This window comes from Diadema antillarum, unplaced genomic scaffold, assembly GCF_040938485.1.
Source record: "Diadema antillarum isolate AM-2024a unplaced genomic scaffold, OU_Dant_1.0 seq00000379_RagTag, whole genome shotgun sequence".
Classification (NCBI taxonomy): domain Eukaryota; kingdom Metazoa; phylum Echinodermata; class Echinoidea; order Diadematoida; family Diadematidae; genus Diadema; species Diadema antillarum.
Window position 1 is genome coordinate 36,026 of NW_027271378.1, and position 120,111 is coordinate 156,136.

The 120,111-nt window shown below is 38.1% G+C and overlaps 3 protein-coding genes across 3 annotated transcripts; 1 reads left to right on the plus strand and 2 right to left on the minus strand.

The window, feature by feature from the left end:
• Positions 1-10,920: 10,920 nt before the first annotated feature.
• On the minus strand, positions 10,921-43,536 carry LOC139731571 (ATP-citrate synthase-like). The gene is made up of 20 exons (XM_071642461.1): positions 43,380-43,536; positions 36,203-36,325; positions 34,812-34,973; positions 33,900-33,991; positions 32,397-32,476; positions 31,565-31,692; positions 29,669-29,787; positions 28,659-28,869; positions 24,406-24,535; positions 23,413-23,525; positions 22,449-22,568; positions 21,727-21,833; positions 20,827-20,879; positions 20,058-20,173; positions 19,432-19,536; positions 18,963-19,186; positions 18,268-18,349; positions 12,664-12,774; positions 11,314-11,444; positions 10,921-11,038 (listed from the first exon to the last, which is right to left on the minus strand). Exons 1-20 carry the CDS (start codon positions 43,527-43,529, stop codon positions 10,921-10,923), a joined length of 2,475 nt encoding a protein of 824 aa, XP_071498562.1. The 5' UTR covers positions 43,530-43,536.
• Positions 43,537-61,034: 17,498 nt separating this feature from the next.
• LOC139731572 (UDP-glucuronosyltransferase 2B1-like) lies at positions 61,035-76,922 on the plus strand. Its single transcript, XM_071642462.1, has 6 exons — positions 61,035-61,689; positions 71,890-72,456; positions 73,364-73,605; positions 74,474-74,699; positions 75,373-75,592; positions 76,062-76,922. The coding sequence occupies exons 1-6, from the start codon at positions 61,035-61,037 to the stop codon at positions 76,357-76,359; spliced, it is 2,208 nt and encodes a 735-aa protein (XP_071498563.1). The 3' UTR covers positions 76,360-76,922.
• A 2,395-nt stretch (positions 76,923-79,317) lies between these two features.
• LOC139731559 (uncharacterized) lies at positions 79,318-88,332 on the minus strand. The gene is made up of 7 exons (XM_071642446.1): positions 87,953-88,332; positions 86,734-86,937; positions 85,541-85,731; positions 84,869-85,001; positions 83,781-83,938; positions 81,873-82,215; positions 79,318-80,589 (listed from the first exon to the last, which is right to left on the minus strand). Exons 1-7 carry the CDS (start codon positions 88,133-88,135, stop codon positions 79,318-79,320), a joined length of 2,484 nt encoding a protein of 827 aa, XP_071498547.1. The 5' UTR covers positions 88,136-88,332.
• Between the last annotated feature and the right edge of the window lie 31,779 nt (positions 88,333-120,111).

Consider the following 120,111-nt stretch of genomic DNA (forward strand, 5'->3'; position numbering starts at 1 on the left):
CAAACCTCGGGGTTAAGGTGGCAACTGGACTAAAATCACTTACACAATTAGCAAATATCTTGCAAAATTGTTCATCCTTTTAGCACTATGAATTATGAACGATCAAAAAGAATCCTTCAAATGTGTTCCTGCAGCAAATGATCTAAGTAGAGTGTTGTCTTTCCTCGAAATAAAGAAAACTGTTACCTCTGCAATAGGAAGGGAGAGAGAGAAAGGAAGGGAATGCTTATTGGAAACACACTTTTATCAACTCTGCATGATATTCATTTACGCCAATACTCACGTTTTGACCGAAAGGCACGTGTTCTATGGGAACGTGACCAAACGTGTCCAGTTAAAGCGGAGCTCTTCTGTTTTTGGCGCGAATACAGTATACTGTTTTAACCTGATGCACCTGCGCGCGGTAACTAAGAGCTTTATAACTTGGTAGCCGAATCTGGCGACAGTTGCACACGTCCAGGGTCCACCCATTCCAGGCCCAAAACATGTGTCCGTTTTTGTTCACATTATCACCGGCTGATGATAATTGGTCAAGCCATTAACACATCTTGCCAACTCTTCCCATTGTTAATTGTTCGTAATTAGAGAAGCCAGAATTCAGACAGTATTTCGGCGAGCTTTCTCGTGTCTTCACTTCCGGTGAGACAGCCAAGGCGATAATGGTCGTCTGCAAATTGCCGACCTCTTTGAACCATTGCCACATCAATTAACATCTGATAATAAGGTGTGATGGTTTGTCACCAAGGGAAGCGTTCCCAAATGCGACGCGATGTACCAATTTGATCAAGTTTTCCTAGCTAAGGCTGAAGGTCTGTTTCTTGTTTTACTTTTGCAGCTTCTTTTAGACCGTAACTATTTCAGAATTATTACAGAAATTATTGAGTTACAACGTTTCATTCTTTCCCTTTCTTATATTTTTCAGATGTGGACCACTGTCCCGATCACAATCTGTGTAGCTACCTGGACTGGTCAAAAGACGTCAAGTCATCAAGCGTTGTCCGAACTCGGCTGTTCTTTTAGACTCCAGCTCTCTCTTCTTGCCACAAGTTGTGACCCATGGATTAAAAGATTATGACGACGAGAGCTAGATAATGTCTAAAATTTATTTTATCTTTTTTACTTTAATTTATCCATCCTTCATCTGTGCATACATCGGCTCCAGCCGGAAGGGAATGATGTGCTCTACCTATTTCTTGATTGTCGATTTCTCTGTCAGGTCCTGACGCTCTGACGAAATCAGAGTATCGGAACGAATAATGACAAACATATAAGATTTTGATAATGTATTTGATTTTAAAGATAGTGTTGTTATATTGAAAAGTTGTGTCATCCTTTCTTCTTCTTCTTCTTTTTTTGACCTAAGAAGCAATGGAAAGGCGCTCGTGGCATTCATTCCATCTGTCCATAGTCAAACTGTTTGACGCAGCAAGTAAAAACAGAGGAAAACGATTCATTTTTAATCTATCTATTACACCCCTAGTTTGTAAGGTACAGGCAATGATCGTTTGTTCCCAAATCCTTTGACTATCGCACATGCGCATGATCATGTAACAATCCCTCTGCGGGAAGTTACCGTTGTTTCACATTAGGAAACCCTGAAGTCAAATAGCGATACATCTCTGAATCCTATATCATAATCCATTGTTTTCTGTCTTAAAGGCGACGTGGAGAAAAAAGAAGAAGATAGAAATAGAAGGGTGTACTTTCACAGTTGATTGCCCCCTCCCCCTCTCCCTTAAATAAGGTTTAATCACGCGATTCCTTAGTTCCATGATCATGACCGTGGTCTTCTTTCTATACTTACTGGTCATTAATGCTGTGTCGAGGATTTTCGACTGTTAGCAATGACACAACTGGCGTGCCGAGCTCTACTGAGTGCTTATCCAATCACTCCACAAGTGCACCCTTTTAAGACCAGCTCACCTTAAAATGCGTTTGTCACTGCACTTTATCTGACCGCGGCCCACTCGCGTCTGAAGTGCCCCTGGCTCAGGGAGCCCACGATGTGTCCCCGTGATTCGGCTCGACGCCCACTCGGATCCCGCCAAGGAATCCTTTGACTACAGCATTGGTGATTTCTCGTACAGATGACCTTTTCTCCCCGAGCCGAAACCAGCGTCCCATATCAAACCCAACATCGTAACTAAAGCTGACCAGGTGACATTTATATATACATGGACACACGGTTTTAGGAGACATTGGAAGAATCGCAAGTAGGCCGCCCCATCTCCCAAGCAACCAAGCAGTAAACATCGAAGAGCGCAAAAACCTGGAGATGAATGAAATGCAGTATATAGAGCAGGAACTGGTATTGTAGTGACGTCTTTGCAAAACCGGAATATTATACTTTTCTTCTTTTGACACAACATGTTTGTGCGGATGATTGGAAAAATGTTAGCCGCCATCGATGACTATATGTATTGGTTGTCAGGTCTACTCAGCTATTTCCAGCCAGCAGCGTCTCACAGGTTAATAAGTAGTTTGCATTTCTGTTCATGACAGTATGAGTGCCACCTTCCTAGCCGGAAGAAATATAGCCTACTTATTACAGCACCCACAGTTCTTTTACTGAACGGAACTCCGGAGGGTCTATAACAGACAACACTCTGTTGCATTGTCCCCTTTAATCAATCATGGCTTAGCTTCCACACGTTCATATTCAAAATTTGCAAGATGGACGTAGGAGAACGAAGCAAAATCATTGGATTAAAGTTTAACTTTGATTATCATTATAGCAGGTACTTACACTGCATGCATTCTGGATTTTAATCTTTTACATCGTGGTTTTAGAAGCGCGAGGCGTTTTATTTTGTTTCTACTTAAATTTGCATCAATATAGGATTTACAAAATATTCTTGAGGTCAATTGCAAGGAACTTCTGTTAAATACTTTCTCATTATTCCTAGGCTGTGGCGCTTAAAGATAAAGCTTAACTGCTAAGCCTTAAGGAACGTTGATGGGTTAATCTGTCAATGCAAAACGTGACACGTGCTCTCCGTGCACGCCCCTCCATTCGGCAGGTAAGATGACATCATATATGACCTTTGCCAAGAAGGGACGCAGCTCAGTTACCTGTTGGATACTCGAGTCGAGAATATTGTCACGTGACGGAAGTCCAGTTAGACAAAATCAATTCGCTTCACCTTTTTGCCTTATCAGTGCTATGGAGGGAGAGGGAGAGCGAAAGGGGAGGAGGGAAAAAGAGAAGGTCTCTATTTATAATCATACCGTTTTGGGACGTGGCTGATAAGTCCGTCTTTTCCCAGGTGATTCTCATATCAATTTTTTTCGGAGAGGCGTTGCATCCGGCACTACGTCAAGTTTAATACCACCTAGCTGTTTATTGAGGTTTCAAGAAAACAGAAAATGCACCCGAGTCAGAGGGCAATATCACACCGGTTCGACTAATTACTTTATGATGATACATGTGAGTGGTTGAGCTCAACTTCCGAACGTTTTGACTGGTGATTTTATGCCAGCGTAATTACCACTCAAATTGTCCCCATAGTCTTTCGTATTTCTTATAGTAGATACTAGCCGTTCAAATTCGAATTGCAAATCTCACTAGGCTACCCATTTTAGATTAATCAAACTAAATTTGCAATGATTTACCATGGCAATCTTAAAGTTGAAGTGACGGTTTCTAAAAATGTTGGAAATGTTCTGTTTCTTTTCATATATTTTATAGTGCGAGTATTCTCTTTCCTTGACTTTCCTCTTAACCAAAGTAAACTTTGATTAGTAATTACGCATGCTTGAGGAAAGGAACAAAACGCGTTAATTCGCCAGAAAGTGTAAGCTTATACTAGGACCTAATCACAGCGTACAAAACGCCTCAAGCGAATTTTGGTCATCTGTTGGAGCGAAATTGTTATGAGTGAAGGTAACTTCACTGATAACGTGAATAATGACCAATGTAAAGTTTATCACTGTGGCGTGGTTTTAGTAGAAGTGTGATAAAAAACTGATGCCCGCAGCAGTTTGACACTAATCAGCAAAAACTTCATTTTTCTTTATTTGATTCAAACGGAATTATGCAAGAACTGGAAACTATGATACCAGGAAAGAGCGATTTAACTTGCATGTCGTTTTCGGACGTATTCATAGTTCGCCAGGTATGATGAAGAACATTCGAGCGTCATACTTATCACAGCAGGTAAATATGGTTCTACAGATTTTTTTTGTTCTAGGGGTACTGCCTTTCCTCGTCTTGTGCAACTCGAGCTAGCGAATGTCATCAGTTACCATATTTGACTGAATTTAACGGGAATGTGTAGAATAGAATATTGCCCAGGTTAGTCGAATCAATTCGAACAAAAACGATGGCAACGAAAGGCAGGCCAGGGCCATTACATTTCTGGTATAGTTCAGAAAATATATCTGGACACAGCAAACGACAGCGACAGTATGTGCATAATAATTCGTGCATTATATTCTCGTGGCAAATGGGACAGAGAAAGAGTGGATGTTACAGTTAAAATCAAATTTTAATGCGCCGATAATATGATCGTAATATCGAAATTGTGAATATGCGGAACTTTAAAATGCCTAAAATGCTGGAAGGCTATCGTAAGCTCTGCTTTAGTTGAGCCTGCTGTTCTCCGTCGTTAATTCTATTTTCCAATCGCATTAGGGTTAGAGAAGACATTCTCTCCTGTATGATAATTTACCAGAATAGAATAGTCGACCCGATGCGACACTCAAATAGAACACTTCCCGCGTGATCGCGGAGATAAGTACGGGAAAATCCTCGGGGATGCAAGCGCTCCGAGAAGAGAGTCGTGCATATAATTCAGAGACGGTTTGGTTCGAATTGAGCTGGCTTTGATGATGGAGCTTTGCAGACAGTTGTGGTAGGAAATCCTTTCGTGGGAGGAGAAGTTGAATAACATGTTTCCGCTTCCATGGCTACATAGGAAAATCTGGCTGGTGGTGGCCAAATAGTATTGACATAGCTATACTTAAACATTTTGCCTTCAAAAGAGAGAGAGAGAGAGAAAGAGACAGAGGAAAAAAAAAACAACCTCATCTGCAATGTCTGAAACATGTAGTATTGATAAGTATCGGAAGTGGTATTTACCACTTTAATCAGCACACAATGCACTTGCCGGATTGTTCCTGTTTTGTACGACACTTCATCATTTCACCATAGCTATGACAGCAAGTTAGGTAATACCTCTTTTCATCCTTTTGATCCTTAACGCACTTCCGTGTGAAATCGGATTCAGTTATCACCATCGACTTGTAAAGAAATCGCAAAAATATCAACAATAATTCAGTATCGCTGTGTGCCACTGGTTTCAAGTAATATGCTGTGTACACTTAATGGTAGGTTTCACTTATACATTGATCTTCTCATCGCCTGCATGTGCAGTCGTGTCCCGACGATGTTAAGTTCTCAGACTTCAAAATACTATTCGGATGTTGATATCCAAAATTAGGCCTGTAAAGTCTGAAAGAGTTTGTGACAGCTCTGATAAAGTGAGAAAGAGTCCATGTATGTGTACAGAACACTGGTGTTTGATGTTTAACTGTCGAAACTGGCAAAAGCTTGCTTACATGGTACCCTGCTGCTAACAATGAAAACAACATGATCTTTTCTCTCTCCCACATCTTTTTATTTGTTTATTTATTTGTTTATTTATTTATTTATTCGTTTATTTGTTCATTTATTTATTTATTCGTTTATCTGTTTACTTATTTATTCATTCATTTACTTAATTATTTGTTTCTTTATTTATCTATCTATGTTCTAGAGAGAGAAGAAGAGAGAGAAAGAGCAGGTGATTTTTTTTTCAGTGCTTTACCCTAGAAAACCCTTTCTATTTCTGCTCGAACTCCTAAATTAAGAAATTAAATGAGAACATGCATGGGGATACAATTCGTATGCATTTATAAACGCGTAATATACTTAATCATGCAATGTGACTGCGCGAAATATGAAAATGTTGCGACTGCCCATGCACGAGCCACCACAAGAGTGTCTAACCTTGGCCGCCATCCAAGGCAGATGGCGGAAACCAGCGATTAAGCCCGACCCAATTTCGGGAAACGACTTTTCTGGGATAATGCTGAGAATAACCTAGCCTATCTTTCCCCTTCAAACACTCCCAAGCAAATGCATTTGATGTGCATTTCAAAGGCTTTTTGCTTTCTTTCTTTCTTTTTCTTTTTAATGTGAAACTCGTATACGAGCAACCATATCTTATAGCCTTTTCGGGGTTAGTGATGCAGATGCATCTGCCACAGCGCCATCACAGGCAACTAGGGGTCAGGCGTCAATCTGGGGCCAGAGAACGTTGCACTGCGCATGTGCGACTTTGATATTATCCGGCGTGAATAAGCCTGTGGCACTGCTCTCAATACACATCAGTTGCCTGTGGTCATGTTATCCAATCGCAAATGAATATGCCTCGGGCTCTATTAATATAGAAATCCGACATAATATTCGTCGCTGAATTCATTGTTGTAATCATTATCATTGTTACTTATTATCGTTATCATTAATAGCTGTGATTGTAGTACTATGAGTAGGACCCGATGTTGTCTTTTGCTGTCATTATCACCACTAATGTGGTTACATTTGTTTTTTTGCCATTTTGTTGTAGAAAAGGGAAGAACAAAAAACGTTTTGCATGCCCCTCGTGATTGTGGAACAGTGCACCGCTGCGTAACGAGTTTTCCGAATCATCTTGCTGATGGTGTAGGCAGTATTACGATCAGTGCATGTTTGTTTTGGTTTTTTTTTTATTCCGCTCTAGTAGATATTTACGACTGCTGTAATGTGTATACAACTATCGAACTTGATCGACTTCACTGTGATGGTCAAAATCCATGGTCAAGAAATGGAAGTCTTGAATACTGCCGGCAGGGTGACAGGTCGTGAAAGAATTGTTTCGATGTCCGGATCATGACTTTGACGCGTGACTTGACTTGATATGGAATCCGATTCATTTATACCCTATGCAGCTTTTATAGCAGGTAATCGCTGCTTAGTGGAATATAGCGATGATACGTATGTTACGGTCTTAAGGTGATACGTATCTTTGACATCTGTAGGGCCTGCTTTTCTTCCGATAGGACAGTATGACGTTTATGGCCAAGCAAAGAATGATGCTAATGATTTTTTTTTTGTTTTTTTTTTTTGTCAGCTGGGGGAAAATAAATAGTTTGTTTAATTGTTTGTTTGTTTGTTTGTTTGTTTGTTTGTTTGTTTGTTTGTTTGTTTTTGTTTGTTTGTTGTCAGTCAAAATGTTTGTAAAATATTGTAATGGACGGAGTAGTCTGTGTATTACAGGAATTAGTATGTCATTGAGATACTTATTATACGATTAGTATTGTTTTCGTTTTTATGTAGGACATTGCTTAGGTTTACGTCAGATTATTAATATCATCACTTTCATCATGTATTCAATGAAAACGCTTGTTACACAGGAGTGTATTTCCTTCATTATGTAACCATACGGTATATGATACTAATATTGAGTCTGTTATGAAATTTTCGCTGCACTATCCCATGCTTTTACTCGAAACGCACAAGACTCTTCAGACATCCTAAATGAATCTTCCCTTTTCACAAGCTCTGGAAAGAAACGTGCGTTATGATTAAAATATTTCTGGTGTGTTTTGCTTGACTTTTTTTGAATTGGATATGTTTTTTCCACTTGAACTGATGTGTATATTAAGCAATATTTCGACCAGGTTTCTGTGATCAATGTTTGCTTGTTCCTTAATATAACTTAATATGTAAATAATATATTGGTTACAGAATCAACTGTGCCTTCTTTTCCAGTAACATGTAATTATATCTTTTTCGTATGAGTGTATAATTGTCTTACTATGAAATGACGTACATAACAATAGCTTTAATGTAGCAGTGTTGTTTGCAATATTACTGATCTTAAATAACTGGTTGTATCATCCTGCTGTAAATTATACCGTAAAAAAATAAATGATCTTGAAAACCAAACAAAATATGTTGGCATCTTCCAAAGAATGTTGGTCTCTGTGTCTTGTCCAATAATGCTTCCCAATATCATATATCTAATGCAAGCAAAGGGACTCTGATCAGAAAGACACACACACACACACACACACACACACACAACACAACACACCAACACACATCCATATATATAATCATCAAAATAATGAGGAAAGAAAATAACATTCCATGCCGACGGGATCCCACTCTCTTTGCTAATTTTTCATTGTTATGAATATTCATAGTCCATTGACACATTGAGTTCTGTTGGATCACATTGCACACTATAATCTGTTGGAGGTAACAGTTAGCCATATACAAATGAAAATCCGGATACCCTGTGGGACTGCACTGCGCTAAATTATCACGTTGATGTAAATGAAATAAATGAAAAGAAATGAAATGAAGTGAAGTGAAATGTTACGCGGCTTGAAGTAAAAGTGCACTGTACGCTTAAACTTAATTAAAGAGTAAAGAATTAAAATCACACACATAAAAAGAAGTTATTCCACATTTTACTTCTTTTAGATAATATCTATAATAATACCCCCTAAAAAAGCTATGAAACTTGGAAATCTCGAATGTTTCTGCGAAATATTGATGACGTTGATCCCATATAATCATGTTAGACAAAAGAATTCCGTCATCTCCTTTACAGCTCTCCCGTTGATGGGTATACTCTTAAATACAAGTTTAAAAAGCCAACAACAACAAAGTATGATATTTTTCGACAAATATGGTTATGTCCTTTTGCCATTGAACAGTAATCATTTCTAAACCGCTACAGCTCTTGAAAATTTGAAATGAAGGATATGATTTCATTTGAATTTTTAAAGAAATTTTTTTCAGATATTCCATATCTTTCCATGAATATGAAGCTACAGTGAAAAAGCTACAGAAATCACAACTATTCAAAATAGTTCATTGCTATATATACAACACCGTGCATATTGTTCTCTTATTTACAAAAAAAGAAATGAGCACAGTTGATATTCTTCGGCTCTTTCATATATCAAAGATATAGATACATAGACATTCTATATGATAAGAATCCGTGCGGGTAATAAACTACGTAGTTGAGCTTATAGATACTTTGCTATTGCCGTAAAGTATTTTTTTTTCACATTTCCAGCAGCTAGCTCAGCTGTAACCAAATAACACACTGTACTTGCATAAATCAAATATCATGGTACATGTACTCGCTTATCGTCAACACTCTTCGTGCATATATAGGTAGCAACTTTAGACTCTGCCTGTAGCGCAGATATGATTATGAACAACAAAAATCGTGAGGATACTTTTGACCTATACAGTCCCTAATTTGTACAGCTGCTATCAGATTAAACGTTAGGAGGTAAAGATAGACTAAATGTAAATTTGATTGAGATTCTTATCATCCATTAAAAGTTATTTGATATTACTGAAACGGTCTCTTCCAATTTCTGACGGCAACATTATTCTCAACGCATTTAAGAAAAATAAAATCCGGCACAATCCGCTACAAAATTTTGAAGCGGTATTGCACAAGCCGAGCTAGGCAACATTTACAGTCATGACATACTCCTGAGATGGTGGTAATGGCTTCATGTAAAACCAGTTATTACTTTGATATACGTGACTCCTAAAGTAGAAAAAAAATAGAGGGCGCCTATTTGTTTCGTGAGCTAATTGTCATGCAGACTGCAAGTAAAATAATAATAAATAATGATAAAATAAAGAAAATAAACAACGACCATCATCTTTACTTTTCTTTACAAAGGATAGGTTCGTAAGTAAAGCACGATACTCTCCAAGACAGCGCACTGCCATAGCCCCGCTACAGTCCTGTAGGTACCCTTTCATAATATTACAAGCATGCCATGAGTGACGTAGCGGATAAAGAATCTCGTCTATTAGAAAGATGTAGGCATCAGGTTCCTTTTGAAGTCGGGAATCTTCTGTATAGGGAACTTCAGCTGTACCTTTCTTTCCACATTCTTTTGAAACAAAACTTGGCAGCTTAGTTTCGATAAGCTCCATAATCTTAATCGTCCATGATAATTATAGATAAAAGCATATTCTTGGTGTGAATCGAATATAAAATTCTCAAGTAAAGACTATTACCGGCATCCTTGAGTAGGCCTATACGGTGTTTCATTGAATGAATTAGGGATGGATATTACAGATGTAGTATAACTGTCTTGATGACAATAATTAAGGCCTTTTCTGACGATGTAATGAATAATACTGAAACTATTGATCGCGAAGTACATTGAGGAAACAAAATGATTCCATAATAACAGTTGACATCTATTCCTATAACCTTAATCTAAAATCCGTCATGACATAACTCCAAAGTCAAATTTTCTCGCATCTCTTGAAGTTGGCTTAGGTCATGTGTGAATTGCAAATAAGCAAAAGTGATTCAGGTAGACATATTGCACTATTGCACTCGTCTTTCATTCCAAGCTCCTTGACATGATTCTACGTCAAACAATAATAGCGAGTTCTTCACTGCCCTAAAATATATTTCAAGGTTGAATAAACCCACCATATGGTAAAGTCCAGTCTAGTAATGGAAAATTTGACTTAATAAATTCTCTATTATATCAAAGAATTTGACTTTATACTTCCTGCCCCAGTTAGCATCTTCAGTATTAACACTGGTCTTACAAAGGAACCTACATGTGCCTGCCATTACTATCACCTCATCATTGTCATGTACCCATTTATATATATATATATATATATATATATATATATATATATATATATATATATATATGTATATATATGTTACATCTGGGTCGAGAAGGACACCGTGGGTAAAAACGTCTCGTCCAATAATTCATCAATGTTCGATTTGAAGTGGAGGATGATTTACACTGGTTAGAGGCAAAACGGCTCCGTACAGATATTTCTAAGATTTTGGTGACTCTAGTAAAATATTGGTTTGGTCAATTTGAAAGAACAGGTGGTCGCCTCGCTGGCTTCAAGTTGGCAGGAATTTCTGGAACGGGTGGTTCAGAGATGGAAGACAGGGCGCCCTCTTGAGCCAGTCGATCATACAGCTCCCTGTAAGCAAACAGAAAAGTGCAATTTATGATAAGTATGAAAAGATATTGAAGAAACCGAAATTAACATGTTTATGTTGTAGTTGAATGCGTCCGCTCAACATTATTGTCCTATCTAAACAAACAAATGGATTGGCCTCAATGTAAAACTCATTGAATACTAAATCTATCACAGCGTCGAAAGAAGATAGCACTGCCAGGTATGATGAAGACAAATCAAGGGTTTAGTTGTGTGTTTTATTTTGCAAATCTATCTGCTTGATACGCTTCACTCACGCTAATTTCATCGCAACGCCTTCGAATGTGTCGGGGACAATAGCGCCAGCTGCGGCGAGGGTCTCGTTCTTGACAGTGGCACTCTCTCGCAGGCTGTCCGTTCCGCCACCGGTGTGCCCGAAGTAAGCCGGCTGCAAAAGGAGATTCAATATATGAGTCCGAATTCTTCGTTTACTCCTTAATTACAGATACAATTTATACATCTTTCAATTTATTCACCTATTTGTCCATTTATTTGTACACTCGTTACATTATCTATGACTCGTTTATTATGTTTCATTCATTATTCATTCATGTTTAGGATTGTGGTTATTTTCGTATCCTTGTATTCACTATAATAGATGAATAAATAAAAAAGTAAATAAATCAGCACACGAATCCCCTTAGTTCGAAAATTAATGACATCACATCGAGACATTGACAATAATGGCGCCTATATCTTTGTCATTCTTGGCGAATAAATACACTTTATAGTCTCATATTCGCTCAACAGTGGTCTATTCGCGAGAGTGCGTATGAAGTGCGAGAGAAGCAAAGTATTCGACATTGGTTTTATGTACTAGTACGCTCAGAGAGAAACTGTTTCTTCAATTTTCTTCTTCCAGCCATAATAAGTATCTAAATTCATTTGCATGCATGACTGATCTAGTTCATACAAGTGTTGGGCAAAACTATATAACGAAAGAGTTGAGGAGGGTCAATCATTGTTAAAATTTTGTCAAAGAGACATGCTTTGAAAATAAAAGTCTTGCACAGGGAGGGAGGGAGGAATGGTCGAACGCACCACAAACATCGGGAAGATCAGAATGAATGACGGACTCACGTGAGTCACCTTGGATTACATGATCAATGAATTGATGTAGAAAATAATGATATATCACCATTTCAGACTCTAATTTTCATCTTGTTCTCTGCAAATGAAACCTATTTCAGCAAACATTAGTTGCTGCTATGTTAGGTTAGTCTTAGCCGAAAAAAACTGATATATAAATGAATAAATGCAAGTCCGAAAAGCTGCGGATTGTTTGCTTATGTTTTAATTCGTATTGTGTCGCATTGGCCTTTATCGTTCTCCTCGGTCTCATTAAAGCGTATAAAGTGTCATTTCAGTCCTGAGATTACACTCGCAGACTCGGTTGGGCTCTCTTCACCATACAGTGAGAGGGCCTTGACACAATGTTACCTGGTAGGTCGCGAATGAAGGTAGATTAAAATTAATCGACCCACCCTTCTCTCCCTGCGCTACAAGGTTACTAACAGCACCCAAAACCAACCAGGTCTATAAATGATTATAGGGGAAGAATGGAGAAAGATGCATGATGTTGAGGAGGAATAGGGAAATCACCGTACCTCTTGTTTGTAGAGGTCGACGCAGGTTCCGATGCAGAAGGCAATTGTGGGCTTTCTCAGGTGCCCGCTCCTGAGGGCGTCACATATCTCGTATTCCTCACAGCCGCCAACCTTTGGAAAGACGAGCACAGGAAGTAGAAGGTGAAAGTGGAAAGGAGTTTGGTAAATAGCCAAATGACAAAACAATGGGTCACAGTGCGTGGCGTGCAGGGCGTCACGGAATAATTCCAACGGAAATATCATACGACCACGTATATACATGAGCAGTAAACTTACTGTGAAGGCGTATTACTTCATCATGTTACATTGCATGATATTGCATGACATTGAACACATTGTAACATGACATGCCATAACATGAAATTTACAGTGTACATTACAGTATACATTACAGTCAATGCTGGCCGCCATTCCTATTACTATTCACAATTTCATGCCATAACATGTCAGTAATTGCAGCAACTGTATTACTATTCAGATACGTTCAAACAAAACAAATGATATAAAATGAGGTATAACTAGGAGATGGCATTACATTACTTGGCCAATTACAAACAAACGGGTGTTTTGCCCGCCGCTGTGGACCTGTCATATAACTAAGCGTGCAGCTGTCATCGGCTGATATAGAAAATGAAACATGTGGCCCAAAAAAAAAAAAAAAAAAGAACACCTGTTGCGGGGCGCGTGGGTGAGTTGCCCAAGCCAAACGCCTCACTCACGGGGGGGGGGGGGGGGGGGGGGGGGCACGCTGTCCCGATGTTATAACAAGATGGCAATACGAATATGGAATTTTCAATTTCATATGATGTTGGCCCCGAACTTATTGGTCAAAAAATGCCAATCGATAATGATAGCCGAACCAAGTATCGATCACGATGCCTACAGAAGATCTCATAATGACATCCGAACCACACACGAAGGCTACACGAAGGTGTGAATTTTCATTACTAATGTCACCCGAAGGACATACATAATGATGGCTACAATTAAGACGTCGTATTGAGATTACGATGCGTATAAAATATGTCATAAATGTGTCACCCTGGACCTAGCTCCGCTCTGCGAGTTTGTACTGTACGTTGAAGCTGGCGTATCAATGTATCATAACGACTTCCATTAAAACAAACGATGTGTCACTCTGCATTCAATAGTATACATCATAACTATGATAATGGCTACTCAATGAAGATGTGAGTGAGGCACCAAATCCAGAACACGTACATCATCATTGTATCTTCCCTTTATGGTCTTTGTGTACAACTTGGTGATTTTTATGTGTTTCCATATATAGGGCTTGTGGTTAACCCTTTTTGTGCCATGGACTTTAGACAGTGTATACAACGCTATGGGGTATGTCTGTGCCAATCGCTACTCAAAGCACATAAAGGGTTAAATACCAATACCCACATCACCTGAACATACTTTATCGAACAACATTTAGCTGGTATACCCTTCTACCATCGAAAATGTCTCCTCCTCGTGCCATCAAACACTGCGACCTTCGAAGATCAATTCAGGGGAGCCCTTGATTCTTTTTGCCAAGGTGGGACAGAACAGGTTGGATCGGTTTGCGAGTGCTTTCAGTTTGATGTTTATTTCTTCTTCCCTCATCTGGTGACGTGCACATCTGTATTAGTCCATGGGCCAGGCCAGATATTGGTACCATCTGAGGTGGCAATACCTTTTTGGTGTCATTTTGTTTGTCGGGCATAGATATGCTTATCAAGCTATGATAGCATTTCCAAATGAGTAGCTTAGTCATAGTAAATGAATTTTAAACCAATTTGGTCTCGTTGTTATATCCCTGTACTTCTGAATCGAGACCAACCGCTATACAAAGAAGAGCACTGTCTTCTGTATGTTCACAGGTGTTCTGTTGTAAACGCGGTGCGCTTAGTCTTTATTCAAGGCAGCGAAGGGAAATCCAAGGGTTATGACGTCCACAGCGCTTAGTCTAATATTCAAGACGGCGAAGGGAATATCCAAAGCTTATAATACAGTGTATATCCCTTTATCTAAAAACAGCAACAACAAAAAGCAATTTCTCGTGAATTTTAGCGTATTTTTCAATTATTTATCATTTTCCGGTGAAAACACCACGTTGAAAACGCTAATACCACGCCAATGTCGCTTTATTTCCATCCAACAATGAAAGATTATGCAAAAACAATGTACCGGTACACTAAAATACATTATAATTAATAATGTTGTAAATGAACAGAGTGATTTTTGTTTAAAACTGATGTATTTGTTGAGAGGGTGGTATAAAAACAGTATAGATAATCCCTTTTATTAGGAACTTTAGATATGATAACGGTACATTGTTCTAGATAAAGACTAAGCGCACTGCATGACAGCTGTGGACATCATAACCCTTTGGATATTCCCTTCGCTGCCTTGAATTAAGACTAAGCGCACCGCGTTTACAACAGAACACCTGTGGACATACAGAAGGCAGTGCTCGTATTTGTATAGCGGTTAGTTTCGATTCAGAAGTATAGGGATATAAAAACGAGACCAAATTGGTTAAAAATTCATTTATTATGACTAAGCTACTCATTTGGAAATGCTATCATAGCTTGATACGCGTATCTATGTCCGATAAACAAAATGACACCAACAAGGTTTTGCCACCTCGGGTGGTACCAACAACCCATTGATCGGCTCTTGGCCCATGGACTATATGTTCGATTTTCCTAATGAGCACTCTTAAAGGCATAATTTACCATTTGTAGTTGAAACAAAAATCCAGCATTAGTGCTTCAAAATAGTTCTAAAATGTGAGTTAGGGATAGAAACAACCACTGTAAAAATTTGAATCCGTATAATATATGTAAGTGTCGTTAAATACACAAACTGTGAACAATAGTTATAATAAAAATGTATCAAGACTAAACCGTGTACAGTTACGGTTTATTGGGAAAAACACTGATGTCTCCTTATATTTCAGGCTTTATTGCGAAAATTTGATATGGAAGGATGTTTTGTGATACAACAGACCTACACATATGCATCAAATGTGATATCTTGAACATTTTTGAAATCACTGCTCCCAAAGGTAAACTGGACCTTTAAAGGGTACCAAAGCCCAAATATCAATGTTGCTTGAGTGAAAGCATCATTATCAGAACACATCGCTGAAAGTTTAAGGAAAATCGGGCAATTGATTCACGAGTTATTATTTCTAAAGTCTCTGTTTCGTCATCGCTGGATAAGAAGACTACGACAGTTCATGACGTCATTTTGGACAACAATATAAGCTATAAGGAGCATTCCAAAAGAAGAATTCCTTTTTCATGAAAAGTACGCATTCCACCGACTTGTTATTGACAAATATTATTCCCCCTGCTTTCTGAAAGAAGTCAAGGGCTCTTACATTATGCTATAGAAAAGTGAAAATGCGCTGAATTTTCTATATTTTGATAAAAATACTTGATTGTCTTAATGTTGTTGTCCAAAATGCCATGAAAGGTCGTAGTCTCCTTTATCCAGCGATAACGGCATAGAAACTTTAAGGATTCATAACTTTTGAATTTTCCTTAAAACTCTCACTGATGTGTTCTACTAATATTGCTGATTTCACTCAATCCACATTCACACACTTGGGATTTGGTTTCCTATTTCGTTTCGCGTTCAGTTGTGATCATTGCCATGTCGGGAAGGCATCGTGGTAGGCTCTCGCGCGTTGTTAGGAGCAACCTTTTTTCTTTTTCTTTTTTAATCTGGTATACATAACACTGGGATGTGTAAATTGGTAAACCAGCTCTACATTCAATTCATTTCAATTCAATTCATTTATTTTCATTCTTCTTTTTCCAACAAAACATTACGTATAATAAATCTGGAATTACATCATAAACATGAACATTCGAGTTTGCAAAAGATAAATGATACAGATAAACAAAAGAATGCATACTGGCAAAAAAAAAAATACAAAGTTATGGCATGCTTCAGTTGAGAAAAAAAAAAGAATTTAGAAGTCCACTAAAAAGCAAGCTTGTAGGTTGTGAACAACTCAAAAAATGAACAAACTTATGAGTTACTTATTTACAAACACTTATCACAGATATTTTTACGACAGAACGGAACAAGACAGGAAAAATGCCAAAAAAAAAAAATGACACGACTTGACAGAGTAGAAGGAAAGAATGGAGGGAGAGAAAGGCAGAAAAAAAAGAGAATGGTTGGTTATCTCCTGCATTGTCTTATCGGAGGCTTGTCTTCTGTTTGGTCACTTTTTCATTATCTATCTGGAAAAGAATTTTTTTTGGGGGGGGGGGCTGTTGTTCGTTTTGTTTTGTAAGTTCGCAAGATACTTGTGACACAAAGTTATATGTATATTCATCTACTCAACATTACGGATGAGTAACAATACTGAAATATTTATCTAGTTAACATCATGGCTGTGTGACAATAAAGAAATTACCAATTAAGATTTGATACATACATCTATATAAACACGTATACATTGTAGATAAATGAAAAATATATTTGCTTCGATGTTAGTTATTGATTACTTCCAATGTTCATAGCGGTGGTATGATCTCATATTTCGTCAGACACCGTCAATTCCTACAAGCTTTATAGCTTTTCGTATATTGATTTCATGCTTCTGAGGTTTTTTACATCTACAATATCTCGATTATGATCAGTCATATCATTGCATAATTATTTATTTGGTTCGTGTAAAAAGAAAAAAAAAGAAAAGGGAAAAATACATATTACGTTCCCATAATATTTATTGTTTATTTTTGAGAAATATGAACATACACCAAACTGAAACCGAAGCCGAAAACTAATTATATAATTTGGCTAGCGTTGCACATTAATTTTATCACACATCCGTTACCCGATCCCACGCCAGTTTTAATTCAATGGACAAGATACGATGTTAAAAGCTGGTAGTATTGCTTATACTGCAGATTCATAAACACGAACACACCTACACACACATGCACACACACATAACCCAACAATAGGTACCTGTGGTATATACCGAGTACCCCGTCAATTCTCCCATAGACAAATACTCCCACAATGTCATTTTTACCCCCGCAGTGCCTGACTATATAACGCGAAACATAAGATGGTACCCCCACAATGTATTTTTGCTCATCCACACACACACACACACACACACACGCGAGCACACACACACACACACACCCAACAAACAAACACACACAACTTTTTTTATATTGTCTTTGTTTTACTTCATCTACCATGTCTAACTCAAATAATGCAATTATATAAAAAAGTAAATAACACCTTTTTTTAATTTTAATGCTCACAGCAGAAAATAAATAAGATATTCTATGTCCATCATTACACAGATCAGAGAACAGAGGAATTCAGGTATATTGATGAATCATGCAGCATATCAAGGCGAAACTGTGTGAATAAGATGTATTGCAAATACGCAACAAAAAAAAACCAAAAAAAAAAAAACGAGAACCTCCCACTAGCCCAATTTCTCCCTCGAACCTCCTCCCTTCCACATCCCCATCTCCTACGAACCCTTGTCTCATAAAATATGTAACCCCCCCCCACACACACACACATACACACATACATACACACATACAAAAACAAACAAAAACATACCTCCCCAATCAGAATGAAGCACTTGACAGCAGGAACATCTTGCAGGAAGTTGATGTGGTCCATGATTCCCGAACCAGTGTATCTGTCACCATAGCAACCATATGACCAAGATGCAGTTAGTGTAATTGTTACGAAATACTAGTATAACTTGTTTATAATATACTCATATCTATACATTGACTCATGTGCGTAACGATTTTCCTTCAACGTTTCTCCATCCTCTAGCTGAACACACAAAGTTGTAACATTTATCTAATATCTTTTTGAAAGTGACATGAAAGATTAACTGTTTTCACTCTGAGCTTCTAATATTCCTATCAAAGTCAGTTTGAATTTGGAATGGACTTCCTCCCATGTATAGGGATGGAATGGGATGGGATGGAAAGATCGACTGCCTGGTGACGTCACCACGATGACAAAGGTACAGGCGTTCGATTTGCACGAGTGACCTTAACTGATTTGCAACATAATCATAATGACCACCATAATACTTTCTGCACATGCATCAGATTAAGGCTCCCATGGACGTCCCATGTAGTCCTGCGCTGTTACCAGAAACGGCTAATTCAATCAAATAACCCCATTGTGATCGGGTTAATGTTTTTTATCATCTTTATTTTCATTGTTGCTGTAAGACAGCTAGTTCATTTTGCGTCGTAGAACATGCAATTCGAAAAAATTCTTATGGTACCCACCTTCCTCCGCCTAGCGCTAGTCCAAGGTATAGGCCGTCTGAGTTGCGGGCGATGCTTGCGCAGAGCTCTGAGGAGAGACCACCAGATCGCGACAGGTAGACCACGCTGCCCTGGCGGTACAGTTTGAGGTCGATGACGTCCGGCAGGGGTCCACCGATGTCACCAAAAAGGTTGCATCGGAACGCACCGGGCTTGAGGACATTTACTTGCAACCCGTGTTTGACCTAACCATAAGAGAAAGAATAATGATTAATAAAAATTATATTGATGATGGTGACGATAAGAATCATAGAAGATAACTCTTGCAACTGCAGATCGAGTTCTCTGAATTAACAATGTATACTTTTCTTTTATTTCACAGCTAGACGAATCAATACATAACACAGTTAAGATAATATAGAGCAGATTCAGAGTGGTAGAGATGATTTTGGTCGGTCTCTCCAGCGAAATTGTTGTCATGGAAACTTACCGTGCAAGGTCCGATCATCAGGACACGCCTCTCTCTGGCAATCTGGATGAGCTCTCTGGTCTGCCGTTCCGTCACCTGTCCGACCATCATGATAATGCCCCGCACCTGTTCACCGATGATAACAATAATTCATTCTTACCAGTCAGAGCAGCTTGAAACTACAAAATCAATATTTTAATCATGACGACATATTCACCGAACTTCAATGCATGCATTCCTGTCTCGATTGCATTACGATTTTTTTTCTTACCAGTCAGGTGCCCAGACCAGCTTGAAAGTACAAAATAAAAATTTTTATAATGACATATTCACCAAACTTCAATCTATGTATCCTTTTCTCTGATATATAAAAATGAAAACTACTCCCTAACAGTTTTTTTTTGTGTGTGTATGTGTGTGTGTTTGTGTGTGTGTGTGTGCGTGTGTGCTTGTTTTCTATCTCCCTCACCATTTTCCAAAACGTTCATGATAAAGAGGGAATGAACAAGTTTAAAGTAATCACAATAGTGATTAGCTTCTCTTTCTCATTTGTACTTAATCATTTCACCACTATGACTTTACATAATACATGCATGTTTATATCTGACAGTAATAACAAAAATCAATAATTATAATGGAGGACCTACCTGCGTATGATTCACGGCATAGAGGGCGCACTTGTATGCTGCTGGACCAATGGCCTGATTCAGTACGACAGTGACGTCTGAATGCTTGGATAGGGCATCGGCAATACTTCTGTACACTATGAGTCAAAGCGTAAAATGATGACACTGATAAGAACTGCGGTTGAACATTGCAATGACTTAAAGAAGAATGAAACATAAATGCAACCATATCACTAGAACACATCAGTGAAGGTTGAAGCAAAAATCGGACAATTCGTTCAAATGAAAGGAATTTTCAAAGTTTCAGTGCCGTCCATTACTGAATGAGAAGCCTACAACATTTCGTGACGTCATGCACGGACTACAATGTAAAGAAAATATAAAGAGAATTCAACGTATTTTCACTTTTCTAGCATGATAAAAGAACACTTGACCTATCTCTTTCAGAAACAGGATGAATTATATCACCCTTAACATATCATAATGTATCTAGAGGAGGGAATGTGCACTAACTAACATCAACGAGTGATACTAGCTGCATCCACCTCCACATTTTTATAAGAATATTTTTGTTTCAATGTTAATAGCATTGATTGAGAGACTGTTTTTTGCAGACTATACAATATTGTTCATTAACAGGGTAAAACATCTCAAGCAGCGTTGTCGAAAGAAAATATGCCTCTTCTTGCTCTTCTTCGTTCAGATTCTAAGTTCATGTCCAGCATGTCTAATTCTTCTGCTTCTGTACCACAAGAAGTTTAGAGAACGCAACGAAATATCGATATCATACCTGGTAGTGTGATCGATCCCGTTTTCCAGGCGTACGTCTCTTCTGTGTTTTCGCTGACATGGGAACAAGAAGATCCAACAAGTATAGCAGATGTTAGATGTATTAAAGCTTATTGTCGCGGTTAAAAGCTCCTATTCTTTTTACGTCAAGTGCGTCAATGTGAAATTGGCGTAGAAAGATAAAACCACACAAACAGCAATAAACGGTTCAATCAGGCTGATCAGAGCTAATGGCGCTTAATCTTATTCATTATCACTCTCCTAGGGGAATGTAAAGAGTGCCAAGACAGTCGACAACAAAGGGAATTGCACAGAAATGCAAAAAAAAAAAACCACCCAACAACAACAAACAAACAAACAAAAACAAAAACAAAAACAGAGAAATAGAGATTGAAAAGTCGGGTTTAAAGGCATACCATTTGCAGATGAAACAAAACCCAGCATTGGAGCTTTAAAATAGTTCTAAAATGTGAGTTAGGGATAGAAACAACCACTGTAAAAATTTGAATCTGTATAATCTATGTTAAGTATTGTTAAATACACAAAATGTGAACAATAGTTATAATAAAAATGTTTCCAGACTAAACCGTCTACAATCATGGTTTATTGAGAAAAATACTGATATCTCCTTACATTTTAGGCTTTATTGCAAACATTTTATATGGTAGGATGTTTTGTGATACAACAGACCTACACTATGCATACTATTAATGTGATATCTTGAAGAAAAAAAGTAAGTCACTGCTCGAAAAGGTAAACAGGACCCCGTTTCATCAAAAGATAAAATCGATGATAAATTTCCTTAACACACAGGCTGGCATAGGCTTATGACAGAAATCAACTATATAATCAATTATTACTCTTCATAAAACAGGGCCCTGGACCTTTAAACTTCACCAACCTCTTCGGCCTCACAATGGCGGCAATTGACGGTGTGTCACGGTGGCAAATTGAGTCGAAGCCTAAGATGTTTTGGATGGCGACGGGGAACATTCCGATTGCTACGGCCTGAGGTGAGGGGCGAGAGAGTATTCCAAGTGGATGATTCATTTTCGAGACATCTTTGAAATAAAAAAAGGTATCTTATTCGACAGAACAGAAGGAAAACAGAAGGGTAAAGGGAAGTTAAAAGGAGCATAAGAAATCTGATGGTATATAATTCCATTATACAAATACCATTATGCTTGCTAAATTCAGTGGAAAAAATGGAGTCCGTAAAGTGCAACTAGGCGATTTCAGGCTGCATGTACCACCTGCCAATACATATCAAGAAGGAGGAACATGGTGTCGAACGCGGAAAACGCAGGGAAACGTCATTTTACACACACACACACACACACACACACACACACACACACACGCATATATATATATATATATATATATATATACATGAAAGTTCTGCGTCGGTGTGTAATAAATGGATAGCAGGAGAAAAAACAGTCAAATAAAAACACCGGTGTTTTTATATGACTGTTTTTACTCTACTATACACCATGCACAAATGGCCGATTTCATTCAGCATGTACGACATGCCAATACATACTTAGAATGAGGTAAAAATTGTGCCGGACATGGGAAACGCAGAAAAAAAAAAACAACAACTAAAAGTCAATGTTTTACCCTTGCCCTCGATGTGAAGATTGAGTCTGGCGAGTAATTGTCTGTGTGTCCATTGCAAGAGACACCATTAGTGCTCTCTGTTGAATCCAACCTGGTTTCTACCTCTGATCCATTATAGACCTGCACGGTAAAGGTGACAAATGAAAGCGTCAGAAAGATTGGTAATAGTCGCACAGTAATGATGATAATAATAATGATAATAATAATAATAATAATAACAATAATAATAATAGTAATAATAATAATGATGATAATAATAATAATAATAGTAATAATAATGATGATAATAGTTAAATAATAATAATAATAATAATAATAATAATAATGTTATCATTATTATCATTATTATCATCATTGTATAAATAATAATAGTTATAATGATAATAATAATAATAATAACAATAATGTTATTATTATTATCATTATTATCATCATTGTATAAATAATGATAATAATAACATGATAATAATAATAATAATAATAATAATAATAATAATAATAATAATGATAATAATAATAATGGGGTTCTCTCATCTTTCCAAGACGACATCTCGTGTAACATCTACAGAATTGATGATAGGATACATGTATAACCTTAAGGCTCTCAGACAATGTCAGACGGGCTACTAGCTATACCTATCGAGGGTACACGTCCGATGGGTCGAGCGGATTGACAGTAATCTTTGGCGCTTCATTGGATCCTCCTCGGCGAATTGAGTCATCGGTTTATCACCATTAAAATTCATTGGCTCATTATTCTGCTCTTAGGCACAACGGTTCTTTATTCATCGGCCTTCCACCTGATGGTATAAGCCAATCATTTTCTCTCTTTTTATAGCTGTTATAACATCTATAATATCATTTCACGGGTCAAACGTTCCCCTCGTGAACTCGCCATATCCACCCAGACTCCCGCTATTCAGACGGATGTTTATGGTTGTGAGTGTAATGCACTTGAATATACCTTTGTGTAAACACGGGGTCGATTCAAATTTGTTGGTATGGCCTTCTTTCTCAGAGCGTAGTTGATGACGTCAGAAATGGGCACCTCTCCGCCAATGACATGTACAGGAAATCCTGGGAATGTGTACATTAATGTTTTCATTAGTCATTAAAAGAAAAATATTGATGTATAAAGCTGGAAAAGGGAATGAGATACGTCGTATATTGTAGTTTGTCTGTGTACTTTAATGTTAGCGAATATGATATCATGTTTGCACAAGCCTTTACCGACCGCTGGTACTGCATGCCAGTCATTGCTGCTGGAGCCAAATTCATATTTTATTGACACGAATATAATATTGTAGCTAATGATATTGGCGTTTTTATCATGTTTATAGATCAACATAATGAATGTACTATATGCAACAATAGGGCGTGTTTTTGGATCTTAGCGTCAATACCATCGTACACCATTCTACCCATCTTTCTCACAGTACCATCGCTTTTATCGTTTACCATTTCGATCATCATCTGCGCCATGAACACGATTTTATTAAAACCTTTATTTTCATATAGTAAACATACCTCCAGATCATATTCCCCTTTTTTCCCTTTGCCATTGCCATGACTGATTTAATCGTTAACTGGATTAATAGTCACAAATAATTCAATTACACATGGACATACATTCTTATCCCACAAGACAATCTGACAAATTTCATTTATGTACTCCCAAAACGGTGATGGCTCTGAAATCTATCAGACACACCGAACCCGATGTTTGGAAATCTCTTCCTTCTGAAATTCGAAGTTTAAAATCCATGTGCTCTTTTAGGAAAGCTGTGAAAACAATGTAACTCTCTGGATATCAGTAATTTCATTGTCATTGTTAGTGTATTATACACGAAATTCTTTCGTAGAAATATCACAGCATTTAATCTATTAGGTAATCATGCAACCGACCTTGAACTGTATTAACTGTTCAAGAGAGCTCTCATGAACATTTAGGACTCACCTAGGTCTTGCAACGAGGAAGGAAGTCTTTCGTTGAAGGCACCCACAAGGCCCACGGTTGTTCTGATGTAGAGAGACACTTTGTTTTCAATAAGCCGTTGTCTATTTTCCAACAGCGCCCTCATCAGTCCCTGTATGGGTAAGGAGAAAGCATGGAGACAAATACATGTAATCGACCAAAGATAATGATGATGATGATGATGATGATAACAATAATAGTAATAATAATAATAATAACAACGACAATAATGATCATAATAGTATTGATAATATGATAATAATGATAATAATAAGGCAATCGCCAAATTGTGTCTCGCCCATTCGCGTACAAGGAATTAATATTTTTTATAACTCCCAGAAGTTAATTGACCTGCTTATGACCTTTGACCTTGTGGTGACCTTCAACACCCTAAGGGACATTTACCATCCAAGTTTGGTCACAAACGGACAAAGGGATCAAAAGTAATGAGCCATAATCGAAATGCGCCATAAAAACTTAACATTGGGTCCTAAAAATTTGTTGACCCCTTTCTGTGACCTTGACCTTGTGATGACCTTTAACTCCCCAAGGGACAGCTACCGTCCAAGTTTGGTCACAAACGGACATACGGATCAAAAGTTATGAGCCACAATCAAAACGCGCCCTAAAAACATAACATTGGGCCCTAAAAGTTTGTTGACCCCTGTCTGTAACCTTTGACCTTGTGGTTACCTTCAATTTCCCAAGAGACATCTACCATCACCCAAGTTTGATTGCCATTGTAGCACCATGTGCTGAGTTACGTGTGATAAGAGAGTCTTGCGAGTAAACTTTAACGTATGACCTCAAATGACCTTTGACCTTATCATGTGACCTCTTACGGCACTATAACATGAAGGTACCCCAAGTGCATCCATCACCCAAGTTTGATTGCCATTGTAGCAACATATGTGTCGAGTTACATGTGATAAGAGTCTTGCAAGTGAACTTTAACGTATGACCTCAAATGACCTTTGACCTTATCCTGTGACCTCTAACGGCACCATAACATGAAGGTACCCCCGGTGCATCTATGACCCAAGTTAGGTTGTAATCCAAGCAACTTATGTGAAGTTATTTGTCAAAAGAGAGTCTTGCAGGTAAACTTTAACATAGAAAAGAGAGTCTTGCACATACTCTTTAATATATGACCTCAAATGACTTTTGACATCATCACATGACCTCTGACAACACCATAAGATGAAGATACCCCTAGTGCTTCTATCACCCAAGTGTGGCTGCCATTGCTGTAACAGTTGCCAAGTTATGCATCACTAAGAGAGTCTTGCAGGTAAACTTTAACATTTGTGACGGACGACGGACGACGGACGGACGACGGACGGACGCCATTTGGATCCCTTAGTCTCGCCTTCACCTCCAGTGGGCGAGACAATAATAATGATAATAATATTAATGATAATAATAATAATAATAATAATAATAATAATAATAATAATAGTAATAATTATAATAATATTAATGATATTAATAACAATAATAATGATAATGATAATAATGATAGTAATGATGATGATGATGATGATGATAATAATAATAATTATTATAATCATAATCATAATAATCAAAATAATAGAAACAACTACGTTTCCTCATTTGAGCGGTATTTTTGCAGTCAGAAGAAATCAACCTTCTAACTTGCATTTTCTGTCACATGCTGTCTGCAGCAGTCCTGGGATTTCATGTTGAAAACACTGTTTACCATCCCGTTTCCCAAATCCTTTGCGATCTACCATTTTCAGTAATGAACTTAAAAGAAAAAAAAACGCTTCCATGGACGTGTTCGAATTTAATAGCGCTCCGTCTATTTTGTGTTGTAAGTATAACTCGGCACTATTATGCTTTTAGGTTAATCAGCAGATAATGAACCCACGCATCGTCGACCTTGGCCCAGGATCCCTCAAAATTTCCGCGCTGTGGCATTATGTTACATTGACATCTTATTTCGTTTGTATTTCAAAACAAGTACTGTTAACAGGGCATCATATGACATTAATGATCACATGGTACAATGTTAGGCCTACATAGATCAATTTAGCATAAACATGTTATAATTGGTATACAGTTGTTAGTTGTTTTCTTTTTAATTGGTCCACGTCCTATAAACTTTGCATTTTTGTGGAACAATATTTTCCATCGACATAAACATTTTTTTCCCCTTTTGGGTTACAATAGCAATGTATTTATTGATTATTTGGGGGGCTCTGATATCTCTCGTAAAATTATGTTTTTGTGTTATATCAATGTTTCGTCCTTTGAAGATTGTTTACATTTTTACTCAAATTAATCACCATGTATCATGTGTTTCCTGTCATTAACGGAAAACAAAAGATAATTGCACTGAAGTGATAATGTTCGTTTTCATATCTTTCATCAGCAGCTAACAAAAAAAAATACTTCCTTTTCATGATTTCTGCAGGTATTTGCTTGCACGGAAAGTTTCCCCCTTTTTAAGAATACTCTCATAATTAGAAGTTTTGATTATCAATGTTGCTGTCTTTCCATCATTTCTCTACCCTCTTTCATTAATATTTGCACTACTTTCGTATTCTACCATGCCGTTCGTGTTGACATCCATATCTGGGCATATAGCGTTATACGTTGCGTATTCATTTGCATTTTGTATGGCCTTCACTGTGTAGTTGTAATACAGGTGCCACATCTGGACAGAATAGGAGTAAAGGCCAAATTTCTGGGTTTTTTTACGGATTGATGTCCTGATTGGCGGTGATATGGCTCAGTCAATATAGCGCGTCTCTCTCCAGATCTAAAGGCCGTGTCACACCTTTCCGGGCAAGCCTTGCGTGCGACTTGCAAAGAACAATTTTTACTACCCGGAGGTCCCCGTAGATGAGCCGCACATGACAGTACCTATATATGTATAGCACGTATCTCACCCGTAGTCGCCCGGAGATGCGCACGCAATTCTTTTTACCCGCAACTATGTTTAGGCCCTGTCACACCTTTCCGGGCAAGCTGCGCAGGCTTGTTGCGTGTAGGGATTTTCCAGCATACCGGACAATTTCTGAGGGCGGACAAGGATTTGGGCGAGTCAGTGCATGCATCTTACTTGCTGGACGCGTTCTACTTAAATTCTACTTGCGGGTATACTTTGTGACCTGTGTACCAGTCACGTGGGGGCTGACAACTCAGTGAAGGAATTCCTCTGAAGGAATGGCAAAAGTCCCACGGAATGTCATTATCTTGGCTGCATACGAGGACTGCGAAGTACCTGCGTGGGAGTTGCCTACGAAGTGCTGCCGCTAAGGGCCTCCTACTGGCGTTCTGCGTGGACCTCTCCGGGCATCCCCGCGACTCACCCGGAAAAAGTTTGGGTCGTGCTCAAAACTTGGCTGCGGTTAGATGGGACTTGCGTGCGCACCTCCAGGCAACTACAGGCGAGATACGCGCTATGTACTGTCAGGTGCGGACCAACTGCGTAGAGCTCCGGGTAGCAAATTGTTTGCAAGTCAAGCCGCAAAACTTCCCCAGATACTGTATGACAAGGCCTTGAGAATGCTCAAAACTTGTTCCGAGTGAGTCGTGGGGGTTCACTCGCAGAGGTACACGCAGAATACCAGTAGGAGACCCTTACCGGCAGCACCTCGCAGGCAACTCCAGTGCAGGTACTTCTCAGAACCCATAAGTCGCTCGTAACAGAAAACGGATCGGTTTCAAAGCTCTCACTTAGGTCACACGGAATGCACGCAAGTAGAAGCTAAGTAGCACGCGTCTAGTAGGTAAGAAACAAGTGCGAAACTTGCAAACATTCTTGTTCGCCCGCGGAAAATCTCCTGCGGAAAATCTCCTGCGTGCTGGAAAATACCTCCTCGCCCCAAGCCCGCGTAGCTTGCCCGGAAAGGTGTGACACGGCCTTAAAGGACCCGGGTTCGATTCCCTTGTCTAACTTAGTAATGTTTTGTGTTATCATGGCATGCCTTAAGATATAAAATACTCCCTCCGCTAGGTCATAAAATGGGGTCCCGTGTGTGAGAGAGTCACAAATCATGCAAGTAAAAGACCCCGCTTCATTCACTCATCACAAAGAGCAGTGTGCATAACAGGATGAATGCCTCACATCCAACTTGACCCCATGGAAGACTCAGCCAGAGCAGCTGATAATATGGGCTATCCAGCCATCTTCTCTGATGTAGAAGTGAAACAAACAAACAAACAAATTGAACTGCATAGAGATTCATTGATCAGGAGATCCTAACCTCTCCAGGTCCTGTCCGATTGGCTAATAAGGTTGTGACGTCAATGGCCTGGCTGCCACTTATGAGAACCTTGCCATCCGGGTGTGGCTCTTCCAGCATGAGGTCAATCACTGTCTTGGTGAAGCCGTACATTTGGTCAGCGTTCACCGGTCCGGAGAACTGAGCGTAGCAGCCGATTTCCTCCGCACAACCGAGGTGTCGTGCAGTATCACTTTATGAGAAGGTAATATTTTCAGATAGGTCATTTCATCGTTTTATTTTTGTTTATTTGTTTGTTGTTGGTTGTTGTTTTTATTTCTTGTTGATGCCTTTTTTGCAGTACACTATTTTGACTCTTCTTTCATGAGAAAGTGAAAAGGGTTCCTATAAAGCCCAAATCGCACACGATCATGTTGTTTGATCTGCCAAAGTGAATGAATAAATCATCAAGTTTTAATTCAAACGTATTGCAAAGACACATATTGAAGCTTAAATTGAAAAAGGGAGAATTACGACAGGCATTATATCAGCTGCAGAAAGAAAGGATAGAGGATTGTTTACATGCAGTAAAATGATGAAAAGTGAAGTACTAAAAACAAAACAGAAATATCTATCAAGCCTATATACATGCCATGATAATCTAGTGCATTTGTCCTGGAGATATGTTTTGAAAGAGCACTGTAATTTGACCCTGCTATGTATTTTTGAGAACATCAACCAGCCTGTACATATTGTCTTGCAATGGCTGGCGTAAAATTTTATTACACAACCAAAATGTATTGGCATGCATAACAGTCATATTGCAGGTAAAGGCATTCCCCATCAAAAGTATAATGTCACCATTTTTCTATTGATGACTAATGTTGACTGATATTGATTTACTTCCATGTACATAGTGTTTACATTACATATATGTTATCGATTATGTTGACATGGAGAAAAAAAAGAATAAATTGAACTTCAACTTGAACAAGTGTTATTAAGGTAGTTTAGGAATTTAGTCTGTACAATGCGAACAAAGAAAAGCTTACCCAAAGAGGAGCGAAATGCCACCCCCACTGATGATAGACCAGATTCTGGCTTTTTTGTTGAGGAGTGTTAATTTGATACTCGCTGGTGTGCTAACCTCTAGCTTTGAGATGTACCGTTCCTGCCAAGAAAGGATGTTGTGATAATGTTTTTCCTTAAAATATCTTCATCAAAAAAAAAACAAAGAAAACAAACAAATACAGATATACGCCTACACATCCACACGAGCACACATATACTGAGCGAATTCTCATCCAATCCTCAGCATAACAATATTTGCCTACATAAGTGTTCATATCTTGTGAACGCAGGACCATGATTAAGTTTAAAACTGCTTAAAACGATTGGACCTGGCAAGACTAGTATCGGGAGACGTCTTTCATCCTCCTTTTTTTTTCTTTCTTTCTTTTTACCCTCTCTTCCACGAGCATCACATTAGACCCCGTTATTTTATTGTATCAATGATATGCATTATCGGTTTACCTACCAAACAGTCAAGCTTTGTGCTTGTTCTAGGCAGTTGTTCTGGATTGAAATTTATGATGTAATGATATGCGATAATATTACGGATTTATATACGTAATGATTTTTTTAAAGTTGCACAAGATAATCGTACCGTGCAATGCCTTATTTGTATATACGATGTTATGAAATTGTACATACGATGTTACGAAATTGTTGAAAATTTATACAATTGCAATTAATTAATTATCATTTTTTAATTGTACAAGGTAATAATACTTTGTAATGTCATATTTGTATGAACAATGTTATATGAAATTGCTAAAAATTGATGCAATTGTAAAATAATGTCATACAGAGAATAAATCAAGCCAATAGAGCCAATTCAAACAAAACCACCGGAATGATGCTAACACCTTTTATCAGTGCGAAAGGCATAACACCAATCATGCCAATGGTATTCCCATCACGCCACTGCGGTAGATTCATGTTGCTCAATTGGCTACTCGTAGTGACTCAATTCCAGCAAATTTGTCAAGCTTTGCTGACTGGGTTCCATCATCATGTTCAAATACATATGTACATGTAAAACACTCCAGTACACAAATATTTTGAGAATAACGCTGTTATTATTACCAAGCTGATAAACTATCTATTAAATGCTACGTACTTGCGTATATAGGAATCTATAGGTGTCTTAAATCCCGTCAACTATATAGTTTGGGTGCACGTTGCGAGCTCGACATCAGCTAAAATAGGCCCACGAGCAATAGGTCCATCAGATAAACGCTAGGCGAATAAGGCCCATGAGTTTGACACCGGGCAAATAAGGCCCACAAGTTGGGCATTACACCATAGAGCTTAATCTACATAGTGTCGAGCTTGTGGGCCTCAATCATTTGCCATGTGTATAAGCTCATAAATGGGCCGTCTTTTTGCCAAGTGTCTGGCTTATAAGTCGTTTTATTTGTTTTGTTTTGTTTTTATTTTGCCAAGTGTCAAGCTTGTGGGCCTGTTTTACTCGGTGTCTAGCTCGTGGGCTGTATGACTCGTGGGTGACGAGCTCGTGGGATGATCCCCAAGCACACACTCATAAACAACACACATAAACACACGCCTGTAACGCACACACACACACGCACATGCCTAATGATGAACTGAACGTGATGTCTACGGTTGGTTGCAGTAAATGAAGAAGTGGATTTCGAAATAATGTCTATTCCAACTTTATATCATCAATATGATAACACTGGCAACAATTGCTCACGGTAACTTGTCTAACAAGAATTTCTGCCCTGCGATTTCCTTCATTATCACCATAAGTATCACTTCAAAGTTTACCGTCACAGTTGCTTTCGGTTTTCACTCAATATTGCAAATAGGACCTTTCTAGTTTTTTCTTTCAAGCTTCCTCCATCCAGTGCGCTCGTTCTTACCTCTTTCGTTGGTAACCGACAGAATGGCAAGGGGAATTCCACCTGCCCCCATCTTTCTCTGCACATGGGCGTGGCCTTGGTATCCAGCATGGCCGCCAAATCCAAAGGATAGATCTGGTCTAGGACAACTGGAAGAGATAGAAACATGGATACCTAATTATAAAAATACAGGGATCGCAAACACATGGCAACGACATTCTGTGTTGTGATAGAGTGGGTATCGTGTGGTTCTCTAATAGCATGTCCAACTGGCAAGTGAACACGAGTTATTCAGTTCCTATACATTTAGCATAAAGCCTGTTAGTTTCAAAGGAATCACGTATTTAGCTAGCACTTCTCAACTAATAATGATAATAATATAGAGACTCTCATAACTGTGTTAATATTTTAAAATAGGAACATTTTGATAAAGTCCTAAATTGCAACCAAGGCGTTTACGTTAAAGTTTTTATGCAAAAAAACAAAAAACAAAAAACAAAATTGTTTTCATAATTGAAGATAAAGGTGACTCATGCATTGGTGTCACGTTTCAGCACAATGCTTTGATTTCACATTCAACTAACATAGTCAACTACTCCTCGCTTTCTATTATGTATTTCCAAAACGTAATGTCAGTTATTTCACTTATCACCAACCAAATCAGGTTTGGCACTGATTTGCATATTTCAGTATTTCTTAACAATGCGAAGTATTCTGATGTTACATTCCATCTCAGTGAACATAGTCGAATGCTAATAATTACATTACATGGCATGACGGCAGCTGTACTATTTTCCGATTGACATTAGGCATCAAACAGTGAAAGCAGGAGAATAGACTGGCAGAGCCTTACCCAGTGGGTTGATTTCCAGAAGAACGAAATGCATTTCTTGATAAAGCTTGACAAGATCCACAATGAAACTCGCCAGTTTACTGAAAGATAAAAGCGTAGCAATTCCATCTTTTTTTTATTGGTTGCAATACGATTTTTGTGGCAGGCCTTTGCTTGTATTTTCACAAAAGCTCTCCTGAAACCGTACCAAAAAGAATTACATGTTGACACGAGTTGACGTTGCAAAGACATTTATTGGCTACTGATGGCTTAACAACATATTGATTCCTTGCCAACGGGAAAGAATTGAAAGCGATTAAGAAAGTGATCTTATTTCGAACGCAACCGATTCAAATGCATTGCAATAAGCATTTATAACATGATAAGGACAGATGGTATTTATGACGTTGATACTTTGTAGATAAAAGGCTGATAACTTCAGACTCAATATGTTTTAACAAGGACCCTATAGTCTGAGTTCTTCATATACGCGACAGTTTGTACGCATTAATGATATTTGAATCGAAAACATTAGACGCTTTAAAAAGAACAGTATACTGGTAGCAATGCCACACACAAAAAGACCAGCAACAACTTGAAATGAAAGTGGGTGGAAGCATTCAACCTATAGTTATCCTTGCGATATCATTGACGTTATTTGATGTGAACAACATACCAGGAAAAATCTAGACGGGTTTGGTAACAACGACAGCGTGAGATTTGGTTAATTGTCCGTGAATTTTGCTGCAAGGAAATTCAAGCGAAATGATGGTAGGTACTCTGTCATATCTATACATTCTGCGTCGATCTCTGCAACCTATACAGAGTACTCTAAATCACAATGATGAGTGAATTTGATTGGTCAATTTTTTGGCCAGTGGTTCATTACCTCTGGACGGTGAGTAACTAATCACATGGCAGTTGGTCGCTCACGGCATACGTACACGTAGTATAGTAAAGAGCTTCAAGCATGCAGGCAATGTACAGTACAGGGGTGACAGCCATTTTCTAAGCATTGAATTATACTGACAAAATACACCGAAATAAAAGAAATTAAAGGCATATACACACTGGTATTCATGTACATTCACATACACACGCGAACACACATACCCTGACACACACACACACACACACACACACACACACACACACACACACACACACACACACACAGAAAGTTTTTAAACGGTTTGCCTTCATTTTTTTTACTCGTTGCCATACCTTCCAATTGAATGTTTAAATATACAAAATGAATATACGAAACGTAAATATCACCTGTCAAGGAGTACACTTGAATCACTCTCCTCGAATGTTCAGATTAACGAATGTACAAAAATAATAATGTTCAAATTGACAAAGTCAATAATCTTATAACAAGCATAATATCTAATGAAATCTTATATACACCAAAATACCACATCGCACACACACACAAAACACACACACACACACACATACACACACACACACTTACACACACTTCGATAAAGAGAATTACAGGTTACACTTTTTTTTTCTTACCTGCTCTTCTTGGCGGGGACTTTCTGCAGTAAGGCCTTTTGAACCGTAATCTCGTTTATCTCCTCATTCAACCCCACGTCAAGCTTCAGAGCCTGAGTGAGATGTTTTGGTTAAATGTAATATGAGAATGAAAAGTAAAAATCCTATATAGAATTCGGAAATATCATAGCACAATCTAATGACAACGCTATAGCAGTGAGGGAGAAATCTGAGAAGTGATGGTGAATCGGTTCCTGTGCAAGACTCAATACTGCATAGACCACAACATTGTTCTATAGGCCAACTCCGTTTTTCCTACAGAAACCAAGCCAGTATGTCGACAAGATTTTATGATTCAATTTGGGTCTAAACACATCATAGTTGTCGAATTTCTCATCAATCAGACTACCAAAAACCTTCGACTTTAGACATGATTTTATAGATCATCGAGTGCTAGCAAACCAAGATTGGCAAATAATCGGTATCTGTTAGGCAACTTTTATGAAGACCTAGTGTGTGTGTGTGTGTGTGTGTGTGTGTGTGTGTGTGTGTGTGTGTGTGTTTTCACGGGCTGGTTTCTAATCTTGACAACCATTAAAATATTACTAAAGAGTACAGATGACAGGACTGTTTAGATGAAGCATGACAACTTTCAGCCGACTTTATATCTACCATTATGTCCACCATTTGCCTATTCATAGAAAATTTTTTTTTTTTTTTTTTACAACCGTTAACCACTAACAATCGACCAGTGATTCAGATTTCGTAGAACTGTCGGCGATGTATACCGCTCTTCACTTGTATTGTGACCGGGGCCTTTGGCACGAGAAATGGGAACACATGACCATTATTCTTACTTTCTGGGGATAGGAAGATTAGGAACTAACATAACTTGTCATTGGACAGCCATTGCGTTGCGTTGCGAACAAATACCTTCTCGTCCACGTTCCCGACGTCGATGCCGCCATCGTGGTGAAACAGGACGACGTCATGATCCATTTCGGAGTAGATCGAGAGGAAGTACTCATCTACGGCGTCGTGTTTCACGAACGGTTCGATGATGAATTGGCGCAGACGACCACTGACGCCATCAACCTAAACAACGCCCCCACAAGAGGAAATAGTCAAGGCCAGTGGTTAGTTAGTAATTGCTCACATTTTCTAAGAAAACGAAACATTTCATTTCATTCTTATATTAAAATGCTTGTAGCATTCTTTTGTTTAGAAACGATTGAAGTTCGTGATCAACAAAGCAAATTAATGTTGCAGAAACGGTCAGCTTCGTCTGGAATATTACACAGTTGTGGCTGTTATTGTCGTTGTCTGTTATAGCTGTTAATAGGGGGATTCACACGTACACGAATTACAAATTTCGAGATTTGCATCGCGATCGCAAGCTCGAGTTTTTGTTTTTTTTTTTGCACGTGTTGACGGAAAAAAACACAAACTAGGGCGATCAGCAACTCGAGTGTTTTGTTTTGTTTTTGTTTTTGTTTTTGGTTTTTTTTTTGTTTTGGTTTTTTGCACGCGTGGACACAAAAACGCACAAAACCAAGAAATCTTGCGTTTATTCCTGAATCGGCGCTCTAAGTTGCCCCATGGTGACGGTTACGCTCTACCAAATATGCTCGAGATTTTGTATCCCATCATTCACATCACAGCGTACGCACCACGAACACCACTGTGAGGGGCAAGTAGATTTATCGATCGGCAGCTATCGAGCTATTTTTGTTCTTAATTTTTGCTAAAAACTTCGAGAGTTTGAGCGCGATCGCTATCACGCGTGAACGCTTGCAAAAAAGTCTCGAGATTTGGAGCGCGATCGTCATCCCTCTATTTTGTACGTGTGAGTGAGGCTAACATTGTTGGAATGGATGTAGAACCTTGGTTTTTTACCATCAATTAGCCTGCATTCTACGACTAAACATATTAATGTTGTTAAGAGATTCCCACTCTTCAGTGAATTAATTCAAGCCTTGTGGAAGCAGAATTAGCACAATATATTATGAGGTCACTCGAAAGCCGTACGCATGCAAATAATACAGTCATAATAATATGTCCATGTATACTTTGGAAAGATTCAAAAAGGCATCGAAATATATGTATCATGAATTGACTAAGTACTTGTACAGAACCAAGCAGGTGTTTTCTAGTGCATGTAACATTATAATGTGCAACCACCTCAAACTGGGTACCCTGCGCACTATATCGGGTGCTTTAGGATATAGCCTGTATGTGTGTTCTTGGATAAACACGTCAACAGTTTTCCTGACGAGAGAAGAGGGAAAAATAACAGCAGAGAGTCTTGATATTGCACATCCTACCAGTATTTCTTCGTCCATTTTATGGGCCATCCATTTCCGGGCCGAGTCGAGGTGTGTGTTCAGCTTCAGTAGGCCCAGCTTACCCCTCCTTTTCAGTCCCTGGTCGGGTTTGATCACCAGTGCCTGCAAAGAATGCGTTTCATTGTAATGGTGAGACAGTCCTCCAAGGAGATTTTGACATCACACAATGGTCAGAGCACTAACAGAGGTTGTTGTAGTTGTTGTTGTTAATTGCTGTTTTTGTTTTGTTTTGTTTTTTATTTTGTCATTTTGCTTTGTTTTGCTGTTCACCCCTGACCAGGAATCGTTCACATCCCATTCTTTCCATACAAAGAGCAAGAAATACATGGTCCGTCCTTTTGTAATACAATTTTATACGTATAATTATGATATACATATAGATACGCATACCCTATACAATAGTGCACATAATCATACATATGCATGTAGATAAACATAACCTTACACATGTACGTATATAGACATAGACATAGAGGTAAAAATACCATATACATGTAATACTTAGAAAAAAAAATTATCCCCCTTCCCTCCCCCTGAAAGATGGCATAACTTTTTAACGAAATGTTTCGTGCAACATAATTTGACAGGGATGTTTCCACATTATACATGACGAGCTATATTCTTTCAATGGATTCTTTTAGTGTTTAGTCATGCATGAGTGGGAATACCTATAAGACAAAATTACCACTTTTCAAAAGTCTCAAGAGTCTCTTTGAGGTCTGTGTAATATGTTAAAAAAAGTGTTAGGGTCATAGGTGTGAGGGGATCAACGACAGATGATAAAACAAAAACAACTCAGAAACATACACTAGAAACAGAAATTGACATCTTACTTTTTAAGAGTAACCATTTTGTCTTTAATGTGTGCTCATCCATTCATGGCACAATAGATCATCTTTATTTTCTCACAGGAGTTGGTCAACAGTGGGAAGATACATCTGCCAATTTATTGTGCTTACCATGGTTGTGTGTGTGTGTGTGTGCGTGTGTGTGTGTGTGTGTGTGTTTAGATATAAATACAAATATAGATATAAGTACAGATTTATAGACAGAGATTCAAAAAGAACAAAATGCAAATATTTAAAGAACAGTATATTATATTGATGATTATCTAACTTATGATTTATTCAAAATTTTAATTGACTTTGAATGTGCTTCTCCTCTTATGAATCGTAAAAGGTTTTATCTTGAACTGTAGACCTCTTCGAAACATTTTGAGTACACATTTTGGTAATTTCATAACTCTGTATAATCGTTGTCACTATCGATAAAGTATATCTTCTGTCCATAAGACGGTGATATCATTATCAATCACTCATGTAAATAATGAGAGTAACAATAAGTGCATTCATATGGCTTTTATACTGGTGTTTCTAAGCGCACTGGTGTTATTCGTACAAAAAGACCTTAAAAACACAATAACATCAGGACATTAATTTAATCTAATCAATTTTATTTGATTTAACTAAATCTGATTAAACTGAATTGAAATGAATCGAATTGCAGAAAGAAATAGATAAGGAGATGGTGTATCCGTCTTACAAGATCTAGTCTTCCATTGATGATTATGCCATATTTGATACAATGTACATAAATTATTACACTGCAAAAAGTCCGGTGTTAAATAGTGAACACCGAGCTGGTGTTAAATTTTCGGTGCTCATTTATGGTGTTAAATTAACACCTCCGGGTGTCACTTCCAAATTTTAAACTGTTTTTTTGAAGAGTTTCTTAGTAACTGCACTTCTTTTTGATTTTTAATTTAAACAAGACGATGAAGAATTTTACATTAAAATACTCGATTTTTGAAAAAATTTGAAAATAAATTTACACCAAAGTAACACCAGCTGGTGTGTTCTCTTATTGAAGCTGGACGGGTGTTAAACCATTGATATTAACACCAACAAATATCAAACCAACACCATGTGGTGTCATTTTTGAATTAACACCAGTACAGTGTCAAAATAACACCAGGTACAGTGTCAAATTAACACCACGAAGTGTCAGGTGAACACTTTTCAACACCATCACAGTGCATTTTTAACACCTGTGGGTGTGGTCCTTTATTGAAGTTTGATCGGTGTTAGATTTAACACCCGTGGTGTTAAATCTAACACCGCTGTTTTTACAGTGTATCCTTACTCGATGTGCTATTCCGTGTCTCTTTCAAAACGTGCCGCCACAACCTAGCAACCTGATAATATTGTTCATGCAGTTGTCGTTGTCAAATGATGAACTGAACATGCACGACATTATTCTTGTTCACAAACCAATGAAAGAGTTTTGAGTTGGTGACATCAGTACCTCATGCTTATAGGTAGTTTGCACAAACTGGTGAACCGATGTTGATGTTTATTATCATGTTTTAAACGAAAAATCAAATAAAAATTCGAGTTGAATTGAATGGAAATAATTTACAGCATCCCGCTTAACTTCTTCAGTGATATATTACCGTTGATTTCAAATGTCAGCAGTTGCCATATCCCTTTATACTTGCGCTACGATATAGGCCATTGTAATAACATTTGAATAAATACGGTGAAACTACATCTAAAACGTTTATAATTTCTGCATCAAATGCCAGGCATATCCGTTAAAGATATGGCATTAATATGATATGGAGCAATAAAACGTACGGTCCTGGGAACTACGACTGAAAAAGCTTTATTTTATGTAGTCCCCCCATCACATTTCTCGTACTCTGAGCAAAATAGTCGAATACAACTTTAAACATACCTTGGTGTTTATTGAGACAGGTGTACATCCAGGTAAGGTGTCACCTATTTTGTATTTTGTAATTTTGGTATTGTATTTTTGTTTTTGGACATTTCCATGAGAAATATGCAAAAAGTGACATTGAGGTTAAACAAAAAAAAAATCTTCAGAGCTGATTCAACAGGTTTGGATCGATATGTTTTATCCTTCGCAACTATCCCTTAATGAACGATTAGGACTACAAGCATTTATGCAAGAGCATATAGATTTTTTTTGCATTCTTGTTATCTTTTGTCTTTTTTTATGCGGAGTCTAACTTTCTTATAAACGTCTGCACAATTCCGTGGTTAATTTCCTCTTGTTGAAAAATGAATAAATACAAAAAGACCTCAGTTCTAAGTTGAAAATGGCCATGAACACAATGTAAGATGCTCAACATTGATTCAACAAGTTGTTTAGTGGATTTGAACCATCTTGTTATACGTTCTGACAATTAAATCTTGAATGCCTGTATTACAAGCAAGCACAAGATGAAAATTTAATGTGGAATGTCCCCAAATGTTATGCGTGGGTTCGATGACTGCACAAATATTAGTTGTACATAATCATCAGTAAAAATTGAGGAAAATTGGACAATCTGTTTTCAAGTTATGACTATTCAGAGGTTTTTCTTTAATCCAAGTGTCGTCATCGAATTTAACATGTTTTTAACATTTAATGTAGTACCGGTAACAAAAAAAAAAAACAATCTTAACTTACCCCTTTCAGAAGGTCTTATTACCCTATATTACCCTTAAAGGGATAGTACAGTATTGGTGGAGATGAGAATTGGGCTTTTAAATTTTTGCGAGATACCAAGAAAACACTTATGATATAGCACAGAGCATACCATTTTAAGAGGAATTCAAAGTTTATTTGATGAAAATCGGGTTTGGAATGACTGAAACATCCAAATACAAAGTACAACAAAGCGATCATTACAAAGTGTGGGTCCCACACTTTATTAGAATCGCTCTTTTTTGGATATCTCAGCCATTTCAAAACCAATTTTTATCAAATAAACGTTGAATTCCTCATAGAATTACATGCTCTTTCATATTTCATAAGAGATTTCTCATTATCTCACCCAAAAAATGTTAGAAACCTGAAATTAGGTCTCAACCAGAACTGTACGATCCCTTTAACATAACATGTTAGTTACAAGTCGGATGCATATGTATTAGAAAGATAGACATTATTCTGTGTGGAATTTCTCCTTATACTTCATTTATTTAGCATCACGGATGGTGTTTAGTCGTCTTATCCACATGGATTTAGCCAAATCATAAGACGTCATAATTTTTAATAAAATGGAATATGGGTTTTTCTCAAATTTCTCAACTTATTGTGAGTACTATAACATATTGGTATTTACATATTTGTTTTATTATGTGATTTTATTGTCTTCAACATTACTGCAAATATATGTATCAACCTTTTTTCGGTAATATTACAGAAAACATCAATATATATGGATTACAGAGTACACGATTATATTATAGAAGAAAGAAAATAAATGAATTGAATTACCAAATTTGGAATTGATTGCATATTTGCATTCGCTAAATCCACGTGTTTTCATTTCTATCTCAATAAAAACTTCCATGTAAGTGCCTCTATAGAGGGATTATTCAATGGAGCCCTTGACTCGAACGAGGAACCTTGTAATTAATCCTTTGTCCATGATCTGTTGTATACTAAGTACTAGTAATCGATCCTTTCTCAATTCTTTAGGTGAAAAATTGAGCAAAGAAAAGGGAATTCCGTCGGAATTCGAACCCGAGACCTGCGTGCTAGACCAGTGCCCTACCGACTGGGCTATAGAAGATCTACAGTAGTATCTTTGTCCTATAGAAACTCTTAATTCACAATGCTCGTGTGGTCAGAAGCTATTGTAGTGAGTGTGTATGTGCGTGCGTGTGTGTGTGTGTGTGTGTAAGAGGGTACGTGTGTGTATTTTTTTTTCTGATAAAAACATGGTATGCTTTGTAAAAAACTCAAATATATTTGGAAAATAGTTGGAAAAAAAGATTCAGCAGCACAAGAGAGAAGAATACAACTGTTTTTTTTTTTTGTGGTAATATCAATTTTATTGCTAATATGGATTTGATATTGAATGAAATTCAAATAAAGAACATTATAAAACAAAAAGTGTGTGTGTGTGTGTGTGTGTACGTGTTTGTGTGTATGTTGGATGTAAGTGTTTTGGTTTTTGTTGTTGGTTGTGTGCTTGTTTTTAACCTTAGATTCCCACACACCCATAAAGTATCAGCACTGTACCTTTGTGATTTAATATTAAAGTGAGTGAGAACGTGAGTGGGTTCACCGGACAAGAAGGGTGCTTTGTTACCTTCTGTTTGACGAGTTTGCCCTTTTTCTATCCTTCTTTATACGAAATTCTTTCTTTTTGATTCGTAATTTTGACAATGTTGAATTATGCTCTCATCGAAGAGAAACCCACCAGAAATATATAATCTATAAGTTCTCATACATAACTGAACACACATATTCGCATTCACATAGCAGACCTTTTGACATTAGTTACCTCATTCCCTCCATATATATTTCCACCATTTCTCATTCCTTGTTTTTTTTTTTTTTATTACGGAGCGACTTTACAGTCTAGACACGTCGTTGAATAGAAGACATGAAGTTACTGGTGCCCAGTATATACCACCGATGAATCGCATTTGCATAAATTAATTGTCGTCGTCTTAAATTTCTTTGTAAAAGGAGTTATGGAAACTGTTGCATTATGTTTAAATGCAGGACAATATAACACAAATGCTTGTGCAGTGAGCTTTTCATAGATTTGTAGAAAACCCTATATCCAAACTATATAGAAAGAGCTTCTAGCAGCATTATCTATTTTGTTTGGTAGAAACTACATTTATTACCCCACAAGACGATCATCATTTTTTTCATTTACCTAGATTAAGAACCAAATACATGCAAAGAATATAAGTTTACACAGGTCCATTATTTTGGAATTCCTAACCATCATAGTTATATACAATTCCAAAGACGCTTGTTCCTATTTAACAGCCAATTGAAAGATTATTTGATATACGATGGATAACTAACTTTCTTTAGAGGTAAGTCACTATATTCAATAGGAAAGTGAAAATATGAAAATTTTCTTTATGCTTCCTTTACGTCACTTTCCATATAAACATTTGACATATATTTAGGGATCATTCCATTTTAATTTGATCACATCAAGGTATGCTATATTGTTGTACTTGTCATTTGCTGGTGATTCTCATTGAGCAATACAACTGTACGTGCCATTGTCATTCAACTATGGACTGTTTTAGATACAAAATCTTCCTGTATGTTCTACGGTTATCGTTGATATCATTTATATACGTCAACCCTCTCTATGATATTGCTTCGGTAAAAGCACGCACGAGATTGGATGTTAAAGCTCCATATTCGAACATATTGGTTATAGGAATAACAATTTCGAAGGGTCATTATATTTCATTGCTTCCTTTTCATGGCAATACGAGGTTAAGTTCGACAGCGCTAAATCTCGTTGGAAAGCCTTGTACATCTTTTAGTCTTTTTTGTATGTAACGTGATCCTACCTTCTTTAAAATGAGAGAGAATGAAAGGAAACAGCCAGGTAATATTATGATATGCGGTTAAAACGTAGGTCACATCTTTGCTGGGCTGAAAGAGAACATATTCGTGTTTTATTGCAATTCTGATTTGTGTTCTCCTTTTAAAGGATACAACTCATTATCGATACATTGACTGCTTGAGTAACGCCCTTCATATACTTTGCTTGCTATTCAACATTGTATATTTTGGATCCAACTGTTATGTAATAAGAAGTATCTTATAGGTGTTTTATATTGTGAGAATTTTTATCAAAAAGAACAAAACAAAATTCGATAGAGAGACGGACAATCGAGGGACTGGACTGAATTGAACAGAAAACAACTTTAGTAGTTGTTAACAAAACTAGTAGTTTTTGTTGACAAAACCAAGTATAGGTGCTAACAAAACACAAATCACATTAACCCTGTCCTTGAATTCGGATTCACCAGTTTATAGACTAGGTTTAAGCATCTTTGGTTTAAGTTTAGTTAGAACACCTCTTTCTGAACGATGTTATACTGCAGAAACCGTAGAAAACTTGGCACAAACCGGCTATATACTTTAAGTACGACTGTTTCAGAGAAGTTACAGACGAATACTGTAATATTAAGCGTTCCCTGTCGTTCAACATAAGCACGGTTTACACTTTTTGACGGAACATTAAACAAAATTCTTAACTACAGGAAAAGAAAAGCACAATACTCAAAACCTAAGTGAAAATTTGCATCCGGGCAGCTGCTTTTCAAGAATTCTGAGTATTTCTGGAGATGTATAAATGGAGAAATAGCAACCCTACCTCGTTGCAGAGCCATGGGTGGTCCTGAATGAGACTGTCCCAGTCCGTCTGAGCCGACACGCAGGCACAGCGCAGCTCGCCGACGTGCAGGGAGAGCTCTTTGGAGAGCAGTCGCTTTCCGTAGACCTCGGTGACTGTCTTGGACGACATTCTCGGGCGTAGTAAGGCTATGTCCACCGAGAACGCGGCAACAAAATGGTAGGTTCTCCTCTTTTATTCGTTGGCCTTCAGTGTCTACTTATATTTTTGAACTTTTTCCCCCCAAATACTTGCTGGTCCAAGAAAGGCTGACAACACACGGGTACCAGCATACGTTTGACTGGGTGCATGAGCAAAATACGCCACATACGTACACACAAGCACACACATGCACACACACACACACGCACACACGCACTCACACACGCACCTGCACAACACACAAATCTTCATACATTATTTGGATTTCGCCGTATCAGTTTGCCTACTTAAGTCTTATGCACTGGCGACATGGTGTTATGATGTAATATAAAATTGTAAGCAAAGATCCACTAAGAGCTATTACGTAACCATTTTTGTTGTTGTTTTTGTTGTTTGGGGTTTGGGGTCTTTTTTGTTTTGTTTTGTTTTTTGTTGTTGTTGATGCTGTTTGTTTCTTTGTCTCTCCCAAATCTATGACTTATAAAGTAGGAATTCAAGACGCCATCCACTTTAATATTTGTAATCTGAGATTTAAAGCTATTGTCATAATATTCTACAATTTTACAAAAGAAATTGGCCATTTTCCTCATCTCTACACGCTGCTTAATCTTGCATTTAATAACAATAATGTGGTAAAAACGTAGGAGAATTAGGTTGTCGTGTACCGGCTGGCTATGCACTGTTCAATTTTGATTAGATTCGTACGTGGTGCGAGTTTTCACAGGCAGGTTTAGGTCTCTTGCCAGACTTTCAAAGTCATAAGAAAAGTCTCCAGGATATTTTGAGAGCGAATGATATAAGAACGGCTTCTGCTCGGTCCGGAAAAAAGTATTCGTCAAAGTTAACTGAGTGGCAATCAAGAACGAGATGAATTCCTTGTCTATCACATCAATCCACCTCAAGGACAGTACCCATCACAGTTGGGTATTAGAACGACTGTCTGTAACATTGCATGTCTTACTCCAAACGATAAGTGAAATATCAAAGAATGACCGTGAAAGTGACATTTAGATTTACTGATAGTTTCATGTCTCACAAAAGATAATGCAGAGCTGGTTTCACGACAAATTGTCCACACATTTTACTCCCTGCATGTTGAACGTTAAGGTTAATGTCAACCTCAATGTCAAGTTATAGGTGGGGGTTTTTTATGTATCGTACGCGGAGATATCAGTTACATTTCAGTGCGATGAGGTATATAATAGGAAGCGATACATTCGAGGAGAAAACGGCAATACATACGAGAAGAAAACGGAAGCAATAATGCGCTGATCAGGGACCTGGAAAGTGTGCATTGGTGTGTGTAACTCTTTAGGATTTTCTGTGCCAGAAAACAAACAAACAATCATGTTGCCAGACCAGTTGTTGTATAACTGTTGTATAAACTTCAAACTATGAGGTTCAAGCGTTCTTAAAAAGCTAGGCTGTTCGTCATACGAGAGCCTAATGTTGACTTAAATAGGTTTTGATTAGATGTAAAACACCTAAATATCCATACTCTTTAGATTTCATTTCATTTCATTTCATTTATTTTATTTCCAACAACATTTTCATACACAAAATAACACAACATCAATACAATGTAGTGAAAAGGAAAAATACGTGAAGTTAACAATACTACGTATCAAAAAAGCAAACGAAAATTGAATTAAAACTAAAGTTGCAGGAAATGGAGGAGACATGCTAAAAAGCTAAGCTTGTATTTTGCAGTCTCCTCGTGGACAAAAAGACTAAATAACATCAAAAAACTCGTGATTGTTAGATCGCTCGTGACTATAATGTTATTTTATCCTTATGTTTCGAGCCTTTGCCTAAATTGATGTCCTTGGAAAGCACATCTTATCAACGGAAATGTCAGCTTTTAATGTACCCAACTATTTGCTGAACACTCAAGATTGTTCTCGATAGTTGATCAATAGTTTAGCAAGAACAACATCGCGTCACAGATCTAATCCTAGATATTGTTTCCGGGTCGCAACGGTAATTAGCGTGTGAACATTAACTTTGTCCGAAAAGCTGGACTGAAGATTATAAGCATGTTTGCATGTATTGATGTAAAACGCCTATACATAACCACAGTCGATTGTAACCAAGGTGATTTTGACTTCTAGAATGTGCTTTGATCTTTGGCCTTATATTCCAGGAAAGTATATGCAACTGGAAAATCTGTAAGTAATATATCCAACTGTTTGCTGCACAATAATGTTTGTTCTCGATAGTAGATAATAAGTATTGTCTTCTTCTTTTTTTTTAATCTTTCAAGCCGAGAGTCTGAAGTACAGCGTAGATCGACATTGTTTCTGAGTCACAGACGGTGATATTATCTTTGCATGTGAACATTAACTCTATACGAAAGCTGGACTGAAATATGAAATAAATGTTAACATGCATGTGTATGTAAAACAGGAGTCACCTGATATACCGGTTCGTAGTGGGATTAGATGTAAAAAAAAAAAAATCATCTATATCTAACCACAATCTCGAGGTCACTCCTGATAAAAGGTGGTATTGACTACCTTGTATAATTATATTTCAACATTTTGCCCAATATTCTGGGAGAGCATATTGTATCAACGCAAAAATCAGCAAGAAGATCATAGTTACTTCATCCAACTGTTTCCTTAACATTTTATGTTTGTTCTCGATAGTTGAATTGAACATTGCCTCCGTTTTTCATGTGTTTAATCTTTCAAGCCAAGAGTCTGAAGTACAGCGTAGCTCGCCATTGTTTCCAGATCCCAAACGATAATTATTATATTTGCATATGAATATTAACTTTATCTGAAAAGCTGGACTACAATGTGAAATATCGGGTGGAATGGGTACTGGAAAACACTACCTTTGCCCCCATCACCACCACCACCACCCACTCAAATGTTCAGGTGCCCCCAGACTATCACTACAAATGATAAGTCGGTTGAGAACGCTAAAAGTGCAAAGTTGCCATTAAAGCCAGTGTTCGAGGCACCTTTGTTAAGGTTCTCACTCGTAGGAGGACATACCCGTGTGATTTTCAGTCTTGAAAGGCTGGTAACCAGGAGAATATCTATCTATGGTCCACCCTGAAAGAAGCTAACGAAGCGTTATTGTTGTACTGGTTAACGTATTTAGGTTCATGGCACTTCGTATTGAGTGCCAGACAAACAGCTGGTCACTGGAAATGAGGACCTGATCATTTGTATGTTACCATGGTTGCTGAATGAAAAGTTAGCAGACGTCAATACGACGAATAATCATTATCCATGATAAGACAAATTTCTAAAACTATACAAAGGCTCCTTTTTCTGGCGTGCATTTAGTATAATGTGTCTCACTTTGAGAATGATACTACTACTCGATAATCTTACATCCATAGCGCGCGTAATGCAGATTATCATTATCTTATTTGAATATGCAAAAGTCACATTTTACTTTACTTTGTTTATATGCAAAATGTAATATTGTATACTTTCGTCGGAAATGACATAAAATGAAATGAATGAATGAATGAATGAATGAATGAATGAATGAATGAATGAATGAATGAATGAATGAATAACACGTAAAGGCTGTAAATTACGTTTCTATTCGTAAGAAAAAAAAACATGAATGAAACAATGAAGATCATATTCAGTCAGTTAACAGAAATAGGAGCGTAGTATACCGAACTGTATCTTGAATGTGATTTAGATTTGCCCTTCATCGATGTACATGTAATCTTGAATAGCTGTCCTTCAGTCCTTTTTAGAACCATGCATGCAGGAATGTGCTTTGTCACTGAGATAACACAGATCAATTTCTGCTGGAAGACTTATCATGTGCGGCAAATTCCTTTTGTCATTCCGTCTTCTCCTGCGTATTGAGAGAAAGCTTGCAAGATCAAATTTCATTTAATTTCATTTCATTTATTGGTAATAATGATTCCACATGTCACAATAAACTAAGCAAAAAAAAAAGAAAAGAAAAGAAAACACCCATCTAGGAATTGAACTTGTCAACTTCTGATTACCAAGCAGGGGTCGGCATAGCCAACACTGTGCTCACGCTAGTGCTCAATAATATCATGCTTGGTGAATTTCAAAGTTGCACCTACTACTCGTAATGCCTCACGTCCTTTTAGCTCTCTCTTTTGTAAGAGCTCATGTATGTATCTACACGAAGACATGTTATATGAAAAAAAAAAACAGAGTATACTGTACCGTGGAGAGAATGTATTAATATGTATATATATATATATATATATATATATATATATATATATATATATATATATATATACTGTATGTACATTATTCATAAGTAACAGAATATCTGAGTCGCATAACAGACATGTGTTTGAATAAATGAAGGTACATGTAATACAATCCTATTCATTCGAGTAATAAATTTCATCAAGAAGTTCATCGAACCTGTTGACATTGGGTAACGAGAAACAGATACATGTAGAACTCCTCTTATACACGCTTGCCTCTGCATCACTTTATTGATTGTCCATACGGGCATTATAAACTATCCACTTCGAAGTAAATTGGAATTAAAAGGAATGTGACATATTGTCAGTCATTGGCTGGCGGACTTTCTTTCTGTGAAATGATATTAAAGCACGTTTATAAGATGTGTTGATAAAAAGATGTTGGGGGGGGGGGGATAGTCATCAAAGTAATCACATCCATGATCATATACTATTGCATTTTAACAAATCTTGATTTTACTGTATTTTTGTATGTAACTTTGTGTGTATTTTGCATTGGTTTTTTTTTTATGCAGGGCCTCGACTTGTAAATCAGATTTTTTAATTGAAAGAACTATACCCTGTGAAAATAAAACGGAATTAAAGAATGAATAGATAAATGAATAAATGAATGAATGAATGAATGAATGAATGAATGAATGAATAAATATATTCATATATAAAGAAATGCAAATAAGTGAACAAATAAATAACTATATAGTTATTTTTTCGATATAATTCTGTCGAGGATCGCTGGATCTGTTATGCCTTTCTGTCCGTTGTATTGTCTTCCTGTTATGTTAGTCTTGTCTCATTCTGTTTTGTCTCTTAGTCTCCCTTTATTAGTTTCGTTGTCCCAGTCTCGTTTAATGTTTATTTGCGTGTGTATGAGTGTATGTTTGTTATTCTGTCTTCTGTAGTGGACTTCCAGACTTTTGTAAAACTTTTTTCCCAGCCTTTTTTCCCTTCTTGCATCAGTTTATTTTTATTTGACATTCTGTACCTGAGGGGCCCACATTCTACAAGCTTTGTCTTTTCAGTGGGTCCCTCCATTTTTTTGTTGTTTTGCGTATTGTTATATCGTCTTTATCACTTCAGTTTTCATGACAACGTATTGTTAGTCCAAGGTTCCACAATCATAATTTTCTCAATTTACTTTGTTTTGATTATGCAACCTTATTCTCTGTTATCGAAGAAAGTGATAGGTATATATATATATATATATATATATATATATATATATATATATATAAATGGAAGTTATCGCGGGTCAACATTTCCCCTACTCTAAACAAATTAGATGTGGTGTCCCACAGCATAGAGCTCACCCGTGTTTCGGTAAAATGGCCTGTCTATATGCCTTACTACAATAACCAACATGACTTAGAAAAGAAGAACTCGACCTTAAATTTTCTTTATTTTCTTTGGCTGTCATCAAATTAAACGTTTACTGCAATTTTTGTTTTGTTTTGTTTTGATTTTCATGCATGTTCTGTACACTTCAGCCGTATGATTTGCCTCTCTCAAACTTCCCGAAAATATTTTATATCATTTTTTTTCACATACAACTTTTTGCTTAATCATTATAATTTACGGATACTGCAACAGATTTTTATTCGGCAAAAGGGTGTATCTATCGAAACTCCCCAAATTTGATCAATTGGCATATTCGCGTGTGTGTCTGGGTGGAAAGACGTATCAATATACGCACTCACACACGCACGTGCACAACACACAAATCTTCATACATTATTTGGATTTCGCCGTATCAGTTTGCCTACTTATTCACTGGCGACATGGTGTTATGATGTAATATAAAATTGTAAGCAAAGATCCACTAAGAGCTATTACGTAACCATTTTTGTTGTTGTTTTTGTTGTTTGGGGTTTGGGGTCTTTTTTGTTTTGTTTTGTTTTTTGTTGTTGTTGTTGCTGTTTGTTTGTTTGTCTCTTCCAAATCTATGACTTATAAAGTAGGAATTCAAGACGCCATCCACTTTAATATTTGTAATCTGAGATTTAAAGCTATTGTCATAATATTCTACAATTTTACAAAAGAAATTGGCCATTTTCCTCATCTCTACACACTGCTTAATCTTGCATTTAATACCAATAATGTGATAAAAACATGGGAGAATTAGGTTGTCGTGTACCGGCTGGCTATGCACTGTTCAATTTTGATTAAATTCGTACGTGGTACGAGTTTTCACAGGCAGGTTCAGGTCTCTTGCCAGACTTTCAAAGTCATAAGAAAAGTCTCCAGGATATTTTGAGAGCGAATGATATAAGAACGGCTTCTGTTCGGTCCGGAAAAAAGTATTCGTCAAAGTTAACTGAGTGGCAATCAAGAACGAGATGAATTCCATGTCTATCACATCAATCCACCTCAAGGACAGTCCCCATCACAGTTGGGTATTAGAACGACTGTCTGTAACATTGCATGTCCTCTCCAAACGATCCGTGAAATATCAAAGAATAACCGTGAAAGTGACAGTTTGATTTACTGATAGTTTCCATGTCTCACAAAAGATAATGCAGAGCTGGTTTCACGACAAATTGTCCACATATTATTTTACTCCCTGCATGTTGAACATTGAGGCTAATGTCAACCTCAATGTCAAGTTCGGTGGGGGTTTTTATGTATCGTACGCAGAGATATCAGATACATTTTAGTGCACGGTACAATAGGAAGCGATACATTCGAGGAGAAAACGGCAATACATTCAAGAAGAAACGGAAGCAATAATGCGCTGATCAGGGACTTGGAAAGTGTGCATTGGTGTGTATAACTCTTTAGAGTTTTCTGTGCCAGAAAACAAACAAACAATCATATTGCCAGACCAGTTGTTGTATAAATGTTGTATAAACTTCAAACTATTGAGGTTCAAGCGTTCTTCAAAAGCTAGGCTGTTCGTATACGAGAGCCTGATGTTGACTTAAATAGGTTTTGATTAGATGTAAAACACCTAAATATCCATACTCTTTAGAACGCTCGTGACCAAGGTTATTTTGTCTTTATATGTTTCGAGCTTTTGCCTGAATTGATGTCCTTGGAAAGCACATCTTATCAACGGAAATGTCAGCTTTTAATGCACCCAACTATTTGCTGAACACTCAAGATTGTTCTCGATAGTTGATCAAATTAGTTTAGCAAGAACAGCATCGCTTCACAGATCTAAAGCGGTGTATTGTTTCCGGGTCGCAACGCTAATTACCATGTGAACATTATCTTTATCCGAAAAGCTGAACTGAAGATTAGAATACACGTTTGCATGTTCAGATGTAAAACGCCTATACATAACCATAGTCGATTGTGACCAAGGTGATTTTGACTTCTAGAATGTGCTTTGATCTTTGGCCTTATATTCCAGGAAAGTATATGCAACTGGAAAATCTGTAAGTAATATATCCAACTGTTTGCTGCACATTAATGTTTGTTCTCGATAGTAGATAATAAGTATTGTCTTCTTTTTTTTAAATCTTTCAAGCCGAGAGTCTGAAGTACAGCGTAGATCGACATTGTTTCTGAGTCACAGACGGTGATATTATCTTTGCATGTGAACATTAACTCTATACGAAAGCTGGACTGAAATATGAAATAAATATTAACATGCATGTGTATGTAAAACAGGAGTCACCTGATATACCGGTTCGTAGTGGGATTAGATGTAAAAAAAAAAATCATCTATATCTAACCACAATCTCGAGGTCACTCCTGATAAAAGGTGGTATTGACTACACTGTATAATTATATTTCAACATTTTGCCCAATATTCTGGGAGAGCATATTGTATCAAAGCAAAAATCAGCAAGAAGACCATAGTTAGTTCATCTAACTGTTTCCTTAACATTTTATGTTTGTTCTCGATAGTTGAATTGAACATTGCCTCCGTTTTTCATGTGTTTAATCTTTCAAGCCAAGAGTCTGAAGTACAGCGTAGCTCGCCATTGTTTCCGGATCCCAAAAGATAATCATTATATTATTTGCATATGAATATTAACTTCATCTGAAAAGCTGGACTACAATGTGAAATATCGGGTGGAATGGGTACTGGAAAACACTACCTTTGCCCCCACCACCACCACCACCACCCACTCAAATGTTCAGGTGCCCCCAGACTATCACTACAAATAATAAGTCGGTTGAAAATGCTAAAAGTGCTAAGTTGCCATTAAAGCCAGTGTTCGAGGCACCTTTGTTAAGGTTCTCACTCGTAGGAGGACATACCCGTGTGATTTTCAGTCTTGAAAGGCTGGTAACCAGGAGAATATCTATCTATGGACCACCCTGAAAGAAGCTAACGAAGCGTTATTGTTGTACTGATTAACGTATTTAAGTTCATGGCACTTCGTATTGAGTGCCAGACAAACAGCTGGTCACTGGAAATGAGGGCCTGATCATTTGTATGTTACCATGGTTGCTGAATGAAAAGTTAGCAGACGTCAATACGACGAATAATCATTATCCATGATAAGATAAATTTCTAAAACTAAAAATTTCTGGCGTGCATTTAGTAGTGTCTCACTTTGAGAATGATACTACTACTCGATAATCTTACATCCATAGCGCGCGTAATGCAGATTATCATTATCTTATTTGAATATGCAAAAGTCACATTTTACTTTACTTTGTTTATATGCAAAATGTCATATTGTATACTTTCGACGGAAATGACATAAAATGAAATGAATGAATGAATGAATGAATGAATGAATGAATGAATGAATGAATGAATGAATGCATGAATGAATAACACGTAAAGGCTGTAAATTACGTTTCTATTCGTAAGAAAAAAAAACATGAATGAAACAATGAAGATCATATTCAGTCAGTTAACAGAAATAGGAGCGTAGTATGCCGAACTGTGTCTTGAATGTGATTTAGACATTGCCCTTCATCGATGTACATGTAATCTTGAATAGCTGTCCTTCAGTCCTTTTTAGAACTATGCATGCAGGAATGTGCTTTGTCACTGAGATAACACAGATCAATTTCTGCTGGAAAACTTATCATGTGCGGCAAATTCCTTTTGTCATTCCGTCTTCTCCTGCGTATTGAGAGAAAGCTTGCAAGATCAAATTTCATTTAATTTCATTTCATTTATTGGTAATAATGATTCCACATGTCATAATAAACTAAGCAAAAAAAAAGGAAAAGAAAAGAAAAAAACCCATCTAGGAATTGAACTTGTCAACTTCTGATTACCAAGCAAGTATAGCCAAGACTGTGCTCACGCTAGTGTTCAACAATATCATGCTTGGTGAATTTCAAAGTTGCACCTACAACTCGAATAATGCCTCACGTCCTTTTAGCTCTCTCTGGTCTAAGAGTTCAAGTATGTATCTACACAAAGACATGTTACATGGAAAAAAAGAGTACTGTACCGTGGAGAGAATATATTAAACATATATATAATATATAATATATCTATGATATATATATGTATATATATATATATATATATATACATATATATATATATATATAATATATTTTATAACTCATGCTGAACCTGTATTTAATGTATTATGTTCATTACTCCAGATCTGTTATGCGCAAAACATATATTTTATTTCATAAACAGATAATAAAGCTGGAGAAGACCAAGGTCGAAAGCTTCCCACCAGCCGGCTTCATGCGACATCTTTTGTCATCATTACATTGTCTCGACTATATATATATATATATATATATATATATATATATATATATATATACATATACTGTATATACATTATTCATAAGTAACAGTATCTGAGTCGCATAACAGACATGTATTTGAATAAATGAAGGTACATGTAATACAATCCTATTCATTCGAGTAATAAATTTCATCAAGAAGTTCATCGAACCTGTTGACATTGGGTAACGAGAAACAGATACATGTAGAACTCCTCTTATACACGCTTGCCTCTGCATCACTTTATTGATTGTCCATACGGGCATTATAAACTATCCACTTCGAAGTAAATTGGAATTAAAAGGAGTGTGACATATTGTCAGTCATTGGCTAGCGAACTTTTTTTCTGTGAAATGATATTAAAGCACGTTTATAAGATGTGTTGATAAAAAGATGTTGGGGGGAATAGTCATCAAAGTAATCACATCCATGATCATACTATTGCATTTTAACAAATCTTAACTTTACTGTATTTTTGTATGTAACTCTGTGTGTCATTATGATTTACGGATACTGCAATCGATTTTTATTCGGCAAAAGGGTGTATCTATCGAAACTCCCCAAATTTGATCAATTGGACTGTTCGCGTGTAGGTCTGGGTATAGAAAGACGTATCAATACATACACCCTTCTGGCAGGTCAAGCATGGGCAATGTTCTTGTGTGATTGTTGACTCAGATAGGCTTAACTTGAGATACGTCCTTCTGCCGAGTTTTTTTTTTTTTTTTTAAACACCCTACAGGAATATTAATTTATTTAGCAAAAGGATGTGCCTAGAGATGGTCCCTTCTACACAGTTTTCAAATACGCTCCAGAATGTGGCGGAATTAAGAGTTAATTTTGTTTGTCCAATTTTTTTCAGTGTTTGTTGAAGGTTCATATTTCATCAAAATGATTCTGCGGAAATATTCCATTTGATAAAGAAGGTAAGTTTCAAACGATGATCCATCGTATAGGCAGATCAAATTATCTCGGAATTGAAGTCGTCAGTACTGGCATGTAAGTAACTATTGCTGGTAGACAAGTATATAGATATCAAAATGACCCGAAGTCTATTGGAAAGTGTGATGGTGCAGACAGGATCTTGGACCTCGAGTAGACATCGTAATAGACGCAGTGGTGTCACCATTGTGGCTGCTTGTGGACTGTGTGTGTGTGCATGTGTGCGCGAGCGCGCGTGTGTGTGTGGGTGTGGGGGTCGTTGACCTCCATGAACATTATTCACAAAAAATTGCCAAAATATAATGATCCCATACAACGACCCCCACACCCACCCCCCCCCCCTACACACACACACAAACACACGCCTTCTATACCCAAACACGACACCAACATTACACAACACACTCGCCGCAACGCCATGAAATCCATCACTAAAACAGTGGCTACTCGATCATCGCAAAATGTATGTATACCTTTATGATTACATCATTATTATATCCAAATATATGTACGTGTATATGCGGTTGTTTATTTGCACACGCCGTGATATAGTGCTTTATAGCGATGTTATTTCACATACATGTAAGTCATGTTATAAATATCGCTGGCAGTGGCACATTTGTCATTTTGTTTGTCTGTATAGATCCTGATGAAGGCTGACACGGCCGAAAGCTCGAACACAAAATAAAGGAAATAGGAAGAAGAAGCTACCTCCCCCGTGGAATAATGATTATACTGTCTTACGCCTATATAATGTATTAACGACCTATACTAGAAGTTTAAACGTTGGCACAACATTTCTTGCATCTCTCTTTCTCTCTCTCTCTCTCTCTCTCTCTCTCTCTCTATATATATATATATATATATATATATATATATATATATATATAACATAACGGTCCATAGGGCGAATATACGTCTAAAAATATACGTCTGAAAATCTTAAAGGGGAATTCGATCCAAAGGGGAAATCTTTGATTCCCCTTAAGGTTTTGACAATGTTTTTCGATGCATTTATCAGTGATCTGGGGCCTAAGGACTACTCCACAGTAGGACACAGATGACGTAGTGTGTGTGTAGATTGAGGACTGTACCATCAGTACAATTTAGGGGAGATTGTCAGCGATGCAACAAAAAAAAAAAACAATAACAACCAAAAACGTGGATGTATATATTGGATGTGCTTAGAAAACAGGTCATTGGGGGACTGTAGGTATATCTGCTTTTTCTTCAAAAGAAAAGTTGCATTTTCTCATTAACATACATAATTTAGTAGTATAAGATACATTTTGTGCTCTTGTCAATTCAATGCTTCATTGAGCCCATATAAACGCATAATTTTTTCAAAAAAGGGTAGTATTTGCATTTTTTCTGAATACTATTATGCTTTTTATCAAAATTCCCCCAAGTTATCATTTATTCCGCATTTCCAATGGCTGGAAATAGCGTTATACATATTATGTATATGTATATGTATATATATATATATATATATAGAGAGAGAGAGAGAGAGAGAGAGAGAGAGAACCTATATATATATATATATATATATATACATATATATATATATATATACATATATATATATATATATATATGTATATATACATACACACCCGTTGTCGAAAAAAAAAACCCAAAACAAGCAAACAAACGACCGAACGAACACACACACACACACACACACACACACACAACCCAACCCAAGAACATGCAGTCATACAGTCACTCGATGTCTTTATTGCACAAGCCTGAATTAAAATGTGATGGTAACCATCGAAATACTTTTGCCCCTGTTTTATAACGTCTACATGCACGGTCTAGACAAAACATGTACTTATATGCCCCAGTGCGCCCAGATACCAGCAAGTATACTCTGCTGTTATAATATGTTTGTTATCTAAACACAGGGGTCTTATGCAGTGAGGATGTAATCACACATCGACATGCATTTAGGGTTTAACATTTAGACTCTCAGATCTGTTGGTGTCACAGGACTTGCATTAGAGTGGTTTCAATCTTATACCTTACAATACCTTACAACGCAATACGTTAAAGATCAATGACAGTAACTCTAATCCGGCTACACTTAATTGCGGTGTCCCACAAGGGTCTGAAGGTGGACCACTTCTGTTCTCTCTGTATCTTTCAAGGATTAGCCACATTTTTGAAAGATATAACAATTCGGTATCATTGTCAGGCTGATGATACACAAATATGTGTGTCCTCTTCATCAACCAGGATTGAACTCTCTGAAGCTTTAAACAAATTAGAATCATGTTTCGATGATGTTAACGCATGGATGAAAAGAAATGGTCTGAAATAATTATTCAACAACAGTATGTCAGAATTTATTTTGATAGGATCCAAACAGATGTTGTCCAAAGTGAATTCTGATACATGTTATGTTAGAATTGGCAACAGTAACATCAAGCCTTCGAACAAAATTCGTAATTTTGGTGTTGTTTTTTATGCAAATGTGACATTCAAAGATCATATTTCATTATATCAATTTCATTATATTTCAATTATTATGTATCCCAATCTGTAAGATTTCATTTGCGTAACCTGGCTCAATTCGGAGATATCTAACTAGATCAGCAGCAGAAAAACGAATGCGTGCTCTTATTTCGTCTCGTCTAGATTTCTGCAATTCTCTGTTTTGCAGCCTTCCACAAAAAGAACTCAGTAAACTCCAACGTCTTCAGAATAGATTACTTACTTTCACGAAGAAAACTACGCATACTACCCCTTACTTCATGGTCAGTCCCTACACTGACTCCATGTATAGAAAAACGTAGATTATTCTTCTTGTCTACCGTACATTGCACAAATTGGCCCCTATGCCTACTTTCAAAATATTCTTCATCTTCATCATCCACCACGAAATCTCCGTGCATCGAACTCGTAAAAATTACAGGTACCTCGAATCAAGCATAGTTTGGGGGTCGGGCTTTTTCATACATGGGCCCAAAACTTTGGAATAGCCTGCCAAAATCTCTTCGACAAGCATCTTCTATTGATGAGTTTAAAAAGAACCTCAAGACCTACCTTTTCGAATTAAATTGACAATTGTTTACCCGTATGTATATGTGTACATATATTGTTTGTTTGTTTATTGTTCTTATCATTATTGGTATTATTATTATTATTATCATCATTATTATTATTATTATTATCATCATCATTATTATTTTTATTATTACCATTATTATTGTCATTACTATTATTATCATTATTATTATTATTATTATTGTTATTATTATTGTTATTATTAGTATTATTATTATTATTATCATTATTATCATTACTATTGATCATTATATGGCTCAGTCGGTTTAGCACGTCTATTTCGCAATCCAAAGTACATATGGCTCGGGTTCGATTCCCGCCAAGTCCAGCTGAACAAAGCACGTGTGTTATCATGTCGTCCCTTCAAGTAAGGAAGGGAAAAACACTCTGTTCCTCCTAGATATAGGACATTGAGCTGCTGGAGGCCCCGTGTGTGATGTAATCAAGACCCATACACGTAAAAGATCTCACCTTTATTCCTTCATCGCAGAGAGCAGAGTGTACGTCGTATACCAACCCGATAAAGTGATCCATCCTCATACCCACACAAAAAAACGAACCAATGACTCCGACCCTTGTTGTTCACCCCAGGTGACTATAGCAATAGTCAGCAAACGGCACTAGCCAAGCACATTGTGCCATATTGAGAAGAAGAAGAAGAAGAAGAAGAAGAAGAAGAAGAAGACCGATATTTCAAACAATACCAGCATTTCTTAAGTTGCCTTCGATCTGCTTCCTTTGATCAGGATTTTATGTATTTTCATGTTTTAATTTAACATTTATGACATTATGATTATAGCTGCTTGCTTGTTCTTTTTGTTGTTAGTTTCTGGTGTTTTTAGGGGTTATGTGATTGTGTATGTTAGGTACAGTATTGGGAGTTTTATTCAGTTTTGATGCATTCTATTTTCAGTTTACGTCGATTATTTCATGCTTAATGATATACGTATAAGAATCGCGTTTTTAACATTATGAGCAGTTCTCCATTTGGTTTGCACACGAATTATCGCCAAGTGTCGTTTTCTCCAGAAAGAAAAGAAAAAATATCTAGACCTGCTTTTGGTAAAGAGTAAGCCTAAAAGTTTGGATTTTTTCTCTTTTTTCCCCCTTTTGCGTAACCTCCTAAATGGTCGAGTTCTATCTGTGCCCCCATATTTACGAGAATGGAAATATTTGGTAAACAAAATAAATGGAGAACTGCTCAGCACCCAGATAACACAGAGTTGCTATCTGTTCTATTACTGGTAGCAGGCGCCACCTTCATTTCTACCTTCGCTAATCTCCAGATGGTTCATTGTTTTGACAAAGGCAAATAGGTTGAGAGGAAAAGCAGGGCATGGAATACTGAGTACAATATCAATACTGTAGTTCAGGCCCCACAATTATGCAATCTTGATTTTTGGATTAATGTAAAGTGATTCGCTTAGATTAAAAATGGCAGTCACAGCGCAGTATGTGTGGTAATGTTTCACCTGCCAGCATTTTCCTATACTTCATAAATGGCCCTTATGCAACCTGCGCTACCAAACGCTTACATAGTTCATGTTTAAAGCTCATGGTGGCATTAAATCGAAATCATTCTTGAAACTTCCCTCACCTCCTATTCATATCCTTTGTCTAACTACTGACATAACGCAAGTATATAGCGATCGCTGTACAGTTAACTGTTGAAGTTTAAGTTAAACTCAGTTGGAGTACCTATGACTGTTGAAGATGAAAATATCAGAGGTTTAATTAATCTATGAAGTGGATCTTTCTTACATGTTACACAAGTTGCATACTGTATGTTAAGCATTTCATGCTTGGTTAGACGTCTTTATTATGTGTTTGCCCTTTCCCACTCCCCACCCCCCCCCCCTCCTCTCTCTCTCTCTCTTTCTTCCTCTGTCCTCCTCCTCCTCCCCCTACGAGCCCCACCTTCTTTCAATCTCTCTACTCATACATCTCTCTACTATCGCTGCTATATTCTCGTTTTCGAAAAGACCATCCGAATGTGGATGTGGGGGGGGGGGGGGAGAGGGTAAAAGTGACACCTTATATACCAGCAAAGAGGCAAGAGATCGGTGTCTGATTATGCTGGTATATCCTTGACGGGACAGGAAGTCTTGTTTCCAATAATGCTCAGTACCTTATATGACCAGCAAAAATCACCCCTGCACATCATCAAGTTTACACAAAATAGGTACACTCTGCAGACACAATGACACATTGGTATTCTAACCCGGCCCGGTCGGTAACTATAGACATAATCCACGCATTGATCAAAGACTCGAAAAATTTGCAGGGTCTTATCTATACCAAAAATACCCGGAATTTGAACCCATACACCAAATAATGTTCGTCTAAACAACATTCCCTCATTAAAAAAAGAAAGAATATATATATATATATATATATATATATATATATATATATATATATATATGTTGTGAGGTGTGGAAAAAAGTCTTGCCAGTGTGATCCAATGCCTTCTCAACTTGTTGTGAGTTGTCTGGACCCGCTTCTTCCAGTCTTGAGAGATGTCATTAACTTATCCCTACAGTCTGGAACATTCACTAAAGACTGGAAAGAGGCCTTCATTACACCCCTGTTAAAGGGTGTGTACAGTTCTGGTCGAGGTGAGGATTTAGCTTTTAACATTTTGCGAGATATTCAGAAACAACTCTATGAGATGTCAAGGAGCATGCAATTCTAAGGGGTATCAAAAGTTTATTTGATGAAAATCGGTTTTGAAATGGCTGAGATATCCAAAAACAAGGTGAAACAAAGAGATCTTAATAAAGTTGTGGCATGTCGCCTTTTATTATTATCACTTTTTTTCGATATCTCAGCCATTTGAAAACCAATTTTCATCAAACAAACGCTGAATCCTTCTTAGAATTACATGCTCTTTCATATTTCATATGTTTCTCATTATCTCACTTAAGAATGTTCAAAACATGAATCCCCACCCCAACCAGTACTGTACAGTCCCTTTAAAGAGACATGGATTGGAGTGTGACTTCAAGAACTACCGTCCGATTAGCAATCTGAGCTTCCTGTCCAAACTGGTCGAGAGTGCTGTTTGTGACCAGCTTCAGCATCACATGGGCAAGCATTCTCTGTTTCCTCTCTTCCAGTCTGCGTACAGAAAAAATCATAGCACTGAAACTGCTTTGTTGAAAATCAAGAATGACATTCTCCTCAACATGAACTCGCAACAAGTCACTCTACTTGTGTTGTTGGACCTGAGCTCCGCTTTTGACACCGTCGACCACAAAACTCTTCTCAGACGTTTGCACACCAAGATAGGGCTTTTCCGGACATACACTGGAATGGTTTCAGTCATACCTGCTTGGTAGGAGTCAACGAGTAACCATCTGTGGCTCTCAGTCTGAGAGGTTTGATCTGCACATGTGGTGTCCCACAAGGATCCTGTTTGGGTCCCCTCTTGTTCTCCATCTATACATCTGACCTGTTTGATGTCCTAGAAAAACATCTCCCGCGCGCCCACTGCTACGCTGATGATACTCAAGTTTACTTTTCATTCAGGCCTGATGGCAATGTTAGTGAAAGAGAAGCTGTAGAAGTGATGGAGTGCTGTCTCAGGGATATTCGAACTTGGATGGCAACAAACAGATTGCTAATCAACGATGATAAGACCGAGTTCCTCATCATTGGCACACGGCGACAACTCCAAAAGATCAACATTCCCAACATCACGATTGGCAACGCTAATATTGTTCCTGCATCTCATGTCAAGAATTTGGGTTGCATCTTCGATTCAACCTTGAACATGGATCAGCATGTCCTAATGACATGTAAGGCAGCCTTTTACCATCTGCACAACATCCGTCGAATTCACAAATATCTGGACCAGAGATCATTACTCACCATCATTCATGCCTTCATCACCAGCCGCCTCGACTACTGTAATGGCCTGCTCTACGGTGCCACTGCTACCCAGATTGAGAAATTACAGCGGGTTCAGAATGCAGCTGCCAGACTTGCCACAGGCACATCCAAAATTTCCCACATGCAACCTGTCCTCCGTCAACTGAACTGGCTTCCCATCAGGTCCAGGATCCACTACAAGATACTTCTGCTCACTTTCAAATGTATCCATGGTCTTGCCCCTCCTTACTTATCTGATCTCATAACCATCCGTCACCCATCCCGGTACACCCTCCGCTCCTCACAAGGTATCACACTGAATCACCCAACTTCCAAGATGCTGGCCACACTTGGTGATAAAGCATTTTCATCTGCTGCTCCCAAACTGTGGAATCAACTGCCCAAAACTCTCCGAAGCCAGCAATCTCTCGTCACCTTCAAAAAACATCTAAAAACCCACTTGTTCCGTTAATATCAATAATCCACTGGTAAAGCGCATTTGAACATGTATGTTTATGGAAAATGCGCTATATAAATGTATTATTATATATATATATATATATATATATATATATATATATATATATAATTATACATATATATGATATCATATATATATATATATATATATAATTATACATATATATGATATCATATATATATATATATATATATATATATATATATATGTATATATATATGATAAACTTTAATTTATTCAATAGAAAATAGTTGGATTAAGTATATGCCATTTATTCTTGTCTCGGTTAAAGATGTGGCTTATTTAGATATTGCGTTGATAAGCAACGTACTTGATTTTGTAATAGCAACATGGTCTTTTTTATCCAGGATATAGCCTCTTCAGAATTGCAACTGCTCTGCAAGAGGATCGTCGTTCAACTCCCTGGCAATCATCTTGTTTAATAAGTTGGCAGATAATGTTGAGCTATCATATCTTCCTTTTTTTCTTTTTTTTTTCTTTTTTGAAGTAACAGCCTGTGAAAATACTTAAGAAGGTTTCCATGAATAAGATAATGTGTCCAAAAGAAACAAGACAATTGCTGACTTAGGAAAGTGACTTAGAATTGTCTTTGGTTGAATTAATACAATGTGAAAATCGATTTGAGAAAATTTACCCAGCTACGCTATTTAGTTGCAAGCATATGAGCACTTTCTAATCATAATCTGTTTAGGGAAATTGCCACTAACAACTTTCTCTATCATAGTATTATTTGGTTTAAGGAATCGCAAGGTTGTAATTTTTGAATTATTAAAATGATACTTCAGATTTGCTTCACTGTTTATTCTTGTCTTCTTGTGAAACTGGGTTTGTTTAGGTTTTTTTTTGACTAAGTTTATTAATAGCTCAATGTTTGAAAGATGCAAATTCTCTCTTTCACACTACTTTATGATATGAATTTAGTGCCAACACAAGGGTTCATGTACATAGATATTTTTAAGGGCAGCATTTCATTTATAAACGCATATAATGTTTGAATAAACAGCCAGCTTTTCTTTTATTTCAAAGCAGTATCTAGTCTTATTGGAAAAGGTAAAATTCTTCATGCTTCATGGACATGCACGACCATGACACCTCTGGGAACTCTCGTAATGTCTGTAAGTCTTTTCCAAAAGAACAAACAGAACTATTAAACACATGATAAAGGTGGTTTCATGAATGTGGCCAATCAGAAGCTCTGAAATGAGTTACGAAATAATCAAGGAGTTTGTTTAGGACGTATGAATTTTCCCTTTTTGGGGGTGGGAGGGGGAGGGAGATCCATGACATTTGCTACTACGAAAATTGCTTCCCATGAAATAGCTGCAAGCTGAGACAAACATAAATTCTTTCCTCAAACATAAGATAACCCTTACCCTAATCCTCACAGTCCTCACATCAAACTAAACCTAAAAGGCTATCACAACCACAAGCCTGATCCGAAGTCCTTGGAGAAAATAGCACCGGAGCAATTATCGCAGGAGTAAATGTCGTGTCAGCATATTTTTTTTTCTTTCTCTAACATGCGTGGGGGGGGGGGGGCAAAAAGCGTGCAGCAAACAACAAACAAACAAACAAACAAAAGCAAAAAAAAAACACCCCAAAAAAAGAAAAATAACTGCTCTGAGTGTTATTCTATGGCAGATTACTGAGAAATGTGTAGTGCGTCTGCATGGCCGATGGAACAGCGACTCCGGAGCGAAAAATAGTTCATAGACCCATTTTATACTAAATAAAATGGATATATATATATATATATATATATATATATATATGTATATATATATATATACTAAACAAGTATATGTTTAGGATAGTGATGTTAGCATATATGCAGCACACTTTCGGGTATCCTCAATGTTGTATACAACACAATTGTTTTCTATTTGCTCTGAAAAATGATGAAGCAGATACTTGCTGTTTGACTAGTCGCACTCATCGGGAGAAAATACAGTGCACTGCAGTTACAACGAGCACGGTTATAACGAAATTTCATTACAACGAAGTGAAAATCAAGATGCCGTAATATCATCATTAAAGTCTATATGGTGCAAAAATTCGCTTACAACGGACACGGATATAGCGACATTTTCGCTCTAACGAAGTTATCTCCAAACGTCATTAATAAAGAAATACCAAAGAAATGTACTCCGTAACATCGAAATGCGGATCTCTTACAAAATTGAAAAAGCTGAACAAACCTGTACAGAGCGTTTCTGAATGGGCGCTTTCCATTTAAGTGTTCAAACACAAATCGCCCCTTTCGGATTATGAGAAGTTCATATGAAGTGAAGCGGGGAGCGGCAAATAGGATACGTATGGAATCCTAAGGTGATGTTCGTTATTCCGATTGTTCGTTCATCCGATAATGAAATAAAATACGTCATTCCGAAGGCTTATTATTCTAAGACGTCCGTGCTAGATGGTAGTTATTCCAAAAATGAAATAGGGTTCATTGTTATGAATATCACACTTTTACGACGTTATTCTCAAGATCGTTATTCCGAAGGATCGTTAGTCGGGTGATGAAAAAGGGTTCGTCATTCCGACAGTGGAAAAAAAAGGTGACGACTGACAAACTCTACGAAATTACAGCTTATTTCGCTTTTGGAATTACTAACCTTGTTTAAGTTTCGCCTAAACGAACCTTCGGAATATTGTATCATACCCTATTCACTTTCGTAATTACGTATGTGACCTTCTGAATAACGAACCATTTTTCAATGTATGGTCAGATTAGCCCTGGGAACAAGGGACATTATCTCATATCCTGATCAGCGACCCTCCGAAATAGCAAACCTTATACCATGTTTAAAATAACGGACTCTCGGAATAACGAATGTCGGGAATAGCGAGCCTTGGCAATAACGAGCGTTCGGAATCACGGACCTTTGGAATAATGAACATTCGGGATAACGAACCCTTGGAATGATGAAATGTAACCGAATCTTAAACCATCACTTTTTATACATCTGCTAGCGTTTCAGGCGTTTCAAACAAAGCATGAAAGCACAAACAACCTTGTGCTCTCTGTTAAATGAAAAAAAAATTGAATTAAAGAGATAGCATCGCATTAAGATGAGTATATAGACAACAGCTTACAGTATATACGCATCGCTCCCGTGTACACCAATATACTGATGTGTTTGATTATTAAGGAAATTCGATATAGCGAAAGAAAACTGCAGGTCTAGAGGAATAAAGCACTGTAAATGTATCTCCCCCGGTCATCTTTGCGAAAGTGCTAATGAACCGTCATTATACTTTACCAGTGGCTGGTCATAAGGAAAATAATTACGTGTCAATCAAAAAGTATGCTTATAGTCACGAGTACGCTCTCAGGCTATCATTTCATTGTAAGGATCTGCTCTATCACTTTGTAATGCATATACACTCAGCAAAAAAAGAAAGTTAACGCTTTTTCAAGTTTAGATTTCTCATAGAATATTTGGCTGAAAGCTAGTGTATTATATACCATATTGAAGGTAATTTAATTGGCTATCAACCTGGTAGATCATCAAAAAGGGAAATTTTACGCATGAGTGAACACCATTGTTTTTCTCTTCCAGGGCACAAAAGTAAAAATTGCAAAACTGAACAATTTGCCATTCATGCGTATGTGCTCTTCCATAGAACAATACGAACAAACAACAAATTTCACACAAAAAGAAACATGAATTAAGTTGCAAAAATAAACCTTTGATCTCTATGATCTCTTTAAAGACCAAAAGGTGAATGAAGACTAAAAATAAAGGGGAAAAATAAAGCATCTTATGTCAAATCTAAATTCAAATGAAATGACAGAAGAAGTAATAATTAACAAAAATGGTAGAAATTTGAGGGTTTTTTTCAAATTTGGAAATTGTAAATAATGTTCGGTTCTTGAAATTTTCACCATGGATTCTTAAATCACTAGATTGAAATAAATAGATAAAAAAATTCTGCTCATTTAACCATCTTTATGCTTATTATTTCCTTTGTCATTTGAAGTTTGACTTGACAGAAAATTTTTGTTTTTCCGAGTTTCCCACTTTGTTTTCTTGGAGGTTAGAAAGAGATAAAGAGAACAAAAACTTATTTTTCCTATTTCATTCATGTCTCTCACTGTCTTAAACTGGTCTTTTGTTAAGAGAGAACTTGTCAATTTTTGAAATTTTTAATTTTGTGCCTTGGAGGACAAAACCTAATGTGCTTACTCATGCGTAAAGTTTTCTTTCTAATTATCCTATTAACTTAATAGGCAATTAAGTTACCTTTAATATGGTATATAATACATTGATTTTCATAAAAATCTACTATGAAAAATATGACCTCGAAAAAGTGTTTACTTTCTTTTTTTGCTGAGTGTAGTAACCGAGTGTATCATATCGGAATCGCAAGACCATTGAGCGGTGAACGCACGTATATGGGAGACAATCGATATTTGGTAATAAGCCTCATTGTTCGGGATTTTGATTTCCATTTAGAATATTTCCAGGACTCAATTTTTCTTTTCTCTTTTATCTAGAGGTTCTGTTAATTTGCAATAAGTGAGTGACTAGTACGTTAATTTCAGTGAAGAACGGAAAGCAACGCGAGCGAGTATTAATATACTAAGAGCATGAAGAATTTCAAAACGCGAGCAAAAAAATAATAATAATCTTTGGAAATAAATGTGATACTACCATGTTAAGTTCACAAGGTCATCAATGTTCCTTCTGTGACGTTGATGGACCTTGTTTTCTAGGTAAACCGGTCTTCAGAACTGTGAAATAGACAATATTGAAAATTTGCTACTCTGCATATACTTCGGACAATAAAGAAAAAATATATGTATCATACGTATATGTCTTCGTCCCACTTAGTTTGTCGGTAATGGCGTCCGCAAGTATATTGAACGTGTAAGAATAACTGCAGGATTAAAATCATTCCTGCAACTAAGAGTTGCCAGATGAAATTATTAGCGGGAAGTACGCCAGATATCTGACACTTTTATTTCCTTTTGTTTATCAATTTATTTATTTCTTCTTCTTCTTCTTCTTCTTTTTTGTCCTTGACAAAATACATATACGACTTGATTGTATACCTGGATCTATATCTCGTACTTTCCCACACCAAACTGCCCAACCAATAAATAAAATAACATCTCCAGAACAATGAATACGAATAACGAATAAACAGGATTTTTCTATCATTTTGTTGTTTTGCTTGTTAGTTTATTTGTTTGTTTCCATAATAAGCATTAATCTTACAGGGAATGTGTATACTGCTTCACTCGATTTCTCCATCACCTCTATGTCTTTGGAAAGCCATATGAACATGGAAGTAGTTGTGGCAATGTGTTGTTTTGTTTTGCTTTGTTTTACTAGTTTTCGTGTCTTTGCTTGAACATGCTATTAATAGTTGATGAAAGCGGATACAAAGCAAATTGATTCCCAACGATTATTACTTATACCGAACCTTTCCCGACCTAAATCCAACATGCAATGTGAAACATTTTGGGCTAAATGATAATAACAAAAATTGAAAAAAAGAGCCTTTGAAAGGTTAAAAGGCAAACAATATTCGAATGTTGGAGGTCGACCCCAAGCTTCGTCAACTATATAGTTTTGCTCATTCTTTTGTTTCCTAATCATGCTAATGCTGGAATGAATTTCACGCACTCTTCCTTTGGACTCATGGAAAATATACATCAGATCTTTAAGCTATCTAACTTTAGCCCTTGTATAATGAATTCCATTGTAACATACCTCCCTTCACTGTCTGCGCTGATCCAGAAGAACTTGAGTATCAGATCTAAAATAGATTAAGATAATGAATCCTTTGCTATACTACTTCCTATCCCATGATGATCTGCATTCATCTTCAATCTCATTTGTGTTATATGTTTCTTGAAGAAAATAGCATGTGCTTGCTTGTCTTCTTAACCAATGTGAATAGATATAGGTTCTCTTTTAAATGTTCTTTCTGATTTCTGTAACATTCAACGAAAGAAAAAGAAAAATACGATCAAAAGATATACTATTACCGATCCATGCCATTATAGTACCCATAGAATATCAAAACCCTCGCGGGTTTTAAAGCTTGGGAGAAGTTAGGTAGAAATCCCATTTTTTTTTTTTTTTTGCATTTTTGTTTACCGTGTCTATACAGAAATTGAATATGTCGTTTACATCTTTCATAGAGGCTAAGCGAACACGAAACGAACACCCAGTATTGAAAACGATTAATTACAGTGCAGAGAAAACCTCAAAATACATCGTATATCGAAAACCCTTAGCCCAACATCCTGATACACCCTACTCCGACTGGTGTACAACACAAGCCATTGAGCTTTCTCCCAACCGTCAGCGACTTATACCAATATCGGTATGCACTCGTTATATCTATGCCGTTCCCAATTATTCCTATTAATCCAAGAAAGACTTTCTTTTTTTCTTTGTAATCTATTCCTCTCAGCTTTTCTTATTTTTACCGCATGTCGCTGTTCCTACGCTGAATGACTTGAAATACTCCTTGATTTTTAACGGTGTCAATGACTTTATACATGAATACCTGGCACATCACGGCAATCTTTTTACATGAAGCAGAGGAAAATTATAAGAAAACTAAATGTACAAAGACTGTGCATGCGTGCCGAACGCAGTAATTGCCTCGCTCCTTGAGTAAATTCAAGTATTTGCATGTCATCGATTCTGTGAAATAACAGAATGACATGCGACATAGCCCAGGACGTATAACATCTGACATTCTTAGATACGTAATCTTACATAGTCTTGTGTACTAACTTACACATTCCGGTGTTACATGGCTGAAGATTCCGTTTCATAAAGTTAATGTACAAAATACTGCCTCACATGATGTTGCATGTGCATAATTATTACTGAAAAACAGAGTGAGCGTCACGCCCACTTTAGTGACTTCAACTACATCAACTTTGCATTTCACCGATCCTGCGATATCACAATTAAAGTAACAAGTGAAATAACACTACAGACCTACGATACTTGACATTCTTACTTGTTCTTTCACCTTCGTAAAGATTACATTATCTCAACAAGTACAAGCATACATGTTACATTCACATGGGTTTTCATGTTCAAGTTCAAGTTCAAGTTCAAATTTATGTAATTTTATTTCATGTAAATTTATCTAATGTACAACTTTCCAAACAACATAATTGTCAGGCCTGTCAGGTATATATTTTATAATAATAGATTCTTTATTTTGATAGAAAATACTCTGATCATCACTTTATCTGCATTTGGCCAAAAGAATATCTAAATATATAAACAGTTTCTTCGGGTTACTAGAGTATGCCCACAAAAACAAAAACAAAAACCCCAAAAACCCAACCAACAGACATACAAACAAACAAACAAACAAAGATAGATTCTGTCAGTAACATCATCGAAACCAGCGAGAATTCGGCTTGCCATATTCGGTATTTCTGAGAGTGCAAAATGATCACATTTTGAAAATTGCAAGGGTTGACAAAAATGGTCCTAAAATCATAACGCAGTAACCAAAATTCAAGAACTTTGCTGAAGTCCTTTTTATTATGAGTCTGTAGACTGACATATGAACCTTATGAAACGGATATCTAATGTAACTATCTGTGAAGAATTATGTTAGGAATTTATATACTTCATGTATGCGTTTAAATTGTTATTGATGGGGAAAGCATGTAGTTTCTCTTCTAGCATATGCATTTTTCTCTCTTTTCTTGCTATCTTTCTTTTTTTCTTTTTTTTCAACATTTCTTTAACTGTTCTTTCTTTCTTTCTTTCTTTTTCTTTTCCCCCACCCCCTTCCCCTACCTTCTTTTTTGTATCATTAGATATTACAAAAAAGAATTTTTTATTCCATGTGCAATATACTTATTCAATAGTACTCAGCGACACTGAGTCAGTTGGAGCTGTTTGGTTTCTACCGTAGTCACTTTCTTTAATCTTTTCTTAGGTGTCTGTAGATTTGACACATGAATTGTGTTTAGGGATTTATATGTATTATAAGATGTCATTTAAATTTGTTATATGCATCATAATATGTTACTTAATTGTTATTGATGGGGAAACAATAGGGTACATGTAGTCTCTCTACCAGCATATGCATTTTTTTCTCTTTCTCTTTTCTTCTTTTTCTTGCTTTCTCTCTCTCTCTCTCTCTCTTTTCTTTCTTCCTCTTCTTTTCTTTCCCCCTCATTCCCCTCTCACCCTTATTTCTCGCCTCGTATCACTTGATATAATGAAGACGTTTGGTCATATTCATTTATTTTTACCACTTGATTTGTTTTAACGCGGATTGTCTCGCCTGGAGTGTGCCGGGCGTTGATCGTGCTAACTACAGTGAATTTGCATGATTCGGTTGGCATGGTCACTGCCTGGCTTGCACCTGGTGGGACATTCCGCATCTGAAGTTACATGAAGTTACATGAAGGTATGCTACTCCTGAACACTGCATTCCAGCTTGTGTCTTTAACTAGGGCACTATCGACAGGTTGTCTTTGTGTCTTTCCCAGTGCAGTCTTTGTATATGTATTTCTTTCTTGTAATTTAATTTAAACACAGTGCAGTGCATGAATGATGTCCTTTTTCTCTTCTCTATATTAGACTTTTCCTTTCTTTTTACCACTTCTAGTTGGGTGTCTCCCTTTTTTCTTTCTCCCTCACTCTCTTTCTTATTTCTTTCTCTCTCTGTCTTTTTATCTCCTATTAGTCTCTCTTCCTGGTTACTCTGTACTATGATTGTGAAGATATTTTAATTGTGTTTTAATTTATATGGATTGTATATTATGTGCGACTGCTAAGTTATATTGTTGTAGTTATATTTTTATGTCTGAATTATGTATACTTTGTATAATTCATATTGTATTTTTTTCACCTGGAAAATGATTATCTTTTTTTGTTGGAAGAAAGACTAATAAAAATATCTGTATCTGTATCTGTATCTGGTATCATTCTATTGGGAAAAAATGGCTTTTTCCAATAGTATGCAAAACAATGACATATTTTCAGCAATATTGCTGAAATTAAAGATCTTATGTGTTCCGTTCTTTCTGGGCCACCCTGTATAAATCCTTCTATGTCGGCCTACCTATATTTTTTACACTCCATTAATCCCGTATGGAAGAAAAAAAATCCAGCCTACCTTTTTCTACGGTCTCAGGTCTATGCTGCTTACACGGTATTGACGAAGAAAAAAAAAATGACTGATCATGTATCTATGACGTAATATTCATGGCATAGTGCACTATACCCCTAACATTACGGATAGCACATTTTTCCTCTACAGGCATTTTGTCTTCAACACAAATTATAGCAATGTTATTTTTGGTCATGACGTTATGTATACCAATGACTAAAACAGCAATTCATTATCATGATATATGAAAGATATTATGTACAATATCTTGATACACGCAGTGTGGTATATTCGTGCCATATCCGCGTATAAGAGCACGACACAGGTCAGGAGCAGAAGAGACGAGCCTCTTGTGTGAGAAATGTCCACATGCAAGCTCTATATTTTCGTCCAAGTTCAAGCGCGACCAAAGGTCATATCCCGTCATAGTGAGCGACCAATGCTATTGACACAGATCGCTATATGTTATTTCTCTCTCGTGTTTTATTTCTCTCTCGTATAAAGGGAAATAATATATGACTCGACAGTGCTCGTAGACTCTAGGCGTTATTGTACAGTCGTGATTTTCCAAGTCAACGTGCGGCTCTTCTGCATGCATTTAACTCAGTAGAATGACGCTTCATTACTTCCAAGTTGTCAGGAAATCTAAAAGTGATATTGTAGTATGACTGGAAACAACAATCATTTTAATGGCTTTGGATGTTATTAACAATGTAACTCCCGGTGAACTTCGCGTGAACATGTTCGAATATCCCGTGCTGTCATATAGCTGCTCTCGTGTGATATGAAAGCTGTGTGTTTACAACCAATAGATAGTGCGAGTAACAGTATTTGCACGATATCAAGATGCTGATAGGATCCAGAGCAGTGTTCGTTTGGACTTCGACGGTGTTCATGTCATTGCTCTTGGGACCTAACATTCTCGGGGCAGAAGGAGCGAACATCTTGTTCTACTGCGGCCTGGGTGTAGGCAGCGTGTACACTACCTGCGCCCGGCTAGGCGAGAAGCTCGTGACTCGAGGGCACAACGTCACCGCACTAATCAGCAACGCTTACCTTTCACGATCCAAGGATCCAAAGTACCACGATCTCTTCAACTTCGCAGTGTTCAATCACTCGCGGCCAATTGATCAGGTTTACGCCACCTTTGATTGGATCGGGAGAGCATCGATGACTGGTCACTTCCTTCGGGAATTTCTCCTCAACCGACCTCCTGAAGTGAACCTAGAGATGAACGAGTTCAGCGACTGCGACGCTCTACTCGGCGACGAGGCCCTGGTCGGACAACTGGCCGACGTCCAATACGATGCCGTGATCGCAGAGAGGTTGTTCGGATGTGCGGTGCTCCTTGGCGATCTCATCGGAGCCAGAAGATTGATTTTAATTTCCGCAACGATGTGGGGCGCCGACTATGGAAGCATCATCGCGGGATCGCCGAACCTTCTCGCCGTGACACCGGCAATTGGCTCCGGTCTTCCAACTCGGATGAGTTTTAAAGGTACTAAAAAAAAATGTTGTATGAAGAAAACAAAAGTAAGATCAAACAAATTTTCCACTACCCTCCTCGTCGTTCTTTGGTTCATAGTGGAGCGTTTACACGACTATGATTCACTAGGGCCTATATCAATATTATCATTATTATTTAATTCAGTAATACTTCACTTCCATCCAACAAAAGGTATAATACACTATAACAGTATAGAGCAAAGTATCTCTTGACAAATCAGATTGGTTCAACAATCCGTAAGAAGTACCTACAAGTCATAAAGTACAATACAAACAATAGTTTGTATTATACTCTTGAGATACATATATTGTATGTACGATTATGAATGTAATAACGAGAGAAACAATACCTAATTTGTAAGGATGTCAATTATCATTAGTATTATTATCATTATCATCATCGATATTATCATCATTATCACCATCATTCCTATCATCGTCACCTCCGTATATAGCTAAGATCATTGAGGTGAACACACGACCGTTTCAAGAATACTTACATGCCTCTAACTTTCACCAATGGAAATTAAACGCAGAGAGAAAGTATAATAAATCAATATCATCCCTATAATTAACCCCCCCCCCCCGCACCAACATGTACGACCAGAGGTAACTCCTAGTTCGACTTGATGTACAATAAATTGTAGTTGTTTGTATAACCTTATCTTATTCTGTTATGTAACAGTGATCTAATAATGATCATTAAAAGAGAATGATACAAGTGTATAGCGTGTAAAGTTGTGATGCTTTCTTGTATTTGACCAATTGTAACGATCAATTGAAAGATCGATTGATGTACATACATATCACGAACAGACGATAATAATTGTATCAAGCATCGTTAGAAATACGGGAGTCAAATCGATCTATTCCGTCTCATGTGATTGTACTATATACAGAACGGGTGCAGAATGTCTTTTATAACCAGTTCACCACCTCATCAGCTCTGATGATGCCGATCTACGAAAAGTACAAAAGGGAGCGCAACCTCTTCCCCGGAATGACCCTGCGGGAACGATACGACAGGGCCGACCTTTACCTCGTCAACATGGACTTTAGCCTCGAGTTTCCTGCGGCAATCACGCCCAAAGTCATACCAGTCGGCGGTCTGTCCACGTCGCCTGCAAAGCCATTAAGTCCAGTAAGTGCTATCTGCTTTCACCTGACACAACAGCTTCATAACGTTGCACGATTATTATAAATGTAAGTGTAAGTACTTACCAAACCCGCCTTTTTGGAGAACCTTCTTCTATAGCAGGGAGTTTTTAAGGACTGTTTATCAAGAAATGAACTCTGAATTTAAGATAAAAACTCCACCTCTGGCCATTACTGAAACAAGAAGATGGACAAGACAGTGTGTATGCGTACTTTGATATGCATGTGTGTATCATAATTATTTCACACTTAACACAGATTCTGCGTTAGACAAAGGAAAAGAAAAAACTGTAGAGAAATAACAAAAAGGGAAAAATACAAAAACAAATATTTTGCTATTTGAGTGTGGTGTGAAAGTTAGGTCTTATGATACCCTTAAAGTTAGATCTATAGCATCACCCAACAACACAATGCAGCTCGCTGATGATATGGGTAGCGGTGGTGATTTCGGTTGCTATTCGTCCAGTGTGCTCTGGCACATTTCATAAAATCTTAAGTATTTTCCTACAAGTTTGTCGCCTTTCATGCCGCGCAAACATGAATTGAGTTTTGGTCAAATAAAGGTCCTATTCTGCACACGTCAATTTCACGGCGTCCGTAGCTTTCTATATCTCTCGTACAGTGCACTCCCGTTATAACGAGCACGGTTATAACGAAATTCCGGTTACAACAAAGAAAAATTCAGACTGCACCATTATCCACTCTATGCTTTGCATTGTTTGTTTGCTCGGTTATAATGAAGTTTCGATATAACGAAAGAAGTCCCGAGGACTTCGTTATAACGGGAGTCCACTGTATATGCCTACCACATAATATACAGTATAAAGTGTAATAATTCTTCGTTCGTAAAACAGGAACTCGAAGCGTTCGTCGAGGGTTCGGGCGAACACGGAGTGATCGTCTTCAGCTTCGGCACGTTCGTCACGCACTTCCGGGAGGAACTCGTCTCGATGTTCGTCGACGCCTTCGCCAGGCTTCCCCAGAGGGTGGTGTGGCACTGGCGAGGAGAGCCTCCCCGGGAGACTGCGGACGATCCCAACGTATTGACCATGGAGTGGATCCCACAGAATGATTTGTTAGGTGCGTAAAGGCGGGGGAGTAGTTTTGCTCCCGCAATCCCCGCATCCGCGGGTACTTATGTTGGTAGAATAACAACGAAACTTTTCTCCTCGCTTTCTCTCTCTCAGTCTCTCTCCTTCTCTCTCTCTCTCTCCCTCTCCCTCTCTCTCTCTCTCTCTCTCTCTCATTCTCTCCAAAGAGTCATAAGTCCGCAATTTCATAGACGATAAACACGTTTCTTTTTCGTTCTTCAGGTCTGTTTAGGGTTTTATTGTTGTTGTTGTTGTTGTCACAGTTAAGTTATTGAAAATGTTCAATTCAGATTGTAATGGAAAGCCTGAAATCGTACTCGTGAGGGACATCCCAGCACAATGTTAAGATTAATTCATATATACGTCTACTAATATCTGAGAACAATTTTAAGAGCCGTACGTTCTGGTCCTGAAGTGTCTTTGAATGAAATAGTATGTTGAAGTACACTGACCTGGGTTCTATTTCTAGTTTGAAAAAAAAAAAAGGAAATTTCTTTCACGAAGATCACAACCCAGGATCGATTGACGTGTTGTTACGCCTGGTCATGAGACTAAACGATTTTAGCTCGATTGTTCATTTTTATTGTGATTCTGACAAGTTTGTCTAAGAGGGTTCATTTCGTTTCTTAACCTTGCTTATTGTTGTCGATATATCTGTTCAGGTCATAACAAGACGCGGGTCTTTCTCTACCACGGCGGGAACGCAGGTTGCTATGAGGCCCTGTACCACGGAGTGCCGGTCGTGGTCACGCCTATTTTCGTGGATCAGCCCGATGTCGCAAGGCGAATCGTCTACCGCGGAATGGGCGTCGCCCTCGACTTCAACGCGCTCAGTACAGAGAAGATTTTTAACGCCCTGCATGCTGTCATATACGACAAAAAGTATGTGTGTGTGAAGACAGTCGTGATCAGCTTTCAACTGTTCAATAAAATATTACCAATTATTTTTCGGGGAAGTATAAATGTTTAACACACATGATGCTCTCTCTCTCTCTCTCTCTCTCTCTCTCTCTCTGGGACCTTGTACTTATGGAAGACAGATAAAGAAGTAGAAAGTATAATTCTGACCTACTACACAGCAACAGTCAAGTAAAATTGAAATGCGCTGGTAGTGACACGTTGTACATGCAAAGGAAGGCAGTTTCTGCTTCGCCAGTGCCTTCGTATGCAAAACATTGGTGACTGACACTTGTAAAAATGCAGCGTGTACACTTAAAAAAAAAAACAATCATGTTTTGTACATTGTATATCATACATTGGGCATATTCCTCACAGGCGATTTTGAACTAAATACCGCACTCTTGACAACTTGTTAATTTCTGCTCTCTTTTATTTTGTTGTTTTTTGTCAGGTACAAAGAGTCAGCAAAGCGTCAATCGGCGATATTTCACCATCGCCACATGTCGCCACTGCAGAGAGCGGCGTTCTGGACAGAACACGTGATTAAGCATGGCGGAGAATACATGAGAACGCCCGCAAATGACCTACCCTGGTATCAATACTACTTACTAGATGTCATGATAGTTATATTTACTGTGACTCTGACGTCGCTGATGATTATTGTTTATGTGTCTAAATCATTTTTAAGAGTTATGTACAGTGTATGCATTTGTGATTGGAAGGAACGCAGTAAAGAGCGGTGTAGGTAGAGACGTGCTCATTAAATTTCAATCTTGATGACTTTCATTCGAGTAAAAGACATGAGGCGTAAGTAGGCCTACTTATCAAAATAGTTAAAACTGTTTTATGGAGCAATTGCGTTGGAAAAAGCTTAATTATCTATAAAGGATAGTCTTTCATTCAGTCAACAATGGTGATTAGTTGGTTAAATATCTGTACTTAGTTTTCGCTAATGATGTTAAAACGTGACTACAAACGTGCGTTGGAAAATGTGTTGCAAATTTTGATATGACAATGGTCTCTGAAACCGGGTAGCATCTCTCGTGCATTTTCAGAAGGCCGGTTATATTGTTCTTATCACACAAGCACGGCACACTCAGATAGACACTATTACGTCCAGCATAAAAGAACATTGTGGGTAATTAATAAACATCTTGTTCCACGTCCGGTATGGGTCCGAACTCGCAGTCTCCTGTTGACAGTCTAGACTACTGTTACACAGTATTCCCACATTGTTCGATATAATCCGCGCAACATTACTTTATTTTCTGATGATGGATGCAGCGAAGGGACCATTGGTTAACCTGTACTTAACCCGTAAGTTAATAAAAAGGGTTACTTCTGTGTTTCCAAGTCAGTCACAGTAATCGTGTTTGTTTTTTTTTTTTGTTTTGTTTTCGTGTGTGTAATGGTGTGTGTGATGAAAGCTGAATGAATCTGCGCGCGGACAGAAATGTGAAGAATAAGTACTATGTATTAGAAATTCTGAATAAATCAGTGTGTAAATTATGATATCTAATGTATATCGTTTTATTCTGCTGTTACTACTGATGCTACATCTACTATTGCATAATACTAATGACATTCAGAGCAATAATTACGCTATGATAGTAAGATTGAAAGCAATGTTGCAGTTAGTGGTGAAGCGTTAATGTTGTATTTGCAGTAGTAATACAAGTATCAGTTGTGGTTACAGCAAGATTGCATAGCATACAAAAAAAAGAGAGACGGGACATAGAATACAAAAGTCTCAAACTTTCGGAAACCAGCGCCACTATCACGTCACACATCGATTTCTCTGGACGTCATTAATCCAAACCTAAAACACATCTCAGACGACTTCAAGCTATTTCCTCGACTGCGATCATCACTGTACATTAATAATACCCTGTAATTATTCCATATTTGGCATTGATAGATTGGTCTCGTATTAGTGTTAGTCATTGTACAAGGTATAATAAATCGAATAATTAATCGTCAGTGTTATTCAGCTATAATTCGATTTGTTCAGGTATTCAATAAGTAGGCCTATACAAGCACATGCAACACGTATCAAGGTGGTCAGAGTAGTGTTGTGTTTGTTTGTTTGTTTGTTTGTTTGTTTGTTTGTTTGTTTGTTTGTTTGTTTGTTTGTAGCTATCAGTTATTGATCAGTTATTGAAAGAGTAAATGGCAGATATGAATTCCACTTATTGTCAAACATTGCACCTGAGTGAGAAATTATACTTGCCTCATTTAAGTGCCACATATGTTAAACAAACACTGCAACTCATCAAGAAATCATGATTAGGGAAAAGCAATGATGCTGTTTCATGTTTTCTTTATTTTGCATGCAAAACTTCGTTAAGAAAAAAAAAAATACTCACCAGCACTCTCAATGCAATGATAACTGTACAATTCTGAAAATATTGCACATTCAAAAAGCGTATAAAATGAAAAAATGGTCCATGCTTCATACTCATGCGTCAGCCATCAGCACTATGATGCTGATTACAAAAAAAAAAAAAAAGTTTCCCCTACACAAGCAAACACATAATAGAGGCAGAACACTCATCGCCTAAAATACAGCTGTATTTAAATACATGAAAATAAATTTGTTTAAAATATAAAAACGAATTCCTATACGATCACCTAATAAATCTTACCTCGGTAAGATACAGTGTATCACTGTTGCTGGCATTCCACAGTCAAACAATACTGGATAAATTGAAGTTCTCTTTGTGAAACACGGCACACGCACACTGGATGACCTAAATACAGTTAAGGCACGTTGCATTTCATGTCGACATTGTAAGAAATCATTCAAGTAATATTTTAGCATACAATGTGTATATATGCATACATGTATAGCACACTTGAATATCCCTCCTTGTTACTCTCAATGTTATTGATGTCGTTTTTTCAGTAATTTGTGCGATATGATTTTACATGTCCACGTATTCATGTGTTGAAAATGTATCCTAAGCATTTGCCATCACATGATGAAACCTAACGTACACGTACATCAGTGGTTCTCATGAACCTTACAACGTAATTTATTCAGCCCATAAATGGAAGCAATCCTGAAATACATATCTATACATAATACACACGTACATACGTGTACGTGTTGCACAAGGTTACAGACTTACTAATATATCCAGACGAAGTTAATTCTTATCAACAGCACAATGAAAATAAAAACCAAAAGGTACATTTGAAATAAAGTACTGGGTGTCCACATAATTGATGCACATGATCTTCAACGCTACGAATGAATTGTATTCCAATTCACCATGTTCATAATCGGGCAAACACGGTATGGCAACTTATAAAACGTAATTTGTTTTAACCAGCTCACCCGCCAATGCATATTTCATACATATCTATTATATCGATATTTGTATCAAACGCAGGATACACATGTCATCTAGACACGGAAGACAATTTCAATATTCAGAACTACTGTTTTGGAACGGCAAAGAATACAATATATCATACATATGTGTGCAGTAACATGAAAATATATTTTAGTATAGAGTTGCTTACTTCATAATTTTCTATTAAGATTTTGTTGTTGCTGTTGTTTTTAAACAAATGGCATATGAGCAAACACGTATTTTCCTGAGAGCATTTGGGTCATCAGTTTTTCCAGTGACGTAACAGCGCACATTTTCCTACACACGATTTCTATTAATAATAAGCTATAACAGCCTCAAGAATAAGTATCAAGTACTTCCTATCATTGCAGGATGGTTTCCTATTCTCCCTTCATACATGGAGATAAGTGTGTTCCATTGATCAGGCTTGCCTTCGCGTTTCACCGGGGGAAGGACGGGGTGAGTGGCACATTTTGGCAGCGGGTAGAAGGCGTGGAGTTGCTTGGCCTTTTCCTTCTGCCTCGAGATGTTTTCCCGCGCTTCCATCAGCCGGTCGTTGGCCTCCTGTATCATGCGCGTGTCGAGGGCGGCTTTTTCCACGGCGACCTGCGCTTGGCGCATCAGCTGCCTGTGTTCGAGGTAACGCTTCACCAGGTTACGCTGGGACGTCTCGTGCTCACGCTCGGTCTGAACAAAGTCCACCTTATTGACACTGAGCTTCTCGTTGCGGGCTTGTCTGTCGTGGCGCAAGAGGGCATTCGATATGGACGTGTGCTGACTGCTGAAGTCATGGCTGAAATCGTTCTCCTTGCGGGAGCGATTCGACATCTCCACCATCTTGGTGCGGACGTCTCGGCGCCTCTCCATGTCTTCCACTTCCCTACTGGCATGTTTCTCGTACTCGTTGCTTATCTTGCTGATCTCCCGATCACGTTTGCGCAGCGCCGCATGGCGCTTCTCGTCCAGAAAATTCTTGGCCCTCAACTTGCCCTCAGCGCGTTGCTCCCGCATGGCTGCAACCTTGTCCCGCTTCAGCCCTTGCACGTCTGAGCTCTCTCTATCACGATAGGCCTGCAGCACTGCCTTCAGACAGGACAGACCCATTGTGCCTTGGGCCCTGGCAAACAGTTTTTGGTCCGCGTTCATCGGCTTTTTATGCACGGGCTTCTGGACGGGCTTGGCAGTCGCTGCCTTCCGGGTGTAGTACTTCTGAAACCCCGTCCTGACGTCATTACCAGCCTCTCGGCGAGATATCAGCAGATCCTGGAGGGGGTCCAGTTTGTGAGAGGCTGGAACCAAACCCATGAGTCGAAACTTGACGGTGGACAGCTCCTCGTCCTCAGAGTTTTCATCCGATGACCGATTCCGTTGCAGTTCACCGTCTGACAGGGTGCCCAGCATTGAGCCAACAGTTCTATGTTTCTTTTTTGCTTTTTTAACCTCTTTCGGCTTTGAGGGCTTCTTGAAGTCCTGACCCATGCTGCGGAAAAGTCCTGGTCTTGCGTTTTCCGGCAAGATATCTTCGTAGGGCAATTCATCATCGGAGGGGAGCAACTTGACAAAAAAAGTGGTCTGTCTTCGGGTGCCAGTCCCTGCTCTTGTTGGAGAACCAGAAGTTTCCTGTGGTGAGGATCGGATAGAAAACAAAGAGAGAACACGCTTAGCCAAGATATGAGCCTTTGAAAGAATCTTATTTACAGGCTGTTTTTCCACACAAGTAAATACTTGCCTAACCCTAAAAGGGCCGGGGGGGGGGGCGGGCGGAATCCGCCCCCCTCGACGTTTCGCGCTATAATTCTGTCACGCGAGAAGGCCTCGTTGCGAGGCTACTTGACTTTCTTCGTTCAAGTCTCCTGCAACTTTTGAGACCAAATTTGCAACGTCCGCGCATACTTTTGCGAAGCCAAGCCCATTTTTGTAACGGAATGTTGCCCCAAAACGGGAACAATTTTGTGATTTTGTGTACATTTCCTATGGAAAATGGTGCTCTGTCATGAGTCATAAAAACCTAATTGTTTTTACAATTAATCACTTTCATTGATTAATTTTGTGCTAATTATGGTAGAAAAGTGGTCAGTGACAATTTCCAATGAGAAAACAAAGAAAAAACAAAAGTTGAAAAACAAGGAAATACATAAGAAATTCTGAAAACAATAAAATACATAAGAATTGGAATGAGTTTTGGAAGTTGTTGTGATGTACAATTGTTGAACATGCTAAAACAGATTTACACATCAAAAATTAGACTCTCAATGCTTTTAATTAGGCCAAAATATGATCTTGAGCCTAATTTGCATAATTAATTAATTAAAATTAGAAATTGATTGTTTCAAAAAATCTTATGACACAATCTTGTAAATTTTGAAGTGGGTCTCAAGCATGCAAAATTTCAGCACGATCGCACCACCGATGGCCGAGATCTCGGGGGGGGGGGGGGGGGGGGGGGGGGGCTGGGATCCATCTCCCCCCCCCCCCCCGGTCTGTGGATAGCCAAAAAAGCCCGGCCCCTTTAGGGTTAACATAAAAGAAAATGTCCGTATTCAATCTCACGAGCCAGGCTACGGTTTAACCTGAAGGAAATTGTAATCTATTTTGCTTTGATGTGTTCGCAACTATATATTTCATTGCTTATTTGGAGCAATGTTTATGGAGTCAAAGAGTTCACCTCCAATGCTACCACAAACAGATTATAAAGCTAACGATAAAACAATAAAATATATATTACGACATACAAGTATGTCTACATTCCATTCAATCTAGAAACGTGATAACTTGGGTCAAACAGGACATTAGAATTCATATCTTCTTAATGGATATACAGTGCATGTACACATTAACTCTTTTGTGGGGAAGTGGGTGTATGAGTCTTCAATAATCACTCTTCACTGGAAAATTAAACATACATGTTCCTCAACCAGTCTTGCATGCTGCACATCCTCTGCCAAAGGGTGGGGTCGCTCAATGGCCATTGCCGACACCAGACTTGGTGATTTGGAGCCAGGTCTCCGGTTCCTTAGGTACGTGTCGTAGTCCATCCCCGTGCTGGACCCCTCCGTGACGGAGGCGCTCATTGCCGCCCCCGGGGAACTTGTCTTGAGGGTCTGGGGAGGGGAGGCCGAGAGCTTGCGAGCCACAGTTGTCAGGACGGCCGTGGAGGGCGGAGCCACGATCCCAGCATCCTTTGGAGCAGGTTTCCACTCGAGGCCTTTGCAATCACGCCAGAAGCGCTGGATCGTTACCACTGCCCTGCATACGAACACGCAAATAATGTTGTGTGATGGGTGGATGCTAATTACATTTTTCTTCTGCTTTATACAGAATTACTACATACTTGCTTTTTTTTGTAACTAAAGAAGTTGTCATCACTCTATTTGAGTAAAAAAAAAAGGATATCTACTATAGTCTTCTACATGTAAGGTCTTTTGAATAACAACTGAATCTGCTTCTGTGGTCATTCTGGGATCTTACTGAAACTTCAGAAGAGCACTTCGGGCTGCGTTCGAGCTTGATTTTGTTTTTCACTTGAGCTTTCCATGAAGGGAGCCATTTGTATGTGGTGTATACAAGTCCATCTGCACATTTTATGGACTCACATAGAAAACCCTTTTTTTCTATCATTTTCTCCATACTTCTTTATCAAGGACATCCTTTCTATAAAAACAAATGGCCTACAATTCTATGTGGCTGTATTTTTATTATCACAGAGCAATGCCCTTCATGTGGTGCTGAACGGGTGACTTGCATCTATAATGGTAAGAGGCCTCCATAAACTGTTGCAAGAGCTGATAAAATCTCTACAGATCTGTGGCTTTGTATGTCATCCATGTTCGTCAGGTACAACCTTTTTCTTGGGGAGTGGAATCTCATTTCATCCGTCATTTTTATTTCAAAGTTATTTCACTCTTACTGTACCAATGGATAGAGATACACTGACTGAGTCTTTAAATAAAAACACACACACACACACACACACACACCAATTACAAACAGCAGAGGATCCCTAAGTACACAAAGTACACAACACATTCCAAAAATACACTGTAACTGTTATTTATATGCAAAAATGTTTTATACTTTATGTTTGTACAGCTCTTTCATTAGCTATTTCTCTGTTGAATTGTGCTACATAGAAATACTGTATTATTATCATGATCATTATTATTATTATGACTTTGGTTCTGGGGCCAAACCAAGAGCTTTCTTCTATCATTCAGCACATGAAACATATTTTTTGGTCTATTCCTTTATACCACTACACTCAAAGGCGCATTCCAGACAATTTTCACAATTTCACATGTAGTACCGGTACATAAAACGACAGCTCCATGTATAGATTTGAGGAATTCATTGTGATCCTTGAGCAGAGAAACCAATACTCTGAAAATCTTAAACAAATTACACTAAACAGTGTTGATGACATAGGAGCCTCACATATTTGAGAAATGTAGCAGTGTAATTCAATTACAATACCGCTTGTTGAACAACTAACTCACCAGTATAGAACCTATGTGTGCCTTCTTCTTTTGTTCTGCTTCATTGAGCCCCAACTCAAGCACTCTTATGGTGAGGCTGCCATGTCATCATCCTTGTTCATTGCAATTTGTTATTAATTTTGAAAACATTCTTATTCCTCCTCCCAATCACGATAAATTCTGAAAAGTCTACATTTTGTATAACTACTTCATAGTTGTTCAAATGTATAAGTCTGAAAATCATCTGGAGGTCCCCTTTAATGCATCCATTCATGAAAGCGTCCCCCTGGTCATGTAAATCAGTATATTTCAAGAGAAACTGGAGATCCGTGGACTCACCAGATCTTGGTCCGTGCCATGATTCGGAACCTCCTGCGCGTCACCCATCCCCTGATGAAGCGCTGGATGATGAGGACCGGGGAATGCTTGGCCTGGATGCGGGAGACTTTCTGGAGCACCGACCGCACCTGGGCCAGCTCTTCATCAAGGGAGTTGTCCTGTGAAGGGAATCCAAGGGAATACACACACACAAAAAAAAAAATAATAATAATAATTAAAACCTAGAGTCTTATCTACTGCTCTAAGCAAAATGACAATGCACAGAAATAAACAGGGGTATATTATTTAACACTTTATGTGCCATGGTGTAAACCTTCTACGTGCCACATTATTCTAAGACAGCAACACAGTCAAGCTTTCAGAAAACATTCTGCCTGTCAAATCTATGCGTTTTAGCAGAATATACGAACTTGGCATGCCATTGACTGAGGTGGGCATGCAAACATGGCACGTAAAGAGTAAAAAATAAATAGAATAGAAGTGGATGATGGTGTGGAAAGGACTGATACATTTAGGAAGATCACTGCAAATGAACCAGGAAAAGCATCTTTGCCACACTATGATTTGCCCTTTATCCTCAGCAATAAAAGATTATATGATAATAACAACACAATATCACAGCAGAAGAAATAGCTGTAGAACTATACAGCCAAAGAAATTGTATCATTAGTATCATGGGGTAACATCACTTGGGACAAAAAAGTGAAGGAAGCCATTTTGTTATATTGGGGTTGATACTTCCAAAATGGTCTTTAATGGGACATTTTAGATAATGTAAATTTGATTTCAGCTGTTATGAGATACAAATCCTGTGGTTTTTGCAGACATGCACTGATCTATCTTCTTTGCTTTAATTAATAATTTACAAAATGAGGAAAAATGTAGCAATCTTCGTTTGTTTCCGGCAGAAAATGTAAAATATTTTGCAGACAAAAAAACAAAGTTGTAACATTTCATGTCTTCTATAAAACCAAATAGAAACATACTCAAATAATTTGAATCCTATTCCGCAACATTATTTTTTTGTATGAAATGAGAAATGAATTTTTGTTACAGCATATTCTTGTAACAAATGAGAAATTGCCTACCTTTTTGTCAGGTGTGACGAGATTCATATGGAAGGACGAGTGGAGCATGCTGAAGTGACCTCCAAAGAAGGCATCCTCAATGATTTCCTCATCTGAGATGACATGGTTGTCTAGCGCCTTCAGCGACCATACACTGCATGAACATAACAAAACAAAAGATGAAATTCAGATTTTGAAACGTGTGATCATAATAATCCCTCAGCATTGCAGTGAGTACATTACACACAATCAAAATCGTTCATGAAATTCATTCAGTAAGTTATTTGACTGCCACACTCTAAACACCTAAATGTGAGTTTAGGTGAACCCTTCATTACTCTGATTGCAGAAAACAATCATCAAGTGTGCTTGTTTGAAGGTTGGAAACTCATCAAGTGGGCCACAACCTTGCAAAGTTGACTTACTTTGTACATTCTACCTCAATCTGACATTAGGTGACCCATTACAATGACAAGCCGGCCACTAAAGAGCAGAATAGGTTGTTAATTTCTAGGATATAGGACCACATTCATGCCCTTCTGGGTTTACAGGTGATGATAGTTTGTCGTTGGTCAGACACTTATTACGCTCAGGGAAGTGCTGTATAGTGTTGCTGTTTTTTATTATTATTATTATTATTTTTGGATGGATTTGATAAATAATGCCTTGCGAGGGGTTTCCATCTCATTTTACCTGTTGACAACGTGATGCCTGTAGGTCATCTTCAGACTGATCGGGGTGTCGTACAGAGTCAGGACCTGAAGGTTGGATGCTGCCCCCATGGCCTGCAAGTAGTCCAGCCGACTGATGCTGTTGTTATGGAGATACAACATGCGCAGCTCTCTCATCCCTGACCAGAATTTCTCATCTGGGAGCTGGTTGATCTGAAACCAGAACAAAGGGATAACAAGATGTTTAAAAAAACACAAACACAAGATAAGAAAAGAAAAGAACACTAAAATATCAACAATTGTTTCTTTAATTGTAGAATGTGATACAGTCACATGAATTGGAATCAGATATACTTCATCTCTTTAAATATAGTGCCCTGAGAATAGCTTTAATTAATTTACAAATGTTACTTCATCAATTTCAATAAATGCATTCTTTGGAAAAAAAAAAAGAAATTACACGTATGACAAATGTTGTGGTATTTGTGACCGTGCACCTCAAAACGAACATAAAGTCGCGCACACACTGATTTTGCATGAGGACTGAAAATAAGTGAAATGGGTCAACCTAGCCGAACTTGACTTTTTCATATTTTCTGAAAGAGCGGGTCTTCTTTTACATTATGCTAATATTTGGTATCATAAAACGGGCAAGAAAGTGTGTTTTTTTTAGCAGTTTATCTCGAACATTTTTGGTAGAATAGTGTGATTAGGTGTGTCTTTAGAATCCCTTTTTCATTTCTGAAAAACCTTGTCCACACTCACCACTTTCAACTCTAATAACTTTTGAAAGGATAGTGCTACTGCTTTGAAAGTTAGCATTAATTATGGACAGAATGTGTTAATGAGGCATGCTTAATTTCAGTTTAATCTGATAATCCCTTCATTGTTATTACTCTCGTGGTTTACTTCCTGTTTTTTTGTCCCATTCATCGCACAGCCAGCACGGTTTGGTAAAGATTAAGCGCTTGAATAGACACTGTACTTCAGAGCCTCTTTTCTCAGTTCACACTTTTCCTGAGTTTGTGCTTTCTTTCCAATATTTAGATAGGTTAGGAGAGTCCATTTGATTTGAGTTATACATCATTTTAAAGCTTAAAGTCTGTTCTTTCAGAATATGGTCTTAACTAAAAATTCATGTCTGGCGACTTTTTGTTTGTTTTGAGGTGCAGGGTCTTATTTTATGTCTGTGGAAAATTTAAGAGAAGTACAAACCTGGTTGCCATGGAGATCGAGTTTGACCAGACGCCTGCATGCAGCCAGCCCCTCAAAGCTCTTGATGTAGTTTGAAGCCAGGTTGCACACTCTCAGGTTGAGGCATTCTCCAGTGGCTCCCACATCCCTGAGGTGCACCCCACAGAGTCGCACCATCTGGACATCTTCTAAGTTATAAATGCTTCCGTCCTTTTCTCGGCATGCCTGCAGACAATCAAAAATTTATGGGTTTGAAATAATTCCAATGCATTTTCGGTTCAAACCTGAAATTGTAAACAAAGTTAAAAACAGGCCAGATAAACAATGTATGAATTACATATTATAAGCCAAACTGATCATCAATGATACAGTTAGCTCAGTTGGTTTCTGGTGCCCACAATAATTCTTCCTTTAGTGAATGTGGACCCGGAAAGAACCAGTGTACTTGTCCATCAAAGACCAGACTACATCGAACGTGAACTGAGTAGGTCCTTTTGCAGGACCACATTCATCCAAGAAAGAATTTGTGTGCAGTACCAGAAACCAACAGGCATACAGTACATCCTCTCCCCAGGAAAACTTTGAGAATTACACTTGTAATGCATTTGCTAACTTAAATTTTGAACTGAACAATTACAATGAAACACTGTATCAGTTTAACGCACATTACATTTTGATTGTACATCATAACATAATTTTAACCCTAAATAGGCCGGGGCTGATTAAATCAACCGCAGTTGCTGGAATCAAACCCCCCCCCCCCCCCCCCCCCCCTCGGCCACAGAACACCCCAAAAAGCCTGGCCTGGTTAGGGTTAAGGCTACAACATCAGGGGGCAAGACAGAGACTCCAACCCAAAGCACCTTCTGATCTGGAGATTCTCCCGCCTGAAACCCCTAGCAAACGGGAGATTCCAAGTTGATGTGTGCAAAGCGCGAAATTCCCAGGGTTCTAGATGCTCTCTGGTGCTATCTAAGGCTTATTTTTTCAACATACGATAGCAATAAGTAAGAAATCCTTTCCAACGGGAGACACAGAGCCAGGGCAGCAGAAATTAAATCATAAGCGGGAGAACGGGAGATTTTGCAAAAATGGGTTTTCAGCGGGAGATCTCCCGTCGAAAACAGGAGAGTTGGAGTCTCTGGCAAGGAGACCTCAGAGACTGCAAAGATAAACCTGACCACAGGGTACCTGTAGAGCATCTACATAACTGTGTATAGAGTATCAAAGTATTCCTTACTGTCAAAATCATAGCCTCTGTGGGGGAAGCAAGATAGCCCTTTTCCTGTGCTTGCTTGAGGAACTGTTTATTACGCTCCTTTTCCATGATGCTGCGTAGTCGACGAGGGCGCTGTTGCTCTTGGAGCCAGGACAGCAGCTGTGGTTGATTGGCCATGGGTTGCATGTGACCGCCTGGAAACATTGTGCCGTTTGGTGTCCTGACGTTTTTGTGCAGCTGTCAGATGGCGACGCCCCTTTGCTCTTAGACTCACTCGGCCATGTTGTGTGAACGCATCCAATTGTACACTAGACACGTATATTCAGTCTCTCTTGTTCCTGTTATGAATTACGAATAGAGACAAGAGAAAAAAAAAACAGTGAGTTACAAATATAATTAAGATTATGCTGGCTGCTTTGCAGCATGCAGTGTAGAAAGCAAAATATAGTTTTTTGAAGTGCCATATTGTATAGAAATCCAAGCTTATCTAGTCAGTGCAGTGCAATGCAATTTGAATCGATCATGCAGCCAAAATGTAAAATTTTATGAGAACCACAATAAATACCATTACATGACAGCATATTAGTATTACTAACCCACAGGCTACAACTGATTGCAGATTACAGCATTTAGCTGTGACAGGGTTGTCGTTCACACTAAATCAAGGGCTGTTGAGCTTCTATTTCTTTAACCATTTGACTAAAAATGCTGGGCAGTATCTCCCAGAAATGCACTCCCAATTCCAGTAGGTGCAATTCTCATGATGAATCTAACATTAGGACTGAAGATATGGCCTTTATTTAGTGTACTTTTCCCAAATTTCCTATCAACCAGAGCATCCCCTTCACCAGTGCCCATACCCACTTACACTCTCTGTTGTGTCAGTCAAGTTAGATACAAAGTCTAACATCATTAAATTTTATGTTATGTGTACAGCCCATGATTTGTGTCTATGAAAGATAGCTTTAATGCTAGTTAGATATTCACTTAGAATAAGATCCTATAAACCTGGACTGCGGTAAGAAACACACTGCAATTCACAGTCCAGATTCATTCTCGACTGAAAAAAAAAAAACATTAAAAAGCAAATTTGTAGTTCTACGGCCTAGATCTTAGGAGACCCTAACATTAATTCTTTCATTGTCCACCCACATAACAAGTGTTTTCACTGTCCTCCAGTTCTACAGAGACTTTGATAGATTTTATGTGGACGAAGCAGTTCCTCAATTCCACCCTTACGTCAGGAAAAATAGGGTTTTCTAGATAAATAACAGAACATGCCAGACATTACTACTATATTTACTCTAGTGCATAGTTAGTAGAATAGGCCTCAGCAGCATACGGTTTCTTGAGATTGAGAATCTATCAGTAAAATTACCTAGCTGAGAACTCATGAACTAGGCCCTAACTGTCTGTCAATAGTGTTAGACAAGTTCTACTTCTATTGTTAGCTACAGCTGTAGTGTAGAAACAGCGACACTAGTAGTAGCATGGTAGTGTAGATCTAGGTATTATAGGGTAGGCCCTAGGCCTAGTTAGTAGTAGAGCTACTACAATAGGAGGTCTAGATTCTACAAGATGGACACATTTTGTGCGGCATGCAGTGCAGCAGTGCAGCAGCTGCTGTGTGCAACACACCCGGACCCGGACAAGACACCACCGCCGAAACTACGGGGCAATCTGTAGCAGAGAGGTCGCGTTGGATTCTAGGAGCTGCAAAATGTAGCGGCAGTACATTAAAACTTTCACAGATTGTTCGGGTCTTGCATCGTATTTGCATGCAGCAACAGAACGAAACTTACACAGTTTTCTTACCAAAGTGGCCCGCCGGTATGGTCACTCTATCACTCCACTTGATTTGAAATTGTTAAAATCTTGTTTTCACAAGTTGGACAAGTTTGAATGATCAATACAATCATACGTACACTAAAACCAGTCAGTGTGTATATAGTGTACACAAGAAAAGCGTACACACACACATGATCCAAACGTACGTACAATGTACGTACGTACACATACAAGACGCGTACGCCGACGCCGCGGAAGAGCCGCCTTCGTCGTCATGGCAGCAACTGCCAAATCCGACAAAAAATAACAAACGCCCTCTTGTGTCAACCGTGAACAACGAGCAAGATCGACGTGTGGGTTGATCGCTCGAACGCGCATACTCATTAACAGGCGTTTTCACATCAGCCCGATAAAATTCCAAGCTCGAGATATTTTCCAATTTCCCAAGTCAGAAAATAGCGCGCTATTTCGAAACATCGGGATGTGAAAACGCCTAGTGGTACTCCGTTTCGCACAATGAGCAAAAGACTCGTGAGACTGATGCATGGCCGGCGGAACCGGGGGCTCGGCCCCCCCCCCCCCATTTTTTTTTTCTTTTGCACCATACAAAGGAATGCATAAGGTGTCACCACTTTGGGAAATCGAATATTTTGTGTAATATACAGGCCCTTTATCACATATTAACAGCAACCTATTTCCGAAGAAATATTTATAAGATAATTAATCGAGAAAAGATGCTTGGATGAGAATTTTTTTTTCATCTTTTTAATAATTTTATACAGTATATTTATAAGAAACTATATAATATCTTACAGGCAAATTTCTTTAACACTACATTTGATTGATAATATTTTTACTACTACTGATTAAATATTATTTGAAATCTGGCCTTTTGCATAGTGCGATTGCTGATCACTTTACTTACATTTTAAAATATCATAATTTGTAATGACATGAAGTATCCTTATGGTACACAAACAAAACGTAACATGAATGTTATAAGAAAACATCCTATTATTGAAAGACGATTTTATTTTTAATCACGGAAACACGGCACAGGGGAGTCACCAGCTTTTTTTCAAGGGGGGTGCGTTTTGACACTAAATATTTTTTGTTTAAAGTTGGGAACCGGTCTATTTTGTATAATTCAAGTACGCTGAATTAAAAAATTCCGTCTAAGATCATGTAATTTGCATAAACAAAATGGCCGACAATCCATTGCTTTTTAAGGTGTTTCGATGATTAAATTTTCATAAAATCTCCACAGAAATGCAGAAATAGTAATAATTTCAGTAATCAAGGTGCCAAAGACAGTGGCTAGATCATCAATATTGTTCATAACATTGATTTTTATGCAAATTAAGAAATGAAATATGCAAATTAGGAGTTGCCATTGATACAGCAATGCATTACAGCATATTACTATGCACATGTATAGTACTTATATTCCCTTCTGTTTTATCCGGCAAACAAAAAGTACATGGTGTTGTCAGAGCCCAATCAATGCTATCAATGCTAATGCATCTCAATAAATTCAAAAGAACTGAATTATACATATGCAAAATATCTATATGCAAATTGGCATACAAGAGGATACCAGGACTGGCAGGTTTCTACTATAGATTCTACAATGTATTGCCGCAATATATAAATCTGAATCATAATCATGATGATATATAGTAATCATTGTATCAAGACCGGTTCACGAATCCTAAGTGTGATAAAGAGATACAAGAACCAACTTCAGCTATTAAGATAACACACGCATCTCATTTGCATAATAAATTATGCAAATATTTGGCCATTTTCTCAACATATTTTCCCCTTAAACAAAGTCTTGCTATCAAACTGTACCTTGACGTCATGTGTGAAAAATAGATAAGGTATCGGTCTATAAGAAAGCGTACATGGTGTCATCAGAGGAAAATCAAGTACTGAAATCAACCAATTCAGAAAAAAAATGAATAACAATATTTGCAATTATGTGTGCAAATTGGTATGCAAGAGGCTATAGAAGCGACAGGCTTCGAGATTCTACAACACATTGCCGCGATATAGATGAATCTGAATAATTATATACACTAGTTATCATATATATATACCAAGACCTTCCTGGTTGTGATGTAATAATGAGATACAGAGAAAAAAAACTTTGAAATACATTAATAATCTGATTTGCATAATGAATTACGCAAAATAATAATTGGCCATTTCTACGCATATTTTCCCTAAAACAAAGTCTTGCTATCAAATTGTACACGTACCTTGGCGTACTGAAAATCAGGTAAGTTATCGAGCAAACAAGGTGCACATTATAGTGTCGTCAGAGTCTAAGGTAAATTAAGTACTGAAATCAATCAATAAAGGGGAGCTGCCCCTAACTAAAAACCCATGTCTGGCGACTTTTTGTTATACATCAAGACTTGTTCAAGATTCCTGGGGTGATAACGAGATAAAAAGAATTAACTGCATCTTTTACACAACACATCTCTATTATCTCATTTGCATAATAGATTATGCAAATATTTGCCCATTTTCGATGCATATATTCCACCAAAACAAAGTCTTGCTATATATGAAAGTGTGTCAAAAAGGATAAGTTATCGGGCAATCACATCACTATCCATTGCTCTATAGATTAGTGCAAGGTCACTGTATCTTTCCCTGTACTTTGTCGGATTCATTGGATAAGTTGGTATGTAATTATTTTCAATCTGCAGGTGAATGTAAAATCAAGTGGCAACTTTCATAAATCTCATCTGAGAACATAAAATGTCTTTTTGTTTTCATTTATCTCTTCACCCACTCTGCATGTCACTAAGCTCAAGCCAAAATAAAAAAATAAATTGTAAGAAAAATCCTGGAATCTCTGAAACAGAACCGAAGAATGACTTTGTAATATACCTAAGTTATTAAATGCATAATTTACCACTTGATTTACCATTTGCAGATGAAATAAATACCCAGCATCAGGGCTTCAAAATAGTTCTAAAATGTGAGTTAGGGATAGAAACAACCAATGTAGAAATGTGAACCAGTATAATAGATTTTTAAGTACTAATATACAAAATTTGAACAATACTTATAATGAAAATGTTTCCAGATTAAACCGTCTGCAGTTATGGTTTAATGAGAAAAATAGCGATATCTCCTTACATTTTATGCTTTATGCAGAAATTTTATATGGTACAGTGTTTTGTGATACAACTGACCTACACATAATATGCATCAAAAGTGATGTCTTGACAAAAATATTGTTTAAATCACTGCTCCCAAAGGTAAACAGGACCTTTAACACATTCATAATTTATGTTTGCTGTCAAAGAAACATAATCTGAGTCGAAAGGTCTATTTCTCAATCGAGCTGAATCAGTCTACATTCATGCAAGGTTTGCATCATCACATTGTTGCTGACATGCACACATTGCTGTACATCGTAGGCCTGGGCTCCGTCTTATAAAGCCTTCAAATCAATCACAAGTCCCCAAATCAATCGCAACTTGCATTGCAACTCACAAGAAACTTGTGATTGATTTCTATCTCAAGTCTTTATAAGACAGGCCCCTGATTTGTGACATTTGCATCGAAACGTTCTGCATTGCTTTCGCATGCACGTGAAATAATCTCAAGGCAACTTTGGAGGATTGGAGCTAGAGATATCAGTACAGGCTGTAGGCCAAATCAAAACGTGCCCACCCATTGTCTACTGGTAAAGAAAGATCAGGTCTGGCACAGTGAGCAGGATTTTCTTTCTTTCTGTTTTTTTTTTTTTTTTTTTTTTTTTTTTGGATACAGGAGTATTGTCGTTGAACTGCTTCCGCAAGCGTTCAGTTTACTTTTGTCGGTGATATGGGTAGAACACTTTTTGTGCAAAACAAGCCTGGTTAAGATTTATAACGGTACAATTTTGGGGGGAATGGGACCGAATAATTTACCTTTTTAGCAAAAGTCAGACAGACAAAGGAGCGTGGTGTCGTCCAGTTAAGAATAAACTGAAATGCATCAATACCTGGTGGTTATCACTGGCGGCATGTTATCCACGTATGTTTAAAGTAAAAAAAAAAAAGGACCAGGAAGGGGTGAAGGTGAGATTGCACTGACCGAGGCAATTTCAGAGTTTAAACTGTTGACCGAGTATTTTTTTTTTTTTGGGGGGGGGGGGGGAACAGATGTATAAAAAGATCCAATCTAGATAGATGTGTGTGATATGTTTTCTTATCCATTTTCTTCTCCCTTGATCACTGCTATTCTAACGTCGTTATTAAAGTTTATCATAATAAGGCGCGGTCAGACTGGCAAAAGATCGGAAAGTTTAAGACGCGATCTTTTGTTGTCCGATCACACTAGCAAAAGATCGAGAAGTTTGGCCGTAATGGCATAGGATGAAATATCCCTAGTTGTAGTGGGAAGTTTCGCGGAAAGTTTGAGGTCACATGCACTTGCAAAACGTCGAGATCTTAAAGATCGCGATCTTATCCAACTGTTCGATATTTGGCCAATCTGTCCGCGCCTTTTTTTTTTCTTGATCTTTTGCCAGTGTGTGATCGTGGCTATTCTACAAGCCTTACTTCCCAATGGATCCTTCTCCAGTCTTTAAAAAATATCATTATTTTATCTAACGGACTTACAACATGATTTTGTTTATCAATTGGGGCATCAGTAATGTTTGTTATAAAATCAAAGGCGTTTTTCTTCGACGTGAAAGAAAAACAAATACCTCAAGAAAAAAGAGAATAAAACCACATATCTCATTTCAACTTATAGACGAATGTTTGCGATATTAATGATAATGAATATAACACTGTGTGTTATGATTACCATGCTCTTGAAAAAATAGATTCACTGTGAAACATAATTTCTGTGCTGATGCTACAGATTTGAGAGTTTTAATCAATTCATTTTTGCTTCTATACGTTTATCTATGTACTGGAAAATGACAAATTTATGGTAATATTTTGTATGTATTATGCAAATTTGGTGTTAAAGTTCATTCACTTGAATAAGAACCGGATTTTTTCATTTCATTTCATTTATTAAGTTTCCACACAAATCATATAGTGTTGTGTCTACAACATCCATCCATGACAATGTAAAGTAACACATAAATTATAAGTTATAAGTTCAGTATTTACAAATAGCATTTACATAGCACAAAATCAAATGAAATCATTCTCAAGAGTACATTCATGATTAATAAGATGGGCTTTAGAATCTCTGCAATCTGATTGATCAATTGTCATGCACTGATTTTTACTGATCCACACTGAGCCATGCGTCCGGTAAAATCCGAACGCATGGCTCAAGTCTTGTACAGTGTTGTAGGTGTACCAGACACATGATGGGAAAATGGTTGCATTTCATGAATTTATGGGCCCATTTTGTAACACAAATGATGCACAGGCCTATTTCGTGGATCAGTGAGAATTGGATGCTCTCATTTAACTTTGGAACAGTCTAAAACCCACTCACTGCGCTCGTGGGTTTAAACAGTTCCAAAGTTAAACTCGCGCATCCAATTCTCACCGATCCACTCTGTCCTGTGCATCATTTGTATACTGGTGAATAAACTTGTGTGTGGAGGGAACCTACATAGAAGCAGATGCTTGTGGGAGTAGGTTCCCCGAAAGAAAATCAAACACAGGTTATTACACTCACACACACACACACACACACACACACACACACACACACAACAAGGAGAAGAGAATGAGAAGGAAGAAGAGGAGAAATCACCTACAAGACCGTCATAGGGACAGTATTAATGACGGTATCTGCAGCTGCAAGAGGATAGAAATATGAAAGAAATTAATTAAAAATAAAACCATGCAGACCTGTTCTACAATCATGCCGAATAATCTACATCAGTATTAATAATTTCAAATCAACTGATAAATCATATTAATTCATATTATCACTAGAGTATTGCAAATAATTTCAAATCATCTGCTAAATCATATAAATTCATATTATCACAGAGTATTGCAAAAGAAGTTTATTTTTGAGCTTACGTTTGAATGAATACCAACAGGGAGTTCGTCGTAATTCACTATCTAAAGAATTCCATAATTTGGGGTCATTGTAAATAAAAGTATTCTGTAATATTCGTAATCTAGTTTTCGGTATATGAAACATATCACTCTGTCGTGTTGGATATCTATGTATTTATTTATTTATTTTTCTTACATAACAACTCCAAAACTTCAGGCAAAACACAATTATCCAAATTATACATCAAAATGACTAAATTCAGTGAATACAAATCATCTATCTTTACAATTTTACTATCTAAGAAAAGTGGATCAGTATGTGCATATAAATTACATCCATAAATGCATCTTAAAACTCTTTTTAGAGTAACAAATAACTTATCAATATTCATCCTAGCTGAGCTTCCCCACGCTAACATTCCATGATTTTAATATGGCAAAATCATAGTTGAATATAACATCAAAATATTTTAATTGGTTAACAAACTGCTTTCATTTATACATAAATTATTTTATTATCATTTATTATAGATTTTAAAAAAATGGCCCTATCGCACGCACTTTTGTTTAAAAACTAACTTGAAATAAAAAAAAAATCCACCAGTGCCTTTTTAGAGGAGTTAAAAAAAAAGATCTGACCGGGGTATGTAGGCTAATGGATGAACTGCATGTATATAAGACTCATGAAGCCTACATATGATTTGCATATACCAATTACAATATTTGCATTTAATAGCCCTCAAAACCTTAAGTATGTTTAATTTGCCTCTCAAGAAAAAGAACTGTAAAAATCACTCTTCCAGTTCTTATATATATATATATATATATATATACATATATATATATTTATTTATTTATTTATTTATATATTTGCATATTTCAGCAATGATTTGCATAATTATGAATACAAATATTCACCACCTGAGAAACGCTTATCCCTCAAATCGCTAATTGCATTCCATGTACAGAGATTTCAAATCATTTTTCCCCGCTCGTTTGCAAAGAATTTTGTAGAAAACGTGTCTCTAAAATTGACAATTTCTGTGACTGGGCAGCCATTTTGTTTTATGCAAATTAGACGGTCAAGGTCGATGAATTTCGCTTGGGAACCGGATTTTTCGGATTCAGCATACTCAAATTAGGTAAAAGAGACCGGTTCCCAACTTTTACTCAAAAATGCCTCTAACACCCTTTAGAGAGCCCTTTTTCAGAAATCCCACTAGACTTATGTATAAAATCAGTGATGCCAGAGCCCGGGGGTGCGATTTTTTTTCCCAACAATATTCTCTTTTCTTTTTTCTTTTCTTTTTTGTCCCTATAGTACAAAAGTGAAAAATAAATGAAAAAATATGAAAAAGAATAATTACAATAGCGTCTGGCGTTGCGATCGCTCGCAGACTGAAGTGGCATTCTTTCTTCTTTTTTTTTGAGGGAGGTCTGAAGGGGGTTTGGGGATTTATTTCTCTCTATTTTTGACAGACATACCCCCACAATTGGTAAGAAAATAAAGCAAAAATTCCAAGTAACATTTTTTCGTTAGATTAAGACAATAAACAAAAAAAAACATTCTTAATGATAATTTTAATAATTATAGATTCTAGAAAGAAAAAACCTGACACAAATATAAGAAGTTCCCCCAGAATGCATTACAGTATATGGAAGCGTTAATGTCAGTCACTTTAAAAGTCATTAATGAGGTCATTGGTAAGCAAAAGAAAGTGTCAACATTTCAAATTGCACCTGAAGGACGCTCTCTGTAATCATTAGAGAAAAGTAGCGAACTGTTTGAATTATTATTTTGTTAATGTAGGTTCTGGTATACTCAAGCCTCAAAATTCGAGCCGGCACAAGCAGATTTTGAGCAGAATTTTAGGGCGTGCGTGGCAAATGAACCTATGACATGTCAATGCATACTGTATATAAATTCCTTCGCATAAATATTTGTCGCACTCAATCTCAGTTAACAAGGCATAACCATATGCGACCGACCACGACCAGGCATTAAAAAAAATTAAAAATATCCCTCGTTGCACCCTTTGTGTAAACCTCGAGGAAGGATAGGCTTATCTGCTTTCACCAAGGTTCATTCATTCCTTTTATATTCGCAAAATAAATGGAATGAACCTCAGCAGTCACGAGCTTCTCAGTCCCTTTCCCCTTTCGTCTATCCTATCTCTATCAAAGTCACTCTTCCATTCTATTTTTTTCTTCATACATGAGTATGTGGGCTGCAAGCAGATCAAGCTATGCGCTTTAGCTGAGTAGCCCTTCTCCGTTACTCATTGTGTCGACTCACACTTTGTAATAAAAAAATGCACATAAACATGATATGATTACTAAGAAAGCAGTTATAATGTGCTACGAAGAATGTGCGTGTGTACATGTGTGTACATAATAGGCTCACGTACATAATGCAGAAACAATCGAATCAAATCAAATCAAATCAAACTGGTTGAGACAGACAGACACTTGAACAATATGAGCTTAAGGATGGAAGTCATTTTGACCTCAGTTCTACAGTTAACAGTTACTATATCATTATCATTTGGGGATGGGGTGGGGAGGGTTAGGACCAACCTTACCTCTGCTGTGTCAAAAATTCGAGATAGATATTCGCCAACATGATGGACTTATTTAAAACGACAGCAACAAAAATAACAGCACAAAACACAGAAACAAGAGAAACTCCTTTATATTTTGCTTTCTTTATGTCAACCGAGCAAGTTGAAACTAAATTCATTTAAGTCCATCTCTCCAGTGAAAGTACTGTATGGCGACAGACTTTGCCATGCCTGAAGCATGAGTTTTTCGGACAGATTATAAAATACTGCAAATAATTTCCATTGTTCTTTGCCAGAATAGCAGAAGTTGTTTTCTGCGTGAACACAAATAAAATATCCGGTGGTCTTAATCTTGATCCCCATCTTCTGTAAGCACATACCCACAAAGACATCTTCCCAAGGAAAGAGCGGGGTGGTAACAGCGGTCCGGTAGGTTGCCTCTACCAGGTCTGTAGACATGATATAAGCCGCTCCGGTCAAGTAAGGTGGGTAGGTTGAATTGGGATAAAATTCTTTCGAAGTGTAAAATTTGTCGTGCTTGTTTCGAATCACTGCAGCATCGACGTAAGCATGTCCCGCAGTGTAGTTGTGTAAAGGAGCTTTTGAGAGCATGTTGATGATCCGGGGCATATTCAATATTACATCGTCATCAGCTTTTATTGTGAATTTGGCTTGTCGGCAATGGTTCGTCACCCACTTCAAACCCATGATCGTCTTTCGTGTCAGGTTTTGGTAGCTATCAATCATGTCCTCCTGCACAATATCCATGTACAAATCATATTCCTGGTCAATTTCCCTTTGCACAGTATGGTTAGATGTACTGCCCAGCATAAACACTGTTCTCACTACAGTCTTGTTGAATAGCAACCAGTGTTTTCCGTTTCCAAAAGTCGTTCGGATGATTTGCCGCCGATGGAAGTTGGCAGGAGCAGATGTCACGAAAATGACAATATCTACCCCTTCGAGTTCTCCATGATGATCACTTGTGCTACATATATTTCTTGGATTGTGTAGGTTTAAAAAATCGTGACTGTCGATCGGCTCTAGCATATACTTTGATAAAGACTTCGAAGCTTTTCTATCCTCATTCTCTCGCGCGGCCGGTGTGGCCACCAGCTTCCTTTCACCTGCGTCGACGTCTATTCGATGTGGAGGTGTGCATAAGCAGGGAGTATACTTCTGTCTTCGGCTTTTGGACAGAAAATAAACGTTTATCCCAACAATGATCAAGAAGATCAGATGCCAACCTCTCACTGTGTGTGCTTTCATGTTCTAACGAGTACTTAGATTTGTAACTTATCCAGGATTACAGTAGATGTTCGCTCTTCTTACACAATTGACACGATTGACACGAAGAAGTTAAAGTGTACCTGGAACTGAAGTAACGTAAACATGGTATAATGCCATTCTCATCAGCGAATGAGTTGGTTTTTTTTTTACACACACACACACACACACACACACACACTTACTCACACCTGTATACACTAAAACAACCAATCAAAACCTTCCCGCCATCTAATAAAACTTGCTGATAACGGTACAATATAAACCGCATATTTTGTTTTCGGGGACGAACGTATTACCTTTTCAGTTCGTGGTAGCTTCAATATACATTTTCCACCAAACAATGATTGAAGGTTATGCAGTGGCTGGAATGTAGCTGTCTTCTTCTTCTTCTTCTTCTTCTTCTTTTGTTAACTTTTAATTCCCTCACATGATTCTACAGCATGAACAAACAAGGAACAGCTAGTGCAAAACCGATTACCTGCTTATTTCCGTCGACAATATTGAGCTGTTCTTAAATAGACCATAATTTTTCTACTAGTCGTATCGTTGTGAATAGAAAGAAAAAAAAACAGCAACAGGACATTAATTAACATACACTCTACCACTATATGCTGCTGACGAAAATTGGTTTTCAAATGGCTGAGATATCAAAAACGTGATAATAATAAAAGGCGACAGGCCACGCCTTTTATTAGGATCTCTTTGTTTCACCTTGTTTTTAGATATCTCAGCCATTTCAAAACCAATTTTCACCAAATAAACTTTTGATACCCCTTAGAATGGCATGCTCTTTGACATAGAGTGGTTTCTGAATATCTCGCAAAACGTTAAAAGCTAAATCCTCAACTCAACCAGAACTGTACACACCCTTTAAAGTGAACGAACGCTGCGTCCACTGGCTCCTTTCTTCCTGCCATGACTATACAGTGATAGCCCCCCCCCCAAAAAAAAAAAAAAAAAAAAAAAAATTTTTCGCATTGATAACTTCCAATGATTAAAGTGTCCGAATGTTATTTCAGGATCTTGAAGATAACATCTTAGCTTTATTTTGCAGAAATCCCCAGTCAATGTTGTTAAGTGGTCACAGAAAAATGTGGATCGTTGGAAAGCAGGTCATGGATCTAATTCTTTCAACTTCCACTTGAATGCTCTTGGACCTGCATTATAATGTGTGAATGCAATGGACAGAACTTGGCGGACATGGAGGGATTTCTGACATGCTCTTCAAAAATCCTCATTTCTCTTTGACCACTGAAGCAAATCAAATGGGAATATCTGTAAGATATGGGTAATTAGTTATGGTTTCATATCCTGAAATTGTGTTTGGACTGATGCATTATTTTTAAAGTAAATATCGTTGCGGAGGGTACCGTTGTATTTTTTTTTTTTGGGGGGGGGACATATGGTGTACTCATGTGGGAGGGGGGATACCCCTCCCACATGATAATTTCGTTAACTTTCGTTAAATGATAATTTCGTTAACGAAACGGTCATTTTGTCGACGAAATGACCAATTTCGTAACGAAATATTCCGTGCGACACTTGGCGCTCCATGGTTTTTGTCCTTGGTTTAAACCATGGTTTCATTTGTACCACCTTCTGTTCAGTTTTCGAGAAAGGCTTTTGAGAATAATTAAGAACAGTATTAACAAGGATGCTGTTGTTGCCACAATGATAATTGAACTCATCTAATGATCCATAACCTCTGATTAACATACAAAATGGGTATCACTCAGGCTGCTTGTATTTAAAGCATGTGCCGAGTTTGCCCATCGCGGCCAATTATAATGATTCGTTGATTCTGGTGAAATCGATATAAATCAGTATGTACAAACGTCCGTGATCGGTTACCGATACCGTGAAAGGTGAGTCGGGTACCCAACAGCTAGACAATCTCAATGATGGATCTCCTTGCAGTATGGGAAATTTATCACATGGCAGGACAACAACATATCGGGAAAGCTGTAGTGGTAGTCTTTCGTCGCAACTGCATATAGGACATAGACAGCAGTTGATAACTAGCATGATAGCAACATTACTGTTTTACAAATCATCGTCAATGATTGTACCTCTCTTTATCATAAGACCTTCCCTGAGTAATCTAACGTTATGCTGACCAAAAATCTGCACATTTTACATCTCTTATCACTCCTCATGAATGATCTTATGCTTAAACTGATGATAAGGGTAATGGATATGGCCCGTTAAGGGCATCAAGAAGAGATAGGTTGTCTTCATGAAATAAGTTAAGAGGTATCCCCTACATTATTACTCCACTGATTAGGCGTAGTGAACATTGGGTTACTGAAGCTTGCTGCTATCAGTTTTAACACTTCAAAAAAAAAATAAAACAGACTGAATAAGAGACTAGCTTAAAAAAACATATGCTGCTTTGTTGTAATCCACGTGGCTGATATCGAGTCACTCCATATCAAATCACACGACGACACGAATCTCTCAGCAAATTATATTGAAGTGAGAGTAATTGCACATGTAATCATAAACTCACAGTTATCGGCAGGGTTCATGGCAAAACGTTTCCGTGATGTGTGAAATGTACACAAGGAACTTACCGGGAGTGTTCAGTCATCAGTGCAAAGCTGAGATTTAGCAAATATGTTCTCTACACCAACTTGATTGAAGTCGTGAAGACGTGCGTTTTCTTTGATCATGTCATACAAGGAAAATGCCAATAGAAGAGAGTAGAGTTGATTGGGCTACCTAATTCACACAAAGTCGTTCTAGACCTGGACTGATTTCTTTTTGACTGAGTTTACGTGCGAACGAAATTCCACATGGTGAGCGCCGCCACCGTGCATATGCGCGGGCATTCGGGTGTCCGCCAAGTTTTCGGCGACTTCTCCGACGAATCCAAAATGGGGTTCAAATCCTCAAACTTCTACCGGACACAAATTCGGGGATTCAGATGTAACTCGTTGGCATACTGTCTGGTGATTGCTTTAGTGACATTTAGTTTGTATTACCTCGTCTACTGGAGGAATAGTGACAGCGATGCTGGAGAAGTCAGTTTTCGTCATGGCGTTGTTGACAGTGAACGCGAACAAGTCGTGGAGGACGCCGTTATGCAGAAAGCCAACCCTGAATCCAAAAAAGTTGTTGATAAGCATGGTTATGAGGATAAATCTCATAACCGAATAAGAGGTCATGATAAAAAAATGCACATGAAAAACGAACGACCGGTCGATGATTTCAAACCTGGAGACCGCCACGACGCTTTTGACGACGATCACGTGATCAAAGACGATGACGGGGAGGACGAACAGGTTTTTAAGGCAGTTGTACAAGAGAATGACGAAGAGAGATACGATGACGAGCCAGTCTTTGCCGCCGAAGTCGTGGAAGACGAGGATGACGATGAGGAAGGCGAGCACGACGATGACAAACAAGAAATTGCAGGCAAAGCAGACGATTCTCACTTGAAGATACCTAAGGCGGGGCGAAAGCAGATTCCAGCGGCCGGGCAGAAACAGATTCCAAAGGCGGGGCAAAGGTCACATGCAGGTGACCATCCTGGCAAAATCGTATTTGGACACGATATGTTTGATAAATTAACGCCGAAGAAGTTACACGAAAAGGCGCGCAAATATCAAGAGTACCGAAAGGCTGAAGTCGATCCCGACTATCGGGCCGTCGCCGAACATAACAAGAATCCGAAAAACCAGCCAAAGCTACCAAAGTTCAAGCCTAACAAGCACATAAATCTGCAACAACAGGCACAAGCAGTCGCGAAGCCTCATCCTCAGCCAAAACAGTTCCCCGTTTCCGTTACACACCATCCAAACGTTAGACTATGTCCCCGCAAGCCATTCATTCTTGTAGTCGTTTTGTCCAACGTCAAGGATCACGTGGTTCGGAACACAATCCGGAAGACGTGGGGATCACCGGGAAACTTCCATGTTTCTCACGTTCCTGCACCTTCTATGGATTGGTGGGTGGTGTTTGCCGTAGGATCCGATGCCTCTAAGAACGAAGCGATACTTGCAGAGAGTGCCAAGTATGCCGACATCTTGCAAGGCGACTTCGTCGACATGGACGCGGAAGAAACGCGGAAGCTGATGATGGCCATGAAGTGGATAACTGAATTGCACGAGGCATCTCCCAGCTGTCATCCAGCGTACTTGCTTAAAACAAATGCCAACGTCTTCATCAACGGGCCCATTTTATCCAACTGGATAACGAATACCCTGAAGAAAACAAGCAACGTTTACGCTGGCAAAGTCTTGCGCCAAGATTTCCCGATCCGGGATATGACCGACCCCCATTACGTTCCCTACGGTGATTTTCCCGACGATGTTTTTCCCGACATGATCCGCGGTCCAACCGTCATCCTCTCTTTCGACGTCGTGCTCCGCATGGTTCCATTGTTCGGCACTGTTGCTCCGATCGCTATGGACGACTCGTACATTGGCGTCCTGGCATCGCGCCTTGGCGTAGCGCCGAGGAACGACGAGCGTTTCGTGCATATGAAGCGACCGTCCAACGTGTGTCACTACATGAACATGATGATTGTTTTTGGCATCAATGCGTCCGAGCATCGCCATGTATATAACGTCATCATAGGGAAATCGGGAAAGCATTGTACGAACAGGGGTCTGTAGAGTCTCGAATGATTCAACATTAGCAAGAATAGATAGCTTGCGTATTAGAAGATAACGAATATAATCATTGCTGTGGTTCTCATCACTTAACTAGTTTTGGGTATAACTTGTGTCAGTAGACAAAATACTGTTTGGTGGTGTGGGTAAATCATCATTAAATATCGTGCCTGTGAAAATAATGAAAAATGAAAGTGAAATGGTATTGTAATATAGAAAAACAACATTCAGCTCTTTCGAGCGAAATCAGTCCGGTCAGTGAGATACAAAGTGAAGGAAACTTAAGCAAAGCAAAGCAAAACAAACTTGGAAACACAATCACAGGCCGAGCAAGACAGGACGTCATTTCTGTATCTCATTAGTTTTGTTATAATGAAGACAGAAATAATCGGTTGTTATCTTGGAGAACCATTTCTTGACATCCGGGAGGAGACCTTTAGCCTCCTATCATGAAGGGCTTAGATATTTCCCCAAAGTGCAAATGGACATATCTTTTGGGAGGCCTCCCCATGATTCTTCTAACATTGCACATGCAGTAATTGTCCACAAAAAAAGTATACTGATATGAGTTCTTTGAAAACCTTTATTGAAATATAGATCGCTATTACAATCTTAACAAATTCCACCATCATATTTTTAGAGATGATTTTCGACAGCATAATAGGAAGGATAAATTATCAAATTCAGGTTTCAACTTCGTCCACGTATTCTGATGTAAATATTCATTTCAATCATAGGACTATGAAATTGAATTTTTGCGTAAAAACGCACCCCCTGTTGCGTTCATTCTGCTTTTCTTTTTACCCAGTGGTGTATCATAAATGATTTTTCTCGACCCCTCCCCTCCCTTTTAAATCTGCCTGTTTTTATAGCTGAAATGAAGAGAATATTTATGTTTTCAGCTTGTAAACCATAAATCAATCAAAGATTTCTGCGTATATTAGGTGCTTAGGGCGGTGAGTTGGCTCAGTCGGTAGCGCGTCTGCCTCACGATCACGCGGCCCGGGTTCGAACCCGAGTCTGGACTAAGCAATGTTGTGTGTAAACATACCGTCCCCTCTAGCAAGAGGCATAACACTCTGTCCCTCGGATAGGACATAAAATGGAGGTCCCGTGTATGAGAGAGTCACAGCTCATGCACGTAAAAGATCCCGCTTCATTCATTCATCGCAAAGAGCAGGGTGTCTAACCCGGTGAAGTGGTCCTACCCCACAACCAACTGGACCCCATGGAAGACCAGCTTAGTGTAGCTGAATATGGGCTATCCAGCCATCTTCATAGATGGAAAAGGAACAACAACAACAACAAGGTCATTTTGTCTCGAGGTCTTTCACTGCTATACGATTTCTACGGTACGAAAATTCGAAGAAATGCTAATAAAGCACTTGAGTCTCTTCTTTCTTCAGATTTATAGAGACTATGAAATAAAGGGGGTAATTAGAGACAAGGCAGAGAAAGCAGAGCTGCACTGGCTTAGAATGCGCAGTATGGTGGTGCTTAGCCTAAATGGCAGCCACGTATATGTACAGTGCAGCGTACTTCATAAACGTCACAATCAAATTAAAAGCGTGATATAATTTCTGCTCTAAGCTGGCATGATGTATGATTTAAGGCGTGTTTAGAGCAACGCAACCCCAAGCATTTGAGCATGTTGTGTATGTTTCAATAAAAGTTGTGTCCATTCAACTCCACTTCATTTGCGAGGGCACGCGCGTTGGTAGTTGTCTTCGATCCCCCCCCCCCCCCCCCCCCGTCATTAAATAAGGGTGTGGGTCTTAATATTGACAAAATTGTGCTGGTACATACAAAAGAGGACCGACCTACACACTCGATAAGGATTAAAAATATATATTTTTTTCCTCGTCCCTACAAGAAAGAAGGGAAGGAATGACGTTTACATTGTAGGGATTGTTTAACATTAGTATACATAAAAGATAGTTTCCCTGTATACATGGTATATCGCTGAATGTGAGATATCATTTTTCTGTCGACTGCTTCAGTGATGTTTATTTCATATTCATTCGAAAACGACTTCCACAGAAATATATCAATACGTGCAGCGTAGACTAACATAATGAAGAGTTTGTTTGCAAAAACCGATAAGTCCATATTTGCCAAATGGAGATATTTGCGATTAAAGGTCAAGAAAAATAACGAGAATAATAAGAAAATGTTTGCTTCTTTTGACCATAACTTTAAAAACATACCTTTTTATGTAGTGACCAATATATCATTTAAAAGGTATTATTTTGTACTTTATGACAGAAATCGTACTTCAAAATCTTCAAAAATGGACTTATCGGTTTTTGCAAACAAACCCTTTATATATTTTCAGCCTTTCAGCGATAGTTATCATGATAAGAAAGCATTTTGTGATCCCCAGCATATATTTCTGACTCTCTTTAGAACTCATTCCTCACTTTTCCTTGTTTCAATGAGAGTGACAAGAAGTAATCTGCATACTACAGGAAAAAACCAAGTGGCTGCGTCAAAACACGATTTTAACAAAATACATTAGCCATTAAGGTGTAACAGTTTCCATTAAAAAGTATGTCGAGTGGTATTTTGTGACTTGTTGTTTTATTGTTTAGTTGAGATATAAGATAGTGGACCAGGTTTTATTCTGTAACTTTGCATGACGATAAACTTTACTGCAACCATGATGCAGCTATTGAGGCGTTTGGGTGCATTCGTTTTAAAAACGTTCATTTTTGTTCGGCATTTTGTCATAATAGTCACAACTTTTATTGTATTTCAGTTCGCAATACAGATATATTTTCCATGATTACATTTGTGTGTTGAATTTGTGTCATTAAGTGTCTTCAAATGTTTAATTGCAATTGAATTTTGAAATGAATGAAAATTCTAATGAAAAAAAAATTGTAATTGATGATATGATGAAGAGTATCTAGTACTTTTCTTGAACAGAACAATAAACAGGTGCAATTTTGAAATTGTCTAACGTTTTCGCAGATGCTCCCTGAAGGGACAAGTTCACCTTCATATACATGTTGATTGAGTGGATGCAGTAGAACTACTAGTATAACACATCTGCGAAAGTTTGGGGAAAATTGAAAAATCCGATCAAAACTTATGATTCTTTCTTTTTTGTGCGTGTGTTTGTATTTTCGCACAGTCACTATATACTTGATGAGAAGTCTGTACCACAGTGTAAGATGTCACGTGCGTAGAACGATGTAGGGAAACAGAAAATTTCACAAAATTTCGGGAAGGTTTTTTTTGTTCTTAAAGTACACATTCCTTCGAATTTTAACTGATATATCGAGGGTAATTTTATTCCCCCTGCCTTCTGAAGGAGGCAAGTCAAGTGCTCTTTCATGTGAAATGTGGAGGTATGCTACAATCTCCCTCTATTTTCTTTATATTGTTCTATACATGTGACATCACAAGCTGTGTAGTCTTCTCATCCAGTGATGGCGGAACTGAAATTTCAAAAACTCATAACTTTTGAACAGATTGTCCAATTTTCCTTAAACTTTCAGTGATGTGTTTTATAAACATTACGGCGTGCTCTCAATTCACATATTATTATGATATAAATTATGAAGGTGCAACTATCCTTTTAACTTTTACTAATCGGCTTGCCTATAGTTCATATTACAATATTCTCCATTAAAAAATAGCACTTGACAATGTGATGTCTCTACGTGAATATTTGAGTGTTGGTAACCTACCTTTGTGTTCTCTTTTCATTTTGTATTGATCATATTCAAGTATTAAAGAATATCTGTATACAATGCCGAGACATAAGATCACCGAAAATTTGTGAACGCTAGCCATATTCATAGCATTGTTAGAAATATGCCCTGAATCGATATGTGCAATTGATTTTCCTTCATTTTGCCTCTTTTTTTTTAATTCACTCTCTCTCTCTCTCCCTCTCTGTTTCCCAAATTTATATGACCAGATGGTGAGAGCTCTTCAGTCGCGTAGTCTATCCCTGGGTGCAGTGTATTTGCCCCAGCGGTGGTGCATATGGCGCCTAATCAGTGTAGTATTCTATCATAAACCATGCAGCATGCATGTGCGCCTTGGCAGCTGTTGATTGTATACTTTGCATACAGCGCGGCGGTGATTTATGGATTTCACCTATCATGCCTATTGTCTCAAGTGCAACGATAGTAAAGATTCACCCAACGCTAGAAAAGACAAAGCAAAAATGAGGATTTGATCGGAGGCTAATGTGTTGGTGGGGTTGTATGTAGAATGTGGTATGCTTTGCAAAAATTTCATCTGGGAAGGCATTATCAATTTGCGAACATGCGTAAAATATACATATATATGATATACACACTTTATTCAGAAGAAGAGATTTGATAACCATGCGACTTGATGAGAAGAAAATGAAACTCATGTTTTAGAATAAAACGAGCAATTAAAAGTGTTTTAGTATATTGAAATAAGCAATATGTTTATCAGAGAATGTGTAGAGTTCAATAGCTTTATAACATTTTATAGGATATCTTTCTCTCTTTCTATCTCTTAATGCCCTATTTTCTCTTCCTTTCCTTGGCATATCTCTCTCTCTCTCTCTCTCTCTCTCTCTCTCTCTCTCTCTCGCTAGACCTAACTATACATCACGGTGTGTGGGGGTGTTTGTGCGTGTGTGTGTTTGTGTGTGTGTGTGTGTTTGTGTGAGTGGGTGTTGTGTGTTGTGTGTGTGTGTGCGTGTGTGTGTGTGTGTGTGTGTGTGTGTGTGTGTGTGTGTGTGTGTGTGAATGATGTGTAGACATGACTTTTACATGTACTATGTTGATGGATACAGATGTGAAAACATAATATTGTGTGTGTTTCTTTTTTCTGAACTTTCAGCCCAATAAGGACGATGGTCATGATGGTTTAAGAGTACTAATTGTTTCGAGTGCAATTGCTGCACTCAAAGCAGCAAACCAACAGATCATATCAGCGAAATGGTCCAGTACTGACAAATTTACGACAGTTTGAATGTCACTTTGGTGATGTAGAATGGTATTTTTTTTTCCTGCGTGGATATGAAACCTCCCTTGCCTCCCATCTGCCTAAATTTGGTAGGCGAAACTAACAAAACGTGCACAGTTTTGACGAATTTATATGTTGAACAATATGGTTATTCACTTAACTCAGTCTCAAAAACACCGTCACAGATGTGAGATTTTTATATGATGCCTAGTTCGAGACATTAGTTGAATGTCCTGATAAATGTCTTACATAATAATGATAACAATAATAATATATACGGTCCTTTTTTATCCAGGGTAGCCTCTTTATAGTGTTGTCATTGTTCTACCAGAGGGCCCTGCCATTATCATTATCCAGGAGTTGGCAGGTACCCATTTATACACCTGGGTCGAGAGGGACGTGGTTGGTAAACCCATCTTGTCCAGGGACGAGAAGCACTGGGCGGGAATCGAACTCGGGTCCTCCGGTTGCAGTCGGGAGTCTTACCCAGTATGCCATAGCGCACCTACTATTAAAGTATGAACATCATTTGTTTTTATCTTTTACCGAAATTTCTCACTTTCACTCAAATTTCATTAATGTAAATACTGTTGTTGTTGTGTCTTTTTCCAAAGTCTGCAAGTGTGCGTTTACTTTAGATTCGATTATGGTCACCAGCACACGCATATTATACAATGCGCGGATACTAACAAAGAGTCGAGACGACAAAAGACTCGAAAACACACTTTCACTGTCTTGCTCAATTTTTATTAGCTGCATAGTTGTACTAGAGAAAACTTGATGATATACAATTAGATATTTCACGTCAATCACTGAAATAGCTCTGTAAATAAATCAAACATTCACTGATTAATTTCTTTATCTACAAGACAATAAGAAGATGATCATTCAAAAAGCCCGAACAGGGTGCTTAGAAAATGAAACCAAAAAGTGCATTATATATTGCTGTTCTGTTAGTTACTATATCCATTACAGTTAGTTTTGTTTTTTACTTTATAAGCAAAACCTCAGAGCTTGTTAAAAAGACCAACGATCTTCCCGTAGTTATTACCATCTTCACTATCTATGTTAAAGTCTTGAACCGCAAGAATATTAGAAAATGTGATTTTTTTTCTTTTGCTTCCTTTTCATCAGTGCATGAATTCCTGTTAGAAAACACCAGAGTGTCGACAAAATGTTTTCATTATATTAATATTTCACAATTCTACATGCACGCCAAACTCACTAATAATGTCAAATATCTCTGCGAGAGCTTCCTTACAAGTTTAAATTTTTAAGGAAAAACACCTCGCTATAAACAACATTGAAGACTATACTATATACATTGAATAAGATTGGTGTGTTATCTCCATAAGTTTAGTCTAATTGGCGTCTTTGAATCTGCTAACGATTGCCTTGTTCACTTGTATTGAGGGATGAATTATTTCGCCATTTTTCTTCCGACCAGAGAATGTAAGAATCTAAAGACATGTAAAGAAAAAATAAAATAAAATGGGTGGATTACTGGCAGGTTTGTGTTCTCTGAGACCCGTCAATGGAAGGGAGTGTCATGTAAAAAGAATAATAGGGGCCTCCATGAGAAGGTAATGGGTATCCGGAGGAAGGGGTCCGGAGATTTACATATCCGGACGCGACTCCGAGACTTTCGCGGCACGACGCTTCACCTTCCCATTAAAACGTGGGGCGTTCTTCACGCGCTGTGCCTCCAGATCCCGCCGATACTGTCCGGACTCCTTGTTCTTCAGGCCCGCCGTCATCTTCTGCACGCCGCTGTACATGGCCTCACGAAAGGCTTGTCCGCGGACCTTGGCAGCCGCTTCGCCCCGGAGCCCCTGGTTGATCATCTCCTTGTAGGCGTTGGCGTGGGCCTGTTTCTTCATGTGCTGGCGGGCGTGGTTGACGGCCGTGGCGGGCAGGCTTCTGTGGATCTCCTCCATGTCGGCTTTGAACTGCTCACGAGCCTCCTTCAGGCGTTCCTTCTTGTCTTCGAATTCGAGGTCGGCGATGGCTATGTGCTCGACCTGGAATATTCAGACACAAACGACAACACATTGAAAAACAAATGCGATGCAGTAATGCACAATGAATTCATCTCGTTATTTAGCGACCTTCCAAGTCATTGTCAAAAGTGGAGGTGCGTTCCCTTATGCTTTGTACCCGAATCATTGGGTACACGTCACGAGTTTGACATCCATGAATCATACAGTCTACAAGTCATACAGCCCACAAATTATACATCCCAAGTGTCATACAGCCAATGAGTTCGACACTAAGAAAACGAGACCGACACATTAAAGGGATGGTACAGTATTGGTGGAGATGAGAATTGGGCTTTTAACTTTCTGCAAGATACCAAAAAAACACTTATAAAGTAGTACAGAGCATACCATTTTAAGAGGAATTCAAAGTTTGTTTGATGAAAATCGGGTTTGGAATAACTGAAGCATCCAAAACCAAAGTAAAACAAAGCGATCGTAATAAAGTGTGGGTCCCACACTTTATTAGAATCGCTCTGTTTTGGATATCTCAGCCGTTTCAAAATCAATTTTCATCAAATAAACGTTGAATACCTCATAAAATTAGATGCTCTTTCATATTTGATCAGAGATTTCTCATTATCTCACCAAAAATGTTAGAAACCTGAAATTCGGTCTTAACCAAAACTATACGATCCCTTTAAGCTTCGTGTTGTCATGTCGAACTAGATGACTCGACGTGGGTGTCGGCCTCGTGGGATGACTTATACCTGAATTATTACATCATAGTATTGGCATCATTTAGATAACAACCGATCACGTTCACATGTACACGTCACTCAGTGGTACAGTCGCCATCACCATCATCATCATCATCATCCATCATCACCGTTTCGGTATCTTTTGGGGTATTTGCTCTTTTATGCTGTTTCTTTATATCCTTCCCACCCCAAGTGTCAATCGTAAATGACAATACTACCGATATAATCTGCAACGCTGGTGATTATGACGTTAACATACATTTCGCCATGGGTACGTGTCTAAATAAGAATAATAAAAACAAGAATTAGTATAGTCATCGACTTCGTTCCCGACGTCGAAACGTACCTGTCTGACGAGCTCCTTCCGTCTGGTCTCGACGGGTTCGATGGGCGAGGAGTGGAGCAGGGCCTTGGGTAGGATGGCGTGGGGTCCCATGTACATCATGGCGTGCTCACGGAGTTTGTGGAGTTCCTTGGCCTTCTCTTCGTCACTCATTGAGTAGTCCTCCTTGATCTCCATGGCGCGCTTGATGAACTGACCCTGCTTCTCCCGCAGCTTAGATTTATCCCACTTGGAGGGGCCATGGTGTTCCGTCACCTCATCCTTATGGTGTGATGGAAAAAAAGAAGAAGTATAAAGCAAGCTGCTCAATCTTAAGCCCAGTGCCCACTGTGCGACCTGAGCCTGCGAGCTGGTGACGAGCTGGTGCGAGCTTTATTGGGCGCCAAGTGTCTCACGGCCTATTTCGTTACGAAATCAGTCATTTTGTATCAAGTCAGTTTTGTTGTCATTTCGTTACAAAATGACAACATTTCTTTACGAAAATTAGATATTATGACAAGTGAAAGAGTGCATAGATTGAGTTTGAGACGCATGAGCTGAGGGGTTGAGTTGAGTTTATCTTATTCATACACGGATCAAAAGCCTGCTTTCAGCTAGACAGTTGTTGTTTTTTCAGCAAGGCCGTGTTTTACATCGAATAACAAATCATACACATTACGAAAATGCAAATGAAGAGCTGGTATTCATTTTCATCTCATCTTTGTATCTCATGTCATCTTGTCTCATTACATTTCATTCGTTCTAGAGATTGGATTCACCTAAAAGAGCAACGGGAGAGGCAAGAAAATGGCTTACAACTTGACCATGATGAGGTTTGGATGTCACATTATCATTTTATGCTCCATTTTACAATAAAGATGTTTATTAATAATCACATCATGTATATGTACTCAGTATCACTAATATTCATTGGAAATTGAAAGGACTGCACAACAAGCACCTTGGTTTAGCATATGCCATGTTGTCTGGATAAGGAAAGAGAACGGGTAAAACTAAAAAAAAAAAAAAACACAACACCATCAGAGAGTATAAAGCGAGTTCGGGCTTCAAACTGAACACAGACAAAGAGATCAAGTTAAAGGGAAGGCAAACCCAAAGAGCAATGTGGATTGAGTGAAAGCAGTAACATTAGTAGAACACATCAGTGAAAGTTTGAAGAAAATCGGACAATCGATGCAAGTGTTATCAACGGCGTAGCCAGGATTTCATCTTAGGGGGGGCGGTTAGTCTGCGAGGGAGCGGAGCGACCGAGCCCGAGCGAGCGGAGCGAGCGAGGGGGGGGGGGGGAGGGTGTGGGAGGGGGGTGTCCCCCCTCCCACGGTAAGAACTTTTTGCATTTTGATGTTGCAAATGGTGCAATTTGATGCATGTTTTTGCGCGTTTTATCGACGTGAAACAGTCCCACTTGTTTAAGGTAGCAGTATATTTTAGTGTAGATTATTATTGAACAATTTGCCTATAAAATGGTAGCATTTAAATACACTTCTAGTATTAATTCTTTTCACTGAATATCATGAACGCGACTGAACCCGTGCGAGCGGAGCGAGCGAAGGGGGAGGGGAGGGTGTGGGAGGGGGTGTCCCCCCTCCCAGGGTAAGAACTTTTTGCGTTTTGATGTTGCAAATGGTGCAATTTGATGCATGTTTTTGCGTGTTTTAACGAGTTGAAACAGTCCCACTTGTTTAAGGTTGCAGTATACTTTACTGTAGATTATCATTGAACAATTTGCCTATAATATGGTATGATTTAAATACACTTCTTGTATTAATCCTTTTCACTGAATATCATGAACGCGACTGAACCCGAGCGAACGGAGCGACGGCGAGGGGAGGGTGTGGGAGGGGGGTGTCCCCCCTCCCACGGTAAGAACTTTTTGCATTTTGATGTTGCAAATGGTGCAATTTGATGCATGTTTTTGCGTGTTTTAACGAGTTGAAACAGTCCCACTTGTTTAAGGTTGCAGTATATCTTGATGTAGATTATCATTGAACAATTTGCCTGTAATAATATTGCATGATTTGAATACACTTCTTGTATTAATTTTTTTCACTGAATATCATGAACGCGACTGAACCCGAACGAGCGGAGCGAGCGAGGGGGGAGGGGAAGGTGTGGGAGAACTTTTTGCATTTTGATGTTGCAAATGGTGCAATTTGATGCATGTTTTGCGCGTTTTATCGACGTGAAACAGTAACACTTGTTTGGTAGCAGTACATTTTGATGTAGATTATTATTGAACAATTTGCCTATAAAATGGTATCATTTAAATAATCTTCTTGTATTAATTCTTTTCACTGAATATCATGAACGCGACTGAACCCGAACAAGCGGAGCGAGCGAAGGGGGAGGGGAGGGTGTGGGAGGGGGGTGTCCCCCTCCCACGGTGAGAACTTTTTGCATTTTGATGTTGCAAATGGTGCAATTTGATGCATTGCGTGTTTTAACGAGTTGAAACAGTCCCACTTGTTTAAGGTTGCAGTATATTTTAGTGTAGATTATTATTGAACAATTTACCTATAAAATGGTATCATTTAAATAATCTTCTTGTATTAATTCTTACACTGAATATCATGAACGCTGTCTGTTCAGCAATCAAACAGAAAAAGCATGCACACGAGGGTGTAGATTTTAGGGGCATATCCCCTCCCACACGAACGTGATTTTGCGTTTTCAGACCTGAAATTCAGCGATCTGGTGCAAATTTTTGGTGCAATACTTTTTCATCGAAGTGTTAAAATCACGGAATTTAGCTCTTATTCCGAATGTGCACCATCTGTGTGTATGTATAAAGTCTAGTGAGGTAGAGCTTAGGGGAAGGGGGATTTCCCCTCCCGCTCGCGGAGCTTTTGCGTCATTTGAAATAAAGCGATCTGGGTATATAGCCACAGTCTACTTCTATGCATGGCGGAAGGGGGGGGGGGCGGGCGAGCAGGGAGAAGGCGTGGGCGAGTGTTATCTCCACCCTTCCCTTCCGATGGAGCTTTTGCCTTTTGAAGGTTGAAATTGAGATATCTCGTATACGCATATTTGATAGAATCAACATTCGGGAAATCACAAAAAAAAAACAACTGATGGAGGGGGGACTGAGGGAGGAAAGGGTCGATTAAAAGGGGAAACTCCCCTTATACATGAGGGAACCTTGAGTTTTCGGAATATAAGTGATAAGTCTTGTGCACTCAGAATTATTCATGATTTTTGTGCAAATCTAAAAAGTGTACTAAGCTAGGGAAAGAGGCACAGAGGGGGAGGGTTTGGGAGGGGGTATCCCCCTCCCAAGCACGAGAGATTTTGCATATTTTGAATTGAAATTCAACGATCTGGTGCACACTTTGAGTGAAATATTCAAAAAAATATCTTATTTGATGAAAGGTTGCAAAGGAGACCCGCTTCATGTGCATGCATACAGTATACACGCATTTTTTTTTTCCGCCTCCCAAATCCCCGGTCCAAATCTTAGGGGGGGCGACCGCCCCCATCGCCCCCCCCCCCCCCCCCCCCCCTGGCTACGCCAGTGAGTGTTATGAATTTTTAAAGTTTTGGTGTTGGTACCGCTGGATGAGTAGACTACTAGAGGTTATGACGTATGAGTGGACAGCAATATAAGGAAATATAAAGAAAATTCCACAAAAATTCATTTTTCATGAAAATTACAAATTCCATGAACTTGATACTGACATATGTTAAGGATAGCAATTATTCCCCCTGCTTTCTGAAAGCGGTTAGTCAAGTGCTCTTTCATAATGCTAGAAAAGAGAATTTTTTGTTGAATTTCCTTTATATTTTCTTTGTATTGTTGTCCACTCATACATCATAACCTCTAGAAGTCTCCTCATCCAGCGGTTCCAACACCAAAACTTTGAAAATTCATAACTTTCATTGGTGTGTTCTACTAATGTTGCTGCTTTCACTCAATCCACATTGCTCTTTGGGTTTGTGTTCCCTTCAAAGCCATAGCTAGGAAATCTTGTTAGAACAACTGGCTGCCGACCTACGTAAAAGGGAGTCATATTGTGCTTTCCATAGATTCACACGATATGCCGAATGTATAGGCTATATTCTGGCGTGATGGGATTACTGACACAAACTGTACGAGGACATTTTGAAGGTCTCTTTTCTGAAGTCAGTAGACAGATTTTAAGTCAGACAATCATTGATTGAGCAGGAAAACTAGTGTTTGTGAGAAGTGTAAGAACGTACCGCAACATTTAACCTTGTGCCTACAATATACTGCAATTACATTATTTTTTCACAAAAAGTGAAACCTTGCGCACTACGAATATAGTATGCAGAATGAGTTGCAAATCGCTGTGCAGATATGCCATCGATTTTTGTTGGATTTGTTTGTTTGTTTGTTTGCTCGCTTTTTAAGAATACCTATAGTGACCCGTCAATGTATTCCTTAGCCACAGATTTAGCGGTATAGATAAAGTTTAAAGAGTGCACTCTTCTTGCTGTTGTTGTTGCCCTGACATGACAGACTTAGTAAGAAGTTCATCTGTGTGTGTGTGTGTGTGTGTGTGTGTGTGTGTGTGTGTGTGCGTGTATGTGTGTATGTGTGTGTGTGTTTCGGGGTCGTCATCCCTCAAGGCCGACACCACGAGTCATACCGCCCATCGAGCTCAATATTGAAAGAAAGGCCCATAAGTCAAACGGCCAACCAGTCATACAGCCCATGAGTTCGAAGTTCGAAACTAGGAAAACAAGGACCATGAATCCTTAACTAGGTAAACAAGACCCACGAGTTTGATACTAGGCAAAAACGGCCCACAAGACCTGCATTAGACCCTACATCACGAGACTTAAATGTGTCGGTCTCGTGGGCCTTATTTGCCTGTGATTATAGTGTCGAACTCAGGGGCCTTATTTATTTAGTGTTGAACTCATGGGCTGTATGATTCATGGGCTGTATGACTCACGGGCTGTATGACTAGTAGGCTGCATGATTTGTGGGCGTCGAACTCGTGTCTTGCACCCGTGTTTTCTTCAATGCACGGATTTCAATTTCGTGAATTGACTTGTTTTTATGTGCATTAACATTGCTGCTGGGTGGTGAGCCCTGCACGGCGCAGGATTTTTTCGTATGGCCTTGTCGTATTTTGCCTTGCCATTACTTTTATCGCACGAGATGCCTTACAGTACCATGAGTGAAATATCAGTCATGAAAACCGCTGCGTGTTAAGATAGTGTCGGGAAAAATACATGAGATAATAAATGATAATTGTGTTCTTCTTTTATCCAGGGTATAGCCTCTTCAGTGTTGCCACTGCTCTACAATATTGAGCGCTGCCATTATTAGTACAATTTGTACCCTGGTGTTGCCATGTTTCCATTCTCCGCCTGACTTGAGAGGGACCTGGTGGGTAAAAACATCTTGTCCGTGCACTTGACGGGATTCGCAACTTAAAAGTCATGAGTTTTATCGACTATTATGAATTATGCAACAGTTCCTCCAAACTGTTGAGAGATATGACTGTTACAAGCTAATGGCGAAACGTGACATAATCTCATGTTAAATTACACCGTTCAACAATTAGGAATGAAGGCGACGAGTAGTGCATGCGTGAAGAAATAAATATCAAGCAATTTCTATGCGTGTATTGATTGCAGTCATTTTTTTTTTCATACACGTTTGGTGTGCCGAATAGTGTTGTAATGTTTGCCAAACATCAACTACGATGGCAGATGTTCAGTCGTTCGTCCATTTCTCTTCAAACAAGCCTCTCTGACGTCTAGGAACAGTTAGATGGGGGAGGGTTAATGCTGCTCTTCAACGTTTTGTTTCAGTCGCTACTGGTGATCCGATGATGGAGTTTCTGTTCAGATCTCTTCATACATCCCTGTTCTTACTAGACACTTTTCCTTGTATACTTTGTGATGTCTTTCATTTTTTTTTTGGGGGGGGGGGCAAGCGGCAATGTTATCAATATGATTTTTTTTTTATTTTGCCTATAGATTCCATAGATTGCTTTGAGGTTATTATATGACATCGGTTAGAGTTTGTCTGTCTGTCCGTATAATTTTGTCGATTTTTTGAAAATGAGGTATACACGATGTCATTACTCTGTCCAGAATATGTAGAAAAATTTACGAAAATGATTAAAATTACTCAAATCTTTCCAACCGTCGGCAATGGCTAATCATCAATTTGCAGTTATCATGTGCAAATGATGTTAATGTCATGCCTGCGTCACATCGTCTACTTTTGCATACAAAAGTCTTCGAACGACTGCATCATTATCAATTTCAATCAACGGGCACTATACAGCCAGTCTACATCTAAAATCTTCTCGTGATCTGTGTCTTTATGAAAACTGGACACCAATTACCGTGGTGTATATTCAATCCGCCGCGCCGTTGTGTCGGTATAGTATGTGCATACCCAAGATGTTGACATTAAACTTTGGTTGAATTTAGGCTTGTCAACAAGCCTAAAGTGGCTTGTTAACAAAATTAAGGTTGACTCGATCTATTCCTGAGTTACTTCAAAGTAGTCCCTACCTGATCAAATGATTAAAAAAAAAGTATGTCATTTCTTCCAAATTCGTTGAATAGACTTTGATGCACTATCTCCCGTACTGAGAAACAGCGACAGTTCCGATCATAACAAACTGACAAAATAAACCTAGTCTTTTTTTCTAAGTAGCAGTGCAGTATTATGAACAGCGTTTATGATTTATTGCCTCTAGCCTTATGTTGATATACCATGCAGTAAACTAATCATTGTTTGAAGTTTCTAAAATGGTTCAAAATTCATTATTTGAAGGAGATACCACATCCTAATGATCGAATTAGGTCTACGGATTTCTTTGGGTTTTGATTTTTCGATATGACCCAATTTGCTAGAATACATCATGTCGGTAAAAAGATGAATTGTCTGATCCTATAAATAGCAATTGAAGAAACGTAAAAAAAGCCACGGAAATATTGTTCCCAACATGGAAGATAAAAATGTTTATCGCGGTTTAGCAGATGTTATCAGGGGAAAGATGGCGATTATTGATTGGTTAAGAGCTGACGTCTTACGTATCATACGTATAGTTCTTGGCACAGGATGTACATGCCAAACATGGCAGTCAAACTGGTCCAGGACTTACCTCCTTTTGGGGTGGTCCCGCCGCTAAAACAATAGACACGAAGCCAACCAAGACGGCTAGGAAAATCCAGGCCTTCATCTTTGTATCCTTAATCTATATCTGGAGGAATAAGAACAGGAGTAGACTTTTCTGTAGAATCTCCAGCGATAGTCAAGGTCCTAGCGACGCAATGTGCCAGGCATCCAAGCTACTGCTCCTCACTGTTTGTGCCGAAAGAGAGTGTGGCTCAAGCAACCCAGATCCTTTGACGACAAAGATGGACGGAAAACTCAAAGAAAAAAAAAGAGAAAACAACGAATGGGACCCTCAACGCGAGACGGTACCGAGATACACGAAAGAAAGACGGTGATCGATTAGTATCGATCGAAAGCCACATCACTATTCAGTGTCTACGGTCTGCACATAGCAAGTTTTAAGATACAGACAAATTGCCCTTCTGAAAGTTGATGCTTTCCAAACTAATTATGATGGCATGCAGTAGCCATCATGTGCTATTTAAGTACTTAGATTATTGCTCGTGATACATTGCCATTTATGTCATAAAGGCTGATGATCTGCTGCTCAACAATTCCGCAAACTTATGAAATTATTGGTCAGCCTTTGGTTTTATTTCTTCGTTTTTGCTTAACAATGTTCATTCTGAAATTTTGGGGAAAATGAGACCCAGTCAGTCATGTACCTACTTCTTTAAAGCAGTAGGCTGCAATTCAAAACCCAAATTTATGGAGACCATCCCATCGAGAAGGTCTTGGTATATGGTTGAAATTCCGTCGAAATTTAGGAGAAAGCATGATATGGACGATGT

Bases quoted from the DNA above. Each gene is read 5' to 3' on its own strand.
- LOC139731571 (XM_071642461.1), bottom strand. From the start codon at position 43,529: ATGTCGTCCAAGACAGTCACCGAGGTCTACGGAAAGCGACTGCTCTCC. The intron at 36,326-43,379 runs GTAGGGTTGCTA...CATTCTTTGCAG, and splicing joins ACCCATGGCTCTGCAACGAG to GCACTGGTGATCAAACCCGA. The intron at 22,569-23,412 runs GTATATTCAAGT...TTTACCGTGCAG, and splicing joins GACCCCGTGTTTACACAAAG to GTCTATAATGGATCAGAGGT.
- LOC139731572 (XM_071642462.1), top strand. From the start codon at position 61,035: ATGGAGTGCTGTCTCAGGGATATTCGAACTTGGATGGCAACAAACAGA. The intron at 61,690-71,889 runs GTGATAAAGCAT...TTCTCGGGGCAG, and splicing joins CAAGATGCTGGCCACACTTG to AAGGAGCGAACATCTTGTTC. The intron at 73,606-74,473 runs GTAAGTGCTATC...TTCGTAAAACAG, and splicing joins CTGCAAAGCCATTAAGTCCA to GAACTCGAAGCGTTCGTCGA.
- LOC139731559 (XM_071642446.1), bottom strand. From the start codon at position 88,135: ATGTTTCCAGGCGGTCACATGCAACCCATGGCCAATCAACCACAGCTG. The intron at 83,939-84,868 runs GTAGGCAATTTC...TTCCCTTCACAG, and splicing joins TCGTCACACCTGACAAAAAG to GACAACTCCCTTGATGAAGA. The intron at 82,216-83,780 runs GTGAGTCCACGG...GTTCGTATGCAG, and splicing joins ATGGCACGGACCAAGATCTG to GGCAGTGGTAACGATCCAGC.